Source organism: Hippoglossus stenolepis, chromosome 18 (assembly GCF_022539355.2).
Source record: "Hippoglossus stenolepis isolate QCI-W04-F060 chromosome 18, HSTE1.2, whole genome shotgun sequence".
Lineage (NCBI taxonomy): Eukaryota > Metazoa > Chordata > Actinopteri > Pleuronectiformes > Pleuronectidae > Hippoglossus > Hippoglossus stenolepis.
This window is the reverse complement of record NC_061500.1, coordinates 3,102,532-3,245,326: the sequence shown is the minus strand read 5'-3', so window position 1 is coordinate 3,245,326 and position 142,795 is coordinate 3,102,532. Positions and strand designations below refer to the sequence as shown.

The 142,795-nt window shown below is 44.1% G+C and overlaps 6 protein-coding genes across 21 annotated transcripts in view; 2 read left to right on the top strand and 4 right to left on the bottom strand.

Annotated features, from left to right (window-relative positions):
- phf24 (PHD finger protein 24) overlaps window positions 1-17,974 on the bottom strand; it is a 25,985-nt gene extending 8,011 nt beyond the window's left edge. Inside the window, exons 1-3 of one of the 2 annotated variants that reach the window (XM_035141829.2) lie at window positions 17,531-17,974; window positions 6,969-7,396; window positions 5,148-5,333 (exon numbers count right to left, since the gene is read on the bottom strand). In XM_035141829.2, coding sequence (XP_034997720.1) covers window positions 5,148-5,333; window positions 6,969-7,394 — 612 coding nt within the window. In that variant the 5' untranslated portion in view covers window positions 7,395-7,396; window positions 17,531-17,974. The remainder of the gene's footprint in view (window positions 1-5,147; window positions 5,334-6,968; window positions 7,397-17,530) is intronic. The other variant, XM_035141830.2, reaches the window with a different exon arrangement.
- Window positions 17,975-40,690: 22,716 nt separating this feature from the next.
- On the bottom strand, window positions 40,691-49,002 carry pigo (phosphatidylinositol glycan anchor biosynthesis, class O). Its single transcript, XM_035141442.2, has 10 exons — window positions 48,093-49,002; window positions 47,247-47,390; window positions 46,919-47,042; window positions 46,584-46,743; window positions 45,398-45,574; window positions 43,706-45,305; window positions 43,390-43,593; window positions 43,086-43,273; window positions 42,823-42,893; window positions 40,691-42,300 (listed from the first exon to the last, which is right to left on the bottom strand). Exons 1-10 carry the CDS (start codon window positions 48,568-48,570, stop codon window positions 42,171-42,173), a joined length of 3,276 nt encoding a protein of 1,091 aa, XP_034997333.2. The 5' UTR covers window positions 48,571-49,002; the 3' UTR covers window positions 40,691-42,170.
- Window positions 49,003-49,835: 833 nt separating this feature from the next.
- stoml2 (stomatin (EPB72)-like 2) lies at window positions 49,836-54,182 on the bottom strand. Of its 2 annotated transcripts, none has more exons than XM_035141343.2 (10): window positions 54,001-54,182; window positions 52,409-52,570; window positions 52,198-52,297; window positions 51,998-52,056; window positions 51,773-51,874; window positions 51,544-51,678; window positions 51,307-51,451; window positions 51,141-51,220; window positions 50,906-51,034; window positions 49,836-50,815 (listed from the first exon to the last, which is right to left on the bottom strand). In XM_035141343.2, the coding sequence occupies exons 1-10, from the start codon at window positions 54,040-54,042 to the stop codon at window positions 50,717-50,719; spliced, it is 1,053 nt and encodes a 350-aa protein (XP_034997234.1). In that variant the 5' UTR covers window positions 54,043-54,182; the 3' UTR covers window positions 49,836-50,716. The 2 variants fall into 2 exon arrangements, with proteins under 2 accessions (XP_034997234.1, XP_034997236.1); XM_035141345.2 differs by having other exon boundaries at window positions 52,409-52,561.
- A 1,128-nt stretch (window positions 54,183-55,310) lies between these two features.
- On the top strand, window positions 55,311-107,429 carry LOC118125979 (protein unc-13 homolog B-like). 14 transcript variants are annotated; one of them, XM_047344510.1, is made up of 48 exons: window positions 55,311-55,585; window positions 61,216-61,245; window positions 66,719-66,818; window positions 68,510-68,627; window positions 68,738-68,861; window positions 70,982-71,055; window positions 71,258-71,315; window positions 71,708-71,737; window positions 72,820-73,033; window positions 85,461-85,748; window positions 85,836-85,926; window positions 92,414-92,460; window positions 92,566-92,644; window positions 92,909-92,914; window positions 93,751-93,825; window positions 93,920-94,139; window positions 94,225-94,452; window positions 94,572-94,713; window positions 94,810-94,979; window positions 96,263-96,378; window positions 96,844-97,007; window positions 97,520-97,670; window positions 97,811-97,879; window positions 98,199-98,288; window positions 98,410-98,547; window positions 98,705-98,835; window positions 99,118-99,203; window positions 99,974-100,100; window positions 100,229-100,325; window positions 100,413-100,556; window positions 101,037-101,114; window positions 101,316-101,393; window positions 101,521-101,541; window positions 101,920-101,985; window positions 102,076-102,114; window positions 103,662-103,682; window positions 103,849-103,875; window positions 104,306-104,326; window positions 104,767-104,855; window positions 104,945-105,091; window positions 105,203-105,326; window positions 105,429-105,482; window positions 105,567-105,644; window positions 105,854-106,001; window positions 106,208-106,264; window positions 106,412-106,504; window positions 106,599-106,758; window positions 106,903-107,429. In XM_047344510.1, exons 1-48 carry the CDS (start codon window positions 55,564-55,566, stop codon window positions 107,186-107,188), a joined length of 5,016 nt encoding a protein of 1,671 aa, XP_047200466.1. In that variant the 5' UTR covers window positions 55,311-55,563; the 3' UTR covers window positions 107,189-107,429. The 14 variants fall into 14 exon arrangements, with proteins under 14 accessions (XP_047200466.1, XP_047200467.1, XP_047200468.1 ...); XM_047344511.1 differs by lacking the exon at window positions 71,708-71,737; XM_047344512.1 differs by lacking the exons at window positions 71,708-71,737; window positions 101,521-101,541; window positions 101,920-101,985; ... (2 more) ...; window positions 103,849-103,875; window positions 104,306-104,326.
- Window positions 107,430-110,154: 2,725 nt separating this feature from the next.
- On the top strand, window positions 110,155-121,202 carry atp8b5b (ATPase phospholipid transporting 8B5b). The gene is made up of 28 exons (XM_035141428.2): window positions 110,155-110,442; window positions 111,546-111,627; window positions 111,722-111,780; window positions 111,898-112,011; window positions 112,343-112,441; window positions 112,590-112,651; window positions 112,774-112,846; window positions 112,933-113,003; window positions 113,077-113,159; window positions 113,658-113,816; window positions 114,473-114,561; window positions 115,057-115,250; window positions 115,342-115,550; window positions 115,643-115,686; window positions 115,783-115,945; window positions 116,065-116,253; window positions 116,424-116,539; window positions 116,619-116,783; window positions 117,212-117,323; window positions 117,406-117,511; window positions 117,610-117,760; window positions 118,000-118,183; window positions 118,261-118,484; window positions 118,822-118,905; window positions 119,064-119,309; window positions 119,407-119,545; window positions 119,633-119,763; window positions 119,888-121,202. The coding sequence occupies exons 2-28, from the start codon at window positions 111,573-111,575 to the stop codon at window positions 120,149-120,151; spliced, it is 3,585 nt and encodes a 1,194-aa protein (XP_034997319.2). The 5' UTR covers window positions 110,155-110,442; window positions 111,546-111,572; the 3' UTR covers window positions 120,152-121,202.
- Window positions 121,203-125,034: 3,832 nt separating this feature from the next.
- On the bottom strand, window positions 125,035-130,866 carry stbd1 (starch binding domain 1). Its single transcript, XM_035141429.2, has 3 exons — window positions 130,389-130,866; window positions 129,024-129,412; window positions 125,035-128,638 (listed from the first exon to the last, which is right to left on the bottom strand). The coding sequence occupies exons 1-3, from the start codon at window positions 130,687-130,689 to the stop codon at window positions 126,131-126,133; spliced, it is 3,198 nt and encodes a 1,065-aa protein (XP_034997320.2). The 5' UTR covers window positions 130,690-130,866; the 3' UTR covers window positions 125,035-126,130.
- Between the last annotated feature and the right edge of the window lie 11,929 nt (window positions 130,867-142,795).

The following is a 142,795-nucleotide window of genomic DNA, read 5'->3' as shown; positions in this document are numbered from 1 at the left end:
AATGAAGATCTATTTCATCAACTATGCCGTTTCCTAGGTGATTCTCGTGAGGTGCTCGTCTACCTCGGAGCCGCTTCATTACTGAATCATTAGTGAAAGAAAGCCAGGAACAAAAATGACATTTCTTTATCTTTTCATGTGATGAAAATTAAATTAAATGAATGTATTTGCTTATTTAAAATACACAAAACACATATTTCACTTATATGTAGGGTATTCAAATGTTATGCAGCTGGAAATATATAAAATTGAAATCACATCCATCCGTGTATCATACATTTCTTGTTTGTAGAAATCTGCAGGCAAGGAAACTCACAGGAGACGCAGATATGAATATTTATATCGTTAAATTATTTGCGTATCATTTATCAGATAAGTGGAAAGATGAAACTGTAATAGTCCTTTCGGGGATTATTGCAGGAAGTCAATTCCCAGTTTGTTTACCTCGCCCTTTCTCCCTGTTCCCATGTGTCAGGGCTTTGTGAAAGACACACGCTGAAATCTAAATGGAAACGCACAATCCGCCCACCCTTCAAAAACAAACAAACAAACAAACTAAAATCCCTCAAGCTCAGCGAACACACAAACCTGTCGCTTTGCTTCCTCACTGCCTGAGGCACAGATCAGGAGTGTGATGATCCAAGCCTGTTTATTATCTTATCATGTGGGCGGGTTCAGGTTCAACTTCAAATTCTCATATTTTACCTGAAATTGTACTATGCACGAGTATATTAGTGGTTTAAAGTACCAATAATCATCTTAATATAGTTTTACTTCTTCTTTCTCACGGGACAGGTCATCAACTAGGAAACCAGAGAATGACGGGAAGTTAAGTAAGACGCACACAAGGAAGGAAGTTTCAAAATAAAACAGGAAATAATTAATTAAATGTGCAGAAAGTTCACAAAATAATAATAATAAAAAGTCCTCAAAAAGGTCCAACACAAATAAAAATGTAAACACAGGGGTTTATAACAGAAGCCAAGAACAATGTGTGAAATACATCCGGTTTGTCTTTCCACATTTTACTCATCTATTTTTCCAGTGCAACGTCATTCAGTTGCATAAACACATATCACTCTCTCTCACATATGAGAGACGGATACAATATAATATTGCTGTACTGTCATCGCTCTGCAAATCATTTCCTCTAATTACCCTCCGTGAATAAATTGCGACTAAAACCGGAGTTAAAAGATTTTTTCCTCACTTCCACAGAGGCTGGGATGTATTATTCATAAATGACAGCGTCTTCCACTTAACTGTCACCTAGCTGCTGTGCCAAAGCATCATGAAAAACAAAAGTATTAAGTGAGGGAACATCATGATTTCCCTCACTTCACTCAGTATGTGAGCTCAGGATGAATCAGATTGTCTTCAGCTGCTGGTGAAACGAAATGTTTTTCCTATTGCTAACATTCAGATTACTTATGTTATAACAAGAATAACAATAACAAGAATATAAATGTCCTATAAGCCATGTGGGTGGTAAGAAAATCGCAGCATTCAAAACATAATCTGTTGCATCATTTACATTTATTACTGTTCCCAACGAGCTGCATCTTATCAAGAACCCAGTTAAACTAAAAACATCCCAACACAAAGCTTCCATTTGTCTGTGATGTGAGATGTGAATCAACATCTAGAGCAAAAAAACAAGATCCAGCTGTCAACTCGTCTGTGAATCTCTCATCTGCTTTGCTGCCACGTCCTTCAAGCCTTACCCCCCCCTCCCCTCCCGACACAATAAACCTGGCCATCTGCTGTTGGTTTGCTGTAATGCAATGATATTCTAAAATCTGAAAAACATTCTTCATCCATCTTTATTCTCAGAGTGGCTTTAAAAGTGATTAAGAGGGTTTATGCAACATCTTCTGACAGCATCTGGGAAATAAGCTCTGAAGACAGAGACGGCCCCCGAGGGGGAAGAAGGTATAAGAAGAACAACTTTCTAATTTCATTCTGGCAGGTTTTATAAATTCAGACCAGAAAAGTGACAGCGTTGGTTGTGTGTTCTAACGGTTTAAAAAAAAAAAAACGTCTGATGAGGCTCAGTAGAAACATGTTCTCATTGATTGTAAAGCTGCACGGATCAATATTTAGAAATCAGATGAACAGACGGAGGTGACATATAATCATTGGGCCGTCATAAAATAGGACGAGCAGGACCTTCCCCCCCTCGCGTCTGCAGAGCTTTTCAGTCACTGTCAAACTGATGTTTTCAGCGAGAAGCTTCTCTGAAACATCTTGCAGCTTAAGAGTCAGATTATTTTTTCCCCAAGGAGCCGTAAAGGGGAACGAATATATTGAGCTTCAGAAGTCAAAATGAATGCTTATCTTGCACAGTGTCATTTACGCGTCAAGAAATGCTCCCCAACTTTGCTGCGAGCGCCTCAGCCCCCCCGGGGCCGTGACAAGCGTCAGAGAGACGTCAGCGCTACGGAGAAGGGTCACTCGTGTACTCATAAAGCCGTCCTCGCTCTGATTGGCTGCCACCGAGCCGCACGTGCAGCGGTCTCACTTTGAAGGTTGACTGTTAATCCACTTCTCAAGAGAAACCGAGTCTGCAGCAGTCGTCTGCAGCGCCGATGTGAAGTTGAACGTTAGACATGACAGAGGGAAGCATGAGCACTGTAGTCTGGATATCAAATGTCTACATTTCACACATTGCAGGACTGTACGGACTGAAGCATGCTGGACTTTCCTCCGAGCAGAATGAGGTGTGCAGCTACTGGCTCCTCTTCCAGCTGCGGCTCATCAGTCATCAGGAGCTTGATGAAACACACGTGAACCCAATCACCAAAGGTCACATCATTACGAGCTCAACAGCAAACACATGGAAATGGGGCGAACTGGTGCAGAGAGAAAATATAAACATGCCACAGAAAGACGAGTCGTATTAAAACCTTCATTTAAGCCCCTGGGACACATGTTTTTCAGGTACAAGATTTATCTACACTCACATCGGAGTAAGAATTAGGAAATATATCACTCCCATGATGGTTGGTTAACCTCATGTCAATGCTGCAGAATTTCAAATCTGATATAAATTGATTGCTATCTGCAAAGTGTAGCTTTAGATATAAAGGGGAATGAGGAAATATATCTTTATAACCCCCCCCCCCGTAGGAGCCTCCAGCTGGATGCAGGGGCTGAATCGTCAGGCAGCGATACTGACGCAGGGCAACAGAGGCATTTACAAGCAAAGAGAGGGATGGGAATTCTTTGCAGGTTAAATAGACTGTCAGAGTGTGGGCGGGGGGGTGGTGTGTGTATTATAGAGGATTGTGGAGATTGAGGCAGGTCACATGATTAGAGCAGCGCAGCTTGAGGTGAGTGCATGAAATAGTTTTGCAAGCATCGCTCTGTTTGTCTCCTCGTGTCTGTGCTGCAGTGCACAGGTTGCAACAAGCTCTGTAACCCAAAAAACAAAGAGTATAACATGGAGAAGTGATAACACGCAGCTGAAGTAATGTTCTCTACCTTCGTGCATGCATCACGTGTTGCGTCCAATGTGAAGGACAGCGGCATTGTAACATGTGACTGACGTGCACCGACAGAACGGCAGGTTTCTGTCGCTGCGGGGACGAGAAACTCACAATTTGAATAAAACATTTCTCTCTTTTTTTTTTCTCCCTTCAGTGAATTGTCTCCGCCCACGTTCCCCTCGCACTGGAGGAGCCAGCCAAAGAAAGAAGACCTTTCAGTGTCCTTTCACAGACTGTGTGAAAACATCTCCCTCTAAGCGCAACGTTTGGCAACTGATCGAGCTTCTCAGGGCTGGACGAAAGAAAGCAGAGCCCCTTCTCCGCTCGTAAGGGTCCTCCAGGGAAAAAAAAAACTAAAAGCTTACGCTAGAATTAAAGCAAACTGCAGTTTCCCTCTCCCATCATCGGTCTTGAATTCCTGATGAGAAGCTGATTTTTTTTTCTTTCAGCTCTTTACAAACACTGAAAACTGAGAAAATGGGTTTGAATTCTAGGAAAAGCTGTTTCACAATTAGAAAGGTTTAGATGTGAGGGGCAACACTAATGACGACAGAAAGCCAAAACCAAAAGGTCACTGGCCTTGTCTCACTAGTGCCGGAAAACATAATTCACCTTTTATAATAGGCAATGTAATGTTTCTGCTTCTAGATTATACTGATAAACAACTTCCCACAAAAGACAACTTCCCACGTATCCTCCTCAAAACAAGACATTCTATCACTTCTCTTAAAAAAAGAAAAGAAAACCAGATATTGAAAGAAGTTTGACTTTCTCACTATGACAGGCAAAGTTTTTTATTCTATTTTACATAATTAAAACTGTATTAATAAGTTGTTGAAAGTGAAAATAGCAGCAGTTTGTGTCACTCATCACGACAAAGGCTCCGTCAGGTGGATCCTTCCCGAGTCAAACTCTCCCACGATCCTTTGTACAAACTGTTTCTCAAAGAGATAACAGCGGCGGCATGTGACGAGACGTCTGATGATTACATTTTTAAAACAGCTAATGGCACATGTTTCAAAACCAAGAGGCACGAACACCTTATTGTGTTGAATTGCTAGGCAACAGTGGAGCCGCAAGGACAGATCACGGAAGTCCTCCGTAGACAAGACCTCACTTCGTTTCAGCTTTTGTGGTCTAGTCCACGTCCTCTGGACATGGCGTCCCCTGGACACAGCTACAGATAATGATATTACTCCTCCCAGTGCTTTTCCTGCTTGGACAAGTAGAAATGTCTCCTGTGCAGAAACGCTACTGGTTGCACGCCAGTGTCTGAGCGACTATACTTTACTAAAGAGGTTTTTTCTGGAAGAAGAATGTCTCTGTGTCATTTCTGAAGATGTGAAATCTGAGCTTGGCTGAGGTTGATTCAGCAACAAAGTTTGGCCCCGAGCCTTTGCTCCCTCAGGAGATGACTTCCTCGCCACAAATGTTCGCGGCGAGGAAGTCATCTCGTTGTAATGAATAAGAAACCAAATGGTGACAAATATATCACTAATGTCTTGGCTGAAAACGCTAAAGAGAAAAATCATTTGCTGAAAATAATCATTGATGAATCCCGGGGCCGGTGGAACAAATGTTACAACTGAAACCCTGCCTGGTGTTTTTGTGTGTGTGTGTGTGTGCAAGAACTGTGTGTGGTCTCATGTGCAGACTTACACAATAGTAGCAGCTCCAGCCGGTAACCGTGTGGGCCGCATCCCTCATCTCCTGCAAGGCCTCGGTGCGCAGGTAGCCCAGCTCCCTCAGGCAGCCGTCGTGGAACATCCGCGTGCAGACCCTGCAGGGGTACAGGTCGTCGGCCGTCCACACCTCGCACACGTCACACATCTCGTCTCTCGGCGGCTGGGGGCAGAAAACAGGACTATTTTTAAAACCGCATTAATAAGAGAATGAAAACTGCGCTGCCTTTGACATCAAGACGGAAATCTGTGGCCTCGATGTCAGTGTTTGTCTTGTATTTCTGCGCCTCAGCACAAGCGTCAGAGTTGGAGACACAAATGACAGCTTGTCAAATGTTCTCCAGTTATGTCTCACCTCCTGTGACCCGATGACTCAGTTTACATCAACATGCATCCGGCGTCGAAGTTCCACTCAAAATTACTCTCTGAGCTTTCAGCGGGGGCTAGAACTCATTCCTCAACTTCTAAGATGCAGTCCTTCATCCCAAGAAAACATCCGCAGTGAACCCGTTTCTCACTTTATCACACAGAAATGAAAATGTTTGGGATTTAACAAACAACACGCTGACTTTTCTCTGGTCTTTGACTCAGTTGAGTGCAGAGAAAATCGGTTCAGTTCTTGGACCAAAGGAAAAGGGCAAAGGGTCAATTAAAGCCAGAGATCTTGTCCTGACATTTCAATGACATTTGGGCCTCGTTAGGAGGAATAAAGCTCTCACAACCTTTTGAAAAATGAAACTCTAAATAATGAGACAACTTTTTTTTTTCTCATTTAAAACAGACTCAAATCAATCTTCATAAAATTCAGATATCGATCGCACAGAAGTCGTGTTGCTGAAGGCAGATGTCTGATTTTGGATTTAAAACTTGGGCTGTTCAAAAGCGAGATGTAGAAAATACCATGAATCTCCAAATCCGTGTTAGAAGCCAGACATACAATCTGCAAAAAAACAAACCCGATTGAAATAAATCAAACTCAGTCGTCACGTATCTGAACCACATAGATTCAGGTAATCAGTGTCGATACCAATTCTACATTTGACTGAGAAGTCATCAGCAGTAAACAGAAAGTTCCATTTCCCGAAGAAGGAAAAACTATTCTAACCCGTTCACAGCAAAAACAAACCCACTCAACAAAAGCATGAGCCGCCGACAAATCCCATAATATTGCTTTACTCATTGGGGGCAAGCCAGGCCGTGGATGAGATATCTTGCTGCTCCTCTTTTGAAAACTCTGATGTTACATATCTATAAATATTTGCAAGGTAGACACACATATCTGCACCTCTTGTTAAAGTGCCGCGTCGGCAGTGTACGGCGCGCTGCCGCGCAATGTTTACTCTTTGCGAAATAGAAATCCTGATGGGTGTCGACGCCCCGGTGAACCCCATCCCGTTAGTCGGCGGCGCCCGGGATAGGGTCATCGCTCTGAGCCAGCCGGAGCAGCCTGCCCACAAGGTGCTCGCTGTGAAGAGCCCTCCTGCACAACAACAACACATCTATCTCCCTGCTGGTGTGGAAAACAACTTCCAACTCGTACTTTCTCACCTTCCACAAGGGTGTTGAGATAAAGCCCGACTGGGCCTCGATAGCTCGCACGGATTGCTTCATCCTGATGCCTAACTCCAGGGAGGAGAGAGATAATGCTCTGCTGTTGCCACGGAGATCTGGCTGACATCTCGTTAATCCCAGGACTCGAGGATTTAAAGTGTGTTGTGAAGCTAGAATGTGTTTTCATACGGTATCTTTGCTGATTCAATGGCATTTTCTAAGCTCCATTAAGGACATGATGTAATACCTGCTCTTTCTTATCCAGCTCCACTTCCACCGGCTGGTCGTCGTCCGCTTCCCTTTTGGGCCGCACGAACGCCGGCGGTGTGAGCTGATGGGTCTTGTCGAGATCCTCGGGCTCCACGCCCTTCCCGTCCCGTAACCTGGACCACGCCTCGTTGTTGGCCTTGCACTCGTCCCTCGTTGCGGCCGAGGCCTGCTGGGAGGTCGACGGGGCGGCGCTGCTGTCCGTGTCCTCCTTCTCTGCCTCCTCGGCGTTCTTCCCCTCAGGGCTGGCTGAAGTTCTGACGGGCCCGTCGTCTTCCTCCACGTCTCCGTCCCCCTGTTTGGCTGTGGGGGCCCGTTCCTTGACGCCGGCCTGGAAGGCGGAGACGACGGCGTTGCATTTCTGCACCTTCTCCACCTGCTGCTTCTTTGACATGAGCACTCCCATGGCTGCAGGCGGACAGAGACAAGAAAAACAAAGAGATGTTACACTAGTAAACTGCATTTACATTTATATAACCCTCACTTACAACAGCAGGATTATTATCTGTTGAAAACTTCAAACTTGAAAACTTGTGTATGTATGACATGCACAAGCAATCGTTAAAACGCAAAAACGTGGCATCATTCATTGGGAGATCCATCCGTCCGTCCAGTATCTACACCGCTAATCGCAGGAAGCTGGAGCCAATCCCAGTTGACATTGGGTGGGTACCAGTCCATTCACACCCACATTTACACCTTCTGCCAATTTAAAGCCAATTTGGATGGAATCGAACCCACGGCTGCTACAGATGCCTCAAGATATTGGGTGCTAGCTCTACCGGGGGAGCTATTCGGTGCATTTAATGTTGTTATTGGTGTAAGTCAAGTAAATTACATGTTGGTTTGAAGTAGGCAGAGCTTAGTAAGAATAAGAAAAACTCTGAGAAAGTAAAACCTCATGTGAAAAAGACAAGGTGACACTTTGCTGTAGCTTAAGAAACAAACTGAAAGCATCTTCTTTCCCAGAGGAAACTATAACTGTGACACTGATTCCACCCCCCCCCCCTTTCCGCCAGCCAATCATGTGCAGCTCATGGATACTTGAAATAGGAGCTGATAGTCATGATGAGCATGATTTTTATTAGAATACAACAAGGAAACTGTGAGAACTTTCCCGCAGTCGAACCCAGAAGACGAGATCATCACCCTATGAAAATATTTACTCTGCTCGCACGTCAGAATCTCCTCTGCTCGCTAGCGTCCTTATGTTTGCCGAGCGCCGTCTGTCAAGATCTCCCACATCTCAGCGGCAACGTCCCTGAACTCGACTCCTTGTTACAGTAAACTCTGCCCATCTGCTGTCGCTCCCACATTCCTCTGACTCACGTCTTGTTGTGCAATCTGCTCGAGAATGTGCATCTTTCAGGTGCAAATTAAAGAAAGAAGGTCCCACAAGTCACAAAACACTGAGAAAGAACATCTCAAACATTTTGTGGAGTTTGTATTTATTTTTATTTGGCGATATATACCTGCGATGTTCCTTTTTTTTATCATTTTGCATAACAGCTACTTTACATATCGACGCAGAAATCTATACTTTGCTCTGTTGTGTCTGTGGCTCTGCACAGCTCAGATATCGTTAACCGCCAAATGAACATTGTTTGATTTGTTGAGGTTTGGAAAAAGAATCTCCGTCATCGAGACATGTGGATAAATGATTTAAAATAAACACGTCAACGTAGCTAACAGACTCCGAACAGATTACTGCACACACGCACAAGCCTGTAACTAATATCCCGCTACAGGGCAGTAATCCAATAAATGCTTATAAAATTAAAGGGCTTGTTCACATAAAACACATGTTTGCTTACTCATCCTAATGGTTTATAACCATGCAGATGTTACTTAGGTTTATTTGTCCAGATTTTGAAATATCAACTATCCATCATTACCTATAACCCTCGTTTTTAGAGGGTCACAGGGGAGCTGGCGCCAACATCCAGAGACTAACAACCACCGCAGTCAATTCCAGGAATCCAATCATCCTCAAACCTAATCTGCAGAAAACCCTCTGCTGACATGAGGAGAACATCGAACTCTGCTCAGAAAGATCCTCGTCCAACTGGGATTCGAACCAGGAACCTTCTCTCAAAGGTGAAGGACAAACAGCGACGATTCTGTTTCTTTTAAAAGCTCAAACTACCTCAGTGACCGTCCACACATTTCTGATGCAGTAGCAGCAAAGCGTAAAAAACTCCATGTTTATGATTCAGCGGCATGCACCATGTCATGGGTCACACACACACGGATGCTTCTGGGAATTCTGCTGTGTGAGGTTTTTTCCTAAATTGGTGAGGGACTCGTGCTGGTGTGACCTTCCACCTAAAGGTCACGCTCCTCAACCGGCGGGGCCAGCAGGAAACATCAGGTGCGTGATGTTTGCTAAATTAACTTCCATTATTATTTCAGCAGGTCAGACGCTCGGAGCGCAGGTGAGACGTGTGCTTCTTTGTAACGGCCCCACATTGGAATTCATACACGGCATCAATCAGCACAACTTGCTGAGGTCCTGGAAATCTGACTTTGTGCCTCGTGACCTCCGTGTGTTCAGCAAATGAAATGACTCGAGCTATGATGAGGTAAGATCAACTTTCAACTGATCCCAGAGGAGAAAATTCTCTTTTAATCGTTTTTTTACAACATTTGATCTCGATTATGGCAATAAATATGATAAATGTGACAACATTTTAACTTATAATGTTGTTTCACACTTAACAAGGGTTCAGAACTCCTGCATTTTTAAGGGATCGCAACTGCATAACTCCTAAACACCTCAAGTGAAGTCCCACCTTGGATAATGCACTACATCGTGCAGCAAAAAGGCAGAAAGTGACTTAGTTCCCATTTCCACTTCAGTGAGATACCACCCTGAACTCCATTATTGGGGGGGGGGGGTAAAAAGGCGCCGGCGTGGATTCAAGTTGATTACGTGCTACTTATGGGACATGTGTCTTTGCTATGAAATGCGATCCCATCCATCCATGCCCCGCGTAAGTGCCTGCGTGAAATTCAATCGCGTTTATGTCACGTGAAATGGGAGTCATTCGCTCGCTCTTCCTCCCGGGCTCCCTCTCTCTAATAGCCCACCAGGCCCTTCTGTTCCCGGGCTGCTCGTGGACTTACGCTTCATAGACTGCAGACGATACAACATTCATTTGCATCACGCGTGGTTCAACACGGGCCGTGCTCCGTCTGGTCTCATGCATTTAAACCATCCGAGGAAGAAAAGAAAAGCACTTGCACGTCTCCTAAATTCAATCTCTCTTTGTCGACATTTTATGAGCAAGAGGAGGAAGAGCACAGTGATTCTTTATTGATTAGGGCACTGAATATCTATTTTACCCTGAGAGAGGTCAAAGGTCAAAGGTCAGATGAAGCATAGGACTCCTGCTTTTTATGTGAAGAGTTCCATCTTGAAATTCTCAAGTGTGTTGTTGATGCACTGTTTTATTACGCAGGACAAAACAGGAATGGAAACGATGCTCGGACAAAAAACTCCAATAAACAGCAGATGGTGGGGAATTGGTCTGGGAGATAAAACCCTAACAACAATTAGTATATATTCAGTATATGTGTGTATTGATGTGATAGTTACGCATTGTGCAGATATTATAATGCATCACTGGCTTTGATAGATCTGTGAAATGTTTTGCCGTTAGTCAAGACTTTGAAACCACAACCTTCACTCAGAAGCAAAAATCTGTCTCAAAGAAATAGTAATTTGACATTTATCACGATAATTATCAATAAAGTCTGATATAACATTTTACAGCCCTATTAGAAAAACAGGACAAGCATTAAACCCTTTTCACAAGCTCCCTGAACGACCGGCCGAGCTTTGCTCCGTGGAAGTGACTGAGCGTCTTCTTCAAGGGGAAACACTTCATTTGTAAAGGTCAGTCCTTGGAGGAGCGACGCCCTCCTGCCGCCTGATGAATGACAGCAACACGCTGAGAATATACAATGATCATAATGCTCGTATGCAGGCTCATCCAGGACGGTGGTCGACTGTTATCCAAACTGCTGGAATCAGCTCAGTGGGTGGTCTGTTAGTTTAATGCAGGAATAACACAGAGTATTGTTCTGTGTCTCAAACCTTTATCTACCTCTACAAACTAATTCCAAGCACAGGTCATTTTAATAATTGCATTATAAATGTCTGAACGTGTCGTTCGGCCGGTTTCAAATCAAATGTAGCGCAGATTTCTGGAGAATCTTCCAGAAAACCAGCGAAATAACATGAAATGCCTGATTCCAGGACTTGGTTCATGAGGATAAACAGGTGGTGGCGCTAATCCTTCAATCTGCTGCAGACGGAGAGGATGTGAGAAGAAGAAGAGGGAGTTAAACGAGTGCCAGTCAAACCTCAAACTGTGGAAACGAACGATATAACGGAATACACGGCTGCGTTAATGTCCGTCTGGTGTTTTTATCTGAGGAAGGTTACGTCCATCTGCTGCTGTTTCTCGTCTCTTCACTGGATCTCCTCACATATATGAACATTAGGCCCATGAACCTTGTGTATTCCAGGGAAATAACGAGTAATAATTCCAGAATACAGGTTATTGCACAGAATCTTCGAGGTATTGTAAAGAGGTAGTTAATGCACGGTGTAAATATTGCCTACGGGCAGTGTTCTTGCAGAGTTCAGTGTTTTGGTGGCCTTTTTTTAACTTGACAGTTTCATGGCGCATGCTTTGACGGGGGCCATAACGCGTTTCTGAGGGCAGAAGGACAAACAAGTGATGAGCAGGGCGGGTTTGGTTGTTTTAAGATGCAGGATGCAGGGCTGACGACTCTCTGCAAAGCCTCATGTCAGCTCGAATACAAACCGATGCCGCACATTTCAATCGGGTGCGTCAGGACACTGCAGAACGACACTCGCAGCTGATGTTGGTTAACGTTAAGTAGGTTTGTCCACGTGTAAAAATCTAAAATATGCATATTAACACATGGATGGAAATACGCTGATTCACGAAGACACCTAATAGAGTATATTCTTTCACTTCAAAAACCTAAATCACTAGCTCTTAAACTCTGAGCCCCCCCGGTGGGTTGCAGGATAAATCTGAACATGTCCCATAATAACAAGATAAGCAGGGAAAGGAAAAAAAGAGACTCTGGGACAGAAGATATATTTATTTCTCCTGTCTTTTTCTTTCAGGCTGTGATTTTTCTTGTGAGATACTTTCGAGGAAGTACACAAAAAGTAACACATGAAACATTTGAAGGTAACAACACCCCCCCCCCCTTGATGAGGAATAGGCACTGATTGGCTGAATAAACCAGAACGCAGCCGATACACCTGATGTGGAAAGTTAGCCTCACTTTACGCATGCATTTGCAAACTAGCTTGCTTGTTCAGCAGGTATTTAAAATTAAGTTGTCAACAATTCCTCTACATGTCCTGGGAGAGATGGTCCCGTCTCCAGACTTTTGCGTTTATGCATTTTGCAAACTGTGCAGTTTGAGGAAAGACTGTGATTTAAAGTGATATTGTGGAGCCATATATTCAGATAAATCCCCGGGATGGAAATAAACCTGAAGTGTTGGCACACTCACGCTTCAGGAGCTTGGATATGATTCCAACCTCTTGAATGTGAACAAATCTTCTTACCAGAATCCTCCCAAACAGCTCATACACGCACTGTTAAGCGGCGACGGCATAATCGCAATATACAGGCTGCTGCTCTGATTATTACGGGGACTTCATTATCAACTGAAGTGACCTTCCCTGTCTGGCGAGGAGCAGCGCCGTGGCACAAACGGCGGCAGCCTGTCGATGCCAGAAATGCCTGCGAGGATCAGTTCGCTGCTCGAAGCCCAAGGTCAAAAAAGAAAAATACACAATTAAAAGGCAAATTCTCACATCGTGGGTTCGCTGACATGTTGGTTAAATGCTGCCGCCTTGATTACCGCGCAGCGCAGACAATGGGCCGCGCCATTTCAAACGAGGTAGTCAACAATAAAGAAATTGTTATTTAATGGCCAGCAAAGTGCGAAGGCTTCATAAGCAGCAGGGGGGGGGCGGGGGGTGATATAAGTGATATTACAATCCCCAAGGTCTGTGTGCACTTCATGAAATCTGTGCCAGCAGTAAATAGCATGGAAAGAATTTCAACATCCTTTGAAAGTCAAACACTAAATCAAAATATATAGAGGGCAAGAAAAAAACGATTCCTGTTTACCTGCATTATTAATAAATCCAATCCCCCCCAACTCATTTTTCACGTCAATTCAATTGCTCGTAATGGAGACTCGGTTTTTAACGTAACGATACATCGTATGAGACCAGAGGGGAAATGAGGACAGGAAGCTGCAAGTGCATGCACCTCTTAGCATTTGCATTCTTCAAAAAGCAGAGCAGGGAACGAAGCGAATATCGGAGCGCACAGAAGACCTTGTCATTTCCAGGTTAACTTATGAATTTTCAATGAGGGCTGTTTTTTCCCCTTCATCCCTCTCTCTCTCCCTCTCTCTCTCCCTCTCTCCCCCCGTCTACAAGTCGATTCTGACACAAATGGGTCAGCGTGCGGCTCTGATACCTTCGTTTATTAGTAACCCGCCTCGCCAGTCTGGGATCCGACAGCTTCTTTTTGGACCAGGAGCCTGTCAGGCAGCTCAAACCCCCTGTCTGACTGACAGCAACTTTTAAGTGCAGCTCGCCGCCTGCGTGCACGTCGGGCCCCTCAGGAGAGTCAGGAGATGTTTGCATCCCTGACAGATATGAAAAAGAAATGAGTGTTTTTTTTAAAGACGACACATAAACACGTGTCAACCACACCGGTTCTTACAACTTGGCTCTTGCGAGCTTTGTAGCTGCAGACCTTATTTCTATCGGTATATTGTGCTCAGCAGGTTAATTGCTGTGTTTGAGGTGAACAACAGGTGTAAAAATAAGAATATGAGACTCTGGAATCAGGTTAGCAGAGTATTGATTGTGTATAAAAGATGGACGACATGACAGACCCCAAAAGGTGAAGCCAAATTGTCTCTTTGCCGAGCCCGCAGCCATCACAGCCCAACGGCCAGAACTCTCACAAATCAAACACAAGTTGAGATAAATGGCAAATCGTCTTTCGAGTGCCGGCTGTGGAGCCGCTCTGGCTCAGCAGTCGCCCAGATTCACCCTTCATATTACATTTGAGGCCGATGCAGGCAGAGGAGGGCGGGAGGAAGCCCCCCCCAGGCTCCACATTCACTGGACTCCTGCAGGGGCATCTGGCTCCGCCGCTCTGCTCTCTCTCCCCGACCCTCCTGAATCATTTAAATGCCCCTGGATAAAAACAGATCTCGAACGCAGGGAAAGGAAAACAGGGCAGACCTGGGGAAATGTTATGATGTCAATCTGCACAGCAGTGGAACAGTTTCAAGATGGCAAGATACATCAGATATCCACTCAGCTGTGTGTCTTACGAGACCGGATCTCGGCTTAGTCTATGTTCATCCATATTCCAGAGAGAAAACTGCACTTTTTTGGAGGCGGAGAATTGAATCATTCAGTTTGTAAAGTATCGGAGGAACCGGGGGGGGAAATAAACTTTATTCCCGCTAAAGTTAAGAGAAATATTTGAGGTAGAAAATTCATTCAGGATCTCGATTCATTTCAGCAGTTGAGTGCGACCAGCTCCTGCAAGACGATGCTCTCAGGGGCATCTCGGATTATTTAAATATTGATGATTTCAGGGGGAGGCGGCGCCGAGCTGTTTCTTCGAAGTCCTCGTCCATTGCACACTACCAGACCCTGTCAGGGCAAAACGTCAGCTCACCACAGGCAACGCAGTGGACGTCTCTGCTGGTGAAATTCTTAAATGCACATGACGTCTTTCTGTGTTGTTATGCATCACACGCAGACACAGATAAGGGAAAAAAAAGAAATCACGCTTTGTGAATCTGTTCTTGCAACATCGACTGGAGACAAGGAGCCGAGCACATAAATCATTGCTTCGCCCGTGAGCTGCAGTGTATTAGAGGCCATCAGGGACACCTTAAGGTCTGTATCAGTATTCAGTCCTCCGCTGCTTAAGTGTCGCTGCGAGGGGGTTATTGAGATCTACCGAAGCTCGTATAACAGCAATTTATCAGCCTAATGAAAAATCTCCACCACTACGAGGAAATATCCGAGGTAGTGCTCGACTACAGTCAGTTCAGTTGTTGAAACGGTTTGTTATTTACTTTAGAAAAGGCCGTAAAACGATGACATTTGGCTCTTCAGGAGCCGCTGAGAAAACCTGAGAGGACGTTACATGAAGGTCAGGGCCAATGGGTGGCAGGAGGCTGCGTTCAAGAGCTGCAAACGTTCTCTGAGGACAACTTAAAGAGCTGCACACTAAACTATCTGACCGTTCTTTCATTAGACACTTTACTACTGGTTTCAAAATCATATTTATTACCATAATATCTACAGTTATGGGTTAAACACGGCTCATGACGCCACCAAGTGTTTCAAAACATCAGAACGTCTCGGACCTTTCAACCGTTTGGGACGTCTCTACGTCATGACGCTCATTTTGGTCGAGCCCCGCCCCCCCAGCACTGTGTTATAAAAGGCATTTCATGAATTTCCAGGGAGGCCAAAACATTGATATTCAATATGTAATCCAAATTCTAAAAGGACGTTGCCAACAAACACAATCCAGAGGCCCATTTAAAAGTACTTATACAGGCCAGACCTGCTTTTCTCAAAGGGTTTCTATTAATCTTTAGTAACGCCACACTTGTACTTCAGTGGTTTGCAGGTTGTTGACTTGTGACCCCTTAACAATCAAGCAATTTCACAGACATTAGTCACAGGTTACAGGGTCAGCAGATCAACCAAAGAATGATTTTTACTACTCAGCTCAGGTCGTTTCATTTCAGCAGCTTGGAAACATATTCACAGATTCTCACCCAAAAGAAAACTAGATTGGAGAAGTTAAAAAACAAGTGTTAACATCTTTCAACCATCGTGTGGCACCTCAAATTAATCTCGGATCATCTTTTAAGATCCTGATCCCCAGTTTTGGAAAAGCATGACCAACAAATGCAATGAAATCCTTTCTATCTTAGGTTTTGGATTCTTTTATACTAATCAACAAACCCATTTTCCATCTGCACTCGTCCAACATTCACGTAACATAAAAGCATGAAGAAGGCTCCTATGAGCTGCGGCTCTGCTCTCGTGTTACGTCTGACTGTTCGATTCCCAGAGCTGTTGGATGTCACTGGTATGTGCTGATTAGAATCCCAACCAGCCCGTCTTTTCATTCCTCGTTCCAGCGGAGGGAATGGGACGGGAGAGAGGGGGAGTGTTTGAATGGAGGCACCACAAAGCATGTCTTTTCATGAGAGCGAACCCCCCCCCTCCCAGTTTAGCCAAAGATCTCACCCACGGACCAGGGAGGCAAGGACCTGGAACTAATTACACTAACGAGTTCACCCAGATCCCTGGGAGTGAGTGGAATGATTAGCAACCAGTTAACGCACGCAGACGTACGTGCACCCGGACACACAGGGCTAAATAAATCGAATCACAGAGAAATCAAGGAGGGTTCTCCTGCTGCCCATTGCCTGATCAGATTCCTCACGGCCTCTGCAAGAAGAAGAAGAAGAAGAAGAAGAAGAAGAAGAAGAAGAAAAGAAGAAGAAGAAGAAGAAGAAACACAGCTCTCCCCTTTTGGTTTCTCACTGCCACGTCTCTCATCCTTGAGCTTAAGTATCCGAGCACAACATTCGGCACAAGAAGCACGATGACGGGGTCTGAAATTGTGAATGGAACAAGGAGGGGGGGGGACAAAAGCACCTGAATGGAGGAGGAATTTAAATGTAGACTGGAGACATCAGGTTGCCAAGCGCTCGCTCTCTCGCTCTCTCTCTCTCTCTCTCTCTCTCAGAGTCTGACAATGAGGCGAAGCAGCTCGGGCTGCAGGGGTTCTGTCACACAAGGAGAAGCAGGACTCAATCCAAGGTTAACATCCAAAAGTGTCTCTGCTTTATGGACCTGGAGGGATGACAGCAGCGGGGCTGTGAACACAGACTGATGGAGAGCTTAATGGACAGCAGCACTCCCCTGTGGGACACTGCTGGGAAGGAGTGTTCAGCTGGAGACAGAGCAAACTACAGCGCGTCTGCAGAGAGGAGCAGCATCACTTCACACTCACCCAGTCATGCCTGGAATCCCTCACTGATGCAAGTCACTGGGAGCAAAACAGCCGCCTGGTGCTTTAACAACTCTCAGTGACGCACATGTGCAACTACAGCCCCTGAACTCCCTGGATTTGTGTTTTTTTTCTTGCACAATTTCCCCTGGCACCGTTGTGAAATAGAGCGAGCAGAGAGTTTGATACGAAGCCTCCACACCCATGTGCACGCTGTGACCTCAATATGCTCCTCACACAAGCTGCTGCAAATGAGGCGGAATCCACGTACACGCGGGTCCCGTCACTGTCCCACGTTTGCAAACACACACAAAAAAATCGTCATTCCACATGGCCGCTGTCAGTTTGTTGCGTAACACTCAAGAGGAGCCAGATGTATAGATGTTGTACATAAAGGACCTACCGTAAAGAGCTGGTGTTCACCGCGACTTACTGGGGACTTTCTCCTTCCTGTCTCAAGCCCGGCTGTGCAGCATGGCAGGGCTCGGGATGAAGAGTGTGCGCCCCGCAGAGGGATGAATGGCCCCGCAGCTTCTCTTTGTTTTTATTCCTTCCACCACCGCACGGTCCCGCGGAGATCACGCACAGGAGCCGCGGACAGCTCCGGTGCTGAAGTCTTGTTTCCTCTCGTCCCTTCCCGAGCTCTACTCCCTCAGCAGGAGGAGGAGGAGGATGAGTAGGAGGAGGAGTGGGAGGAGGAGGAGGAGGAGGAAGAGGAGGAGGAGATGATGATGTCGGTGCGACCACTGAAGTTAAATGAGGGATTTATGACCAACATGTCTGCGTCCACCACCCCCCATCCTCCATGAGAGCCCCGTGCGTTTCAGGACGTCGTGGTCGTGCGGGTTAATTTAACTTGTGCAGCCCGTGGACCTGGTGCGTGCGTCTGTGATTGGTCCCGCACCGCCAAGGACCCCGCAGGACCCCAAATAATGACGTTAGATCAGAGCAGCCAATTACTGCGCACGGAAATTTGGCTGCGTAGTAAGGGGGCTCATTTGGAAAATGGGTGGAAGCGGGGGGGGGGGCTGATTAAATGTACTGCTGCGTTGTTGAGACCGGTCCTTGACAAATATGAAAAACCTCTTATGAAAGCCCTCAGTGCAATAAGCAAATCAATTGGCTGCATGAGTTTTAATAAGAGCTTATGTTGTCGAGTGTTTCCACTTTAATTTTGGAAATTGCCATCTCCGAGCAGCCGACCTGAACGTGCTGATTAAGAATGATGGGGGGAAGTTGCTTTGGGTCCAGGCTGAGCAATCAATAGCCCACTTCGGCTAATTGCAGCTATTTTATACATCATGAAGGTGCCAGCGTCTCCACTCACCACCAAGGAGGCAGCCGGGTCGCGGTAAACACATTTAATCTACTTTGTTCTGTCTATTATTCAGATATTTGTTGGAATACGTGGAGACCTAATGGTGAAATATCCAAATTCGCCATCTTCAATGAAAACAGATAATTAGTCACAATCAGAATATTGAGGATTTCCTGATCCTGGTGCATGTGATCAACCTGCTGGAGAAAAGTGTGAAAACATGCAAATTTCCCCTTTGCCAGTAGGTGCCGCTATAACTTAAACTGAACATGGGCACTTAGATGTCTTCAGGGCAGGACTCTCGTTAAATGTGCAACATTTGGGGAAGATTGGACAATTTGTCTGCAAGTTACAATAACGTCTGCTGCCACGGACACGCTATTTGATAAAGACACCATTTTCACAACCGCAACAATGCCTACTGCCAGTAGGTGGCGCTGTGACAAGTTGGCATGAAACCTTTGTTTTGAATTCGCTTTTCTAGCATTGACTCAGTAAATCCTGATCTCCACCATGTTTACTGTTGTCGTAGTGTTGCTTGATTTATTCAGCGTTATCGTTGTTGTGTAGTCTTCTGTGCTACCGCCACCTGGTGGACTGAGGTGGAACAGTTTGTTGTAGCTGTCAGTTCACTCGTCAGTGGGCTACATTTGCGTAATGTCCCCGCAGTGGAAGACTACGCTGGGAATGCAGGTGATCAACGATCTGCAAGAACCTTTAAGCTCCACGTGCTTTCGGTCGAAACGTGGCTAATGACCTTAAGATGACCACATTTATTCCTCATAGAAACCACGGCGACATCAACGCAGCTGCCGCCATGCTTTTGCACTGTGTGTTCAGTGTTTCCGAAACATTATTTACAAGTGCTCTCTGACCAAGACGTGATTAGTGGGGTGATTAATGACAGAGAGTTCATTTCTCTAATTGCGGGGGGAAATTCCTTTCGCCACAGAAACGGAGCGAGCGGCAGAAGGAGGAGAGAAGTGTACAATTACCGCTCGCTTGAACCCGGCCGAGCAGGTGCCATCACGCCGATTGTCCTGTAACCACGGGAAAAGTTGTTCAGGGCTGAAAAGGCCGTGATTACAGCTCAATAGAAACCAACGGCGATAGTGACAGATCCGCTGAGGCCGTCGCTGTTGTGTAGTTAAAAAAAAAACAAAAGGCACTGACGCCACAGATATTTGCTTTCCCAGCCTAATTCTCCTTTTATTTAAACGCTCTGAACTTCTGCCTCCGTTGCATGTCTTCACCGAGAGGCCGTTTGTGAAGAGTTAAAAAAAAAGGAGCTTTTCACATGTTTTTATCGTGCGTGAGAGAGAAATGCAGAACAGATGTGTGAAAAGCCAGGAGAGCGTTTAATAAAAATAGTTCATGTATTTTTCAAGGCTACATCCTTTTTGTTCCTCCTGTAAAAGCCCTTATTGAGATAGAAGCCGGCAGTGGCCTGATGTAATTAAGCTTGAATAAAAAATTCAAAGAATCTATATCCTATTTGTTTGTGCCACAGGCAGGTACAGGTTGAGGGTTCGGGTTTCCTCCCTGACGTGCTGTAGATGAGCATTTCTGTCTCCCTGCTGAAAAGAGGTCAAGCACCTCAAGAACCACGGGTCAGTGTGCACTTACGTCCGCATCAATAATGCATGAAGCTCCATTTGTTCATACATTAACCATACACCCTGCTGTGCACGGACCCTGCAGAAGCCTCCTCTAGAACCGGCACATGTACAGAGTCCTGGACATCACATGTGCAGCATCCATGCGTAAGTGGTCTCGGACTTTTGGACCGTATGTGCTATATATACGACTGTACGTGCAGTTTTAAATATTAGATTCTATGTAATATACTTTACAGATGGGACTGTATAAAAAAAGTTGCTGACAGCAGGATTTCAGGGTTTTATTATTCTCCTTCTCCTGGAGGATTATCATCATCTTACCTTTTTTTAAATATTTTAAATCAGTGTCGTGCGAGGCGGATGCTGGAAGGAGCCACGCGTGTTTCAAAGCATATCGAGCAGAGGTGGGATTCTTGGATGGGAATCTGACTTCCACTTCTCCACCTGTGCAGGGTTTAACCCCCGTCTCTCGTCTCCCAGTGTCAGCTGGGATCGACTCCCTCTGTGAGCCTCAAACCGATAAATAGTATAGATAATGGATGAAATCTGACATCTTCAATGTTGTTATTTCATTTTAATAACATCTGAATTCAGAATTCAAGGATAGATTGATTGATTTGACCTCTTCCTATAGGAGGTCATGTTTTTGCATCTGGCTGCGAGCGTTTCTGATATTTTCACCGATTTCCCAGGGAATAATTTGTGTATCTTGATAAAAGTGTGCGCAGCTTGATTAAATTATGCCATTGTAGATATTTTTAGGTTTCATTCTCTAGCTCGCGGTGTATTTTCATTTAGCCAATGAAGCCAGAGCATTACAATTACACTTAGGTGTGTATTTAAAGTAAGACTTGTTCCCAATGCCTCGGTAACACATCTCGACAGCAGCGTGACATTATATCAGCGATACAGAAAAGTACGTTAGGAAGGATTTTAAAAATAGCGACATCAAGCTCAGAGTCGGCGCTCGTGACAAAGCCAGGCGTTTTGAGTGTTGCAGGATTGTAAACGTATTCTGTCCATGTTGGAGAAGTTTGCCTGAATCCCGTCCAATCCTTCAGATCCACAGGGCTGCAGACAGACTCCTGCAGGAGGTCGAGCAGAAGATAGAAACCTGACTTTATCACTTCGATATCTGGGAAGTGGAAGCTGCAGATGTCAGACCAGCTGTGAAGGCAAAGGGGAAGTTGCTCTGCTTGTGAAACTGACGAGGAAGGCTTTACAATCACAAAATCTAAACGTTAATTCGACATTATACATAGGAGGCTGCTGGCTGGGGGAGTTTGGGATCGGCCAGAGTGAAGGCACAGGATGACGTTCAGCCTCATTGATGCTTCAGCCTCATCAGATTAACTCGCATGACTCAGACCTGCATCTCAACACAATGAGGATTAGGAAGGACAAAAGGAATCGATGGGAAACACAACTCAAAATGATATTATATAACATTATTTAATTTCTACTGTGTATTTTGACCAATATTACAACTTGTATTATTAAACGTGTGATAACCTCACAGCGCTGGGGACTATTTATTTTTCATCACAGCCTCTCTAAGCACCGCTTTAAAGGCTGTAGGCTGGAAAACAAAACAAACTAAAAAAAACCTGTTGATGCCAACACTAACACGGTTGCCAGGCAACTGATCAGTCTCGTGGCGGATTTAGAGTCGCTCAAATTCAGCCAAATTGTCTGTTCCGAAGTTTGAGATTTTTTTTAGAAAACTCCACAATCAGGACTTTTCTGATTTGGCTTCGGTCTGAAAAGAATCACAGAGCTGCAGTCGAGGACTTTTCACTTTGTGCTGATCCAACTTCCCTTGTGTGTCATGTGTGTGTGTGTGTGTGTGTGTGTGTGTTTTTTAAATATGTCGTATCCAGCCGGTCTCAAACATGTGCTTCTATTTAACATGCAATCTAAATCTGTTTGGGGTGTTAAACATCCCTTTGAGTTATTTGGTGCTTAAGAATTTTTGCATAACATTTGCGAGCAGAAGAAAAAATCTGTCATGCGTCCAAATGTGAGAAATCTCACAATTTTGTTTCCTGGTCCCTGTTTCCATGGTGATAGTCCACGTGTAGGAGCCATTTTATTGGAGGGGGAGGATGTGTGTTACCACCTGCTGATTCCGACCTTTAATTACCAGTATACAACTAATTAAAATTGTACATTATGAGACTCACCACCAAGACAATGGAGATAAGGATTAGGCTCATTATGGTCTAACAGGTTGTACATATACACCAAATGTAAATGAAGAGACACAATCATCATCAATCTAGTGTATGAATCAGCTTCTTCCTCAAACCAAACCGTAGAGCAACCACTTGTGGAGCATTGAGCAGCCGAGGAGCCAGATTTTCCTCCTTGGGAGTCGGAGGAGACTCAAACAGAGCGAAAAGAGAGTGAATGTGACATTTGTCATTCGAGGAACAACAGTAACATGAAATAAAACAAATCAAATGAGTTACTCTGCTGAGCACGAATGACCAGACTCTCCTGAAAACTTCTCTCATTTTAGTTTCACTCGGATCATCGATCATTGGACTTTGACTGGTCAACCACAATGAAAACATCCGATGGCCAAGGTCAGAGAAAAGAGGAGTAAACAGACAATATTTATTTATATTCAAATGTGAGCGAGTGCATCATGACTCCTCCTAATGCCTCTGCTCTGGAGTAGCTTATCCCTCGCTCACACACCCACGGCCTTGATAGAATGAAGCGGTAATTGGATTTCCATCCTCGCCGCTGAAATCCGACAGACTGCTGCCAAATGTTAATCTCTTATCTACCTGTCCATCACGGCAGAAGTGTACGACAAAGAGGAGATGAAGAGCGCTCCGACTAATCCGGGGGGGCTGTGGCGGCTTCTGGAGCTCAGCTGTTCTTTGTCACCTCCTGACTAAGCACAGTTGGTGAGATTGTATCCAGATGCTACCTGCCAACTGGAGTAAGGCCGGAATAAAGCTTTTATCAAAACACCATCGCTCAGAGACCAGAAGCTTTGTTTACCGTTGGTTCGGCAAGTAATCCGCCACATGTCACACAAACTTTGCCATTTTCTTGTTTTCCGAATTAGAAAATGTCCACGTACACACGGTCACTACCTCAATCCTCTTCTCGGCTGATTAATGACTCGCAGATTCGTGATTTCGCTGCAGACAACTTGACATCTTCCTCCGTGCCACCGTGCAGGTTTATTACCAGATTCCGCCGGCGCCCCATAATTCAGCATCACTCCCCTGGAAGTGACACCGTAGGATCTGGCACTGAGGCATTGCGGAGCACGAGCATCCATTAGGGCCCAAAAAACAGGGAGAGCCAAACAATGGCTGTCAGCTCGAGCTTTTGGATTTAATTAAATGTGTCACAGGTTTCTGCCTATTTATGGCCCTGGATGGAGAAACGGGGACAGGCTGTAACTCCTGCGAATACAGCGAGAAAATGTTCCTCGTTCATTCATTTCTGTGAACAGAAAGCCGCGTCTCGGAGCTGGAGCTTTAACAAGACGCCTGACTTGTAATAAAAAGAAATAAACAAATGGTTCAGGAGGAGATAAGATGTGTTGATTTTTTGTGCAGGAGGAGTTCTGCCTCTCAGCTCCTGAGAACAATACTGAAGAGAAAAAAGATATATTGGACTTAATTTAAGAATTTAAATGAGACATTCCTTCAAACCAGGAACGTGGAGCCAATATTTGTGAAGTGCAGTGCACGGTGCCAGGTCACACATTTGTAATGTCTTAAAAAATGGTGCCAGGGAGCTGCTCAGACAATCATAAATCAGACGGAGACTTTATATGGATCCATATTAGATTTGTCTGGGCATTTGCAATGAAATGAACTTCACTGTCCGGCAGCGATAATCAATCTCTGCTGGAAAAAAAAAGTACATATTATCCGAGCAGATTCAAAAGCAGCTTTTTGTCTCAGCTACCAAATTGATCCGTCCTCTTAAAAAATAAAATAAAAAAAACAAGGCACACAGGCAGAATAATATTCTTCAGGACCGATCATCAATCATGTCTTGTGTGTTTTTTTTTTAGATTACACAACAGTCAAAGTGGTGTAATATGTTTTTCTTCATCTATTTCCGTCTCATTCTGCTGCACATCAAAGAGGCAGAAGTAGATAAAAGTTTCCCTTCGGGCCACGAAGTGTCAGAAACAATCACAGTCACATATAAATAGGCATGAATAAATTAAAGAGACTGAATTTAGCCACGGACCCTAATATAACCGGCTCAGGTTGCAGAATAAATTTCCAATTTCCATGTGTGGATGGATTAAAGAATAAGGAAAAATGCTTAATCGTGTAGTTCACTCTAAAGTCTGTGGGTCAGTATTAATGTTCAAATCTGCATATCCATCAGTGATTGTGTGCAAATACTATCGGCTAAATGTGCAAGAATCGTCTTTTCACTGTTTTATCCTTTCCTGGACAGGCTGCTTTAAAAAAACACTCAAGAAAGTGGGACATAAACTGAGAATATACCCACTTCTCCTCTTTGTCGGCTTGGTTTGATTTCCAGTTTGTCCTGTTACCCCACAGGCTCTGTACATAACCATTTGTGCTGAGTCATCCTTTCATGTCCTCGATTCCAGTTCGGCCTGGATTTGTATCGACGGCCTAAATACGAGAGCTACTTGTCAACTCGCATTTGCATGAAGTTGTGCAGACGCAGTCAAGATCAGATACATGTGCACAGTGTCAAGAGGATCTGTTGGATTTTCTTATTTATTAAGACGCACACTCATCGCTGCATTGAAACATCTGTTCTGTGCACGAAGCTGCTTTTGGATCCTGCTGGGATCCTCTCTTCTGTCTCGAGCACTTTCCTGCTCACTCCAGCTAATATAGAGATGTGGCGTTATCTCCGGGTACCGTGGCAACCGGGCCCGGCGGCCGAGCGAGCGCTCTGACGGGGTTAATTAATTAGACATGAAGTGACAGCAACAACATCTGAGACCCCCACCGCAGACAATAGGCCGAGTCGGGTTCGGGTCCTCCGTGTGTCATCATTTCAACGCGAAGAAAGTTGTCAGGGTGGGTTTTTTCTTTCTCTTGTTTATTTGGACCAAACATCCAGAATCACTTGCACACATGACATCCTCGTCTTTTAATTAATGGGGCTCGTTTCTGTGCACTCCAAAGGAAGGCAGTGATGAAAGGAAAAGCCATTAGCCGTGCACGTAAGATCCTCCTCCACCTCCCCACCGCCTCTTTCTGCAAGCAGACAATCATCCAGAAATCAGAGTCGGAGAACGAATGACAGTCCATATTTCCATGGCAGCAGCCCAGCAGAGCATTTTAGCACAATTTAATATTTGATGGGACCCTTCCTGCAGTGGAAAACGTTGTGTTTCACGTGCACTTGATTGGAGAAAAACTGCAGCGAGACAGGATGTGGTCAGCGGTCAGGATGTGAGCCACCAAAACAAAGCAAAGTGAGTCCACGCACACGGTTCGAAGTGTGCGAAGAAAGAAGTGACGTCTCGCGGTTTGTCGTTTAAAACTCACAAATAACTCGAAATAAAAATGTCACAGCATGAAATCATCACGTTAATTTGAAGGCGTTCTTATTTGTTTGAGTCGTCAGCGCCCGGCAGGAACTCGTGTGGATCCCGTAGACTCATCCGATGCATACTGAGCAGGCATCAGTCAACGCCCAGTGAATTATTTGTTTGCACAACTGTAAACGTAATTGGACGTCTGAACGGAAGACGACGACAAACCCATTTAGAGAAATGGATGAAGAACAGACAGCTGCGAGCGAAAACCCAGCGTTGCAATGATCCAATTACTTCCTTCCGCGCATCCTTCACAATTACACTGCAGCTGCCCCCACGATAATAAGTAAAACATCTGAAGCTATAACTCCATTACAACACAAACAAAAAGGAGTCGCCGACTAATTGCTGCTGCACGTGAAGTCCTCAGGTGTTGATTACAGTCTGTGTCGGGTTCTGAGTTTTTCATGTTGCCGCTCTGGAGATGTTAAAATCTGCGGAAAACGACAATTGATTTAAAGTACAAACAATGACACACTGTTGTGTCTTCCAGCATCTGTGTCTAGTTAATTAACCCTTTTGTGGCCGAGCGGGCACCAATCCCTGCAGCCAGATTCCAAGATCTGGAGGAAGCCCTGGCCAGAGAAGTGTTGTTGGACTCTTTTGATGCTCATGGTTTTGGAAACAGAGAATAATATGGTGCATTTCCTCTTGTTTGGTTGTGTTTTTTCTGGGCGTGGCAATCTGGTTCGTTCTCCCGCCGATCCACCTCAAGCTGCCGCTGCATTTAAACCCTGGCTCCTCCCACCAGTCGCCCACATGGCGCCATCGCTACAGCACCAAGTTTCTGTTCTGTTTGCTCGTGTTCTTCTGTGATCCTGGCTCCTCACTCTGTTTACCTGCGTCTCAATGGATCGCTGCTCCCACCTGCTCCGGGAACTCACCACCTCCAGCTTTGTGCTCATTAGTCACTTTCCGTTGGAGGTCTCCGTTTCACCGCCTGCCTCTCACAGCCTCAAGCCCCATTGCTCAACTCACCAGTCCCGATCTCCTCCATCAGCCGAGCTCCAGCCGGAGAATCTGGTTCCATCTGCAACACATTCAATGACATTAAAATAGTTTTCTTAACCTTCTAAACGTCTCCAGGTTTCTGCTACGGTGCAGTTTGGACCTGCTAAAGTCAACTGAGAATGTCCACAGAATTGGGTCCAGTCTTTCAAACACGAACAACGCAGCAAGAGATTCTCTGCTCAGATGCGTTCAGAACGTGTAGCATGCAGAGGAAGGACGTAGGAGATTATCAGGAGTTCAGTGCATGTCTGGTGGCAGCTTAAGGGACTTTCTAGTTTTCATATTGAACCCCCCCCATGAGAAAAAAAGGGTTTTAAAGGTCTTTAACCATCATTAAAGTCAGGATACACTGTGGAACGACTCTACAAAATCCCAGCATGACAGTGATTATAGCCTCACGCTGCTTTTTAAGGATCCTGCACGACTGAAATCCATGTTAACTGCAGGTTGTGCTCCAGATATCAACTAACTAATCAAACTTCACGATGTCATTATGACACTTGTGGGAGTTTGAAGGTCCGGTCACAAAAGCGTGAAGACGTCATTATTCCCAAACACCTTTTGTGCTGAAACCATGTCAGCTGTGATGCTCTCATGTACTCGAGTAAGAAAGCTCGGCTCGCATGCATAATTGATTGAGCCGCGGAGTTAGATGAAAGACAGATACGCTGTTGAGCACAATGAGAGGCAGGAGAAAAAAAAACTTGTTTCCCTTTGGCCGGGCCCTAATGTGAGAGGAAATGGACTGCCACTTATCGCAGATCCACTGTTATGGATGTCTTGTTTCTCCGGTGACGCCGCGCCAGCTTTTTTCAAAAAGAGATACGTGCTGGTCAGAAGGTTAAGAGAGAGGATTTATAAATAGGAGTATTCATTTGATTAGGAGGAGTGCTCACATGGGCCGGGGCATCGGGTCGTGTTCCTGCAACGTCTTGGATTTGTTTGAATATGATTCTGTTCCAGTCTCTTGTTCTGACCCATTACTAACAATTATCTCCAAGTTAACTGCACCAGCAACGTATCTCCAGCCGTGATTAAACAAACATGCAGTCACTCACATTGACTTCATCCTCCTCCTCGTCCTCACGTCATCGTCCCCAAGTTGTCTTCTTCAAAAAAGCACGTTTGCCTGAATCGTCAGCTTCTTCCAGTTTGTTTCCTCGGTGTCAAAGGGCCTCGAACTTGTGGTCGTCAAAAAGCTAAATACTTTGAAAGTAAAATGAATTCACCACTGGATCTTTTTTGTCTTGATCTGATTTTAATGAAGCAGCTCGTTAGTGTTCGGTAGTTGACAGAAATCTGCCTGGAAGTGAAGGTGGTGGAGAGCTGGTGTCACAGGCTTCGGGAAAAACTGGAGTCATTTAAAATTTCTGATTCCTCCAGAAAAACCAGAGCTGCCCTGGGTTCAGTTCATTATTTTGTGTGGATATAATTCTTGCCGGGATCTGAGCGGGTGCAGGACGTACTGGCACCGTCTTTGAATCAATCCACTTTCTTTTTTCGATTGTGTGGTTCTCAGCCATCTTCTGTATGATGCCTTTTCAAAAATACACTTATCATTTATCTACCGTCATCCGAGCACGTATCAGAATAAAATAAATAAAACAGCTCATCTCCAGGGAAAGAAATTCTGACTTATATTGATGATTGTTAAACGCGTTTTATGCTCCAATGCAGGTGCCAGCTCTCACACACACACACACACACACACACACACACACACACACACACACACTTCCACCTATAGCATTTTGATTTTTTTGAGTTAGGGTCATAAAGCGGTTGCAGACTCTTCACCTCTCTGCGCTTTAGATTTGATTTTTTGCCACCAGCTCGTTGTGATGCTGCAAAATGGATTGTGGAGGCAAGTTAGACAGAAAGATACTTGGAAAAAGATTTTTTAAAAAACTCATAATATCAAAAAGTTGGGCCGTCTGTAGTTTTTAAGCATCTTTTCTTTTTTTTACCTTTTTTTATTTCCCTCCTGAGACGGTTGTGTGTTACACGGTGACAGAGAAATGAAATAGAAAACAATAAATAAAGTCATTTTCACATCTTGCATCGGTAACCGCTGAAATGGAAAATGTTATTGTGTTTCAAACGCAGTCGTCCATCCAACAACAGTTTCTCAAATAGGTTTGTGTGAAATAAAAAGAAAAAAAGAAACGACTGGAGTTAAAAATCACGTCGAGACTTTCGTTCACTGCAGTTTTCTATCGTTATTCATCGACACAACGCTTTTACTTTATCTGTTGCACAATAGATGCACAATGATATTCTGTGATAACAGTGTTTTTGTACTCGGAGTAAAAGTACGAACATGTATTGACCCCCGTCCTCGTTCCTGCTCCTCCCCGAGCAATTTACTGAATTGCAAAATCATGACAAACAAACTGGAGATGATATATGAAGGAGGCAGGATAATAAAGTTTTCCTAGAATAAAGTTGTGCCGGTTGATTCTGAAGACATTGCCTTTATATTCTCATCAGGTTGAGAGGACAGAGCAGGACACACTCGACAGTTTTAATAATTCAGGCTTAGTACTTAATTTTCTGCCTCAGGTTTGAACACAATAGTCTAAGTTGTGTGGAAATAAAAGCATTTCGACGCAGCCAGCTCCAGCCATTGATGAACTCGAGCGCTCTGTGTTCTAGCCGCGCTGCCAGAGGTCGTCAGTGTAGAACAACACATTTCTCAATATGAGCGTTCCCCGAAGGGAGCATCCAAATAAGCAGATGTCTCACAGGGAATTCAGCTTCTTTTCTTCGCCTAATTTCTGTGCCAGGATTTTCAAAACACACTAAAGTAAGGCATTTAGAGAGATTTGGAATCAACTCCTCTGTGTCCAATAGATTCACAGCATTGGTCGGAGAAACTCACCGTGCACCGAGACTGAAACGTGTGCACGTCTTCTCTTCACGTTCTGTACAAGCCAGGCGACAGTTTGAATCTTCTTTTAGTTCTTGTGTGCGCACGTTCAAATCCACTTTCGGTTTAATAGTGGGGTGAAGAAAAGGTCGCAGCCCCAGTTTTAATCAGTTTCTATATATTAATTATTGATGCCAATCAACGATCAATGCCAATATTTGGCCAATCAAGAGCTCTGTGACCCTGACAGCCTTTAATCACCAGTTGCACGTCCACATCGCCGGATCACTGCTGTCACGGCAGGTTTTCCAGGTTGTGAGGGAGATAAATGAGTCTAAAAAAAGATAACGTCCATATTCTTTTAAATCGTGGATCATCATCAGCAGCAGCAGAACTTTCACAGCAACAGAAATACTTGTGGATGTTTCTCCAAGCCAGACACTGCCCAGTCCCAGGGGAGCCGCAGACTGTGGGGCCACAGGATTCAGCCCTAATGTTTGCTTGCCCTCCACAAACCAGGGCACTGGAAACACACAGCTCCACAGAGAGCTGCCTCCTCCCTGACTCTAATACTGTAGCATCCCCTCCTCCACACTGGGGCCAGCTGAGTCCATCGGGGACAGATTCTGCTTCGATACAGCCTTGGTTCGACAGTGTACTTCGAATCGTGGTCAGAATTTATGGAGGCATTGGACAGGCGGGCGGATACAGAAGGTGATAATGGGCACAAAGCAGGGAACTTCTACTTGGTGAGAGAGGAAAAACACAGACTAGTGTCTTGGATGTGAAGTATTTATATGATTTTTGTGGCACTTTGCATTTAAAGACATTTTGTCATTTTTCTCTTTCATTTTTCTGGGTAATAACTCAGAAAGAAGAGATCACATTGTTCTATTCATGGGTTTAACCACCGAGGATGGTTAAAGCCATAAAGGATGACACAATCTATTGATGATATACAGTTAGGGTAATAGTATAAAGCATGACACTGGCATTATGGGTATTTGTTTGCAGGAAAACATCTCAATAAACCATATGCCTGATCTTTAAACGCCCTAACTCTTAATATTTGGGCCAATGCATGAACACTTACAGTATTCAGACAGCATTAGTGAGGGATCAAGTGTCACGGCGCCCTCTGTTAACACATATTATCTCGTGTTAACACGCACCCGAGTTGACTTGATGGTAAGCACTTAACCAAAAGGTCGACGTGCACTCAAGACACATTCAGAATAGAGACCAGTCAAATCCACCTCCGGATGTGGTCAGGCACATATTCCACCACGTAAACACTAAAGGTTTTAAAAGGTGCTGCTTCTCAGGCCTCAGGTTGTTTGAAAGGATGTTCTTTAATGATAATAATCATGAGGATTATGATGACAATTCAGTCAATAAACTACAATTAGAAAGATCAATAAATTAGCTATTTATAGTCTTACACTGACCTGCATTCATCTGAAGGATCCCACATGGCAATTGACTGAATCTTTCCTGCACTAAAACAAAGCATCTCTCATTTCTGTTGTTTAAGTTTCCTCACGTTTTTAATGCAAATTCCCAGAATGTGGCAAAAACACCATATTTTGAAGTACAAAGCTTTAACGCAGGTATAGTACACACTTGTTATTACATTTCACATTGATGTCTTCAGCTGTTTTGTGTTTACTGCCCCTTACTCCCCCCATCCCCCACGTCATCGAAGCCCCTCTGTGGCTCCTCAGTCTCCCCTGAGTGAACTGAATTCTCTCTTTTTGTGAGATTTACAGCCCCATTACAAAATGTCAATAACAGGAATGCTGCAGTAGCCGTAATAATTGTCATCACAGGGTGAAATGATGAAAGAAGTGAGGGCTTCACTGCGTCGGAGTGTTGTGATGGATTTTGTTGAAATAGGACTAAACTCTCAGTTTCTTCTCCGACTTGTGAATCTCACCAACCGCATCGATCTCCTCCACCGTGACGTTTGGCTTTCACTTCTTCCTTCTGTGTCTTTTGGCTGCCGACAGCTACAGTGATATTATGAGTGTGACGGACCCTGTTCGTCCAATGCATGGGCTGTATTATGATTCTCGTCCCCCGGGGGCCACGAGAGACTAAGACCAGCTCGGCCGATACCTGTGCCGCAACTTCCCCCGGAGCAGCAAATGGGAAACAAAGAGCCCATTTTCCTCTCAATCTGGAGCTGTTATTTACTGACCGGCAATTAGAAAGAATTTCCTATTGTCCACGGCCTCGTTACCTTTGACTCTGAAGTGTAAGGCACTCAGTGGTTCTCGGAGCATCCCTCTAAAAGCCAACGGGCCTTAGTGCTCCAACACGCCAGCTGGAGGGGGAGAGTGCACTCAGGGAGGCAGAGGCTCCATCTCTGAATCTGTCTGAACTCAAAAGTTGCATTTTCTGGTGATTCCAGTGTGATTGCGGCTTTGTTAATTGGGTTTATCAATCCATGCATCCTGTCGTCAGTGAGAGCTGATGAGTATTATCATCTATTTCAGTGGATCTTTTTCTTCTGCATCCAGCAAAGTCTGGCTGCAAATGATGTTTGCCTCCAATGAGCCCCACAGCTCCTTGTCACGGTTAAATCAGCAGCTGAGGAACAGGTTGAGTCAAGTGTCGGCTATTAGCCACTTTAAATCAGGGTAAACCTGCAGTCTGCTCCGCCCAACGTCAGGATTAGCTGCAGCCCTCAAAGGATCAGCGGTAGCCTGTGGACGGATGAATCTGCCGTCCCTGTGAGGACGTAACCAAAACACACCACATTCATTCTTTTATGCAGTTTGCAGAGCGCTGTTGTTGACCTATTTACTGAGAGGGATGTTCTTCCGTCCTCCTGCTGTCCCCTCAGTTGTTTCTCGTCAAATACCCCAAAAGATTACATTTCTCTTGTCTTGTCTTTAAAATATCATCAAAAAGTACGACAAGAAATGCAATTAGTAGAAAGTATCGATAGAACATATTCAACTTGTGTTTTACCGTCAGATCTGAGTCACAGAACGAAAGCATTTCATCTTCTCTAATCAAAAGGTCTTTTCTTTCCATTCCTGTAAAACACAAGCAATTAAATGTGTTATTTTGCAGGAAACACTGAATAACTGGGTTTAGTTTTTAGATGGATGTGATATTTTTCAATCCAGATACTGTGAAAGGTCTCTGAGCGTTCTGCGAGTACTTTCTTTTGAATAGCCGCAAGATGGATAACATCAGAGCCTCTTTTAACTACACAATTCAACAGGATTCTGAATGGAGCGTATTCAGGCTCTATCGGGATCCGGGGGAAAAATATTATAGAGGATCCTGATATTTTTTCCTTTTTTTCCCCTGTGTTATCTGATAATAACATTATCGTGCCCGGACACTGACATTTGGCGAATGTCCTTCTTCTGAAGCTCCAGTGCACAGCTGATATTAACCTTTTCTCAGGCTGAAGCTGCTCCAGGAGTATCGTGTTCCCAAATGCATCCATAAAAAGCCCCCCCCACCCCCACCCCCCCTCATATACATATATCTTAGGGAGGACAGCAATCGTCCAACACGCCTCGGATGGATCGTGCATTAGTGCACCGAGGCTGCAGATGGAGTTCGGAGGCTGTGGGGGTTGAATCGCAGTTCGTTGGCTTCCTCCATTAGCTTAATGTGCTCTTTTCCACTCAATAGCCAATCCCCTCTATGCCTCTATGACTACTTTGTCATGCGCGCTTCTCTTTTCACCTCTCCGTTGGGTTCGGGGGGGTCGGAAGAGAAAATATTGCACAGTAATTTTGAATTATGCCTCTTTTAACTGCCAATAATGGGACATATTCCCTCGTCATCATTCCCTTTTCCAATCCTCAAGGTACTCGTCACATTAAAGATTCAATAGCAGAGAGGCTACATATATATAAATATATATATATTCTGATACTAATTTAACTTTACACGCCACCTCGTCTGATTTCCCCGGACACAGTTGTGCCATCGTGAAGGAAGATGACGTAGAAAATCAGATTCTTGAAAATTAGTTCAATGAAGCTATTGGATATTTAATCAAATGGCAAAAGCCTTCCAGTAAAATGTAAGATGAAGACAGTTATCCACAGGACTAAATGAGCAAAGTGGTGGAAGAATCCAAAATGAGAATAAACAACCGCGAGCAGCGATTCGGGAGTTAAAGCACTTAATTGGTCAATAGGAGGAAGCTGCTAAATAAAATAAAAGCAGCAATGAGTGAGTTCCAGGCTTCTCCGCTATACTTTAGTTCTGTTTTTTTTTTTTTTAAGAAGAAGTTGTAAAAACCAATCACACCAACACAAAGCCTGCAGCATTTCTATAATTGCACGTCCAAAGTTTGTCTCCACTTCCTCTGATTTGAAAGCTCAGGAGACGGTGAAGGACGTCTCCGGTGAGTTTAGTCAGGATTTCTCCAAGACGTCAGATCGTAACTATAGCAACACCTTGCACCGATCAGTGTGTCACTTCAAGATATGAAAATAGTTTAATCAATAAATTGGTCAATCGATCCATTGCTTTTTCATTTTTTTTCAAATGATCCCCAGTTATTGGGCCAAGTTTCTTGTTCCCAGCTCCTGGAATAAAATAAATAAAACAATCCCTCTGATTCCCGTCCTGTGTTTATAGGACAACAGCAGCGTGATCACCATGCATCCAAATGGACGTGTCACTGTATCCGCTGACATCTGCAGCAGCCACGGCAGCATCTGCCTCACAGCTGCCGGTGCAGCTGAAAGGACCCGAGCACAGCCTCCTGCTCCAGGTTGTGAAGATGCAAACATGCTGATCAGCCATCACACAGTGACAATATCACGCTGACTAGATCACGCTGACTAATGTGTTTTTTTTATTATTAAAACAGGGTGATATGTCTTGATTGACAGCTGACACTTAGAGTGCATGTGTGTTAATTCAATTCTGTGACTCCGACACGATCACAACTGTTCAGACTCTGGTCCCAAGTTCACAGGAAGTGGAGACGAGTCGTCCGTCATGATATCTGATCATTGCAGTATACCGGCTTATACTGTTTAAATTCAATTTAAGAACTGAAATAAAAAATAAAGAATATGTGTGAAAGTTAAAGCTGTTGCAGGGATTCAAGACCACGGCCTCCACATCAAAGAGGTGTCGACTACTGAGAAGATTAGAACTTCAGGAGCAAAAGCAGCAGAGAGCACGTACGAGCGAATCTCTTCAGAGGCTTTAGTTGTTTTCTTTTCAAACGTGCAGGTCAACGTCGACTTTTCTCTGGAGCCGCTGGTTTGTTGCATCTGAATCGATTAAGTCGTATGAAACGTGGAGGGCGTCTGTTATACAGGAGATTAGTGAAAACACTGCTGTGTTATGTGGCCTCAGGCAATAAAGAGGGCCTGCAGAGAGAGAGAGTGTGTGTGTGTGTGTGTGTGTGTGTGTGTGTGTGTGTGTGTGTGTGTGTGTGTGTGTGTGTGTGTGTGTGTGTGTGTGTGTGTGTGTGTGTGTGTGTGTCTGTGTGTGTGTGTCCACACTGTAGAGGACTAAGATCTTTCTCAGGAGTCGCGGAGAAGAAAAATATTCCCCCGGAGAAGATGAAGAAACAGCTGAGACCAATTCGTTGGATTTCATGGCAGCTGGGGAAAAATGTAACACCCCGAGTAACCCCCGAGTTTTGCTATGTAATTGCTTCCATTTGCAATTCATATTTGTGTGTGTGTGTGTGTGTGTGTGTGTGTGTGTGTGTGTGTGTGTGTGTTTATTTCACAGGTGCCGCCGGTTGCAAAACCAAAACTACTTCTCCTCCCAGGTCACGTCTCCTCGCTTTGTCAAGCTCAGGATTTTTCTGGCTGCCGGCTTCCAGTGAAATCAAGCGACTTCGACAACATGCTCCTGAACCAGATGAAAAGCAGGAGGTGGTGGGGGGTTGCCTAAAGAAGAAAAAGAAGCATCTGGGCCGATTGTATCGAGGTGAGATTCCTTTCTTAGACTTCCAAGGACTGTGTGAACCAAAACAAAACACCTCTAGAAGCTTGTGAAATTGGATTTGAGAAAAATCAATAATTTAAACTACGGAGGGGAATTGGATTTCTTTGTCTCTCTCCGAGCGTCGTCAGGAGCTCATTTTCTCAGTAATTCCTTTTATTGGAAGGTAATATTATGGTGAACAGCATGTTATTGCAGCGGGAAATAAAAATCTGGCTGAAATGAGTTTGAAAGCCTCTGCACACTCGCGTGTTTTAATTACTCCCCCCCCGATAAGACCCAGTGTGGCGGAAGACGGGAGGAACTCTGATGAAAATGAATTTTAATTCCTCAAACGGAATGAAACGGCTTTTCTGTCCAAACACTCACCGTCCTGAGGAATCTGAACCAAGGTCTTTACTACATTGTTTACATTCGATCCTTTAGGGAGCTGACATGTGTACGACCTGTCGTCATCACCTACGTGGGCTATGTCTATACTTAGAATAGACGTGTTTCTGATGTTGTCAATTCAGCTTATTGTATTCTAACTGTTTCGAATAAAGTCGTTTTTTCCATTTTGAATGGAGAGAAGTGGTTCCTTTCGTTGCCACTCTAATATTATTTCAGTTTTACCGCCAGCAAAATGAACGTGCTCGTCGTCCTAACATTATAAGAACAGCAGTGAAGACGCAAACAAGGCCCTCGACCAATCACGAGTCTGTCTCAGCTGTCAATCATGACGTTGAATGACTCATTAAAACCAAACTTAGCAGAAACATGAGCACTTGAACAAACATCAGTGTGATAACTAAAAAGACAGAAACCACCTTTTCGGGAAAAAACAAACACTCAATGAATAAAAATACAGATAATATATGTCCCAAAAAATACCAGATTTCTTATTTCCTATCATTCTATCTCAAAGCGAGCAGCTCAATACTTGATTCTCAGGTGTGAGAATCCGTGATATCCTTGTTCTGAGTCATCCAGGTCAAATAATGGATTCTGTTTCAAGGTGGAAAATGCTTTGATATTATCCCGAGAGACGTGTCTGACCAGCGTTTGTTTCCCGGAGACTGAATTTATTCTCTGGGTTCGCTGCAGCAAATCAGAATCGTACTCAGTCGAAACGGAAATCATGCACAAATCCATTTTTATCTCCTTTTAAAGAGTAAATTCTTTGAACCAACAACTGCTTCTCTGTGGAGCTGCGTCATGATCGGCTTTCATCGCAGCTGGACGGTGACGCAGCCGCTTCTGTTTTTATCCCACATCTGATTTCTGGTCTTTAACCTAAGAGCATCGTCCGTGAAGTAAAACCCATCTCACCCGTTCATCTCTAACATCTCCTGAGCCACGTGACCTTTAAAGAACAGGCCACACACACACACACACACACACACACAAAACAAGACAAGCTGAGGTCTCCCACTCGCCCGGAAACCTTTATCAGCCATTTTTAAAAAGCGAGACTGAAATCCTTTGTTTCCTATTTACGCCGACGTTAGATGAGATATCTTATCACCGCCTGTCCACACGTTCAAACGCCCACAAGCAGTTTCTCCTCCGGGGACTGAAACACAAGCACCCGCCTCGTCCTAAACCTCTCGTCTACTGTGTTTCTTGTGTTTTTGTCTCCTCCCGTGGGAATAGAAATTCATAGCTTAGTGTCGCACTGTGGAGCCCAACGCCTGATCACTGGGAGACACACCAGACCTGGATGGGAGCGAAGAGAAAAGGTGAGAGGATGTGAAATTACCCATCTCACAGTCGGAGCTGTCGGCCTCTGTGCCCGAGGAGAGAGACTCTCATGCTGTTCGTTATCAAGCAGTTCTCCAGTGTGTGTGTGTGTGTGTGTGTGTGTGTGTGTGTGGTGTGTGTGTGTGTGTGTGTGTGTGTGTGTGTGTGTGTGTGTGTGTGTGTGTGTGTGTGTGTGTGTGTGTGTGTGTTTGGTGCCAACTGGGTAAAAGTGCAGGGGTATTATACCCCATCTGTTTGTTTGCCATGTGTTTCATCACATTCTGCAGTAGCATCCTGTGGCCTCTCAGCACAAGATGAGTATAGACTGGCTTTACCATATCATTTACATGTTGTGGCCACTAGGGGGCGGCAGAATAAACTGTGAATACGACTCCTGACACGTCAACCTGAGGCCTGATTGGGTCCTTTAACTCTTTAGCTGCTCGGGCTATAGTTGCTAATGTTTTGGTGCTGGATAGGCTGCAGCATATCAAAGATGAAAACAGCTGCTGTGGTTGGAAATGGCATCAATGACAGAAGCAGATGAGAGGGAACAACAACCAAAACAATGAGCTGAAAGACACTAAAACATCTGCAAAACTCGATAAGAATAATATTGATTAGTGCAACTTTAACGTTCATACAGGACCAAGCCACTGCAGAGTGTGTGAAACCATAAATATGACTTAACGTGACTTTGGATGATGTTTCTCTAAAGTCTGGTATAAAGGCTGAACTCCTCAGAAGTTGCTAAACTGCCTTTGAGAACGTCATTTGAGAAGTTGTGACTTTTTACAGGGTGTAATTACCTGCGTCTCGGAAAGAAGTCATGCTTCTAACTCGGAGCATTCAAGCACTAAATTGTTTCCCCCAGTGGATTTACAGGACATTTTTAGAAACGACATATTTCCTTGGCTTTGATACAAGTCACCCAGGTGGATCGCACTGTGTGTGTCTGTATGTGTGTAGCTGCTGTGACCCAGCTGATTGGTCAGGTCTCCGCTTGCTGCTGCGTCTGAAAGCATAAAAACTTTCTCTCTTTTTGAAATGTCAGGTACCAATTTTCGAATAAGTCGAGGCCGTCAACTTTAAAATGAGTTTTTTCGTCAGGATGTGTCTCTGTGTGGTTTCTGCAGTCACATGTGAATTTGTATGCGTTTAAGATTTGGAGAATGTTCATATTGATTTGAATTATCACTGGTTCTGAATCCAGACCCGACTGTTCCCTGAAATTCAATCAAGCTGCAGAACATTTCCTAAACTCATCTGTTCCCTATGCATCGGCTGTTTCTTTCCATTAAGATTTATGAATTACTCCCTGGGAGAAAAGGTGAAAATGCCAAAAAAGGATCCTTGGTTCGACCCTCTCGAATCGGATCTGAGGCCTTACTCCTCTTCATCTTATGAAACTGCTCGTTCGCTCTCACCCCAGCTGACCTGACTTTGTCTGTATGGATTCAGTGATTGAACCTTATTGGTGATAATGGTGGAAAATGTCAGGGCTCTTACCTCAGAGTCCAGAGAGTCTGCATCATGTTCAGATGGGATTGATGGATATCATCATCATCATCATCATCATCATCATCATCATCAAAGCAGTGTTAAGTGTGATCCCCTGTGGAAGGAACTGAACTCTGCGAACATCAGACAGCTGCTGGATGGTTTTTCCGAGCCCATATAATACAAAATGGTTCGACTTTAATAGTTGCTGCGAGCTGAAATGTGCGGATTGTCGGCCAAAGGGCCCGTTCATCTAATAATGATGAGCAATTAGAGAAACAGGACGAGGGCTTGGCAGCGTTCACAGTCACATAATGGTGCTTCTCATCAAAAATAATAAGAGATCCCGAGCTGCCAACAGGAACAGCCACAGTCCTCTTTTCCTGGATGTTAGCCTGATGTTTTTTTTATGGCTTTAACCACTTATTGGTGTGTCGATAACTGGAATGGCTTCTTCTTGCTAATCGCACGTCCGGTCGCACCGCAAACGTTTGAGGTTTCACCTTTTTTATAACTGAAAAACGCTGCGTCCATTTAACTAATCACCTTCTGTGTGACAAAACAGTCATATTATGGAGCAGAGGTAATGAAAAGCATCTTTCTGTCAAGGCCGTGTGTCGTTCAAGCAATTTATTCCCTTTACATTTCTGTTTGTGCTTCGATATTTGAAGCTTTAGCCTCGAGAATCTTTGCAGCAGTTTCATTATCACAGCATTTAGCGAGAGCTGTAACCACCATTCAGCAGCCTGCGGTGGTGTACAACTCAGAATAATACTAGCATAGTGCTACTATTATACAATATTAATAATAATACAATTTCTGTGCAGGCGAGTTCCAAAAAACACTATTTTGATGCAGTAAAAGAAAATAAGCCAAAGCACTAGTGGAAAAATTCTAAAGTATTTATTATAGTAGCTAATGGATGGTGAAGAGCAAGTCATATATCAGGAAGTTATGTCATAGCTCATCATAATCATGAATAAAATGAAAGAAAAATAACAACAATTAGACATAATGTACAATCCAGTGAAAATATTATATAAATGTATAAAAATATTTGTGAACACAGTATATTTCCTGGCAGTAACGACAAGTATTATATAAATATTTAATGTATTTATTATAATTATTACATTTTATAATCATTACAAATTATTCATAAATATTTCATAATTTAAGGATTTCATTTTGGGGGTGAGGTGTTTAAGTAAGTTAATCGCTCTGCTGCCCCCTTCTGGTCATTTTACCTGCAAGGTGTATAAACTAACATTTGAATAATAATTTGTTGAGCACATTCTCCAGAAAACACTTGACCTCTGTGGATTCGTTGCTAATGGATGAAACCAAACGGGGGAGTGAGCACAGTATCCTAAGTGAGATTTGTGGGAAAAAACTGAAAAGAAAAGACCACAACGTATTTGTAGCGGCTTGAAAGAGTCGTTCATCAATACTAATGGTTTGGTTATTATTTCCAGCAGCGGGTTAGATTCCCATTTGTCAATATTCCACTTTGTTGTTAAATTGCAATTTTTCCCCTCATTTCTTTATTTTTTACGACTCAGATAAGCAGAACTCTGGATTTGTCTGTCGGCTGAAAACTAAAAGGGGCCTCGGAAAACCTGGAACGACTTTCCAAGAGTCTTCTTCGAAATCCCTTCCTAGAATATATGTCTACCGGGAAGCCTTTCCTGATTTTAGTATTTAACTGTCATTGATTTGCTTCTTGCTGATGATGAAGCACTTTGAATGTGTGTTTTGGAAAATGCTTTTTAAATTAAGTTTATTATTATTCGATGGAAGTTAGAAAACTCCCCAACTAACGTTTGAGGAGGAGTGAGACTTTCAGCAACTCACAATTACATAAACTGGAAATGTGGAAAAGCCTCCATGAATAATGAATGAAGCACCTTGACTGATGGGCACAAAAAAATATTGTGGCAGCACCCACTTCCTCCAAGTCGCTGGATCGATACACATTAGTTTGAGCTGCAACAATAAATAATCATGACGCGTGATCGTGACTTTAAACTAATCCGGCTGTTCCTCATACGCACAGGAAAGTTACAGAGGCAAAGACGTCATGTACAAAAGTTTTATTCCATTTTCTCCACAGGATGTAAAATCACTTTTTTAATTAATCAGTTATTTATATATTAAACATTCTAAAAACAGAAAAGAAAAAAGTTCCCCCCCCCCCATCATCACAACACAACCAAGTCGAACCTTCACCGCAGCAGAAACCAACCAAACGTTCCTGCATCACAGCCCGAGGACTGCAGCACTTCTGCATTATCGCCAATTCAACCCGAGCGCAGCGTCCCGTCCATGTCGTGCATTAGCTAATGAACTTCAGCTGCTGACTCTAGCTGCAGAGCGGAGACGGACTCCGACGTCCCGCACAAATAAATTAACTGACAAAGAGTCTCTGGACGTCCCGGGTTCACCGGCACCGGCCCAAATAATGACATCATACACGAAAGGAAAAAAAAAAAAGGCAATTGTTAAAGCTTGGCACCTATTTCAGGGACAAGGAGCAAAGGTTCATTTCGGATTAGAGATTTAAAAAAAATAATTATTAATTCAAAATAGGCATTAGAGTTAGGAATCAGAGAAGTAAAACCCCACCACCAGGAAAGAAGTAGAAGAACAGTAACACTGTGTGAATTGGCAGTGATCAGATGCTCGGGGTGTTTCGACATCTTGATGATAGAAAAACAATTAAAAAAGAAAAGTACACTTCCTCCAGCAGACACTTGGACCTGCTGTAATGCACTTGGATGGATTTTTGCCAAATGGAGTTGACCTGCTCGCTAACTGATAAGAAAGCAGCTCCAGACGTTGACTTTGGGTTTCTGCAGAAAGTGGCTGAATCATTTACCTGCTCATTAGTTTAATTTAATTGATGATTTCCCCCGGATGGAAACGTCTTCTTTCCGTCACATTAAACTTGTCACTTTGGCCGCTCTGGTGCTCGTAAAGTGTGACGTCAGCCTCAGTTATGAGGAGGAAATAAAAGCCACTGGATATTAAAAAGGCCCATTTCGTTTGAGTGCTGAGGTTCTTGTTCAGCGGCGACAGGTGTGAAGCTTTTGTAAACCGTTTTGTATTTAGTGAAGCTTTTTAAACTGCGGCATGATGAACCACGAGACTTTGTTGCTCGGCAGGTTAGAAACATTCAGAAGTAACTCTCCCCTCCCTCATCGTAACTCTGGAACTCGATGACCTTAAAACCACATCGCCTTTTGTGAGATGGTTTACAAGCTACAGCTGAAACCACTGTGTAAAAAACAGTCCACGTGCTTCGGAGGTGGTTCAGTCCAAGATGTGATGTCCTCCAGTCCCTCTGGCTGAGGAGGGGAAGGCCTCAGAGTCAGTACCGCACAGCGTAGCCCTCAAGTTACAGTAAGAGGTGATCTCATAAGACATGTTTGAGGAGATCAGCATGTTAGACACCGATGGTGATGTTTCTGTTTGTAGCCGTCGCTACCTGGACGCATCTGGGATGATTTTCTTAAACCAGCGGCCCACGGCGACGTCGACTCGCAGCACTAACGTGACCCCGATCAGCAGAGACACGCTGCTCACCAGGAACCCAGACGCCTCAAACATCAACCTCGAGGAAGCAAAGACACAAGAGATTCAGTTTTTCACTTTCTAAAAACATTTAGAAATCTATTTTTTTTACTTTGGTCTGAGCAGCAAAAACACGATGTCAACCAATATTTTGTAGAATTGAAACAGAAGGTTTCTGTGGGTTTCAACAAGTTAAATTAAAGACCTTTGTCAAGTATGACAGATATGAAGGAATATCTGAGTTCCAGAGTTGCTATGCAGTATTAAATGAACATTAGCATAATCAGGACTTACCATATCTTATTTAAACCTGACTGCATAATACATATATGTATTTAAGACTTTTCATAAGGGCTTAAATCAAGAAAATTGAATTTTTGACTTTTAGGCTTTTTAAGATCCCACAGAAAACCTGCATAACATTAATTTACTCCTGGATGTAAATATGTCTGCGTTCACTACTGTGCATTCACTGAACCGAACTCGTGCTGTGTCCATATCCTCAAAGGCCTTTACTGCATGTGAAGTTTGAGTGAGCTGGAAAATCCATTCAGGCACTTACTTGGGTGCAAAAACCTTCCACACCATTAGGTGTCTCCTGAGGATGGCAGCTGCACTGACTGAGGCAAAGACCTGTGAAGAGAGCAGAGCTTCTGATGTGTTGCACGATCAAAACATTGAATACAAATTCAACATCCCACGAAAAAAAAGGACCTAGTCCCAGCGAGGAGGTGTCACGATATCCAAAATCATTCAACTGATGATCAAACAAACAACAACATGATGATTGTGTGAAATGACACGTTGCTCTATGGTGAGGGTTACCTGTGCTCCTTGGATAAAGAGGTAGCGTGTTGCGAGTTGCAGGAGAGCGGCGCTGAACTGCTGCGGGTTTTCTCTCAGCCTCATCTCCATCACAGCGTCCTCTTCTTCGTCCCCACAAGCTCTTCCTCCTCCTCTGCCGCCGCGCACCTCGCACACCAGGGGCCAGAACAGTAGCAGTGGACAACCCACTGGAGACAATCAAGACAGGGACAAACTGTAAATCATATAATCCAGTTCTCTGGTGTACTGTAACTGGTGTTTAGTCCCAGCTTAATCATTATTCTACCTAATAAAGGATAATTACCTGCGAACAAGATGTGTGAGGCGAAGGTGTTGAGGGTCACCAGGGAGGCGGGCAGTATGGTGCCTGTGTGTCCATCAGGGAACCCCACAAAGGCGGCGCCCCACTGGATGGAGGGGAAGGTCGGAAGGTGACCCGTGGCGTGGAAGAACTGGGAGGCGGCCAGGGCCCACATCACTATCGGGGCCCAGGGAACGTTAAATCCACCTGGAAAGAGAAGAGAAGTGGGTGAACAGTGTTTTTAAAAAGGACAAGGAGCATGACTTTACAAATTACTGACTCAAAGAGAAAAGAAGGCACAAAAAGATCCTCCTCGTACCAGAGTATGTTCCATGGAGGCCACCGAGGGTAGTGGAGGAGGCGTGGATGTGCAGCAGAGCTCCCATTTCCAGCAGCAGCAGGAGGAAAGACAGAGACATGCCCTCTGGGTGCAGCAGCAGCAGGCCAATTCCCAGCAGGCCGCAGAAGAGCATCAGGGGAGCGGAGTACACAGTTCCCAGGCCGTAGGCCTCCACAGCAGGCCTGTTGTCCACCTCGCTGGCCCCGCCCTGCTCGCCGTCGTCGTCCAGGGAACGGCGCATACGCTGGTAGATCTGCGGGATGAGGTGGTGCAGCTCGGCTTGGGGGCTGATGCCAGTGCTGGCTCGGTAACTGGGCGGGGGTAGCGAAGAATTTCTGGAGGAGGCTGCAGTCCTGGTTTTGATGAACACAGTGAGGGGATCCAGCCAGATCAGAAACAGGCCCAGCCCCAAGAGACAGAAGGCCGCCCTGGGGAGAGACAGCTGGGCCAGGCTGATCAGCTCGCCCAGATTCCTGAAGCTGTCCTCCGGCGTGGCACTAACAGCCCAGTGCAGCCCCAGGCACACGGACAGCAGTGGTAAGATCCAGCGGGCCGTGAACACCGTCCCACCTGAGGAGTTGAGGTTACCGTAGTGGCGGAGGCAGCGTCTCAGCAGATACGTCCACAAGCCCAGGGAGAAGACAGACAAGATGTAGTGGAGGTTCTTCAGCTGGCTGTCCTGCAACCGGGCGAGAGGAGAAAGGAACGGCGAAGGCTGGCAGGAGCCCTGCTCTTCCCGGCAGCCGTGAAATGACAGGGAGAGGTAGAGGCTGCCGACGAGGAGTCCTGAACAGGCCAGGAGGATGCTGCTTTCTTTCCTCACAGTTGATGGAGACAAGGCTGGAGACGGCAGCAGCCCAGCAGACTTCAGGGGGTCATAGCTGGGCGGTAAAAGTAGGCCATCCCAGTTGAGATGGATGGGAATATACAGAGTCAGAGAGAAGAGGAGGAATGTCACTACCCGGCCTTCGGCGATCACGTAGCTATCTGAGAGCAGGGAGGCGCAGCGGAGGAGAGGAACCAAGAGGGAGGGAATGAGGAGATTACGCAGGGTGAGCCAGCTCGTACACTTTAGAGATTTGGATCCGTTCTTTGACACAGCAGCAGTCCGGGATCCATATGCTTTCCAGAAGAAGACAAGTTCAGAGCTGAGGGCGGCAGCTGCCAGGCACCACGCTACCTCGATGTATCCCTGCGTGAACAGCTGAGCCACAGCCACGCCAACACCCACTGTTAGTGCCACGACAACCGGGGCCTTCAGTCCACGACCATTCTCCCTAATCAGCACGTTTGAGAGCTCAGAAAGGATGAAACACATCAAGCAGGCAAACGCCAGGATGACTAACCCAGCCGCCATCTTTAACGGGTTGAACCGGGCCCAGGTAGCCCGGCAGGTGTCTCTGACCGAGGTGAGGTAGGCCTGCAGCGAGGCTGCCAGCTCTGGGGAGGGTGGCCGACCCTCTCGGACAGTGGCGAGGTACTCAGAGGAGAGGCGGGAGAATTCCTCCTTCAGCTTTGAGAGGCTCTCAGCTGGGATGTCTTTGGCCATTCCAGAGTACGTCTCCAGGAAACGGTTTACCTACGGAAACAGAGATGATATTAAAAACGCGTCTGGAAAACGGTGGAAACATTCAACTGCTGCTGCTGCTGGACTGTTGGTCAGCATGCTACCTGTTTTGCGTTGATCCACAGCGCCTCCAGCTGGCTGAGACTTCCCACTGCACCCTGTCCATGAGGAGGGAATAAGGGCAAGAGAACCTGCCCCACGCTGCTGTAGGGGATGGGAATGCCGAGCAGCAGAGCCAGGGTGGGAACCAGGTCAGTCTGGGGTACTACATCCGGTTCATTCTGCAAACATTAGAAAATAAAAGCCTGTCGTGTTAGTTTCCTCCTCCGTGATCGCCGATATTTCACAATGTAATGATCTGAGTTTCAATAGTTCAATCGTTTTCAAAAGATAAAAACATGCAGGACAAAGTTCATACATTTTTAATATTGCTTATAATATTTGGTGCAGTATCAAGCATCACGATCATTTCACTACAGTTGGTCTGATCCTTTAACTGCAAGCAGATCATGAATAAATGTCTCTGCAGTGACATTTATCTGTAAGATTGGTGGATTCATTCCCACCTCGTGAAATAATAACCTAGAACTAGAAAAGAAGTGTCTCTGCGTCTATTACAGCATCGAGTCTAATGTCCCCCTGTCATTACAGTAGTGTTGTTTCCTGTGTAGTCACGTAACCCACGATTTTGAACAACGTGTTGCGTAACGCTCTATTTCCCCAGCAATTATGTAAATCCGCTGCCGAGTGGAGCTGGTTTCTTGTGTGATATCCACGTTTATCCCTGAAAAAGGTGGCGACCACCTGCCAGCATCAATTTAACAGATACAGGGAAAAGGAAAAAGAAACGTTCACGCAGGTTAACAGTTTATTTATAAAAGCAAATGTTCTGGTGATTTGGAGAAGTAAACTCGATGCAAATTGGTGTTTGCTGATAAAAAAAAAAAAAAAAGACAAATAAACACACAGACGAGGGCAAATCATTAGAGCTCTTACTTTGCCAGTTGTGACTGAGCAGGAATGGAAGATAATGAGTCTGTTCTGTGACCTCTCATCACACAGGATTTATCTCACTCTGCGTTAACATTTAGAAAACTTGTTACTGGAACGTTCCATTTAATAGAGACAGAAGAAATGTGTTAGTGTGACTGAGTTTGGATTTTATATTATTAGCTTTTTTATTACATATTCCAACGATCAAGTTCATGTATTCTTCAATTGTAGCGATTGTATGGATTTATAACAGTCATGTAAAAGTATTATTTTGAAAAAGCTGGCTAGTGTACCGACCTGTGACGGGGGTCCGGGAAACAGAGGGGCGGGACTGTAGAGGAAGAGGGCGGCATCAGTCTCCTTCTGGCTGTCTCCACCGTGATCTCCAGTGTCCGTCATCCCGTGATCCCCCATCACCACCAGGAGGGTGTCGTTCTGCAGACGGTCAATCACAGACCTGCAGGAAAAGGGGGAACAGAAAATAAATAAAAATAAAAATCCATGAAACATCAAATTAAAACCAGCTCATTCAGTCTGGGTTACTAATGAATATCTGTTATACGACACAGTATGAGGACAGCGGCCGGAAGACGCAGTGAGACGAGCACAAAGCAGCTGCACTGTTGTCTGACCTGATGACTCCGTCCATCTGGGTGAGCTTGTCGGCCATGGCCGGGTGGTCGGGACCGAACCTGTGTCCGCAGTGATCCACGCCGAGAAAATGAGCAACCAGGACGTCCCAGTCACCGCCAATCACTGTCAAAACCAACAGAGGGGGACAGGTGGGGGACATCATGACATGTCCACAGTCGTCCATGTATAAAACATGTCCTCAGCGCTTAAACGACCCTGAAATTGTTTGTTTGATGGCTGCAAGAGTTCTGACATTAAACTGAGTAATTCTTCTTTGCATATCATGAACAGTGTGTCAGGTACTTATAGAGTAAAATGTACACATACTGGTGGTGTAGAGGTGCTGGAGGATCCCATTGTCCACAGTGTGCAGGTCCTTGACATTGAAAGAAGGGAAGGGCAGAGAGCGGTGGAACTTCTTCGGAAAGAGACTCTCCCACGTGTCGTCGCCCATGAACACCACCCGCTTGCCTGCGTGGGACACGAGGAGTTAAAAATACTCACCTACCTAATATAAGTACTCACCTACCTAATACAAGTTCTCACCTGCCTAATGTAAGTACTCACCTGCCTAATGTAAGTACTCACCTACCTAGTATAAGTTCTCACCTGCCTAATGTAAGTACTCTCCTCCTAATACAAGTACTCACCTCCCTAATACAAGTACTCACCTGCCTATTGTAAGTACTCGCCTGACTAATGTAAGTACTAACCTGCCTAATACAAGTACTCACCTGACTAATGCAAGTACTCACCTACCTAGTATAAGTACTCACCTGCTTAATGCAAGTACTCACCTTCCTAGTTTAAGTACTCACCTTCCTAGTTATAAGTATTCACCTGCCTAATATAAGTACTCACCTACCTAATATAAGTACTCACCTCCCTAGTATAAGTACTCACCCTACCTATACATATAAACCTCCCAGTAGAAGTACTGTCCTCCCAGTAGAAGTACTCACCTTCCTAGTTATAAGTACTCACCTTCCTAGTTATAAGTACTCACCTTCCTAACCTACTAGCTCACCTCCTAGTATAAGTACTCACCTCCCTAGTATAAGTACTCTCCTCCCTAGTATAAGTACTCACCTACCTAGTATAAGTACTCACCTACCTTGTATAAGTACTCTCCTCCCTAGTAGAAGTACTGTCCTCCCTAGTAGAAGTACTCACCTACTTGCCCCAGCTGGTGGATGAGGTTGTCCTCCAGGATGGCGGTGGACGCAAAGTTGTTACCAACGTCCACAAACGTGGGCAGGGAGCCGGTGGTGAAGCCCTTGATCCTCTGCATGGTGGTGGTCGGCGGGTCGGCCCGGAAGGGGTACAGGCGGCAGTGAGCGGGCCTGGACGCGGCGGTCTCCTCCAGCACCGGCAGCTTGTTCTCGTGGGGTCGGGGCGCCGCGTTGCTGGGGTCGAACCGGGCGAAGTCGATCTTCAGCGCGTCGATGATGAGCAGCACCGCCCGGCTGAAGCGCGGCCGGACCCGGCAGAAGTCCGCCGGCTCCCCGCCGGGCTGCAGCACGTCCCCGCAGCCGCTGGTGCGGTTCACCTCCAGCCGCACCAGCAGGAAGCCGCCCACGAACAGGTAGATGCCCACGAAGTACACGGAGCACAGGCAGAGCAGCAGGGACAGCACCGGGAGCCGCTTCATCCTAAACGCACACGTTCACTCCCCGTTAGCGGACTGTGGAAGCGGCCCCTGCAGCATGGAGGCTAATCCACGGGAAGTGTCACCTTGACCAGAGCACCGGGAACCCGCCGCGTGTTCAGGCGCGATCCGGGTGCTTGTCGAGCGGCTAACGCTCAGAGGACGGGCCGGTTAACGACGCCTAGCCGTTAGCCGTTAGCTAGCTCTCCTCCGGCTCCCGTCACTGACCTTGTCCCGCTGCGGTGTTCGTCCTCTCTCCGGCCGCGGGTGGAGTGTGTGCGTGAGCGCGTGTGTGAGCGCGGAGGTCACGGGTGTCTCAGGTGGAGCGGAGCGCGACGTGACGCCTCCCCCCTCACCTGCATTGGGACGCCGGGTACAGCGAGATTAGATGACCGGCGACAGCTAGGAACCTTTGGTGAGCGGGGGACGCGGCGGAAACGCAGCGGCGGACGAGTTTGTTCATGACACCAGGGTGAACTTGTGGAGTTTTGTGGCCCTGAGCTCAGACTCGCAGGCACACAGCCGTCCTACGTCACAAAAACAAAGTAACATATTACAAAACTTATCAAGTATTTCTTTGTATTTAGTTAATTTGTACTGTTCTAGTATCTTTAACATTTTGGAGAACTTTATGTATTTATTCATACGTTTATTTCATTCATCGTCCAAACAAAACAATTTAAATGGAAACAGAAAATCTCAAGTCGTGAATAATCTTATTTAATCTGCTCCTCTTTCACAAGACATTAATTAACAAAGCAATTAATTCAATAAAAAATAATTCAAAGGCCTACACAGCACCTCACATCCCTCTATTAGTGCCTAAGTTACAATTTATTTAATACCTTACATATAAGCTCGCAAAAAAATGTACCTGTCAAAACCAAACAGAACAAAACTTAAAACAAGTTGTGAAAATTATTAAATAAGCATTTAAGCACAATGCAAAGTAAACTACTCACCTTGGCAATTTTTTGCCTTTAAGCCAAAATTAAGGGCACAAAATGTCAACACTGGAAGGACAGAGGGAAGATGTCTCACTCCTACTAATTTTCAAGCAGCCAAAAATTCATTCAGAAAAAATCTAGAGCAAATATCTCTACATTCCTCATTCTACATTAATAAGTCTGAATCTATATTTGGTATCGTTTTGTTGCTTGTCCATTATTTCCTATTACATGAAACCAGATATTTGTATTGTTCCGCCACTGAATTAAAATCATAGTTATCAAAACGAGTTATTGAAACACAACACAGGACCAGTGTAACAGTTTTTATGTATTTTATTTTGCTGGGAGTTTTTCCCTCGTCGCTTGACAACAATCTTCACAACATTCCTTACCACCGCATCATCATCATCATCATCATCATCTGTGACGATGTCATCTGCATTATACAGACCTATGAAATGACAAACTCAAATTTAGCAGAGAAGCATGAAATACTGTTTATCCCATAAAGACATAAGAGATGAATATAACTGGTATATGTAATATAACTGATGAGAACAGGAATGTGATTCTAGGCCCGACTTTGTGCACTAATTATTGGGAAGGAATTATTTCTGAATAGTTTCACAGCGTCTCTACGCAGGTTATTAAGCAAATACTGGTTCAGCTTGCCGGGGAGATACCTTTTTAATCACATGGGCCAAATTGAGAATAACTGATTCTTTCAGGGATTCTGAGACGTCACATTGAGCAAATTTTGCAAAGTTGCTGGTCCCAGAGCAGCTGAAGAACTGACCTGATCTCCGTAAACAAACAAGATAGATGGTTCACCTGATCTGACTGTGATTACCACATTTACACTAGTGAACACACAGAACGGAGGACGCAAAAGGGAAAACATTAACCAAGCCTGAAAGTTTTACCATAATTCTATCATACTCGGGTCCTAGTGTTTATTTCCCAATGAACATAAACAACAGTCGGTGAAAATTACAAATCCTCTCGTGTAAGATGTGATTTTTCAAAACCCTCCCAAAGCCAGACATTGTAGGAGTTATTTAAATTTGCAGTTCGTCTCAATCAGCCGGTAGAAGGTGTGTGAACTTCACAGCGATGCCTTGGAAATCCCGATAACTTAACCATAAACAGTTTCCCCCCTGGTTCTGCGTCACTACTTTGAGTTCATTTTGATTCCTCTGCTACTGAGTCGATTGGCTCTGCAGCTCCTCCCTCTTCGCCGCTGCCGCCTCTGCTCTGATCGGGCTCTGCTTCGCCAACGTGCTGTAGATGGTCATCGCCTGAGGAGCGGGAAGACGAGACAACAACTATTAAAGTCACGACTGACGACAGCAAAAAGCAGATGCTGTTAACAATGCGAGTGTAAATACCTGTGTGACCATGCTGCTGATGTCCCCGGTGTTAGACGGCAGAAGGATGGTGTTGGACTCTTTGGCGAGCTTCGAGAAGGCAGACACGTACTGCTCGGCCACATTTAGTGAAGCTGCTGCATTTCCATTCTGTGCCATGAACAAAAAAAAACCCATCGTCAACATTAACCAAATAAACATCTTATTACAAATGAAAACACAGATCATGGTCGTCCCATTGAGAAAATAACTTCACCTCCTCAGCCAGAGCCTCTGACAGCATACGGATGGCTGTGGCCTTGGCCTCAGCTTTTGCTACTACAGCCTGAGCCTCACCTGGAAGGAACCGAGACATGTATTAGTGACATGTGACTTGGGTATTGAGTAAAACAAGAGCCCCCCCCCCCCCTGAGAGCACCTACCTAACGCATTGTTGATCTTCTCTGCTTTCTCTCCCTCCGACGCCAGGATCTGAGATTGTTTACAACCCTCTGCGACATTGATGGCTGCTTCCCTCATCCCCTCAGACTCCAGCACCGTGGCCCTCTTTTTACGCTCAGCCTCCACCTGCACAGGGGGGATTCAATGTGTGTTAACTGTCAACTTTCAGACTTCTTAAGAACTCCTTCAGGTTTTTTTTCTTATTCTTTGAACCTCACCTGCATCTGCATGGATTCTTTGACACGAGGTGGAACGTGTATGTCTTTGATTTCGTAACGGAGACAGCGGATGCCCCAGTCCTCTGCAGCTGTGTTGATGGAGTGGACGATGTTGGAATTGAGGCACTCCCTTTCCTTCAAAATAAAACATAATAAAAGTTTAAATTCCTATCAGACATTTTTAATTTCTCACTTTCCAGAATAAGTTGCAGCAGCAGTCGGTCATTACCCTGAAGACTTTGTCCAGTGTCAGTTTGCCCAGTTCTGAACGCATGGTGGTCTGAGCCAACTGTGTGACGGCATATTCTGGATCCTCGACTCCGTAACTGGCCTGGAAACGAAAAGTGAATGAGGGATTTATAAAAACGTACATTTACTAATATCTGAGTGTGACATAACAATGGTGGGGACAATCCTTCCCAGGTATTAGACAGTTACATTTCTTCAAGAGTACCTTAAAAGGGTCTAGGATCCTCAGGTAAAGAACTCCATCAATCTGTAGTGTTACATTATCTGAAAAGACAAGGAAGGTCACACTTTAATCTGAAGTCACTCCGGCTGAACCTTATATTCTTTAAGCAAAATGACAGATGATCCCCCGAAAGAAAATCATCCTCCCACAAGCTGTGAAAGTAGCAGCATTGTGTTTCTTACCGAGAGAAACCGCAGACTGCTCCGGGACATCGATCACGATCTCTTTGAGACTTTGAACGTAGCGGATTCGGTCGAGTACGGGTATGAGGAAATTCAAACCCTGGAGGAAGTGAAGGGGACAGATGTTAGAGACCACCCACACTTTTCCATAAGCGTTGCATGCATTTGATAAAAGGATTTAACTAAATTAAATCAGAACAACGGAAGGTACCGGCTCCAGGATACGGTGGAAGCGACCCATTCTCTCCACCACCCAGGCTTCCTGCTGGGGCACAAACAGGACCACGGTGTTCATGGGCAAACTGGACGCCCATCGCTGCTGCGCTGGCGTTACCCACAACCTCGGCGCGGTCCTCTGGGTTTGCTGCACGGGCAGATTTAGAATAAGGAAAAACACTGTTAATATGCAACAAGCGATTTCCAAGAGCAAAATATGACATTTAATTTACAAGGAAAGCACCAAAATCTGGAGACAGCAGACATCTGGCTGCTCTGCTAATTAAACAACATGGAGTGTGTGTGTAGTTAATGCACATGTGAGAGTTATTGCACATGTGTGTGTGTGTGTCAGTAGTTTGACATGTGTGTTTATCAGTTGTTTTTCACGTGTGTGTGTGTGTGTGTGTATCAGTAGTTTCACACTAGTCAAAACAATGGAAACCAAAAGTGCAGATGTTGTTAGTCACGAGTTGACAGAGTTTCAGATCCTGGTTCCTCAGTGGTTAGTTAGTGATCATGTTCCTCAGTGGTTAGTTAGTGACCATGCTCCTCAGTGGTTAGTTAGTGAGCATGTTCCTCAGTGGTTAGTTAGTGATCATGCTCCTCAGTGGTTAGTTAGTTAGTGATCATGCTCCTCAGTGGTTAGTTAGTTAGTGACCCTGTTCCTCAGTGGTTAGTTAGTGATCTTGCTCCTCAGTGGTTAGTTAGTGAGCATGCTCTCCTCAGTGGTTAGTTAGTGATCATGCTCCTCAGTGGTTAGTTAGTGATCCCTGTTCCTCAGTGGTTAGTTAGTGATCATGCTCCTCAGCGGTTAGTTAGTGATCATGCTCCTCAGTGGTTAGTTAGTGATCATGCTCCTCAGTGGTTAGTTAGTGATCATGCTCCTCAGTGGTTAGTTAGTGATCATGTTCCTCAGTGGTTAGTTAGTGACCATGCTCCTCAGTGGTTAGTTAGTGAGCATGCTCCTCAGTGGTTAGTTAGTGAGCATGCTCCTCAGTGGTTAGTTAGTGAGCATGCTCCTCAGTGGTTAGTTAGTGATCATGCTCCTCAGTGGTTAGTTAGTGACCATGTTCCTCAGTGGTTAGTTAGTGAGCATGCTCCTCAGTGGTTAGTTAGTGATCATATGCTCAGTGGTTAGTTAGTGAGCATGCTCCTCAGTGGTTAGTTAGTGATCATGCTCCTCAGTGGTTAGTTAGTGAGCATGCTCCTCAGTGGTTAGTTAGTGAGCATGCTCCCCAGTGGTTAGTTAGTGACATGTTCCTCAGTGGTTAGTTAGTGACCATGCTCCTCAGTGGTTAGTTAGTGACCATGTTCCTCAGTGGTTAGTTAGTGACCATGCTCCTCAGTGGTTAGTTAGTGATCATGCTCCTCAGTGGTTAGTTAGTGATCATGTTCCTCAGTGGTTAGTTAGTGAGCATGCTCCTCAGTGGTTAGTTAATCGCGTCCCTCTCTCGTTAACTCCAGTGTTTCCTCCATCAGGCGGAACACCAGTGGATTAACATTATTCACACACGGATGCTCGCTGAATGACACCAGCTCACGCGCTAAAGAGCCGGAAGCGACATAGTAACATTCAGGACTTACCTGTAAAATGGCTCCTCCGGCTCGACACAGCGACCGTAACATGGTTCGAACCCCGCGAAGCGACGATACGAACAAGACCCGGCTCCTCAAGCTGCTCAGGATCCGAACTGAGAACTCATGTGAGTGACCCTCGACGAGCAGGAAGTCAACGTTACATCAGGGGTGCACCGCTGAAAGGAGTCCGCCGGGGCGAGGAAGAGGAACCAAAAAGAGACTAGATTAATAAAGCGAGAGATTATGGAAATGTAATTTATTTTAAATTAGGAAATTAACCTAATTATTTGCTAAAAATAACATTTAGATGAGTAACTCAGATACTAGTGTTCAAGTCATGTAGTAAAGTGGATTTAATATAACGTGACTTCACTGTACAAATAACAATTATGAACTTGAATAATGGTTTGATAATAATAATATTTGTATAGTTATGTTATATAAATCAGGATCGAAGTGCAAATCCATATATGAAGAATTAGATCAAACATTATTATTAGTTTATTGTTTTTGTTGTTCTGAAATGGGAAAGAAGTGCAAAATAATTATCGTGTGGTCAGAACAGGATGTGAAAGAAGGGATCAGAATAAATGTGTCACACAAAACTGTGCTGAGGATTTATGATGAATACATGTAATGACTCACTGAATACACACGGTGGCGCTGTTAGTTCAGTGTTATATCTCTTGGTGCTGCTGTAACTCCTCAGAGAATCAAACTATAACTACATTATTATTATTATAATTAGAAATTTCCCTCGGGATCAATAAAGCATCTATTGTTCGTTATTGTTTATTGATAAGTGAGCTAGTTTTCTGTCTGTAGTGATGAGGGAGTTGATAGAAAATAACCTGACCGGCCTTTTTACATTAAATAAATAAATAAATTATATATATAATATTCTTAGGTTGAATAAAAAAGTTTTAACTGTAGGGAAATAATATATAATATCAAATAAACATAAATATAAAATATAAAATATTCTAATGTTAAATAAAAAAAAGTTGTAATTCTAGGCAGATGATTAAAAGTGACATAATGTATATGATAAAATAAATTAAATGAAATACTCTTCTTTTATATCATACGTTTTAATTGGAGGGAGATTGTTAAAAGTAAAATACAAAATATATTCTTATCATAATAAAAAGTTACAGGTGGTTTTCTCTGCGTCACCTGTTCCAACCTGCGCCTCTCAGTGATTGGTCAGATCCCTCGTTGGAGCCCCTCCCTTCCTCGCAGCACCGCCCTCCCCATTGGTCAGAACCACACGTCAGTAACAGGTGTCTCCTCGTCCCCCCCGGCTCCCCGTCCGGAGGTTGTCCGTCAATCTGGAGCCACCCTGCGGCTGAGACTTTCCACAATGGCGCGGCGCTGGCGGCGGTTCTCTGCTGCTGCTGCTGCCCCGCGGCCGAGTCCAGCGTCGGGACACCTCCAGTGAACAACCCACCGCCCGCCGGGAGCTGCTCGACCCTCCGACCCAGAGAGAAGGTGGTTTGAAACGGATGTAAACGGAGCAAATCTCCGCTGAGGACAAAGTGTGTGGAAGAAGTGGACCGTCGCGTTGCCATGTCGCTGCTGTGCGTCCGAGGTAAGTTTGACCCACTTTTAAATTTTATTTTAAAAGGTCCAAAACAAGATTAATCAAATGGGTTTGACTCGGTTTGTTGGATTAAATCTGATCATGTGACTTTTGTCCCTGTGGACATCCTCCTCCACCTCCTCCTCTTCCTCCTCCTCTTCCTCCTCCTCAGGTAACAGGGACAGTTCATAGAAAAGTAGAATTTGTCCTGATTTAAAAAAAACACATCATCTTCATAAAGAATAATTGGGAAACAAGAGGATGAAGATCTGATATCTGTGTTTTCATTTGGAGCAAAGCAGAAACAATCACAGCAGCTGCTTTATTCCCACAGAGACACGTCGCTCTGGGCTTTATACTGACTTTGATATTTTACAGAAAAAGGAACAAACAGTAAAATAATAATAATAATGATGAGGTTTTTCTTTGCACTGCACTTTGCTTAATAAAGGTGCAAAGTACTTCTCATGGGGATAAAAACAGCAATAACACAATAACACAAGAATATAATTAAATAAGGTTTAAATGTATATTATAAGAATGAGAATAAACAGTATGGAGATGATGATAATAATAATCAAAGGGTTATTTGTAAAGCACCTTTCTCAAAAAATATGCAAAGTGCTTCACATAAGGATAAAAACAGTGATTGGACAATAAAGCAAGAATAGAATTATTCAAAGTTTAAAATTCTATCATAAAAATAAAAACATCATGATGATGATGATAATAAAATATTTGTTTGTAATGTACGTTGAGTTTTCAAAAGTTAAGATTGAAATGACTAAATAGGAGCAAAGGATAGTAATATTAATAATAAACTTTGCTTCACAGCAATGACACGAGAATAACATTAAATAAAGTTTGAATATAAATTCAAATATAAAGTCACTCAAAGCAGTAACAGAAGGAGCAGTAGATGTACTAGATATGGACATAATTCAAAATCACTTAAATATGATCCCAGTCCAAAACACTGTTAAATTCAATGGATGATTGGGAAACCTGCTCGAAGCTTCAGGCAAAAATTTAACCATCTTCTCTATTCACCTCATATTTCATGTTTAAAAAGCACTTAAAATGAACCAAAACATACATTTTGAAATGAACAAGTTCTCATTTATTAAAGAAAGTCCAGTTCTATAATAAAATAATAGCGCTCTGTGATCGTTGGTTCCCTTTCCAGTGGCAGTTTGATCGCCGTCTGTCTCCGCGGTGGCTCCTGTGTCAAATCGATGGCGTCCTTTACAGAAATGATGCGTGAAATATCATCGAGCATTTGGGTCAGAAGAGTTGGGATCGTAGTGGACTCTATGAAACTGGGACTGAAGTTATAATAGACTTGTTGTCTGAAAACAGGGAGTGGAGGTTATTTCTCCCTCCAGCTGTTTTCCGTCAGAATCACCATTATCTCTGGAAATGGGAAACACAGTCAGGATCTCCGTCATCGTGTGACAGTGTCGTCTCGGACGCATTTAATTCAGTTAAAGGAAACCTTCCAATCCCTCCGTCCGCTCATACCCGATTACACAATCAACCAAAGTCCCTCTGCCATGATCTTGAGTCTCTTTAATACCTTTCCAAATGTCGTCCATGTCACTGTTGAGGAATGACTCGGCGCAAACCCCTCGACTTTCTGCAGGCGGAGCGGCAAACCTCGTCCTATGAGATAATCCTAGAGTCGCTCTGCAGAGTCATGGTACATCCAGGTTGTATAATAATTGTAATACGCCAAATATTATATACAGTAGAGGAGGCTGTTTTTATTTTAACCTGTATTAAAAGTGTGGAAGTGTATGAAGACTGATCGTACATGTGGCACAAAAAGTTATTGCTGATATTCTCATAACGAACCTGCAGTCTGCTCCTTTCTAGAGTAAAAATACTTTTCTGTTGAACAACATGTCTCAGACTGAATCCGGAGATCAATACACCAGGCTGGGAAAGAGAAAAGCTCCAGACGGGGGAAAAGGTCACAAGGAGTCACGTCAGTTTAGTCCCTCTTTCCTCAGAAGGTTCAGCCCAATGACTCTAGTAATTAGAGTTATTGTACAAAATGGGGCCTTTGCACACCGTCCATTTATTGATTAGCGAGACTCCTAATGAACGCGAGCAGGAGTTACCAGGAACCACGAAGAGAAATGGCTGCTTGGGCCGGGGGTTGTGTGATTAGCGGATGTTGTGACTCATCCCCCGGTCGCACCGCCCGGGCAATGTTGCTTTATTGATTGCTGGTTGCGAAGCTTCTCCGTCTCCATGGCGATGTCTTCACACAGCGGCTAAGTGGTCGCCCCTTACAAGTGGACATTTGGGTGAGACTCCTGCTGTGGACGAGGACGCCGCTGAGTGGACACATGGCTCACGTGGAAACCAGGATGCTGCAGGTTTAAAGAGGCTGGTCCCAGACACAGGATACGTGTCATTGCCCACGAGAGTGGCAGTGGTCTTAACTGGTTTGACATAGGGTCTCCACAGGGTTTATGAGGAGAGTGGTTGTGGGCAGCGTTGATGTGCTGAGGTTTGATGAAGGTGGGCGGACAGATGATTGACCTGTGTCCCGGAGGTTCTTGCTGGAATATGAAGAGACGCAGAATAACTAAACTGTGCAGGAGGATTAAAGTTAAATTTAGGGTCACATGATATATAAGTGTTTTTGCCAGGTGACAGGAAATGTTGTCCAAGTCTGTGTAAAGTGACAAAACGTGATTTGGTCAAACCAGAGACAGAAACCACCACCTTCCTGTTTTGTCCTGGATTTGTCCTTTCTGTCTATCGACTAATTATCAGTGAAAAGCTTCTGGTGGTGGTGGTGAAGTGTTTCATGCATCATCGCACCTGTTGGACCCTTTTTACATCTCAATTGAGACACGACGGAGCAGTTTGTTGTCACGGCCGTGAAACAAACAAACAAACAAACATTGCATTAGTTCTCTGCAGCCGGATGAGTAAAGTGATTTTAGGATGAGAAACAGAGGCCGTGCAGCATTAATATAAAAAAAAAAAGACAGAACTGCAGGCAGAGCGGTGCGGTTAAGTGTAGTCGAGCAGCAGAGTAGTGGAATTATCGGGGAAAGAGGCAGAGCGAGGCGGAGAGAGCGCTTAGAGATTGTGGGAGTAATCCGCTGGCCATCTGTTGCTCTCTCTCTCTCTCTCTCTCTCTCTCTCTCTCTCTCCTCCTCTCTCCCTCTCCTCCTCTCTCTCCCTCCCTCTCCCTCTCCGGCTCCCCCTGATCAGATCCAGCCGCCAGCGCAAAGAGGAAGTACACCACTGCCCATAGCAGACGCTGGTGTCACTTCCTGTTCCTTCCTTTTCTGCCTCACCTCCCGATGATGAATTTCCTTTTATATGGAACATCAACACTTTTTGTTAAAGGCCTCTATCGTTTGACCCAAAGCTTTCAGTGGTGTCTGCATGAGTAGATTTTGTGCGGGCTAAATAATCCTGATTTATATATAGGTATATCTTTGTTGCAACTATTATAGCAAAATGCTACCACCTTATTATTGAAGTCTGTTGAAATATCAACAATTCAAGTTAAAGTGGACAACAGCAGATCTACAATAATGATGAGTAGATTAATCTTTTTGGTAAATGTTAAACTCTCTGGTTTCTGCTACTTGAATATGCAGATTTGTTGATTTTCTTGGAAAAGGTTTTTATTACATCTTGATGATAATACAATTCTAATGAAATTTTAGGCTGCAATCCAGATAAAACAAGAATTTGAAGACTCTTCATAGTAGGAAGAGCACAGGTTTTAATAATTAATAACAATGGCTCTGTTGTATTGTTCCAGTAATCGGCCAAACAAGCCGTGAAACAAGTTGCAGGTATGTTCAGAAGAGAGTTTGTGCACTAGGAAGAAAAAAGGGTCATAATTATTCTGGTAATTCTGATCGCCAGGCCTGTCCGAGCTCAATGGCCTCTAAAGCCACCGGAAAGCCCCTGGACATAAAATGATAAGCATCAGTTTCCACCATAATGGCCCCTGGTTTATTGCCCTTAGCTGTGTGTCACAGCCCTAAATAACATCATGCAGATGAGGGTATAAGGCCACGGTGCCAGCTCATTCGCGGCACCGATAGGCCCGTGGCTGAAAAGCCTTTGTGCAAAGCCCCAAAAAGACAACAAATAAAAACGTCACACTGCTGGATTTTCCCAACATTTCCACTGCTCCCTTTCCGCTTCGCACTGACGTGTGTTCAAGACAGGAAGTGCTTCAGAAAAGGCGACGAGTTCTTTAATTTCCTTCCGCTCTGTGATAAAAAAGTTCCTTGATGTTACTTGAAAAGAAAACTCCACTCATTTCTTAAATTCTGGAACATCCAGAACTGCATTTACTTACATTAATATGCATTCTCAAACTTGTACTCCTTTAGTATTAGTTATAATCTGTCAAATATACAAACGCAACATAGCTGAAACAAGGAAAACACAAAACCATTCAGCAGTAACTTGCGTTTTCTAACACACAACAAATAAAAACTCCCACAGAGTTGTTCACCCAGATAAGATGGAGGGATGTCGCATGAAAATATGAAAGTGTCATTTGTGGCTCCATCATCCCGCCCTGCCCATCTGCCGTCAGAGGCTCCAGAGGTTTAGTAGGTTACATGCCTGAACACATAATTCTGCCCCAGCAATCACAATTAATCCCCTGCAAAGCGCTTCGCAATCCCACAAACGTTATTGTATTGATGCATCGGGGGGGCTAAAGACGGTGCGTCTAAAAATAAACCACAACACGAGCTCCTGCGTTCGCACCGAGGCTTCAGGAAATGGCTGTTTGCCGCCAGACATTTTGAATTTCTTTGTTATCTTTATCCACCTGCCCCTGTCCACTTGTGTCATTGTGTTTTTGTGTGTGTGTGTGTGTGTGTGTGTGTGTGTGTCGGTGGGTGTGTGTTTCACAGCCAGATGCTGCGTTTGTGTGTTTGTGATACAGCTGTCTAGGCTTATGCTTCTTGATTATGTTTAAGTTCTGCAATTATAAAAGGTATTTGTCGGCTCGGATAGAAAGTATGCGTCATCCCTTACTGAGCTGTTCTTATATACTTTACTTATATAATTTATAGACCATACATTGCATAATCTCAATAATTTCTGTACTCTTGTGTAAATTAAAATGTTTTTTTCTCAATTTAAGGTTTATATGAATATAACCTGATCATAAATATTCCAGTACGCAGATTCAATTTTTTTGTCTTTCGAAGCTATTTCTAAGGACCTACTTTTATTAGATTAATTTATAACAACAAATGACAAATTATACTTATATAGGAATAAAAATTGCCACCCAGTCAGGAAGTGTGACGCACAAATTCAGCAAAAAACAGTCTTTTGTCTGCCACATTTTGACCCGCAGCTGTCCACTAAAACAAACACCTCTTCTATTTTAATCAAGTTCCACGTGAAGTGCAGTCACCAGCGTCACGAGGCTGTTGTTCAGGTGTCACGAGGCTCCGAGTCACGGCTCACATCCCTGAATATCAATGCATTTTCCATTGCTCACTGACAACTTTACATTTTCTGACTTGTTTTCTCTCACCAGGATCCTCACTGAATTAAAATCAACTTCTGAAGTCCTGTTTAAGAATTACATCACATGCCAAATCACTGTCTTTCTTTTTGTTTTACAGTGAAGAAAGCCAAGCTACAAGGACCTCCAGGTGAGTTCTTTATATTCACAAAGCTTTTACTGTATTTGTTCAGCCTGGTCATGTTGTCCCCCATCGTCCAGATGTTTAATATTTATATAACATATAACACAATCACGTAAAAAGGCATCATTCTAACGCCTTGAATGATGAAATATCTAAACTCTGTTTTAGTATGTATGGGCAGGAATGGAGATTTTTAGAGAGCATGACTCTGACGTGAATGGTCATGTGGTCGTATGAGTTATTGTGGACGGATGTAGATTGTGTTAGTTTTGAAACTAAAGCGAATCAGTTTGGATGTGTAGCCTCAATCTTCCTTGATCTGGAGAAGCTGCAGTTCTATGCAATTTGTCACTGGCAGAGGAACCACAATAATAAAAATAATTAGCAATAAATCATTAGAAAGCCTTCATATTATTGCTAATTTCCTTCATAGATTAGTTGTTGGAAATGCGCCACGTGCTCTAATTTCCTTTTGTCGGTCAATCACTCAAATTCTGGCACGTCCCTGAAAGCTTGTTTTGATTTTTCATTATAAAAATGCAATGTCCCTTCCCTGCCAAGACGTGCACAGGTGAGCTTAGATCAGTGGCTGTTAAGTCCAAATCCCGACAGTCTCCCCCCCCCAAGCAAATCCCTGTAGTGTTGGGCCTTACACCTTTCCTCTAAGCCCTGTGACGTTTCTGTCAGGAGGCATCAGCGCTGACGGGAAGTCACCGCGGCTTTTGGTGACATTTCACTTTCACTCTCAGGTCCCCGACTGACCCTCGTAAAGCTAATTATCCAGCGGCTCATTACTTTTGTCTGGTTTGTACTTTTGTCAGTCTCCCTGTTCACCTTTAGGGAAATGATCTAGTGAGGCGACTGCATTGTGCCACAAGCTGCTCCGCTTCACTACGATGTTAGTTTTTACACATCGTCAGCCCGTGCTCCGGTCTGTTTGTGCCCTCCTCCTCTCCCCCCCCCCCACCACACGTCACACCTGCCCCAGAGCAAACATCAGGGATAACTCGCTCGAGTCTGTCGTCACCACGTAGGCCAAATTCAAACATCAGTCGCTCTGTGCCGCAGGGTGAAGAAGAAGGATGTGTCAGATGTCGTCCTGCAAGAGATTTAGAACTTAATACTGTAACTCAATACAATCTTTAAACAATGGTCTTATTAATATTCTGGTTCTAATGGTGCTGTTTGTTTGGCCTGTGGTGATGCTGGTTGCAACTTTCTCTTTCTGAAGCAGCAAGTAAAGACCGACACGTGTTTATAGAAAGTTCAGTGTCGCTCTTGTTCCTGTTGTTAAACGATTGTTGTTGCGTTGATGCGCTGGTCGCCTGTGTGTTCAAAGTTTATTAATGTTGAATGTACTGAATGTCCAAATCACACCAAACTTAACACTTCACTTCCTTGAGCCCCGAACAATAAACATACCATAAGTGTGAAGGTGATAAGAGGAATGATTCTCGAGATATGCGAGCGCCAGACGGGCAGATAGAGGTTTCTGGAATCAATAGCTAAGATGAGATCGATATTTTTCCCTCAGTAGCAGCAACAACCTGCTGCATCAGGAAATGTCACTGAGCAAAAATCTCCTGAGCTTAACTAACATATCTCTGTGCAAAAAGGAAGGGATGGAAATAAAGGACGGAATTAAAATCACATTCAACTCCTGTTTATTTCTTTAGTGTAGAGAGCTGGATTTTCGGCTCATTGTTCATTCCGGCCATTTTTTGATTTAGACATTATTTCACTCAACTTCCCATTTTCGTGGGGATTCCGGGAAGTCCCAGTCTGTTTATTCATGTTCGAGGAATACATTTTTTAACATGTCATAGTCCTGGTGATAATCCTAACCCGCTCTGCAGATAAAGATGTGGGACATTTCGGGAAGAACCCTCAAAGTTTACACAAGGCTGGTCTGGGATGTTTTCATGTTCTGTTTCCCCAACCACACCTTCAGATGGGAAGATTCCTGGCTTTCACTTTGGAGGCCTCGTGTTCAGTTGTTTCCTGAGCTGTGGCTCTGAAGGTGACCTTGGCCGGACCGGTGGCCAGCTGTCTTGCTTTCCACTGATTGCCACAGGAAACTGGGGCTAGATAAGGGCGGCGTGTTCCTGGATTTATGTGCGTTTGTGTTCAGTCTGTGTGTGTGTGCACGCCTGCCCGCAAATTTTAGTATTCTTTTCATGCTGCGAGACCCAGGACACCCACCAAAGTCAGATCGTACTCAGTCTGTACAAATCACCCACAGAAAAAAACACTTCTGAACACGACTCGGTGCGTTTTTCTCTGCAGCAGCGATTACATCATTGTTGTAATCATTGATGTAAACGTCTGCTGGTGGAAAATCCATCAATAATAGTTAAATGTTTATTTTACGCTTAATATTAATACCTTTTGTTAAAAGCATTTTGAATGATCATATTTAAATGCAGAAATAAACTTGTTTGCTGAAGTTTGTGCGGTGATGTTCTGCTCAGCTTATATTTGTACAGTACTTTTCCAGATGCATTGTGGGAAACAATGAGTCCACCATATAGGGTGTTTCAAAAATCCACTACAAAATGGCAAACTCACTTTACAGTGGACCTGCGTTTTGAGTGATTTCGAACAAAGCCATAGATTTCTCATGAAGGGGCCTCCGGGCGCTGCTGAATGTCCACCGATAGATTTGTCTGCGGCCGCCGCCGCATGCAACATTGATGAGTGGTCTGAATCTGAAATGTCAGCCTTCCAACTTCCTACGTTTCCGTGACTAATTCATTGAAAAACGCATCATGAATCAATAATGCATGAAGACAGTGAGGGCTCAAGCGTGTGTGGGTGGTCCGCAGTCAGGGGCTGCGCTGCCCGCTTTTACAACAGTGACAGGAAATGTACTGAAGGGCTGTGACATCCCATAATTCACCTCATCTGATTCCAGGTGCACTGGGTGTGATTTCACCGTGTCACTGCAGATTAGGTTTGGTCCAAGCGTAATTTATATGGATTTACATATTCTGTCTCGTGTGCTTGTGTGACCAAAGTGTAGGTCGGATGATATTATGAAGGGGAAAGTGGAAAGCTTCCACAGACATATCAGTATTGGAGACGATATGAAAGCTATTTATTTTATTATTTCACAGAATAAACAAATGCAGAAAAGATGAGCAATTATGTTTCCATTTCTAGTGAAAAGAAAATGATGGTTAAACTGTAAAATATCAAGCCTCAATTGAATTTCTTTGTCATAAGGGTTTTATAATAACATATTATTTCAACAATGTACTTTATATTGGCCGATTTATCAGCATCGGAAATGTTTCACTCCCCGATATCGGTGTTGGCATCAACCTGCAAAAGTCCATATCGTTCGGCCTTGATCAGTTGATAAAAAGAAGAAGTTTTCAAATATAAAAGCAAAACTCTATTATCTAAACATATGGATAACTTAGATTTATTTCTTTTTAAGTTAAGATACATCCCATGACCATCTTTATATCTGCCCATATATTAGACAAGTTATTTAATAGCGCTGTTGCTGTTGTGTTAGTCACATGTGTATATTTTGCTTTATTTTAAATAAATACAAATATTGTTATGTGTCATCTATTTAGATTTTCTTCATATCGGTCTATAAATCCATTCTCGGTCAGGCTCCAGCGTGCAGGCCCAAACTTTGTGTTTTCCAGGCAGTCACTGCTGCGTCCTCCTCAGATTGTATCGGCCGTGTAGTGGACAGCACCTGCTGTAAAGGAGGCACAGCCACTAAGTGGCTCTTATCTAATCCAACATCCTCTTCCCTTATCTCATCTCCTCTATTCATGGGAGGCGGCCCAAGTGTGGCACAAAGCATGGCCTATCTAATTAGGGAAAGGCTTGAGCATCCCCCAGGCTCCTTTTCTCATACTGCCTGCATTTTGTCGCTGCCGTCCTCCCAGACACTAATTAGGTCTGTGTCATGTCACTCACGCTGCTCGCTGGACGGACGGGAGCTTCCAGTTTGGCCGGGCGCCTTTTGTTTTGGCGTCTAGTTTCATCTTTGATATATATTTGTTTACACTCTGTGTGTGTGTCAGTGGAATGTTGTGAGAGTCCACCTGTGTCAACTGTTCACTGTCTCGTTGTGTCAAGAGTCGTGCTCACTTATCTGGCTGCCGTGTTAACGGCTATGTGCTGAGTAAATGTTTCAATATGTTGCCGCGGTAACCAGGAAAATCTTTGTTTAGCGTGGTCAGGTGATCAGTCCACAAAAGGAACAGCTGATGCCTTGCTTTTATTTCCCACAGACTAAGAGGTGGACTGTGTGTGTGTGTGTGTGTGTGTGTGTGTGTGTGTGTGTGTGTGTGTGTGTGTGTGTGTGTGTGTGTGTGTGTGTGTGTGTTTGTTTGTGCCTCGGTGATTTGCCTTGGAAATTTGGGGTATGACTGTGCCCTTTGTATCTGGACATAATTTGCGTACTTCTGTTGTACGCAGACATTCTGAGAGCAGCTTTACATATATTGTTTACATATGTTTCAATCATACAACCTATTTTCAAGATCTCTAAACCTCTGAGCTGCTCCTGTAGCTGCTCATGTGCCCAGGCGGGGGGTCAGATTTATGCCTGCAGACGTGGGAGCTGCATGGAGGACCACCAGCGGTGCGGAGCCAGCAACTACCAGAGCGAAATTAAGCGAACCAGCAGGCAGGAGTTTGACGCTGCCTTGCCCTGCTGCAGGAAATGAAAAGTGGTTGTTGTCTTCCATGCGGTCTAATCCCCCACGCCCCGCCTCGCGCTGACAGCTGGTGCGGTTGGTCGTGTTGTGACTCGGCGGTCTGGTGCAGGCGGCTGAGAGGAGGCTGATGGGAGATCACTGGGTGTGAAAGTTGTCTGCATGAGCTAACAGACAGAATCAACGGGTCCCTGCAGTCGTCATTTACTACAGAAATGTCCAGCTGTCGTATTCAGGCTTTGTTCAAAGATCGCACGTGTTTTGCGATAGATGCTGCAAACAGGAAGATTACATTTCACCTCTGACCCGACTGATGATTTCAGTTTTGTTCTTGATGCTATGGGGTCTGACAGAGACCTTTTCTGCAGGTCAGGACTTCCTCTTCATTACGTCATCAGCAGACCTGCTCCCCCCCCCATCACATGCTATTTGTTCAGTTCAATAATAAAGAGTAGGGTCAGTAAGTTACAGTGCAGGAGAGTCGTGCCACGAAGTCGAATCTGCTGTGCAGCGTTGCCGCTCATTGGAGATTAACAAGGTCAGTTTACTGGCCTGGCCTGGTTTGGCCTGGCCTGGCTTGGCTCAATATAGAGGGTGGGAGGAGCCTGATCTGCTTTCACTCACTGCTGGAGCTCCTGATGTTTTGGTTTTTTTCTCCCACACAAAGCTAAAGCAAAAACTGCACTGGTCAGTTTAACCTGCAATAGCTTGAACATCTAATCTGCATTTGTTTATTAGTTTTCCAACCACTTCACTGTAATTTAATGAAACATCTCCTCTCCCTTTTGTTTCAGACAAGTTCAACGCCTACGTGACGCTGAAGGTGCAGAATGTCAAAAGCACCACCATCACTGTGCGGGGGGACCAGCCCTGCTGGGAACAGGACTTTATGTTGTAAGTTTATTAAACACGGGCACACGGGCTCATGCTTAGAGATTTATAGTCCTAATTGAACTTTATTCACAGTGACACATTCAAAGTGTAGCAAGAAACTCACATAATATATAATGAAAACAATATAAAAGATGAATTCGCTGCACATTATTGATTTTCAGCATGTTTAACTTGGTTTGTCATGTCCTGTGTTGTCTTTAAACAGTGACAGTGGTGTGGGTGTTGTCAAGGCAGACATCTGTCTGCCTTGACAACACCCATTTTAATGTTAAGTGACACAACAACTCGTGACGTATTGGCCTTGTCAGGCTCTTCTGTGTTGGTTATCTTGAAAAGATCTTAATCTGTATGAAACAGTCACATGTCCTTTTGTCAGTCCAATTTAAAACCTACTTAGTGCTTGTATCCACGGGAGAAAGAAGTGTCTGTTATTCAAGTTGTGCAACTCCTCGTACGAAAGCATCTCGTCAGACAGCTGCTCTTCATTTCCTCCCCGTAATTCATTTGTTTAATTTCCTTCATCTTACTTCCCAGTGAAAGGTATCTATGGTGACGAGGGAGCCGGCACGTTGTTGCATGTGTGTCATTGTTTGTCTTTTGTAAACTCCCTCTTTGCAACAGTGTTTGTTTTTCCAGACCTTCATCCCTCCACTCTCCATTAATGATGTGTCGGCGAGCTTTAATTCAAACGTAAAACACAATCGTCCATTGTTGTCTCCGGCGAATGCTCAGCGCCACCTGTCGCCACCAAATGTGTTTATTAAAGGAGAAGAGAGGGTGACTCAGCTGAAGGATAAACTCTAAATGGGAAATCCTAAATACTATTAACTATCTATCTATCTATCTATCTATCTATCTATCTCTTCTCTCTCTCTCTCTCTCTCTCTCTCTCTCTCTCTCTCTCTCTCTCTCTCTCTCTCTCTCTCTCTCTCTCTCTCTCTCTCTCTCTCTCTGTCCATCCATCCATTCAATAACACGGAACAGGGAGTCTTTTAAAGTTCCAGTCAGTTGGAGAACAAGGTGGATTCAGCGTCTCGTGTTTTATTTGCTCAATAATTGACAAGGAGGACAAACAATTATAAAATAATAATCTACAACACAATCTAAATGACGTCCTGAACCAACTCAGGTAAAATTAGCAACAGTTAGATTTTATTATCTGGTTTATTTATTCTGAGCCAGCCGAGGATTTGAAAATCCTTTATGTCTGCACCTGGTCACCGTGGATACACATCGGCCGCCACCCTCCCCCCCCCATGCTCTTCTCTCAATTAGCTGTTCTCTTTGATTATCTTTTCTCTCATCTTTTGTTCGGCCTGTTGATCGTTGTAAGCTGCCGCACATGAGAATATGCAAATGCCGCCGTCGTCACGCAGCTCCTTTCAAAATTGATTGCTGTCATCACGCTGTTCCTCAGAATCGCTAAATGATAAAAACAAGGCTAACGGCGGCTAACACACAGCATCTGGCAGCAGGGGGGGGGGGGCCTGGCAGCAATTACGTAGAAATGTCTGGTTCAATGAATCTGAATTCAAAAAACACTGGAAAGTTCTGATAACAAGGCGACAAATGATAAAGCTGTTGTTTCTCTCTTTTACCCACTGATGTTCTCTCCACGCTGTTTTATCAGGAAGGAGCTTTTATTACCAACGTGGCTTCAATGCCTGACACTTTCCTTTTTATTTCCACAGTGAGATCAACCGGCTGGATCTCGGCCTCATCGTGGAGGTGTGGAACAAGGGCCTCATCTGGGACACCATGGTGGGGACCTCCTGGATTCCTCTGAAGAGCGTCCGGCATTCAGAGGAGGTTTGGATCACGCACTCACAAAAATTACATGATTCAAGCACTCAAGAATGGACAGAAAAAATGTTTTAATATCTACCTTGGTAAATATGAGTAAACCTGTGCAACTGCAGGAGGGTTCAGGAGAGTGGATTTTCATGGACGCAGAGGTTCTGATGAAGGCGGACGAGATATACGGCACCAAGAACCCGACTCCTCACCGAGTCCTGCTGGACACTCGCTTCGAGCTGCCTTTCGGTGAGAGAAGTCCCGTTTCATCGCTCGCTTTGAACTTCAAATAAAACATGAAAAGTTCAAGGTTCTTATGTAAGACACTTTGCAATGTCGTCATCTCGAGGATCTGCTCTGGAGTCGAGAGGGCACAAGTGACTCAGGTTGATCCGCTCAGTTACACAAAAGGCCACACGTGCTTCCTGCTGAAATGTCAGCAGTGGGTTTCTGAGGCTCCTCAGGAGGAAGCATCCAGCCCCGAGGCTCCGTGATAACAAACCTGCTGCTCTGTGGTTTCATGCAACCATTCATTTATCTTAAATAGGAAATATGAGTCGACTCAAGCAGGGTATCAGGTCACATTTTTCCTAAATCAAGTCATAACATCCATACCATTGTCTCATAGAATAAAGTAAATAATGTTAAACAACTAATGGATAGAAACGGGGAACTCTGAGACATGTGTCATAGATATTTGTCTCAGTGTCTAATGTCCTGCATCTGGTTCCTTTATTAAAATATCATTTTCTTTCCAGGTTGTTCCTTTGAAGCCAAAATGAAACCATAAACAATGCTGCTTTATACACATTTTATATCCATATAAAGTAAATATATCTTGTCTTTTGACATTGTTGCTTGGTCTGGACACAATCATAGGGAAACCACAGATGCAGCAAAGCGACAGGTTTACGCTGAATACCAAAAAGAAAGCTTTTGACGTAACTAGCGATCCGCTCCATCCTTCCCTCTGGAAGGCGTTTCTCAACTGCCACGAGCTACTGAAGAAATCTACAATAAATCCTTTGTTCCAAGTGCAATTACATTGTGGAAACATTAAGTATAGGGTATTGTAATTTCTGTAGTTTTTCTGATGAGTCTGTTGAACTATATTTAACTATCTTCAACTCTGAGCTCTACAGATTTACTTTTTTGATTTTGAATTACATTTTCAGTCTCCTCGGTTTGGTCCCCTCCCTTAGGGCCACATTTTGTTTTGGCATTTCAAGAATTAAGTAATAATATTACAAGAATAAAGTTGTAGGCCAATGTTATGAGAATAAGTTGTAATATTATGTCAAAATTTACAACTTTATTCTTGAAATTTCTGAATTTTTTCATAAATATGGCCCTAATACTGTGTAGGTCCTCATCAACTCCTCAGGAATATATTTGGCTCTTTATCTATTAAATGTTTCACTTTCTTCACCATTTAGTTTCCATTTTAGGTTTTATAGGTAGCACATACAATATTGTTTTTAGAGTTATGATGCTGTAAACAGCTGCTGCTGCCGCTGGACACTCGGCTAACGACAGAAGTGAGACTGAACCAACACGGTGAAACACAACAATCAGCTCAAAGATGATTAAAATGATAAAAAGGATTACATAATAAAAGTCCCGCTGATAATTTATGCTGTGAACCTCAATTAATTCAATGCTCTTCAGGTTTGGAGAATAAAACCGTCCTCCTGCCGTCTGCGTCCTTGACCACAGCTCCACAGCAAAGCAGCACCCCCTCCTCTGCATACACAGCTCAAAACCCTGTGATCAAAACACATCAAAGTTAAAACAGAGGGACTGTCCGCTCGGTGGGGGGGGGGGGTTCGGCCTCTTTCTCCGTCACCTTTCAAGTTTGCGGGAGCGGGCCGCTGTGACTCTTTGTGCCACCAGAGCCATTTATGTAAAGCTCTGGGACGGTGCGTCTTTGAAGCCCCGGACTTCGCGTGCGTGGCCTTTTTAATGTGCGTCCGTCTGCCGCAGCGCAAATCCCCTGGAAAAGTGGGATGGGTGAACGTACCTGTTCTCAGACAAGAGGGAACAAACGAGGACACAGCACTCCTGTTCTGACCTTTTCTTTCCCGGCTGCTTTAAATCTACAGGTGCTTCTTTTGTTCTGGGTTTATTTCGTATGTTGTTGTCTCATCTGCAGCATCTTTGAGCATCGTGTCCTTGTAGTGACGCAAAAGATGTTTGTCATTCTTCTCCTTTAACAGTTTGCGTCCTGTGCTAACTAACTATTTTTATTCCCCCCCCCTGAGAGGCTCATGAGAAATTAAACAGGCATGAATGTTGGACGTCAGAGGGAGCAGGTTGTAAACGTCGAACACGGGTTGAACATGTATTTTTTATGCATGTTTTGGTTCCAGACATCCCAGATGACGAGGCGCAGTACTGGACGGGCAAGCTGGACCACATCAACACCCTCCGAATCCACGATGAGGTAAATCTACAACTACTATTTGTGCAAAGTGCATCCGTGCTTTTAAAATGTAATTGTTTTTAATCAGGTCAACAGCTTCATGACGTCCTGCTGTATTTATTTTTAGTCGATGAAGTGGTGCTAGTAGATTACAGCACTAATTACAATTTGAGGACGTGAAAAACAGTCGTGACGCCTGTTTTCATCCCTCTCTCCTCTGTAGTACTCTCTTCAGGATGACGTCCAGAGTCGCCCACTGCCCTTCGCCGCCTCCCAGTGCTGTGAGTGTGTCCGCACGTCCCCCTCTCCGCCTCTAGATGGTGACAGTCACCCGTCCTCTCTAGCTCTCAGGGCTGCTGCTGATATTTCTGTCCACGTCCTTGACCCTGCTGCACTGACTAATTTTAATCAGAGTTGAAAATTAACGCTGTACCCTTCAGATTAAGTCTGTAAACATTTGCACATACTCAACAAAGAGTTATGCGTGTGACATCTTTTTCTCAATGTTATGACAAGTTTGTTTTCCACTCTGAGAACCACTCCCTTACCCCCCCCCCCACCACCACCACCACCACTGTTACAACACAGGGACACTTTTCTTTATTCTTTGGTTTTCGCACCCCGACCTCCTCTTGACTGAACCTCTCACTTCTAACATCTGCACTTTCACCAGGCAACTATTTCGGATGGGCTGACCCACTGAGTATGTAACATCACACTTTGATGAAGTTCTCCTCCCTGGTTAATCCTCAACGCCCCCTCTGCATGTCCTAATGCCCCACATCCCCCCCGATAACATCTGATCTATCACTTCTCCTTGCATTCAATTCTCATTATTTTAATCTCACCGTTTCCCTCAATAACCCCCTTGACTTTTTTAAACATGATTTCCTTCTCCTGCTGTTTTCCTAATATTTATTCTCTGTGCTGTTGTCATATGATTTTTTTACAACCCATGTTTACTTAATTTTTAAATTATTGGTGTATCTATAGAAAACAGTCAGGAAAATTTAACAAAAAAAACCATGCTCCTTTTTTTAGAAAGCATTTTTACTTTATCATGTTATTGGATGATAACACTAATATTGAACATATTTAAATGTAATAAGTAATATCTATACATAAAAATAAAGCCCTTATCAAATCCTAGACTATAAATTGCAGTTTCATTCTAAACTGGTAGGTGGCAGTCTTTGCTCCACTACGTTTATTTATCACCTTCAAGAGATATCAACAGATATCAGTTTATCTTTATCTCTCTCACTTTATCGCTCTGACAAGATAAAACCCCAGCTTCCCTCCAGCAGACACCAACCTCGCCAAAGATGTTTTCTAAGGTCATACTAGGGGTTGGAAAGGTCTAAGGTTATATTTTTCTGCACCTCTGATGAGTAACCATTATTCAGAGCAACAAATTTTCTCTCTATCCGTCTTGTAGAAAAGCAGAAAACACCCAATCGTACATTTGCATATCAATCTACAGGACAAGGCAGATTAACACACGACCCAGAATCGAACATGTAACTCAAGAGCTTGCATGAATAAGGGCTCCAGTCTTTTTTAAGAGTGCATGACCTTTGCTCCCTCCTGACCTGGCATCACCCAAGTTTGTTTATTTATTTCTATTTCTTCAACGCTCCACAGTTTTACCCCTCAGCTATAGGCAAAATATCACCTAGGATGCATTACCCACTTTCTGATGGGGTTTTTAATTAGCAAGGATTTTTAGAACATACTTACAGATGTCCCAGGCAAACGTAACGTACGTGTATCTTCCCGCGGCAGCTCTAGACGACCAGGACAGCGCCGTGGATGACCGCGACAGCGACTACCGCAGTGAGACGAGCAACAGTCTGCCTCCACGCTACCACACAACGGCTCAGCCCAACTCCTCCCTGCACCAGTACCCCATGGGGCCTCGGCTGCCGCACCACCCGGACTCCTGCACGGACTCTGTGCACAGTTTTGACCTGGACTACCGGGAACAGAGAGGAAGCAGGTAGACAAAGTTTACAGTCACCCATAAACACTTTCAATCAAAATTTGGAATTCATATTAGGGTCCATTGACTTTCACATCAGGTCCGAATGTAGTTAAAAAATGACGTGTGGTTATTGTTACTATAATTTATATTTAAAAAGGGGGAAAAAACTGAATCCACTATCCTACTGCTATAAACATATTTTGGTGTTATTTTTATTTATACCACACAGCAGTTTCATGGTTAGATTTCATCCGTAAGACAAATGCTCTTGGTGCACGGAACCCATCTTCTGTGCACTCGTGGATTTTCATGGAAATACATGTTTACCGGCGAGACTTCTGCAAATCTGCCTGTGTGGACTGATAGAGGCTTGATCCGGATAATTGTAGATCAGAAACAATGGGATTGCATCCAGGGAAAGCTCATTGTTCGCATTTCTTTTTTTTCTTTTTGAGGGTGTGTTTGCGTCGGTTAAAGTTCTGGTGGTTTCAAAGGGTCTGAACTTGGTTTAGAAATATCCCAGAGGAAATCCATCTGTCACACATAGAGGAAGTGGGTCAGTGAGATGCACGCGCATGTTTTTGGTGATTGCGTTCCATATGCTGGTGATCTAACATGCATTTATCATGAAGGCTGTTGCAGGCTGAGTGTTGAAGCGCTGATAAGCATGACTGTTGCTGTGGGGGATTTACAAAGATCTAATTTCACAGAGTCGCATGCGAACATAGGGGCACACACACACACACACACACACACAACACACACACACACACACACACACACACACACACACACACACACACACAGACACACATGTACTTTTTTTTGTGCAATATTATTAAAAAATGTAACTGCTAAGCTGATAAGCATGATTTTGTCTTCACATTTGCATGAATGTGTTCTGCTCTTAATTTCTCCATTTATCCTTCTGCTTAACTTGTGTTTTTTCTTTTGCATGTTTCTTCTTGTTTTTTCTGCTTCTTTCTTTCCTGGTTTCCTTCTTTCCCATCCTGTTCCCATCTATTGTAAATATAAAACTAGATCGCTGAATCAGAAAGGAAGGGTCAGAATCATACCTGTAGATTCTGGCATGGGGGTCGAAGAGTGGGAAAACAGATATAAAGGGCATGGAAAACCTCAGCTGAGCGACTTTTTAGATGACGAGGAGGACAACGTCATCCTTCGAATGGGACCAGCTTACCCTGAGCCATCGCACACTCCTATCCGTCAAAACACTCAACGTAGTGGCTATCTGCCTGCCCCCTACCCGGAGGGCTATGACACCATTGATCGACGGCGAAAGAGAACGATAAGGAACCCGGGAGGTTTGCTCGGTACAGAGGCCGACAAAATGAGAGAAGAGGCTTTTCCCTCTGACCTCGCACGGCTTCGTGAGAAGAGAGGGGAGCTGTTCATGAGGCAGGTGGAAGAGATGCAGGAAGAGGAGGAGCGAATGACATCATGCCTCAGGCCGTACAAGAATGGGCTTCTCTACAAGACAAGGATGTGGGCTAAAAATGAGCTGGACCACACTTTAGAGAATTATGTGGCGTACAAAAAAGAGCAAGATTCTAGAAGGAGGTCGCGGTTCCATTTTGATTTAGATGGTTCTGAAGATCTGCACTACGCCATGGAAGCAGAGGACGATATAGACGACATTGCCTTTGGAGCAGAAGACTTTCACCCTGAAATTGCCAGACATTACACAGACAGGTATTCGCTCTCCTATGAAGGTCACTCTGAAAATTCTCACGGTCTTCGGGAGAAGAAGCCTGGAAAAGCTAGAATTGGAGGATGGACCCCAGAGGCAATGCTCTCGCCCGTCGAGGAACCAAGTGATGAATATGTCGACCCTATGGACGAGCTCCAGTGTCTTGTTGAAACAGTTTCTGAATACCTTGCTGAAAAAGAGGAGGAAATTAGCAAGTACGGTTCCCTTCCTAAATCAAACAAATCCAGGCTCTCATCTCTGGGTAGCAACAGAACAGATTCTTTTGGAGATGAACAAGTGAGTTCAGCAAAGGATCCAAAAGCAGAAACCCCCCAGTCTCAGGATTCCTCTGACCAGGGCGTCTCAGGGGTAAAAAATGCCATGAGCTCATTATTCAGTTCTCTCACTGACCGAGTAGGAGGAGCCCCCAAGCAGCCTGTCCCGAGTCCACAAGCGCCATCAGGACAATCCTCACAATTTGGATTTACCAAACTATTGTCTCTTATTCCCAAATCAAATGGTTCAGCTCCTGTAGCCGTTGTATCTCCGGTAGAAACTTCTCCTGAGAAATCATTCAGATCTCTGTCTTCTCAGCTACCACATGATGCCAAGACACAAGGTCATGATACAGAAACAAAAGCTCCCACATGGAGTCAGACTCAAAGAAATTCAAAGGAACACGTAGCAGAGTTTGCAACCAAACCTCAAAGTGCTCCAGAAAACTCTGTTTTGGGGAAATTGAATCCTTTAAAACTTTTTTCAGCAGGATTAAATGGAAATTCAGCTGAAATAAACCAGGAACCAGAAACTAAATATTCTCAAGGTGTTCATCAAGTTGTGCATCAAGGGAAGCAGGATATGACAGTAGATGGAGGTAGGAAATTAAGAAGCTCATCACAATCATATTTGGGACACAATCAAGATGAAAATATATATGGGAGACAAAATCCAGTGATTTCCAAACAAGAAAACATGCCGGCTCCTGGGCCAGCGAGGCCGACTAGCCAAACACAATCAGCCAACACTGGGTTCTTCAGCCCTTTGAGAAAGTCTTTAAGTTCATTGATCGCACCTGCTGGCCACTTTCCACCTCAGGGGGCTCCACCTGTGGCAGTGTATCCAGTATTTAGATCTGCAGAGAATCCCTGTCAACAAAAACCAGTAGAGGACCCATCATCGAGTAGCAAGCCTACACTGCCTTTCCTGTCCTCGGAAAATGTCTCCACGCAGCAACGTCCCAAAGCAGAAGGAGGCGTGCTCTCAGGGTTCTTAAAGTTTGCATCCAGTGAGAATGTTAGTGCCTCCATGAACATACAGACTCCTGTGCAATCGCATCATGATTCAACGTTAAAAACCTCCAACACCTTTACCCAGAATCCTGCTGCTCCGCAGGAAAGCACTGAGAAAGGATGGTTTTCCAGCATCTTTAACTCCACCCCAGCCTCCTCTAATGTGGACCAGAATTTGGCCGGTAATCCACAATCTCAGGACAGCAAAGTCACATCTCAGGATACATCACATCAGAAACCAACAGCAGCTAGTCATGGAATTCAGCGTCAACCTCCCAATCAGCCTGAATCACAGAGTTTTTTGACAGGTCTTATAAAAGGAAGCTCGGCTGAGGATGTCTCTCACGTTGGCTCTAATCAACCAAAACAAGGAGGACTGTTATCTGGACTACTTAAATTCGGGTCTACCGGGGACCTGTCCGGCAGTTCGCCACAGCAGGCTTCCCATAGCAATAATCCCCCCCAGTTTCCTCATCACCCTCCCCCACAACAATCTTCATCAGCTCCTCCAAAGGGGGGGCTTCTCTCAGGGCTGTTGAAGTTTTCCTCAACAGAAAATATACCACACAACACACAGCAATCTGAAGCTGAGAAACAGAGGAACACCCACAGCGATTACTCTGGTCAGCAGCAGACCCAGGATGAATTTCAACAAACACAACCTCAGCAAAAGGGGCTGTTGTCTGGCTTGCTGAAATTTGCATCATCTGAGAATGTGTCAGGCAGCCAAACAGGCCAGAACCAATACAACAGCTTTGAACAGAATCAACAGGGAATCAAACAACAGCATATTCCAGGTTCAGAGCGAGGGCCTCAGCTCCGGAAGAGAACGCCAAGTCAGCAAGAGTTCCAACAGGACACTTGTAAACCAGGTTTTACTCGACAACAAACTGTTCCACTCCAACAATCCCAACAAGGTGGTCTTTTATCTGGTCTTTTTAAATTTGCTTCAGCAGACAGCATAAATACAAAACAGCAGCCAACAGCTCAACAGCATGGAATCGCCCCAAGAATATCCAGCCATGAGCAAACAAAGACAATGAATGTCCCCAATTCCAGTCAAACTCAACCACAAAACACCACAACACAAAAAACCACACAAGCAAGTGGTCTGCTGTCTGGATTGTTCAAATCCTCCTCAGAAAATGTGGCTCAACAACCTGCTCAGACTCAGCCGGAGTCTGGAGAAAGTCAGTCTGGGGTTCTCTCAGGGTTGTTTAATAAGTTGACAAAATCATCTGAAAACACAGACACAACCTGCCAGACATCAAATGCACAATCGTATCATCCAAATGCTGATAATCATACAGTAACAATGACGAACCCGCCACAAACACAGGCACACAGTGATTTCACACAACCTTCACAAGAGCATGCCGTGAAAGAGAAGAGGATTTCACAAACTGGCCAGCAGAGGCTTTTAACTAGATTATTCAGCAAGAATGTAACCGAGGACTCTTTAACTCATAAACAAGTCGAAATATCAGGTCAGATGACAGAACAAAAACCAGAGGCACATTCAGGATTATTAGAAAATACTACCAGTGATTTTGGAAGAGACTGCCGCCAAAGAGATGTTCAGAGGGCTCTCAATCCAGGGCAGAGCAGACATGCTATGATAAGTGCACCTGTCTCAGTTGATACTGAGAGTTTAGACTTGAGAACATCAGCTACTTATGCAAGATCTCTTCAGAGTAAGGCATCCTACTCATCAGTCAGCACAGGTAATTTATCACAATTAAATTATTATGGCTCACTTCAGTTAGGTCACCCAATGGCTTTTAGTACAGGACATATTAATTCCCCTTTACAAAGCAATGCAGGTTCTTCAATTAAGAACATGCAGACATATATTGGTGGAAGCACCCCCTCTTTATATGGAACTACAAGTCAAAGTTTTTACCAAGACCAGTTGTCCCAGTATGGAGTAAGTCCTTCGTATGATGAAAACCAATGGATCCGTGAAAGTGCTCTATGGCAGCAGTTTCAGAACGAGTCACTGAATTATCAGCTTCAGGAACAAGATCCAGGGTATAGCCAGAACTGTGAAGGTGTGCCATTACAGGCCCCTCCTCTTCACTCCAGCTCTCCAAACATCAATCAGCCAATTAACTCCCCTTCCCAGTGGCAAGGGTTTGTTTGTCCCCAAGGGCAAGTTGGACCATATGAGTACGATGAACACAGGAATGGAGATCCATATCCCAAGAGGAAATTGTGGAACAGTTATGTTGACTTGCAAAGTGCAGAATATCCACCTAATGAGGAGGGTGCATTGAACCTAACCACTAAACAACAAAGCACTGGGAAGTCTGGGAGATGCCAGTTTAATGGTGGTAGCACTTACAGCTTGAATGGGGTTTCATATCATGAAGGCTATTATGAGGAGACTGCACCAAGTTTATCTTATTCAGCAAACTGGAAAAATGGAATGGATAACGCAGTCTTACCAAACTTTCATTCTGACGGCAGGATCCATCAGAATCCATTGAATTTGGACAGAACAGTGGATTCAGAGCGTCCCCCAAATGCCAATACAGAAGTAGAAGACTCCCCTTATCTGGAGGACACTGAATGGTATCAGCAGTGGCTCGCACTTTTGGAGCAAGGAATGTGGTGGCCAGCAGATGATGGGGACTGTGGCTACTTTGTTTACACAGACCATGAGTACATTTATGCCTTACTTACAGATACAGCAGGTGAATATGTCTATGCATGTGGTCCTGAAGGCGAGTCTACACAGAATCAAGAAAGCTTTCCCAGTGCGTGGCTGCACAATGAAATGGTTTCGGTCTGTGGCTTTAAAATTCCACTTTACAATGAGGATGAGCTTCTTTGGCTACCTGGTCAGGATCACTGTGATTCTCAACTCCTCAATGCCCCCTTAGATTTGTCTGCTGCCTATCGAAAAGGAAATCAGATAATGAATCTAAATCTTGAGCAGTTCTCTCAGATGTTCGAAAATTCCTTTCTGTCAAAAGGGCAACAGGAAGTAGATTTCACATCTTACATTTTAAACAAAGTCAGGATGGATCCGAGACAGCCCAGTAATGTCTATGAAGACCAGTACAGAGATATTATTGATCTTTCTTGTCGCAATAAAGACTATACTGGTCCTTGTTGGAACAACCAGGAAATCAAGACGTTCCTAGCTCAGAAGGTTGCTGTTTCCTTGAACTCTTCTCCTATGATGGATTCCAATCAGCAGCTACTTAACAACTGTTACCAACCTAGCCAACGCCGGCGTTCATCCACTGGGGTTAGAGTAAAGCATGCAGATGATGTATCAGAGGAAGAATGGAGGAAGAGAGTGTCTCCAGGAGAAGAGCAACCTAACCGTCAAGTCAGGAAGATTTCTTCCCTCATATCCTCTTTTGTAGGCAAAACATCACAGGTGGAACCGAAGAAAACCAGCATACCCTCGTGTGAACAAGCTACTGACAAACAGTCTAAGAACATTCTTACGTCAGGATTCCAAAGTCTGAAGTCAAAGATAATCAAGGAAGAATCTACCGCTGTTGTGACTCAGCCAGAAACTGTTAAACAAGAAATACAGAGGCCAGGTACCACAAAGGGCAGAATCTTACCCACTGTACCGACTACTGCTCAAGCGACTCCCCCCTCAACACAATCTCATACAACTACACAGAAACCTAGACTTTCACGTCAGACTACCATGGCACAACAAGCAGCCCCGCCGCCATCACCGCCCACTGCCACAGTGCCTTTAGGATCAAAAGAATCTTTTATTAAACCGTTACCACCCGGACAACTCGCAACTGATAAGCCAGTGGACGTCCCATTAGAGCAGCCATCTGAACAGCCACAGGCCGGCTTCATGAACTTTCTGAAATCAGCAGTAGGCATAGAGGAAACCAAGCCAGATCCCCAGAAATCTTCTCAGACATCTCTCAACCAGCAAAACAAAACTGGCAGCACTGCTTCATTACCAGAGGCTACAGGAGTTTCAAATCTATTTGGATCAATAAGCAGCTTGTTTAGTCCTGAACCATCTACACCACAAAAGCAGCAAATGAAACCCAGTGTTACTGAGAGTTCACTGGCATCAGCAGCTAAACCTAGGGGTATACAGAGACAAAGAACTATGGACCAAAGTGGAACCTCCCGCCCACAGACTCACCCTCCAAACAAAAGTATTTCCCAAGTATTTCCTCCCAATTCTTCTGCAGGCCCTGCTACAAGCCAGTCGGTTACAATACCTCCTTCAGAAAAGAGAAAAGAAGAAGCAGCAACTAAACCATCCGGTGGGCTATTTGGGTTTTCAATTGGAGAAATGCTGACAGGAGCAACAGCAGCTGGACCAACACCTCAAACACCTGCATCAGCTACAGCTCCACAAGAAGAATCACTTGGTAAAAGTATATTATCAATGTTTAGTGGACCAAATCCTCCACAGGCTGCATCTAAAACTGGGTCTGTGCCTCAACCACATCCTCCAAGTGCAGCTCCACAACCTCCCCAACAGGAATCACTTGGTCAAAGTTTATTAACAATGTTTGGAGGATCAAGTCCTCTACAAACGCCTCCTCAAACCAAGCCTACCCCTGAGACACCTCAACAGGGAGCTGCTCCTCCAAAAGAGCCCCCATCTGCAGGATTCCTTTCCATGTTCAGTGGTTCCAACACCCAACAGTCTACAGCCCAGACAGGATCTATTCTAGGAGGAATCTTGTCTGGTTCATCAAGTTCAACTGAAAGCCCAATGAAGGGATTGTTCTCAATATTTAACGAACCCAGTCCTTCACAGAATCACCCAGCAACAATGGCATCTCAGCAAAGAGCACCTCAATCACAAAGTCAACATGGTGAACCTCAGACACAATCCAAACCACAAGTGCAACCTCAAGCACAAGGGCAGTCAGCCACTTCTGTTCTCGGTGGAATGTTGAGTGGATTGTCTAGCTCTAATGAGAGTCCAAGAAAATCTTTGTTCTCCATGTTTGGCAGCCCAAGTACTCCTCAAACACCAGGAGCTGGTGGAAGTGCAAACATGTCTTCTACACCAGGAACTGCAGCAACTAAAGTACAAAATTCAAAGTCATCATCTGCTATTGTCACTGGTACTAATGAGCCAAACACTGTTAATCTACAATGTTCTACCCAAATGTCATCTGCTTCCAGTAGCCATGTGCCAGTGTCAAAAACTATCAGTCAAATATCAACTGAAAAGAGCAATGCTAGTGCTAAACTATCCACAGATAGCACTGCAGATTCCACAGTGGATACTACAATCAAAGACACTGATATTGCATCTGTGCAACCAACTTCAGAAAGTGTCACTGTGCAAAAGGAAACAAGCACAGAAAGCGCAACCCAGGATCCTGCTCCCCCTAAAGAACCACCAGCCTCTGGTCTGTTGTCTATGTCGGGTGGATCTGGCCCACAAGCACCATCCTTACAAACTGGATTACTTTCTGATGGTCCAGGAAAAAGTATACTTTCATTATTTTCTGGGCCCAGCACTGAGCCTGGTCCTCGGGAGACAGGTCCTACAACTACTGCACCAGGGTCTGTACCCAAGGACCCACCAGCCAAAGGTTTGTTATCTTCAGTTGGAGGTTCAGCCCCTCAGCCCTCTCCACAGACTGGAAGTTCTTTACTTGGAGCAATGTTTGGAGGCTCTGCACCCCAAACGCCTGCTTCTCAAACTGGAGGATCGTTACTCGGTGCTTTATTTGGAGGATCTGCACCTCAGATCGACCCCAGTAAGACTGGAGGCTCTGCTCCTCAGGCAGGAACGTCCTTACTTGGTGGCTTATTTGGCGGATCTGCACCTCAGATTGACCCCAGTAAGACTGGAGGCTCTGCTCCTCAGGCAGGAACGTCCTTACTTGGTGGATTATTTGGCGGATCTGCACCTCAGATTGACCCCAGTAAGACTGGAGGCTCTGCACCTCAGGCAGGAGCATCCTTACTTGGTGGCTTATTTGGCGGATCTGCTCCCCAAGCTGTTGGATCTCAGACAGCAGGGTCTGTGTTGGGAGGGATTTTTGGAGTATCTGCAGCTTCAACTGCAACATCTCAGAATAGTGGGTCCTTCAGTGGACTCTTTGGAAGGGCCACCACCCAAAATTCAACAACCCCAAATAGCAGCTCATTATTGGGAGGTATTTTGGGGGGTTCATCTTCTCAAACCACCACTGTGCCTGCTGGTACATCTCCTCTCGGTGGTGTTTTACCCGGAGCTTCTGTTCCGAATGAGATACCTGGTAAAAGTCTGCTTTCAGGCTTTGGAGGATCGGCTCCACCTGCAACACCCACTGCAACAGCTACACCAACATCTAGTGATGACAAGAAAATATTAACCACAGCTCTTGCTGATACTACTTCAAGTGTAACTGCTCTACCAACGACCACTGATGACACTGCTTCAGCTACTACTGAAACATCTGCAATTGATACTACTACCAAAAGCAGAGAACAGGTAGAAACACAACAGCAACCTGATGGTACAGCCCTGTGTCTCGAGGCAAGCTTTTCCAAAACCAAACTCACAGAAGAAGGTAATTGCCAAGATGCTATTAAGCTAACTGCTCTCGCTGAAACTACTCAACATAAAGAATCTGAAATTTGTGCACCAGCACAACAAGTTGAGAGACCAGAGGATGTGAGTGGTCCATCAGCTCAAGATTCAATTCCACCTAAAATAGAAGAGGAAACACCAGCCACTCAATCAGCAAGTTCTGTGGTTCAGGGACAACAGACGCTTCCAGAGCCAGAGAAATCTGTTGCTGACTCATCAGCGGATAAAGTTACAGATTTTATGTCCTCTCTGTTCAAACCAGCAACTGCAGCTCCTGAAGGTAATCAGCAACAGAACAAGAGCTCCTTCTTTGGACTAGGAGGAACAACACCTCAAGCTGGTACTGGTCAGACTGGACCATCAATTTTAGGGGGTATTTTCGGAGGTTCAAACACCCAGACAGCAGCTCCACAGACAGGGGGATCATTACTGGGAGGTCTATTCAAAGGGTCTGCTCCTCAGTCTGGTCCACAAACACCCCCCCCTACTACAGGAGGCTCGGTATTAGGTGGGATGTTTGGAGTAGGATCCTCTGCCAAGTCTGCAGGCCCTCAGACTGGTGGATCTTTATTAGGTGGCATGTTTGGCGGATCTGCAGCAACAGCACAGCCAGGTGGTTCTTTACTTGGAGGAATGTTTGGAGGAGTCACTGCTCAAACTGCAGGATCACAGACTGGAGCCTCAATTCTTGGGGGCATAGGGGGATCTTTATTTGGTGGTATGGCACAACCACCCAAGCCATCTGAGCCGATGCCAGCTGAGCCCAAGTCAACATCTAGCACTACTCCACAACCACAGATTAAGAATGAAAGTGTCATACAAAAAGTTCCATCTGCTACTGACACTGGTACAAATAAAGCGGTGGACTCAACTTTACCAGAAAATGATCAAGTTAAATCTGGCAGCCTAACAAATAGTAGTGGTGTGGCATCTGAGGCAGCTTGTCCGGAAACCGCTGCTGTTTCAAGTGCTTTAATAAGCAGTACATGTGACCTCACCAGTCAGCTGGATAACACCACAAAAGAAATGGCACCTGTTGATGGAGAGGTGATACATGAGAAGCCCATGGTCATTAAGGGAGACCCTGAGAGTAACGAAAGTGAAAAATCAGCCCCACCTAACACCCAACAAGGAGATATAGCACCTCAACCTACTCAGTTGCCCAATAAAACAGAGCCACCCCAGGCCAAGTCTCTGTTTGGGTTTATATCAGCTCAAAGTGACGCGGGGAAATCTCTTGGATCCTTATTTTCACCTGCAATGTCAACAGGTGCTCCATCAGGGGCTCAAACAGAAGCAGGGAGTGGTCTATTTTCAGGATTTAAAAACCTTTCTGGCAGTTTGTTCCAAGAGGAAAAGCCTGTTGCTGGTAAACAAGAGCCACCCAGCACTTCATTATTTGGGACCAAAATAAGTTTTCCCTGGCAGGCAGAGCCACCCAAGCCACAAGCTCTTCCAGTTGTAACATCTCAACCCAAAACTATCAACACAGCAACAAGTGGTCAAACGCCCACTGTACAAAAGGTTGCAACCTCTGATGCCCAGAAACCTAAATTGGTAGGTTCCAACGATGAAGTAGAAACCCCCCAGATCTGCATCTCCACTCCTGAAGTAGATCCTTCAGCATCCCTGACCCCAGAGGAGAAGGACAGGCTTGTAGAAACAACCCCCTCTGCAGGTCCTACCTCTGGAATGCAGCTGGACAACCAGTTCAAGAAGGATCTGTTGAATGCAAAAAGGCTAGTAAAAGCATGATAAATGGTTTTATCCCTCACCATTTATAATGCATTGACATTTTGGAAAAAATGTATTCCCTGTCCAGCTCTGCAATCCATCCTCACCAGTTTCATTTCAGTTTTAGCTTGACCTTACATATTTGTCTCTCTGTGTGTGTGTGTGTATGTGTCTATTCTTTGATATGTGTAATTTCATGTCTAGCATCTCCCATAACTTAATTTGTGATTTTGAAACAGAATTCCAAAACAAAATTTGCATATTTGTACATGGACAATTAAAAAATAAATGTAACGTAATTAATTACTGCATTTAAGACATGATTAGATGTACTACTACTCTGATAAAGACTGATTGGTTTGACTGAACTTTTATAATTAAATTATGTTAATTTTGATCATAATCCTCAAGGATTCATAGTCCAACATTTTCTTAGCAAATTCAAACGTGTCAAGTTTTAATTTTTAGTTTATATATTAAATATAAGAATGACCATCATGACATAACAAGTACTGTACATTTTGTTTGACCATGGAATTCTCATTTGTGTTTATCATTTTAAATTGGGAATAATTATTTTGTCTGTTAAAGTTAATTTGAAACTTCCTCACCATTGAACAACATATGTGCACTTTTGACCTTAAAATTTAATTGGTTGTTAAATTCCACCTTTATATAAGTTTTACTGTCTGCATAGATATACTTTAACCATTGTAGGACACTCAAATATGCAGATACAACCGTGTGCAGATATACAACCTTTTCAGTAAGGTAGATATTTTGTACCTCACATCACAATATTGACAATAATCTAATGTTTTAATGAACATTTTCATTATTTTCCATCATGCAACAGCCTCTGTGTGCGTATACGATACCAATGAATCCTTAGAGAGGATATTGATAAAAGTAGACATCTGCTTTGTTTGTTTGTAAATCTTTTTATTAGATAAGTTGGGTTTGTTACGTCCCAAAAGTCTTTAATTGTATATTGACCTTTTCAGCAGTATAAAAAGTTCAAACTTTCTGTTTTTAACATTCATTTTATGTAACAATCCCTTCTTATCTAGCTTTGGCTAAAGGGAAAAATATATAAATATATACATATTTAGTAATAGAATTTTCTTAATATTGAATATTTTCCTCACTCCTCTCTCACCCATGTAGTCCAGTGGAAAGTAGTCGTTTTGGGTCATCAGGAAACCTGAGCCAGACCAGCTCCCAGCTTAGTGGCCACGAGAGCACCGGAGGGTCAGAACTGGAGGAGTCCTTCCATTCCTTCCACAGCACCGGCTTTCACCCCTCCTCCAATGGACAGCCACGCACTAACGGACACGCTCCCACCAATGGACACTCTCCGGCTGGCGAGCAGGAGATTCATCGGCTGACTCCGGAATCAGGACGAAGCCTGACAAATGGCACCCCAGTGGAGAGAGCATCGTCTAAACTCCAAAGGTACTTTCCTCTTTCAGAACTCAACTTGGCTGTGTATTTACTATAATGAAGATGCTGCCACTTGACTGTTATATTCACGTTGTCTAGGTTCCAAGATGATGGACCACCGTTACCGTTTTCCCCATCTAGAGTTCATTGGTTGAAGGCCATCAATAAAGTCAGGGTTCAGCTCCGGGAGGTAGGAACTGTTTCCTGAGTTTGAACACCAATGTCTGACATAACATATGTTCTGACCCTCTTCTTCTTCCTTACCCCCACCACACATACACATGTCTGACAAACACTCCCAATTCTTTTAATTTGGTTTAGTTGAATCTCTCTGGTTGTTTAAGAATATGCACTGAAATGTATTAGAATCATATAATATCTGCAGTGTCTCTGTCATTTGAATTTTTTATTTTTGATGACCTCTGAGCTGTAATGGTGAAACTACTATGGATTCAATGCTTCATCCATTCATCCTCACCCCAGAAATCATTTTGTACTTGAGAGTGAGAAAATTAGATTTTCTTTCACCGTATGTTTACCACCAACATGGTATTTTAATTCTAGTTAACTGGTCATAACTGGTTACAATGGTCCAGCAAACATTTGCTGATTAAATGGTGATGTGAGATGATGTGCAATTTTTGATATATCACCTTTGCAGTACATTTTATATTCTCAATCTCTGCTTCCTCTGTCTCAGTCTTCATTCATTAATCTTATCTTCACATTAGCCTCTTTTCTAGTGAGAGAAAACAATTTAAGGGATGAGGAGACCTGGCAATTTCAGAGATGTTTATCCTTTGTTTATTTCACATTTTTCGACTCTGTATAATTTTCTGATTAAGTTATTATTTATTTTATTTATTAGGTGACAAAGAGCCACTTATCTCTCTGAATAAGACGGAATTAGATAATTGTTAACGTCAGTGTATCCAATGTTCTCAAATTCACATGGCAAAGCCTTTTTTTAAGCATCAGATGCCCTGTAGTGTCATACCAGACCAATTTCTAACCATTTCTGGAGAATGTGCGTCTATCCTGTGTATCCTGCGTCCATCTAAACTCTCTGGAGAGTGTTCATAATGAAAACATCAGAGTCTCTCAGCTAACTGGTCCGTCCCCTGCATTAATCTTGTTATGGTGTGGCAGTAAATGAGTAGCCTCTCGTAGCCTGGTCGCTTGGCTCCATTACAATGATTGCTTTCCATGGACTGGTCGAGGCGAACATGTACTGTAAGTGACGCCTGCCTGAAGACACACAAGTGTAAATGGAGAGCGAGATGAAAGCTGTCTAACTGCCATTTATTACAGGACTTAGGGAAACACTTAGGACACAAAGCAAAATGCTGAGAAGACTGTAATGAATTAGAATTGGTTGTTAAGCTGTCGAGCGGTGTCACAGAAACCAGAATAATAATAAGAACGCCCGACGTGACACTAAAACATCTTTACAGGCTTGTTTCAAATAGAAAAATCAGAAAGAAAGGAGACGTGTGACATGTTTTTGGCAGTGGCACACATCGGCAAATCACATCACTGAGCTTCAAACTTTGAATAGAAATCACTGAGTGTTGCTGGTGTATTTTATCACCGTTACAAACGGACTTTTGTGAATTGAAGGAGAAATATTGCTAATCGCGGCAGCAGGCAGATGTGGAAACGGTAAAGAGAAGAGTGAGTGAGATTGAGTGCTGGCAGTCTTACAGCCTCAGATTACCCTTGTGCTGGAATACATCGCCAGAGGACGGAGGGAGAGCGAGTAGAGGATGCAAGAGGGTGGGAGGGGATGTACAGATGGCTACTTAACTGAGGGGGAACCGCTGCGAGGTTGTTGTTTGCCACTGTCGCTCTTGACGTTCTGCTGGTAGAAATTAAGGATTCGGCTGTTTCCTGTGTTCTGCAAGTTCTGCAGGATTGATTGAGGCAGAGTAAAACGTTCAATGATACAACTGGGATACATTTTTGAAAAAAAGTGAAGTCCCCCTTATGGATCGTTAGTGTGGATTTTACAGATTTTTGAAAGACGATATCTACAGGTTGTTCTTTCTTTTAATTATCAGGATTATAACCATACAAGGTAAGGTGAGGTTTTCATTTTAATACATATCTATATGCATTTAGTTCAAGTTTGTGTGGACTGATTAAATAATGCATGTTAATACAGAAGTGTATATGAGTGGAACGTTATTTAGTATTTAACGTGTTGTACAGAGGATTTAATAATTCATCACAAATGACAGAAAATTTAGACAATGATATTTTTAATAGAAATCATAATGCTCCAAGTTAATTTCATAATATATTAATTTTTAATTCAGAGTAGTGATACAAAACATTATATTCTCAAAGGATTTTCTTCCTTCCAAACTCTTATCAGGCTGGTACAAACCTTCAGGGCTAAAATGCATATTGAATACTTTCCATGCAGTGGGAGTGTAATGTAGTTATCAACTATTCACTCTTTACAATAACTTACCAAATGGAAAAGGGAAATTCTCGTCCCAAAACTATAATGAAGGCACATAGCATGTCATGTTACTATGATAGCTTATGAAATACCTTATCTCCTACCTGAGATAAACATCCCTCTTGGGCCGGACACTTTAAAAGCTAGAAACTGTGCTGCAAGGATTAGTGTGTTTGTCTAAGGCTTTACTTGAATTCAAGTTAAAAAAACATTTGTCTAACACCTCACGTGGTTATTCTCTATTGACGAATATGACAACACTGATCTCCGTCTAGTATTTACTCTGATGGAATGCAGTGAGCATAAGAGACAGATTTATGTTGCGTTCTGGCCACACAGTAAATCCTGTCAAAGTCAACTTTATTGTCAATTCTGCCGTGTGTACAGGACGTAGATTGAAATGCAGTTTTCTCTCTGATCCCCGGTGTAAACATATAAGTAGACAGAACATATAAGTGCACAGGCTGTAGGCCAGGGGTCAGAGCTATCAAGCTGTGCAGCTGGCAGGGGTCTGAACGAGTGACAGAGCCTCAGACGAGAGAATTGACCTGTCATCTAATTACCGTGCTGTCTTTCCAAAGCGTCCTAATTACAGAGATCTGAGCAGCTGCATGGTGCTCGTTCTTCAAGTTGCCACTCAGTGGAGGTCAGTAAAGACAATGCTGTCCATCACGTGTCTTAACTTTGCAGACAAGTTCTGTCTCTCGCTCTCACACGCTAACCTCAAATATACATGTAGGATTTCATGTGTGTTAAAGTGTATTAACCGAACTTTGCATGGTCATAGTTTGTTGACAGCTGACAACTACCTTGTAATCACAGTGTCAGAAGTTTTAATTCTTTAATCCTTTTTGCGCTTTCTAGGATTCTGGTCATGAAATGAAAGCATATTTATTTGATTTTGTTAACTTTTAGTTAATTAAATTCTGAAATATCAAGAGTTTCCTCTGCTTTGTTGTCAAAATAATGCAGTTTCCTTAAGTCAGTCATCGTGTCATCACTCAGTCGTTTTTCAGTTTGAGATCCTAACTTGTTCTCACACCACTGCGGAGACACTGAGGCAGTGGTTTGTCCATGTGTGGGAACAACTAATCACGAGTGCCACTCCTCAGGGATGTTCCCCAGAGGACAGCTCAGTGGTCATGATGAACCCTACACTTCAGAGCTACCTCCAGCCTCGCCACAGAGGCGAGATCTGCAGAGGAAGGGATCACAGAGCCCCAAAATTGGGCAAAGCCTTCACAGAACGACGCAGAAGTGCCTGCAGGGGGCAGAGGATAGGTCCCAGCATGTCCAGTCATTGGTGGACACTACCTGCTGCCAAGCTGACAACACCATTTCTGATTGCCAGGATGGCATTGGGATTTTGGACAATGCTATATCCAGGCTCACGGACAGGACCAAGAGTAAAGAGGAGAATGTGGAGGAAGAGGAGGAGAAATCAGAACAAGGCTCTGGTAACATAGTGGAACATATCATGAAAGAGCTAAAAGGCATCAACAAGATCCAGGAGGAGATTTCTGACCTGAGGCTGTATCTCACATCTGTGCGAGGCTCAGTGGATGAAGTATCTTGTTGTGTGGATGCAGTGCTCAGTGAAATAGGTGAGATGTACTCTGGGGCTTCGGCTGCAGCTCATCCGAGTCATGTTTCCGAAACACCCCGTATCAGGCGCGGAAGCCTGGGTAGACAGAATGCTATCACATCTCTTTACTGTAGAGACACTAGTCCAGTGCTGGACCGCAAAGATTTAACATGTATACCTTCTCAGAGAACATTTAAACGATGGCACGTTGATGGAAACACTCTCAGTCAGCCAGACCAGCAAATGGACCAACTGAGCCAAGAGCAGCGTTTGAAATTAAACATGCTAAGGTCTACAAACCTTGACCTCTGCTACCTGGAGCTTCATGGTGGCCATGAATACCGAAGCACCAGCTCTTTGTCATCTTGTCACAGTTCCAACTGTCCAGAAGCAGCTTTTCTTTCTGGTAAAACCGAGTATGATAGATGGACTTCTGCTGATATCCAGCACAGTAGAAGTGCAGAAGGAGGCTGGAGTGAGGAGGACATCTGCTCCTCTGCCAACAGCGGAGAAGAGGTGGATAATTGTCTTCATGTTTGGGACAGGTGTGCCACAGATGAAACACGGAGCACCACACCAGGTCATTCTTCACACAACAGTTCTGAGCATCTCTCGTGGCTGTTCGGACTCCATTGCAACTCTCCTCCCAGCTCTTCGAGTACGGTGGACTGGAGACCACCAAGGTTACAAACTGAGGAAGAAAAACTGAACTGCAACTATGCTACAAACTTTCCCTACTCGTATAGTTCAGGTTACCATACCGTGGACGCCTGTGCAAATGATCTGGACAGTGGACCCTCCAGGAGCCTGAGCTGCTCCACTGTTCTGTTGACAGACTGTGATGATGGTTATCCGGAGTCACATTCACCGTGTGATGATTGTCCGTCTTCTGCCCAAACTCTTGATCTAGGGTCCGCTGATAGTTTGGATAGGGAGTGGACAGATCCCAGCATCTCCAGGGGTGATGGAGGAGAATCATTGTCCCAGGCGTCTTCTGTTATAGATTCTGATGGTATAGACAAGACCCCCAATGTAGGTTTTGATGTAACAACTTTCAGCAAGGCTGTGCTGACTTTTAGGTCAGCTTTGAAAGGGGCTTTAAAAAAGTTGGAAGGATCCAACTCTGAAGAAGGGACAGACGGTAGTGGGTTGGAGGCATCCCTGTCCCCTATCCAGCAAGTCAGTGAGACCAAGAAGAAGCAAAATGATTCAGACAATACAGAAGGAGACCTTAGTCTATCAGAGAATCAGGAACAATTTGTCACTCCAAAGGACGAAAGTGAGGCTTCAGTCTATGTAGATTGTGGGGAGACACCTGAGAACCTGTCATTAAATCCTCAAGCATCCCCCCAACAAGTGAGCCACTCTCCCTGCACTACTACTCCGTCCCACTCAGTAGAAATGTCACAGGGAGAAGGAGAATGTCCAACAGATGGGGAACAGTCCAACCTCGATCTGACACCAGATCCTTCTCCACCGAGGCAAGAGGAGAATCCACTGGATCCAGTGCCCGTAGCAGATGAGGTGCGGTTAAGTCCAATCAAGGAAAACCATGTTCCTGACGAGGTCAATGAAGGAAAACCTACAGATGCCGGTCACAGAGAGCGTATCGCAAACTTCCAGCGCATTCTGAGAGAAAAGAGGCAAACCCGTCATAGACTGTCCAAATCTGCTCAGGGGTCCCAAGGCTCCCATGGCTCCCATTGCTCCCATGGCTCTCAAGGGTCTCAAGGGTCTCAGGGGTCTCAAGGGTCTCAGGGATCCCAATCGCAAGACGAGTTCATCCCAGGTATTTTTTTTTTTCTAAGGATATTTTCTCCAGCTTTAAATCACTTGCAAGTCCAGTAATAAAAATAGTAAAAATACAGAATGGTGACTAATTAATGGAAGAAGCACCTGACTAAGATACTGTCTCTTGGTTTTCCTTTAATGTACCACCTTTCTGTACATCTTTAAATAATGTAATCATCACAATGATTAAACAGAATTAAGTTGATTAGTTGATTTAGTTTCTCTCACTTGAAATCACTGTCTTGCAAATGTTCTAACCTGCAGCTTCTCCACACAAACTCCTAATACTTCTGTGATTTGTTCTGTTTTTACTTGGCAGAGTGTTGGAGAGAAGATAATCAGGTCACTCATCCAACATTGGCTCCACATTTAAGCCACTGTTCTTTATTTCTGTTGATTTCAATCGCTGTCTGATAATTGTGGTTATTGTTTACCCCATTATTTGTTTTTGCTCGTCTCTGTGTAATTGGAAATTATTGCAAAATATTCAGTAACGCTTGAGCACACGGTCAAACCCTAATGATACTACATGAAAATACTACATGATTCCCCAGCTCTGTGTCTTAAATTCAGCTGCTTACCTGTGAACCACAACTTTATCTGTCGTTTTGTATCTGCATACAAATAAACTTCATCAATGTTTATTTGTGCCCGTGTTTTAAAAGCATTACCACTTGTTGTTTTTTTTACATTGCATGTTCTGTGACATCAGAGAGGTGAAACTAAACCAAATTGAACTTTTCCATTATCTGTTGTTTTCTTCTCATAACAATACAGCTGTGTGTGAGTCTATGTAAGCTCCCAGCCTAGATTCATATATTCAATATCTTCTAGGTTCGAGATGAAGAATCCAATCCGAGACAGGCCTGGGTCAAACCGGGGTAAGTTATATATAGTTACCCTTTTTCATTTTATTTTCTTGCTGTGACCGTTTTGTGCACTGAGGCCGTTATTTATCTATTCACGCAATTTTTCTTCCGGCACAGTGGCGGTCCTGGTCTGTATGGAATCGACAGTATGCCAGACCTGCGTAAAAAGAAGCCGATCCCCTTGGTCAGCGACGTGGTCAGTACACATCTTTCTTTTGCACTCATACGTCATATATCACCCCTGTTTGTTCTGTACTTTCTTTGTGAGTTCACGTCTTTCTGTTGGTGAGACGCACCTGCAGAACTCAACAGTTACTGTTTGACCTCTGAGCTACACATGGGATGAGATTGTTATCGAGACAGATATGAAACCAGACTGTTAATTTCTCTCTCCCTCCTCTCTTAAACCCCGAAACTATTCCCCACAACTCTCTTGAATGCATTCACTCTCCTTGGTCAGGCTATGGTAAGTTAATAGAACCCAGCTGCCCCTCCCTTTTTTTACTAAACCACAAAATATCAAGTAGGACTAATAAAACAGCAGCTGCCTCAAACCTGACTGTCTTGCAGCATGTGTTGATCTCAGACCTCTCGTTTAACACAAATTAAAACGTTTGCATGCATCCTCTTGGTCATGGGAAGCCTTTTCTGCCTACTTGATATTATCAGTAAAACACCCAATCACCTAATCCCCCCCCCCCTCACTGTTTTGGTTTGTTTCTTTTCTTACTTGCTGTGCCATGGAAATCACTGACGGGTTGAAAAACATTACTAACCACCCAATGTTTTGTCAGATGCTGCTTTTGCTTCAGAATATTAACATTTATATAAATGATTACTTCTTACTACTATTGTTACTTTACTTCACTAGTTGGGAAAACTAATATTACTCATGTATTTTCTGATCATCTGGTAAGAATTCACCAAAAGGGAAAATGTGCATAATTATTGATATATACATATACACATGTATGTATATATTTATAGAAGTATATAATACATGTTTCTGTTTGTGTTGTAACCCTACTCACCACCCTTACAACCTCCCCACTCACCTTTTAACCATACTGACCCCCTCCGTTTTAGTGATATTATTTTGAGGGTGTGCTTGGTTGTGGGTTGTGGTGTGTGTGTGTGTGTGTGTGTGTGTGTGTGTGTGTGTGTGTGTGTGTGTGTGTGTGTGTGTGTGTGTGTGTGTGTGTGTGTGTGTGTGTGTGTGTGTGTGTGTGTGTGTGTGTGTGTGTGTGTGTGAATGTTCAACGCTAATATTAAGTAAACTTTCCTCTGTCGCCTGTGGCTCAGTCGCTCGTCCAAGCCAGGAAGGCGGGGATCGCATCTTCTATGGCTGCACGGTCCTCGTTCAAGGACGAGGAGCTGGTGAGTTTAACAACCGAAATATTGATAATATCGCCACAAGATAATTTTTTGTCGTGTGTCCCGTGCATTAAAATACACGTTCTCCATTCTATAGAAATCCCATGTGTACAAGAAGACGCTGCAGGCTCTCATCTACCCCATATCTTGCACGACCCCGCATAACTTTGAAGTGTGGACTGCCACCACCCCAACATACTGCTACGAGTGTGAGGGGTTGTTGTGGGGGATCGCCCGCCAAGGCATGCGTTGCTCCGAGTGCGGTGTCAAGTGCCACGAGAAGTGCCAAGAGCTGCTGAACGCCGACTGTCTGCAGCGTGAGTAAAGCCCAAAACACGGGGAAATGCTCATACGTGAAGTTCACAGAAGTCCAACAAAGGATTGTTTTACTTTGACGTGCAGGTGCCGCGGAGAAGAGCTCTAAGCACGGAGCTGAGGACAAGACTCAGAATATCATCATGGCCATGAAGGACAGGATGAAGATCCGGGAGAGGAACAAGCCGGAAATCTTCGAACTCATCAGGGAAGTGTTTGTCATCAGCAAAGCCATCCACGCACAGCAGATGAAGACCATCAAACAGAGCGTTCTGGACGGGACCTCCAAGTGGTCGGCCAAGATCACCATCACAGGTACATGCCACAGATTCAAAGTTACAAAAAAGTGGATCAGCTCAACACAGACGTTGGCACCTAAGCATTAAACTTGGAATTCTTCTGCTCGTGTTTGCTGTGTGTGTGTCTTTGTGTAGTTGTTTGTGCACAAGGACTTCAGGCGAAGGACAAGACGGGATCCAGCGATCCGTACGTCACAGTTCAGGTGGGAAAGACCAAGAAAAGAACCAAGACCATTTATGGAAACCTCAATCCTGTCTGGGAGGAGAAGTACCACTTGTAAGTCACTGAATTTTATTGTTTATCAAACCTGTGTATAATGTATTAATGATTGTTTATTTAATGTTTCTATTTCATTGTCCTCCTTTTCACTAGTGAGTGCCACAACTCGTCAGACCGAATCAAAGTGCGCGTGTGGGACGAGGATGACGACATCAAGTCCAGGGTGAAGCAGCGTCTCAAGAGGGAATCTGATGATTTCCTCGGCCAGAGTATCATTGAAGTTCGAACGCTGAGCGGAGAAATGGACGTCTGGTACAACCTGGGTCAGTACTCTGTCCTGCCCTGTATAAAGAGGACCAAGTTATAAGACTAAAAATGTGCCGGTTCCACGAAGGAAACTTTGTCCTAATCGAGGATTTGATCTACTTCTTATGAGATGAACATTCTCAACGTGTATATTCTGTGTGCAGGTCACTTTTAAGTCCAGTCAGTGGTTTGTTTGAACCTCATTACCCACGTTTCCTTTGCCTGCAGCAACGTATCATTTTTCGTTCTTGTACCTTGAAGAAGAGGAGCAGCCTCGAGGCCCATGTTGGCCTGCATGACAATACTGGTTTTCCCATGTAATCCCGTTCCATGAAATTCTAAATCAGCCTCTTTACAATTGCTGAAAGTTGTTCTCTGGGAAAACATCTCTGAAATATTTATACTTCCCCGGTACTGCACCCTCGTGGATGAAGATATTATAATTTGTACTTTATCAGTTCGTTATATTTATATTCAAGAGCTGCTGGTGCATAAACTCTCCCCAGAAGTTATTTCCACATCCATGTTAAATACAGGAGCGAGTCGTTCACTTCTTAAGCACAAAGCATCTTTTTGTTTCTGCTTGATTAAAGTGCCGAAATTAACTGTGACAATAATAAATCTTACACTAGAACAACATTATGCTGAATATGAATGCGCCTATAAATCTGCTGCAAAATATAAAGTGCTCGATTTAATTATCCTCGATCTCCACGTTTAACAGAATATTCCTGTAGGTTGGAGTCATTAGGAATTAGAAATGGAAGCAATATTTATTATCAGTCATGTAATACGCTCCGTGCATTTCAAAACGTTTCCTCTACTCTTATCAGCGTTGTCTCCGAAGCACCCTCCCTCCTTTCTCTCCCCGCTTTGTCCTCCTGATGTGTGATTATCAAGTAGCAGCACTCCAGTCGGAAATCGACCGCTCTGCCGACATGTACAAATTACCCCTAATGATGCGCCTGTCAGGGCAAATAGCAGGGGTGAGCCGCCGAGCACTCCACCTCCAGACGAGCAAGAGCTCAAGTGTCCTGGATGATCAGGCGCGAATCCATACGTCCCCCCCTGCCATTGTCTCCCTCCCGATCAGGACTTCTATTAGTGCTGCCGTCGCTGCACTGCCATCAACGTGTAGAAACAGATCCCCCTACAATAGAACTGCTATCTTAATGGTCTGTAATTAGTGTTGTGTTAACAGACCTGGTTCCATGTGCCGCAGGATTGCATCGGCGTTATGACTCGAGAGGATACGCGAGTGTGAGTGCGTGCGGCTGAATGTGTTTGTGTCTGATTACAGAGAAGAGGACGGACAAGTCGGCGGTGTCGGGTGCCATTCGCCTGCAGATCAACGTGGAGATTAAGGGAGAGGAGAAAGTGGCTCCGTATCATGTGCAGTACACGTGTTTGCATGAGGTACAGTGTGTGGTGCTGCAGAAACCATTGGATGTGTTTGGTTTAATGTAACACACATGCACACAGGATGCAATGCAGGGTTATCATATGTAGGACAGTGCTAGTAAAGTAACAGGATCAAATAATATAAAACATTTTTTAAGATGCCACCAATATTTGGGAATCTGACACACTTTTCTTCTTAAATAGACCAATAGTTATTTTAAAGCCTCTCTTCAACTGGTCACAAAACCTACTAACATCATATAAAACCTGTCTTTTGTCTACAATGGGAATGGATAAAGTGTCCTGTGTGTTTGTGAACAGGAATCAATAATAACAGAAAGGCAAAGTTTTACCCACGTTTATAAAACCCACGTATCCCCGTTCATTTTGGTGTAAAAGAGGAATAAGTCTAAAAAACCCTTTTCTTTCCTGCTACAGCTTATTCACATGACAGTCACACCACTTGTCTCTCCCCTGCAGAACCTGTTCCACCATTCGAATGACATGCTCGGCCAAGGGGTGGTGAAAATCCCAGACCCCCGTGGAGACGACGCCTGGAAAGTCTACTTCGACGACGTGGCTCAGGAGATAGTGGACGAGTTTGCCATGCGCTACGGGATCGAGTCCATCTACCAAGCCATGACGTGAGTGTGAGACATCACAGCGAAAAACAAACGGTCTCCATCTCTCTCTCTCTCTCTCTCTCTCTCTCTGTCCATGTATGTGTCACCTCTTCATCTCCCCCTGTTCCTCGCCCTACCTCCGCACCTTTGTCTTCCTCGGCGCCGCTGTCGTTCCCTGTTGGCCTCCAAATGAAGGAAAGTCAATTATGAATGGGCCCGAGGATGGATTTGTCTCCATGAACTGTCGTGCTCCATACAGATGCCTGTTAGCCGGGCCCATCGCTCACAGAGAGCGCACTCCAATGGGCCGTCCCTCAGCCTAAACGTGCCAGCTAGCTGATGGGCAGATGAAACGACCGTTCCTAATAGGGATCATCGGGTTAAAACAAGACCCCTCGAGAGAACACAGTCTGAGCAGATCAAGGCTTTGACAGAACCTCCTCTTCATGACAGAGAGAAGTGTGAGCTGGTGTAACTGGAGGGAATCGAGCTCCCGGGTCTTTACCAGGCTTTGTCTGTGCTTCTCTTTACAGTCACTTTGCCTGTCTGTCATCCAAGTACATGTGTCCCGGGGTTCCTGCGGTGATGAGCACCCTGCTGGCCAATATCAATGCTTTCTACGCCCACACCACCGCCTCCACCAATGTGTCCGCCTCCGACCGCTTCGCTGCCTCCAATTTTGGGGTTTGTACTACTTTAGCACACACACACACACACACACACACACACACACACACACACACACACACACCCACCTTCAATCTTTCTCCTTGCCTTTTGTTTCTATCTCTCTTTACGATTCTTGTCTTTTCTTCCCCACACAGAAAGAACGCTTTGTCAAGCTCTTGGACCAGTTGCACAACTCACTGCGCATTGACCTCTCGACATACAGGGTAAGATTTTATTGTACTAAATAGATAACTGATTTCTCAAAGATTATATTGTAGAATGTTCCCTCATTATTTGTTGTCGTGAGTTTAGGACAAACACAAACCCCCCCTTTCACAAAAGAAACACTACATTACACGACTACATTTTGTGCCACATCCTTAAAATGTTCAGTATTTCCTGATGCCTCTGCTTTGAAGTATGAACTCTCACGGACAATTTGCAGTCTGAGCCCTGAGTGTGAATTTCTCTACGCTGTCCTCATTGATATGCACTTTATGTCTGTAATGGTGAATTATGTCAAAACCAATTTTTCTTCTGTAGAACCACTTCCCTGCCAGCAACAAGGATCGCCTGCAGGACCTAAAATCCACCGTGGATCTTCTAACCAGCATCACCTTCTTCAGGATGAAGGTTTGTGCTTCATCCATCTCTATTTTTCTTTTTGTGTGGGAGATAACTCTGTTTTCATCGCCGGTGACTTTCTGTACAAGTCGATAAAGCGTCGGTGTCCCTCCCTCCGTCTTGTGCTCAGGTCCAGGAGCTTCAGTCTCCGCCCAGAGCCAGCCAGGTGGTGAGGGACTGTGTCAAGGCCTGTCTCAACTCCACGTTCGACTACATCTTCAATAACTGCCACGAGCTGTACAACAGACAGTATCAACCTGCAGACACGGTGAGTCACATGTCCGTTATTCATCAGCTGCAGAAACGTTTCAGATCGCTACAAGGGGTAAATAACTACTATATATGTCTTCTTCTGATTGTTTGCTGTCCATTGTATTGAACTGTCCCTTCTTTTAGAGACTGACTGTGTCTCGTTGCTACTCTAGAACAAGGAGGACGTCCCTCTGGAGGAGCAGGGTCCGAGTGTCAAGAACTTGGACTTCTGGCCCAAACTCATCATGCTCATCGTCTCCATCATTGAAGAGGACAGGAACTCCTACACACCCGTGCTCAACCAGTTAGTTGTTGTTTTTTACTCATTCTTTATTCTATTAAATATCAGGACAATACAGACAGTTTGAATTAATCTTTACCCATTGATTTCTTGCTAAAAGGAGAATAAGAGGTGTTGTCTTTAAGTCTTAGCTCCAGATGTTCAGAAGCACTTAAAACTGACTCTTCAGTCGTGATACTCGGGGATATTCTGTCTTTGTTTGGTCTCAGAATTCCGTCAGATTAATGCCGTGTTGTTCTGTATTGTATTATTTACATCCTTGTCTGTCCGTCACCTTTCTCCCAGGTTCCCTCAAGAGCTGAGTGTAGGGAAGGTGTCAGCAGAGGTCATGTGGACATTGTTTGCTCAAGACATGAAGTATGCTATGGAAGGTAAGTCCCAGCCCCGTCTTATCATCCTGCTCAAGTATCGTGTGCTTGAAAACGTGAGGAGGAGAATCCTGGAGAAACTGGAGATGTGGGAGAGAGAGGGAATTCTGTAGTAGAAGTGATACAGAAGATGTTAAAGTTAGAAATGACTGTGCAGGGTTTAAAAGCTGCTTATGTCTCCCAGGAGCTTCTCTGCACTTTGTGTCTGCTGCACTGTACGTTACTGTACAGCAGCGCACCCCTTATCCCAGCCCCCCGTCCTCAAGATGAAACCCCCTATCTGTATCACACACTTCTGCACAGATGTGGTGAATCCTTCATTTTCAATCTGCTTTAATATTAAAAGAGATGGAAAAATGTGTTCGGAGATTTTGTACTTATTAAGTATTTAAACTTTCATAGTAGTAGTTTTTAGTAGGTCACCAAAATTACTCCTGGGTAAATTTGAGCTCACCTTTATGGCTGCATGTGTTTCAACTTACCTTAAATAAATGTGCACACAACCACAGTTCATATTAATAACAAATGTAATATAAAACTTCATAAATCAACCTACATTGTTTGTTTATAATATAAAGAGTATATCAGAATTCATTGACTCCCAAAATTCCTTTAGCATTTGGACTGTGTAAACAGTGTGTAGCCAAAACCAGAGACTAATCATCTTAGCTCAGCGTAAAGACGGGAATCAAGGGCTAGATCTGAGTGATCTTGAGATTCTCTCCAGCTCATGAGACATCTCACAGGCTCCTCGTGTGCTCATGTATCTGCAGAGCACGAGAAGCACCGGCTGTGTAAGAGCACCGACTACATGAACCTGCACTTCAAGGTCAAGTGGCTCTACAATGAATATGTCAAGGAGCTGCCGAGCGTCAAGGACGTCGTCCCCGACTACCCGTCGTAAGTGCAAGTGTCGTATTCTCTCAGAGGCTCGGAGGGGAAACGTTATGTTTGATCATGTGATTTTTAAACTGATCTTTAATTGAGATATTTGGATATGGATACGATGCCTGTGTTTTCCCATGTAGATGGTTCGTACAGTTTGTGCTGCAGTGGTTGGCGGAAAATGAGGACGTATCTGTTGAGTTCATGCACGGAGCCCTGGAGAGAGACAAGAAAGACGGAGTAAGAACAATTTAAATTGTCTCTGATATTTTTGTTACTTGTGCAAAGAAACTATTTAACCCTCCTTACTCTCGGCTGCCGTCTCAGTTCCAGCAGACGTCTGAGCACGCTCTGTTCTCCTGCTCCGTCGTGGACATCTTCACGCAGCTCAACCAGAGTTTTGAGATCATCAAGAAGCTGGAATGTCCCGACCCGAGCGTCATGGCTCAGTACAGCCGCCGCTTCTCCAAGGTAACACATCACGCTCTCAAGTGCGCCACAGCGTGAGAGGATTTGGAGAAAAGAACTTAAAACAGGCTCTAGATTTGATTGATAATCAATAATATATGAGCTCTCTGTCATTTTAAACTTCTTTCTTCCAAAAGCAGCATCTTCACTGTGACTAGCTTCCTCCCTTAGAAACAGAGTATGAGGGATATTAAGAACAACTACATCATTGTAAAGAGAATTGAATATTACTTCATCAAATGGAAACTTTGAATTCCCTCCGGAGGGAACGAGGGGGCAGCACAGTCTCATGTGTCGGGTTTTGTTTTCCTCTGTGCCACAGGAACACATTCATACATCAGGGAACGTTTTTAATATGCAGGAGAATCTATGTTCCCTAAAAAGTATCAAATATTCCACTTTGTAAACGCTGTGAACAGTTTTATTAGAAGTAAGAAACTTACTCTAATTTTTAATGTCTTTGTTGCTCTTTTTTTTTTACAGACAATTTCCAAAGTTCTCCTGCTGTACAGCGCCATTCTGACCAAGAACTTCCCTTCTTATATTGACAAGGAGAAGATTGTAAGTTTATGTTTTCTGCAATAAGCCATTTAAATGTTTTTCCTTGTAACTTCAATCAAATTTGGGGATCCACCATCCCGGCATCGGCATTGACCTATTTAACAGAGCTTTATTTAAACTTGAATGGTGTTTTTAAACTTGAATAATTCCCTGTCAGTGTAATCTCACTGTCCGCTGTGTCTCTGCTGCCTCCTCCTGTAGCCGTGCGTCCTGCTGAATAATGTGCAGCAGTTGAGAATCCAGCTGGAGAAGATGTTTGAGTCGATGGGGGCCAAACAGGTACGTCCAGAAACCAGTTTTAATCTGTAAGAGCATCGCACTGGGTCACTGAGAATATCCAGTGTGCTGCTACTAAAAAAACATAAAATTATAAAAGCTGCATTTGTGTGTGTGTGTTGTGTATCAGACTGCAACAGAGGAAGCGCAGGTATGTGCAGTAGCGCTGTAGATCCTGACTCTTAACGAGGCCGTAGCGGGTGTTGCGTGTACGCCGTGAATCTTGTGTCACGGGCCGGTTGTATAGAAATGTCCACACGTCGTCCCTGGTGTCTGACGACGTGACGCTGTCAGTGAAAGCAGATCGATACACGGAGATCTGGTCCCTGTGCTGCCTAATAGACTAGAGGATATGGAGACAAGTGTCCTAAGTGTAGCTGCAGTGACAGCAATCGATAACCTCTGTCAGCTGTGACCTCCCCCTGCTTCAGATCCCTACATAGTGCTGCATCATATTTACTGTGGAGCTAGTGTAGTAGTTTTTTTTAGTTGTGCAGTTTCAACCAGTGTGTTCACTTTACAATTAAAGCTAAATGGAGTGATTGAAGAAGAAGAGAAGAAGGAGGAGGAGGAGGAGGAGGCAGTAGATGAAGAGGTAGGTTCACATCTGAGCCAGTGGCGCTGATGCAGCTGTGTCGTTATTTTTTGGGCGTTTATGCAAAGAAATGATTTTCCTCTTCCTCAGAAACAGGTTATTACCGATGAAGAGGAGGCAAAGGCTCTGGTGCGTACTGCTGATGGCAGCAGAGTAGAGTGTTAGACTGTAGCTCACTTCTAATAGAATGTAGCATGGTGACTGTTGTGCTTTATTAGTTAGTCCATAATTCATATTGTGTGATATTTACTGAACCTTAAACCAGTAAATCTTGTATCGTAACACCGTAGCTTAACTGTTCTACTAAATACTCTGCTGCTGATGTAGCTTGAATAGTTGCCCCTGTTTTATTTAGTGCTGTTCCATCGGATAATCAACCTGCATCTATAAATGTAAAATAGCATGAGGGTGCTTCTTCTGCATCAGTTTTCCTGATCTCAACATTACAATCAGATTTAGCAGCTGATTAGAAACTGTCCCCTGAAAGTACTTTTTGTTGCATGGGGGAAAAAAGTCTCCAGTACTCTACTCAAACACAAGGTGGCGCTAGAATTGCTCTGAGCAGCAGTGGTGGGATTTTCCTTCAGTGGCAAAGAGCGAGTGACCGAGTTGGACGTTATTGTCTGGTGATCGTCTTGAACTTTGTTGATTTGATCCTTTAACTTGAAGCTTCAGTTCAGTGTGTGTGTATAAATGTGCTGCTTGTCAACATGGAGAGAAGTAAAGTAAAGTATTAGATTTTAGTTTTGTTTACCTCTGGTTTGTTGGGGCCCAAACTTTCATTTAGATTCGAGGATGAACTGATTAGACGATTGGGGCTCAAACGTGAAAGTCACCCTGACCTCATAAAACCCATTTTTTACCTATAACTCAAGAATGAATTTGCGTATCATGACGAAATTTCACACAAATGTTTGGATAAAACTTCCTGGATAACAAGCAGAACAGGGGGGCCTCCTGCTCCTCTGCTCATCAACTACTAAACGCTCATTGGTGTATGTGGATGACGGAGCTCTCTCCCTTTCTTTTGTCATGTGTTATGACTCTGGACAGACATGGATTGAAAAAGTGCAGCTTCATTGGTTTGGCGGAGGCGTTACAACCATGAGGTGGTGATTCTAGTGAGTGAGAGTGAAGTCACAGTCGTGTTTTTCCTTTTTCTTTTCTAGCCCAACAGTAGAATGCTAGCATGGCAGGCAAGTTCCCTGTATATGCAGACATGTGACACATGACTGCATATACTCACCCTGATCTCACCACCTAAAGGACACGTGGATGAGAATCAAACTTTTAACATTTCTTATTGTCTCTTCACTGCCACTCGTAGTTTGAGGAGAGTGAGGAGGAGGAGGAGGAGGTGGAGGAGGAAGCAGTGGGGGAGGAAGGGGAGGAAATTGAGGTCGAGGTTTGTTACAGTGTGAAGTGGTTTTAACCTGGAACATCATTCCAAGTCTTTTCCCTGTGGTTGTCATGGTGACGTTTATCATCTTTAGATTTTATCTTCATCTGTGGTTGAATTTTCACTTTTTCTTTCCCCCGGTCGTTCCTCAAAACTTGTTTCCCCTTAAAATACAGTACTGTCCTCTTTGATTTGTGTTTTTTTTAGTTTTTGTTAATTTGTCTTTTTTTATTTCTCTTTTAAAAAATCTTAATAAACATCCCTGTAACTCACAAAGACGCCCGCACCGGTAGAGAAGGTAGGTTACATGCACACCAGGGTGAATCCGCTGCCACACAACTTTCTATTATAGCAACTGATCTTCAGCTGTTCCCCCAAAATACATGAAAATCCAATTCCAAACGAGAAATGACTCTAAACCGAGGTTTTCCTGTGTTACCCTCCACTTCTCTGTGCTGCCACAGACTGGAAACGCATTTGAAGAGAAGAAGGTGAGTGTAGGTGCACACACTCATGTTTATTAACACAAAAACACACACACAGACACATTACAAACAGGGGACACAATCCATTTGTAGCTGCATTTCCCTGAAGCCTCAAGCACTTTTCTCCTCCGTGCTGCACAGCAGAAACTTCTCCCCTCGCTGATGGCGCCACATAACCCCCCCCCCCGACAGGCCATGAATCAAAAGGCCATTGGATCATTGGCTTAATGAGCCACAGTCCGGCTTCATCCATATGTCTCAGCTCCCCCTGCAGGCGCAGCTTATTCAGATCATTTAGCCTCAGTCTACCTGGGTTCGGTCATTTTATGGATCTTACACCCCCGTCTCCCTCCCCCTGTGCTCGTGAGACCTGAAAGACTCACATCTCTTTGCAATGTTAAACTTTTGTATTTTTCCAATGTGCTCCCATTGAAAGTTGGAGGCTGCTGGGAAAAAGGTGGGTTTGTGCGAATGTTGATTCATTTAGTCGTTTAAAAAAATGTATATACAATCGTGTTGCGTGTTCCCCTGCCTCAGGAGCATTGAATACAAAACCCTAATTATGGTTTTTGCCACTAATTCCTTTGCCATCCCACAGTGTTGAAGCTTGACAACCCATAATAACATAACGCAGCTACTGGTTATTTAGGCTTTTTGGTTAAATTTTAAAATCTTCCAGTTTCTTGCATTTAAAGCAAAATGACCTAAAGAAGATTGAAGGTTATTTTGGGGGATTTTGTCTAAAATGCAAATATGAAAGTTCATTAAAATGTTTGAGGTCATCCATGTTTAGTTTTTTTCCTATCAGCATATATCGTATTATTCATAACTATACAGTTTATAAAATAAAGACCCTCAGTCCGTTTTAAAAGCTTCTCTCTGCTTGTGTGTCTGCAGTTGGACGCTGAGGCCAGCGACCTCCTGAACGACCTGCAGGTGAAGCTGAACAACGTGCTGGACGAGCTCAGCAGCACATTTGGGAACAGGTACATGTCCAGTTCCCCCCCCCCCACATATTTAGAGGTGATGCAGAAACCCTCACGTGCATTTTGCTGATTGCTCATCATCCTATCAGCTTCCAGAGCCGGATCACCGAGTGCATGCGACAGATGGCGTCGCTGCTGTACCAGATCAAGGGGCCGCTCAACGCCAGCAACAAGAACCAGGTGGAGGGCGACTCTGACAACATGCTGAGGCCACTCATGGACTTCCTGGATGGAAGGTGAGTGGATGATTCAGATTTTAAACCCCACCCAGCATTTTCCTCTTCCACAAGTTTGCAGGTTTCTCCTCTTGGCCTCTTGCTGATATGATCTGCACCATGTTTTTGCAGGCTGACCCTTTTCGCCACAGTTTGTGAGAAGACCGTCCTGAAACGTGTGCTGAAGGAGCTCTGGAGGATCGTGATGAGCAGCCTGGAGAAGACCATTGTTCTGCCGCAGGGCAGCGATACCTTTGTGAGTCACGTGTTTGCTTTGTTTGCTTCAGCGTTGGTGGAAATTGCAAAGTTAAATGCAACAGAAAGTCGTTTCTCAGTTCCTTTTGTTCTCTTCTCTCAGGGAGCGCAGATCCTCTCGGCGGCCAAAGAGCTCGGTCAGCTCTCCAAACTCAAGGTATCAAGAAGCCCTTCGGATATTTTTTATCTGTGTGTTACCAGAATCATCGCTAACTCGTCTCTCTCTGCTCATCGTGTGCAGGATCACATGGCGGGCGAGGCTAAGAGCTTGTCTCCCAGGCAGTGTGCTGTCATGGACGTGGCACTGGACACGATCAAGGTCAGTTTATACGACAGGGTCGGGTTTCATTGGGACGCCGGGGAGACGCGGGGTCGGGTTAGCTTCATCCACTATTCATCCGTTTATCAAGAACCCTGAAAGTTTATGTAGGTGGACAGTTTTACCAGGGGAGGTTTGTCTGTAAAGAAAGGTAAAGCGTAAAGAAACAGGATCTTTTTTGTTGAGTCACCCTCTTGTTTCCTCTGCAGCAATACTTCCACGCGGGCGGCAACGGTCTGAAGAAGGCGTTCCTAGAGAAGAGTCCCGAGCTGTCCTCGCTCCGCCACGCGCTGTCGCTCTACACGCAGACAACAGACACACTCATCAAGACCTTTGTCACCTCCCAGCACGCACAAGGTAGTGAGCGCCACAGCTTCAAGATCCATTTCCTTTCCCCCTAATACACCAGGAGAGGGCGCCAGCTGAACAATGTGTTTCCATAGGACAATAATTTCTCCTCTTTGAGATCTGAACCTGTATTTTGTGTGTTTGTTTCTGACGCTGAAATTGTGTTGACGTGTTGTCGCTGTCTTCTCTTATCTCCTGTGCTGCCTCTGTGCCAGTGCACAATGGGAAGGGTATTAGGTTAACACCCAATGAAAAAATTCAGCCCAGCAGGGGTAGGTGTCATTGAAATCATCTGCCAGTGTTTCTTTTCTCCCCCACCCCCACCTCTCATACTGACTCTGTGTCGTGAATCAAACTTTATTTTTTGCTGTAATGTGGTTAAATGAAAGCTCACTGGTGAATGTATCTGGGTGTGTTAGGTTCCGGCGTGGACAAGCCCATTGGCGAGGTGTCCGTCCAGATCGAGCTGTACACTCATCCCGGGAACGGCGAGCGAAAGGTCACCGTCAAAGGTCAGTTTGAGTTTTCGTAATAACTCCTCCTGAAATAATGTGACATTTTTTAAACAACATTAACTCGGCTGATCACGTCTTCTTCCTCCTGCAGTCATGGGGGCCGGCGATTTAAAATGGCAGACGTCCGGCATGTTCCGGCCCTTCGTGGAGACCACCATGATCGGGCCTCAGCTCAGCGACAAGAAACGCAAGTTCCAGACCAAGTCCAAGAACAACAGCTGGTCTCCAAAGTTCAACGAGACCTTCAACTTGTAAGTACTGGGAGCAGCGTTACCTGCTTTTTAAATTAAAGTGCAACTATTTAAAGAATCACTTAATCAATTACCACTGATCTGTAAAAGCTTCTCTTGGCGAACGTTGTGGTTTTAAGCTGAATGACTCTTCTCCCTCCGCAGTGCTCTGGGTAACCAGGAAGGCTTCGAGTGCTACGAGCTGCAGGTCTGCGTCAAAGACTACTGCTTCGGCCGCGCCGACCGGGTGGTGGGCCTGGCCGTCCTTCAGCTGAGGGACATCATGGAGAAGGGCAACTGCGCCTGCTGGTGTCCGCTGGGCCAGCGCATCCACATGGACGACACCGGCCTCACCGCCATGCGCATCCTCTCGCAGCGCTCCAACGACGACGTGGCCAAGGAGTTCGTGAGGCTGAAATCGGAAACGCGATCGGCCGAGGAGGGCAGATGAGAGGAGGAGGGCTGGAGACGGAGGGAGAGAGAGAGAGGAAGGAAGGAGGGACTCAGAATTTCAGAATAAGAGACGCATCCAGGGAATCATTTTCCTGCGTCCGACGCCTCGTTTACACTCGGACAAACACTCTCAAACATTAGTGACAGAGCTCGACCACACGGACACGGGTTCGTTCAACCTTCACACTGACCAGCTGATCCACCAGGAAGTGACCACTCCACCCACTTCTTTTAACCCCCCCTCCAACGCCGCAGTGGCACAGTGCGCACGCCACAGCCTCAAGGGAACAGAGGACGCCCTGCTGGAGGGCCGAACAAGTTCCCCACCTTCCGAGTGTTGTTGTGCAAAAACCCCACCCACCACCACCACCACCACCAACCGAACCCCCTCCAAGCGTGGCCATGTGTTTGATGCCTTACACTCAAAACTGTGAATGTGTGAAGTCCGTAGCTTCACTGTGATGGTCGGAGTAAAATGTGAAAACGGTTTGTGCAAGAAAAGATGCAGAAATATTTGACTGGTTAATCGTGTGACGCTAAAGTTACGAGAGGAGGTACTAAAAGTAATAACCCTTAATGTTTCCCCTTCGTTCAAAGTATTGATGTGTGCCTTGCCATGTTAAGTTTCCACTCCTTTTTTAACCTTTCAGGAGAAACAAATACTGACAAAATCATCCGTTGATCACTACTGACGCCGTAAAATCAACAACAACATGGTTTAAATCAGTTCAAATGAAAGTGTATGTTGAAGCCGAGTCCTCGTTTTTTTTTGTTCATATTTATTTATGAGCTCATCTAACAACTCGTGGCTCACGTGGCCTAAAGTCCGACCGCGATGGTGCAGCCATTTTATTTATTTTTTGATATGTATTTATTGACGTCTGTGTGTTTTTTTTCAAAAGCCTGCGATTTAAAAAAAGTTGTTTACCGTCGTGTGTGTGTGTGTGTGTGTGTGTGTGTGTGTGTGTGTGTGTGTGTGTGTGTGTGTGTGTGTGTGTGTGTGTGTGTGTGTGTGTGTGTGTGTGTGTGTGTGTGTGTGTGTGTGTGTGTGTGTGTGTTGAGAATTTGCACAATGTGAACGGCTTCTGCAGCGTTAACACGTGAAAAGTAGATTTCTTTTCTTTTCTTTTATTCACGAGACGAGTTTAAAGTCATGACCTGACGTTGGTTGTGAAACTCAATGAAAGAGAGAACTTTCTTTCAGGATTAAATTGTTTGTTTTCTCATCTAAATCCCTGAAATATTCCCTGGGAAAGTGGGAAAACTGACAAAAAATGCCCTATTTCCTTGGAAGAAATAATACTGGATCGGCTCCTTAGTCCAGATCCATGCCAAACTATTATGGGTTCTTTCTTTCCCCGTGTCCCATCATTCCACCAAGTTTTATTGAAATCTGTCGAGTACTTTTTGTGTAATCCTGTTCACAAACAAACCCACGGGGCGAAAAAAACGTAACCTTGAGGTTGAACTTTCAGGTTTTACGGATATCTGATGAGGATTGAAAGATAATCTACATATTATCTTCCTGCTCTGTTTCTTCCTCTCTTCCTATCAGTGGCCTTACTTTACAAAATAAATAGTTTTTTTTTTATGTATTTCCTCTTGAGGTTCGGCCACTTCTTTTGTCTTTTGCCCACGATGATGTCAAACACGTTTTTCCAAGCGATGCTCCTTATCACGTAGTATTTCATTTTTTTTTAATCCTTGATGACAAACACTGTACTAATACGTAGGCTGGGTTTTCTTTGCAGTCTCTTTATATTTTGTGTGAGGTTTTTTTTGTATATATTTCCCCCTTATTGTCCTCTTGTTGTAAGATACGTGTTTTTATGGACGGAGATATTATGCAGTGCGACGTGTGCCAGTGAATTTGTTCCCAAATGATGGAGAAATATTAAAATGTTCCACTTTAATGAAGGATGTTGTGTTAATACGAGAACCTCAGTGCGTGCACACGTTTGAACCAATCACACGTCACCCTCCTTGTTACACTTCTGTCACAGCCATTCTGTAAAATACACAATCCTCGTGCCAAGTTGCAAATGTGTTCACTTTTATTTATGTTTTTTTTTTAAGATTTTTCTGTATTTTCTAAAAATTTGTTGACCTTATCACTAAATCACTGCAATATTCAACAACAGGTTCAGTCTAACACAGTAACTGCATTGTTTTTTTGTGGTGTTTTCTTTGTATCGTCACTACTTTGAAATGTTGTCGTCATCATGTAAACACTTGATTTGATGAATTTTGTATAAAGTATTTGAGGTATCTATAAATCTGCTTACCTGTGGTTTCTTTGGGATGGATTTAACAGATTTTAACGGGATTATTCTGTTTATAATTTATTTAAACTTTTGTTAAAGTACAAACTCTGACATGATCCAGTTGATTTCAGACAGTTAAGTGCAAGTTTGTGGTTAAAGAAGTATCTTCATGATTATATTATAACTTGAACTGTGGGTAATTAGGAGATTTATGATCTGACCTTCACCAATTCATCTTTAAATGTTATTTTCAAACAAATAAGAGCCTTATTTCAATAAAATCCAATAAAATGATGGAACACAATAACTAATTTAGCCAGCGGTTCATGTTGAGGTCTCCTGGACGACGCGGCGTTCCTCTGAGTTCGAGCCCAGGTATTAAATTACATTTCTCACAGAGCCTGGATGGAAACATCAGATTTAAAGTCATAATTTTCATCCTTTTAAAATGCAACAAATCCTTTGCTTTGTTTTGCTCCTGTGAAAAGAGGCTGATAATAAGAAATGGGTGTGTATCATACCTCACTGCCCAGATCGCTGGCTTTGTGATTGGTTGCAGCCATTTACCTGTTACCTGTGTTTTACTGCCCCTCCACTCCTGCCCCCGGCTCCAGGTCCAAAGATCGCTGCACTGTTTGTTCAAGCTCGGAGCTGTTGGCTGCCGGGGGGGGGATCCCAGCTCTTCCTGCTTGAACCTGAAACCTCTGCTCTATAGGCGCCTCTTTCACCACCGCACCACAGAGCCAGAGTCGTCCATCCCGGGTGTCTTTCATTCAGCCGGAGGCCCCCCCAGTCGAACCCCCTTCCTGTGCCTGGGGACGAGGCTGGTGCCTGGGCGTCCAGGCCGAGCACAGACCGGGGCCTGGATTCTCCTCATCTGCGGCGGAAGCAAAGCGAAGACTGAATTTTGAGGCGTTTTCCCGCTTCTCTTTCATTCACTGGGCCTTTATGTGTGAGGGGGACACGAGAAAACACATTTTTCTTTGAGGTATGTGCCTGATTTTCTTTTGGTTTTCAGACTTTGGGGAAATATTGGACGTCTGGTACTTCTGTGGACAAAGATCAGAGAGTCTCTCGCCTTCGAAACCTTTAAAAAATAGTTGAACAACATAATTAATCAATATTGAGGCCTGGTGGCTCGGTCACAGATCGATTGTGAGAGTCGAACAATAACAGTGAGTGAAACGTGGAGCCGCCTGTTTCCTGATCTGTGCACCAGAATAAATCAGGGTAGTGGTCAGTGTTGAAAAATATGTCTTATTTATCTTTAATTTGACTTAAATATATTATTAATTTGGTTATTTGTAGAAAGAAAACAGGGGAATTGGCTCTTTTATGTGTTCTGCTGATTCTTTCGTTTTCCATTCTTCCTGTTTCACTCTGACGTCCTTCTGCGAAACCAAGATACAGGAAAACGACAAATCTAAACATCGTCTCAATCTCAATGTTCGCATCATATCATCTTGATCTTTGCCGTTATGGATTATCTGCTGTAATCTTTACTCGGGTACAAAGGGTTGTGAAGGGAGTGTCTTTACAGCTCTTTGAGTTGTAGCTCGCATGTCATCGTAGAAAATGTCCTCGACTGTGGTTCAATAGTTTCTTTCATCAACAGAATATCACGACATACGAAGTTTATTTGATCAACACCATATAGAGAAAACTCTGTTTATCATTATTTTTGTTGAATATCCAAAGCTCATCCCCAATATCCCCCAAAAATATCAGAATTTAGCCATAAAATTATATTATTATAGTACATTTGATAATTATGAATGTAGTGATGTACTGATACATCATATAGCTTTGTGCACTTAACTGCCTGTAAACATAAAAATAATACATTTATATTTAGTTTCTTTTGCACTTTTCAAGCTTAAGAATAAAGATAAATCTGAATCAAACACATTTTGGAACATGACAGCATATACATTGATGTAAAGTATAATATTGTTATGATGATAAATGCCGAATAAATCCCCTTTTATATATATAAATTGCTTCCGCCTTATATTTGCCAGAGTTTCCCCCCCTTTCACTTATACGTCGGGTCTGTGCTCGTATAAGATTCGACTCTTTATACGTCCTCAGGTGTGGGATGGACAATCTGAGCTGAACATGGGATCCATAGCGTCGAATGCTTTCCAGCTGTGTGGAAAACAGGCGGAGCGAGGTGAGAGCTGACGCTTTACATCAATCTGTACTGAACTGAAGTTCGAGAATCACACCTTCACCCACGCCCTGCTCTGAATCTTTGTGTTGCACAGAGGAGGAGCGATACCTGCGAGCCAACGACAGACCCTTCAACCTCTCGTACACCTATACCGTAAGTGCAGAAACTCCACTTCCTCTGCGGACAGGAAGTGAGAGACCCTCTACTACTTTAAGATGAGTGGGGGGGTTATGTGTGCATGTTGACTGACCGGCGTCCGTCTCGTTCCAGAACAACGCCATCACAACCTCCAAGTACAACATCTTCACCTTCCTGCCGCTCAACCTCTTCGAGCAGTTCGGGAGACTCGCCAACACCTACTTCCTCTTCCTCTTGTTACTGCAGGTAGACATTTTGTTTTTCCTCTTTTCTGATGTTACCGTGCGTGTCAGTGTGGACTCTGTGGCGTCCTGAGGCCTCACACGCAGCCGGTCGCACGGTTTCTAATCGATCTGACAACAAACGTCTGCTCACAAGCGAACGAGAAGCGAATCTGTAGATTGTCCTTTAACAGAGTTTCATGAAAATGTATTGATTCCACCTGTCGAGGGTCGTGGTTCTTTTTGCTGGATGATATTTACAGATATTGTTGCACGTTATTCACAAATGTAATTTAAAGGTATTTCAAATGTGTGTGTGTGTTTGTGTGTGTGTTTGTGTGTGTGTCTCCTCACAGCTCATCCCACAAATCTCCTCTCTCTCCTGGTTCACCACGGCCGTGCCTCTGATCCTCGTGCTGTCTATCACAGCCGTCAAGGACGCCAGCGATGACATAGTAAGCTCAAATTCAATCAAGCTTTTTGGGGCAAAACTGAGAAATAGAAAAATTAAATAACTAACGAGGAATTAAACTCAATTACATGATGTGAAACTAAAGCCACAGGTGTAAAAATAACCTGTTTTCTCTTGTGTCGTCGGAGTAGAACAGACACAGAAGTGACAAACAGGTGAACAACCGCCGAGTGGACGTCCTCATCGATGGAGAGTGAGTGAAGACGCAGATTTCACTTTTTTTTTTTTTTTACATTCTGTCCAGTTTCTCTGTTTGTGAATGACGAGGCAGCTCAGAGCTGATCGGTGAGTTCATGGTTTGTCTCTTTGGTGCAGACTGAGAAGTGAGAAGTGGATGAACGTTCAGGTCGGAGACATCATCAAACTGGAGAATAATCAGTTTGTTACAGTGAGTACAGACAGTTCAGAGTGAAGGTCACAGGTTTATTTAAAGATATCATATTAATAAACACGTTTATTTGATGCTTTTCTCAGGCCGACCTCCTGCTGCTGTCCAGCAGTGAGCCTCTCAATCTGGTGTATGTAGAAACAGCAGAATTAGACGGGTGAGTGTCTCACTGACTGTCTCACTTTGTCTCAGAGTTGCATCGTCCTCATGTCCTCTTGGTGTCCCGACAGTGAAACCAATCTGAAGGTGAAACAGGCCCTGACTGTAACTGGAGAACTGGGGGACAGAGTGGACGCACTGGCTGGTTTCAACGGTGAGAGGCCGAAAGAAAAAATAATACATCTTGTTTTCTTATCCTGGACTTTTGGTCAAGAATAATAATATAAAGAGATATGTGATATAACTTTTAAAAATATAATTATAAAGTTTTAAAAAACTTCTTTCTGTGTTTGTGCTCTTCTGGAAGTTCGTCAAAATTAAAAGCCACAGTTTTGATTTACTAAACCACGATTTTTAACTTCTTAAATCTTAGTCTAAAAATTCAGATTCATCTCATAATTCTGACCTTATTTTTTCACCTAATTAACTCGGTCAAGTTTTTTCCTTATGATGCAGTTTTATTTATCTGTATCATGAATCACTGTTCTTGAAGGTTAAAGTAAAAACAAGTATCTTGATAATAAGACTGTAGATATAAGATATAAAGATATCTGCTATTTTAGCTTCATGTTCTAGTACAGTCACATCTTCACCTTGACCTTTACTCGGTTTCCTTGATGTCGACCTCTGACCTCTGACCTCTGACCCTCAGGTGAAGTTCGCTGTGAGCCTCCCAACAACCGTCTGGACAAGTTCAAAGGCACCATGACTCTGAGCGGACAGGCCTACTCCCTGGACAACGACAAGGTGCTGCTGCGGGGCTGCACCCTGAGGAACACGGAGTGGTGCTTCGGCCTGGTCATCTTCGGAGGTGAGTGGTGTTTATAATGTTTGAATGAGCCACAAACCAGCAGCTTTGGCATCAACCACACGTTTGTGGTGGTAATAAGAGAAATAAATTAGGTCACGGCCAGTGTCATGGTAACGAGATCCAAAAACACACAGGGAGTCAGGGACCAGCGATGGAAGGATTCGTACTTTCCGTGAGATTTCGGCCTGATCAGAAGTTACTTTAAACAAACTTCTTCATTTCCTCTTTGGTGGAAATGAGTTTCCATATAATGCAGCTGCAGAACAGAATCAGTCCATGTGGAGAAGTTATAAAATTATAATGAATAAATATGGTAAAATGCAGCAGTAACAGATGAACCAAACAAATGAGATGATACAGGACTGTTATTATAGCTGTTGATATTTGTTTTACTGTTTTACCACTCAGGCAAATCACCAGGCCGCCTTTTATTAGCTTTTATTCACCAACGTGGACTTTAACCCATAAAATACCTACTGATGCATGAAGGAAACAATGAAACAATTCTGAAGCATAATGTCAAAGAGCAAATAATTCAAATGGACAGACGGGTTCGCTTTAAGAAGCAGTGAACGAATATTCGGCAAAACACTGAGGATCAGTCACAGCTTTTCGTTCAACACAATCTCTGAAAATACAGATCTGAATGTTTCCAGGTCCCGACACCAAGCTGATGCAGAACAGTGGAAAGACGACGCTCAAACGGACGAGCATCGACCACCTGATGAATGTCCTGGTGTTGTCTGTGAGTTAAACACACATACACACACACACAAATATACATAGCTTAATATACATCTTCATGTTTTCGCTAAGTGTTAAATTTCCTGTAACTAACATCACGTCAATTTGTCGTATGATGCCGTATAAGTCATAAACCCTTTCCCCTCCATGTTAGCAGATGGGACATGAACTAAAACTAGAAAGTCAAAAGTTAAATAATAAATGGTGGTTGTGGTTTTGATCACTACTTTGCACAAAACCCAAAATGACGTCACCGGTACAAGATGGCAGCACCCGTATCTGGGATATATGGGCTTCATTTTTGTAAAGTAGCAGGAAGTGGACACGTGTCGTCCATCTTTCTATAAAGTCCTTCTTTTAAACACACATATATATATAGAAAAGTAAAATTTGAAATGTGGAGATCACTTATTCACCTCCATAAAAGCATTGATTTCTCTTTTTAATGCAGATACATTTTTCAGCTGATTGATATATGGTGTCTTAAATCGATCAGATCTTCGGTTTCCTGGCGTTCATGTGCACCGTCATGGCCATCGGCAATGCGATCTGGGAGGTGCGTGAGGGCTTCGTGTTCACGCCCTTCCTCCCCCGGGAGCCAGGCATCGATGCCGCCCTCTCCTCCTTCCTCTCCTTCTGGTCCTACGTCATCGTCCTCAACACGGTGGTGCCCATCTCTCTCTACGTCAGGTATGAAAATGAAACAGGTGAGAGAATCCAGTCTGCTCTTCTTTCTCGTGTCACACTTTGACATCTCCCCCCCCTCCCCTGCGTGCTTCAGCGTGGAGATCATCCGCCTGGGGAACAGCTTCTACATCGACTGGGACAGGAAGATGTACTACCCCAAGAGCGACACCCCTGCCCAGGCTCGGACCACCACGCTCAACGAGGAGCTCGGACAGATCAAATACATCTTCAGCGACAAGACGGGCACCCTGACGCAGAACGTCATGACCTTCAACAAGTGCTCCATCAACGGGAAGAGTTATGGTGAGCGGCTCTGGGGTTGTGAGACCTGCACGGTGGAATGGACACAATAAGACTGAGTAACTGAGTTCAGATTGTGTGTCTGTGTTTTTCAGGGGAGCTGTTTGACTTTGCCGGACAACGGGTGGAAATCACAGAGGTGAGAGGAGAACAGTGGAATCTTCTGCGTGAACTATGTGTAACTTGCGTATTTCTCAAACTTGTTCCTGTCTGTTTCTTTTTCCTCAAATCGCAGAAGACGGAGAAAGTGGACTTCAGGAACGAGCTGGCGGATCCGAAGTTCACCTTCCACGACCACAGCCTGGTGGAGACGGTGAAGGGGGGAAACCTGGAGGCTCAGGCCTTCTTCCGCCTGCTGGCTCTGTGCCACACCGTCATGCCCGAGGAGAAGAAAGAGGGTGAGCGTCCTCCAGTGGATGTCTTTATTACTATTATCTTTATTTCCATCTTTTATTCTAAAATCGTTGTTTCCAGAAATCCATTTACCTTTCCTCTTTCCCTCTGTTTCTCTGGGCAGGAGAGCTCTACTACCAGGCTCAGTCCCCCGACGAGGGCGCTCTGGTGACGGCGGCGAGAAACTTTGGCTTCGTGTTCCGCTCACGTACGCCAGAGACCATCACCGTCTTCGAGATGGGCAAAAAAGTTGTCTACGAACTTCTGGCCGTCCTCGACTTCAATAACGTGCGCAAGAGGATGTCCGTCATAGGTGAGAGGAAGTGGTGACGAGATGTTTCCGATGATTTGACGAAAATCAATATCGACCTTCAAGAAATAGCCTGAAAATACGTTAAACTCTTTTAAGATGTTCATTTATATTCACGCAGTCACGATAATGATCGCAGCTATTTAAGAACTTGCTCTCCCTCTGACTTCCAGTGCGTAGCCCTGAGGGGAAGTTGACTCTGTTCTGCAAAGGAGCCGACACCATCATCTTTGAAAGACTCCACCCGTCCTGCAACGAACTGACGGCGGCCACCACCAGACACCTGAACGTGAGTGAAGCGGTCCAATGTAAACCAGACGTCAGAAAGATGTCAGGAGTCGTGTTGGTAACTGCTCTGACCTGTCCAGGAATACGCAGGCGACGGCCTCCGCACGCTGGCTCTGGCCTACAAGGACATAGATAAGAGCTACATGGAGGACTGGAAACAGCGCCACCATGAGGCCAGCACCGCCATGGATGGACGGGAGGAGATGCTCGATGAGCTTTATGAAGAGATGGAGAAAGACCTCATGGTTAGTCCGCCTGTGGAGAACTGAGAGACAGTTTTAGCGAGTTAACTTCTCGGTTGGTCGTTACAACCTTCCAAGTGGCAGCTGCTATAAGTGAAGCCAAAATATCTGGGTCGCCCCCTGGTGGCTGGTGGCATTATGGTTAGTTGAAGTGTTCATGTTTCTGATAAGTTTGATTTAAATAAGTCATTTGATGCTATAAAAACGAGCTGAGACTCTGTATCCAGATGACGCTTGATCCGAGATGTTTTGGCTTCAGTTTAGACACACGTCGTCCATCTTAATGTCACTGACCTTGCTCCATAACACATTAAATTATTAATGGTGAGACAGAGAGAAGAAATAAAACCTGTTGCTTCAAACATTTATAACATTATTATACTATTAAAACCTGATTTTCAGATGATGAACTTTGACTGTGTGGGTTTCAGCTGCTGGGAGCGACTGCTGTGGAGGACAAGCTGCAGGACGGGGTTCCACAGACCATAGAGCAACTGGCTAAAGCTGACATCAAGATTTGGGTGTTGACCGGAGATAAACAAGGTAAATGCACGAGAAAAGAAACCGTTTCGAGAATTAACTGACAAGATACGTGGCTTTAAAGTGATGATGCTTGGAAAAACAGAGACGGCGGAGAACATCGGCTACTCCTGCAACATGCTGAGGGAGGAGATGAAGAAGATTTTCATCGTGGCAGCTAACACGCCTGAAGGAGTCAAAGAGGAGCTTCAGTAAGTCAGACGGACACAGACGACTGTTTTAGCTTTTATTTTGTCGATTGTACTTAAAGTCACTGGGATAAAAATGACAAATAAGTAACTTCTTCCAGGAAAGCAAGGAGGGAAATGTGTCCCGAGGCAGCGGACGAGCCGAGTGTGGTCCGGGCTCGTGCCGGCCTCTTCTGGAGTCACAAAACTGAGACGGTGCAGGATGAGAAGGTGGAGGGAGACTACGGCCTCGTTATAAACGGACACAGTCTGGTAAGAAGTCACTTTTTTATCTTCAGGCACGAGACTATTTCCAGTAGCTGCTGAATCAACAAGATGCGTGAATGTCCCACACTTTGAATCAGTGTAGCTGCAAAGTCTGAAAAACAAATGAATGACGTGTAAAGAGGAATTTCGAGACCTGCTGACTTTTATCATTTAGTTGATGGGACGTAATGGACTCACGTCTCGTCACATCCCAGTAATTCCTCCTCCCTCCATGTGGCCCTCAGGCCTTCGCTCTGGAGAAGGACCTGCAGCTGGAGCTGCTGAGGACAGCGTGCATGTGTCAGACGGTGATCTGCTGCAGGGTCACTCCTCTGCAGAAGGCCCAGGTGGTGCAGCTGGTGAAGAAATACAAGCAGGTCATCACTCTGGCCATCGGGGACGGAGCCAACGATGTCAGCATGATCAAGGGTAAGCAGAGCCGCATTCATATTTTTATACATCTCACAGTGCAAATGTTATGTCTCACTCTGCTGTCTGTCCTCCAGCTGCTCATATCGGAGTGGGCATCAGTGGGCAGGAGGGCATGCAGGCCGTCCTCTCCAGCGACTTCTCCTTCGCCCAGTTCCGTTACCTCCAGCGCCTCCTGCTGGTGCACGGCCGCTGGTCGTACCTACGCATGTGCAAGTTCCTACAGTATTTCTTTTACAAGAACTTCATCTTCACCTTCGTGCATTTCTGGTACGCCTTCTTCTGTGGCTTCTCCGCACAGGTGAGTGGACACGGAGTGGAATCGTTTGTCTGTGACTTTCCTGCAATCGTGATTTGAAATAATTCTACTGACGTGATGCAGATTAAAAGTTGATTGATATTGAGAGCACAGTGTTTATGTTTCTTAAATAACTTCTTTATATTTGGCCCAATCTGTAAAATATCAAGGCTCAATTATATTTCTTTGTCAAAGTTATATATTATATTATATTATATTATATGTTGTATTTGTATATATGTTTTTTAACATACTGTATATATTCTTTTACGCCAAAAATCCACACTTCATCCGTAGAAAGTGACATAATTTAAAAGTATGTTCATCTTGTTGTTCATAGACTGTGTACGACGAGTGGTTCATCACTCTGTACAACCTCCTGTACACAGCTCTCCCCATCCTCGGTTTGAGCCTCTTTGACCAGGTAAGAGTAACATCCAATAATCTTGTAGTTGAATATCTTGTACTTTAAACTGAATTCAAACTGTCTCTCATCTCTCTCTCCCCTCTCTCTCTCTCTCTCTCTCTCTCTCTCTCTCTCTCTCTCTCTCTCTCTCTCCCCCCCCTGCTGTGTTTCTGCAGGACGTGAACGACCGCTGGAGTTTCCAGTATCCTCAGCTCTATGCTCCCGGTCAGCTCAACCTCTACTTCAATAAGAAAGCCTTTGTGCGCTGCCTGTTGCACAGCGCCTACAGCTCCCTCATCCTCTTCTTCATCCCGTGGGCGGCCATGTACGACACAGTCCGGGACGACGGCAAAGACATCTCCGACTACCAGTCCTTCGCTCTGCTGGCACAGACGTCTCTGCTGGTGGTGGTGAACTTACAGGTGAGGGGAAACAGGCCCCTGGTGCCAGAAGCAGCAAATTATGCTTTTTTTTTTTAAAGGTTTTATTAAATCAAAAATATCTCTGCCTGTGTTCCAGCTGTGTCTGGACACCTACTACTGGACGGCCGTGAACCAGTTCTTTGTGTGGGGCAGCCTCGCCGCCTACTTTGCCATCACGTTCACCATATACAGCAACGGCATGTTCCTTATCTTCACCTCCTCCTTCCCCTTCATCGGTGAGTGGAGTAAACCCCTGTGCCTGCTCCTCCCTGCACCACGTGGGATTCTCTAGGATCACTGACATACGGATGTTTTCTTTCCAGGTACGGCGAGAAACTCTCTGAACCAGCCCAACGTGTGGCTGACCATCTTCCTGTCCACCCTCCTCTGTATTCTGCCGGTGGTGGCGTTCCGCTTCATCCTCATCCAGCTCCGGCCCACCATCAATGACAAGGTGACGCAGGAAATACCACCATCATGGGTTTGATACCCACATTAACTGTCAGGTTACAAATGGGCCTATTGAGATAATTAATAGATTGTTGTAATGAATATTTTTGATTGTTTCCCCCCTCCAGGTGAGACATAAGGTGCGGAAGGAGGCGTTGCCGGCCCCTGCACCTCGCATACCTAGAAGGAGAATCAGCACCCGGCGCTCCGGCTACGCCTTCTCCCACTCGCAGGGCTTCGGGGAGCTGGTGACGTCCCGGAGGTTCCTGCTGAAGAGGCCCCTGAGGAGTCGACCGGCGCTGTTCGCCACGACCGACTCTCCTCTGGCCCAGAATCAGCCTCAGCACTACCGCACCATCACAGAGGAGCAGGAGGAGACGCAGAGCCGGTAGAGAGGAGGTGAGCGGGGACCGAACATCTGCAGGGGACCGACCCAACGATGTAGAAAGTCTTTTATTTTGAAGCTCACTCGTGAGAGGATGCACAGGGTAAAGTTCACCACCTGGATTCTTACCAGGTCAAACTTTTTATAAAAAAAATTCTGTCCCACCTCCTGTTAATGCTGCAATTCCACTAGAGGGCAATCACGAGCTAGTCCTCAATGAAATGTAGTAATTAGCTAAAATAGTTAATTACAAGAAAATGACTTTAATTTTAATCTTTCGAATATAGATGTCATAATTTGAAAAGTACTAATGTCCCTTCGAGTTCTTACTGGGAGGGCAAATGGGAATCTGGCTAATGTTGCAGCTTCTAACTGGTCATGGTGGCGTTAGTGACTTTATTCCATCAGTTTAATGGTGAATGCAGTAAACATGTCTGGTGCTGTGCGACGTCACAGAGACAAACAGAAAGCTGTAAAATTACTTCTATAAAAACACAAATGAAATTGGTAGAAACTTTCTTTTGACCCCTTGTACGTTACGTTTCGAGGCTTTAGCTCCACACGCTCCTACGCTTCTCTGGTTTTTTCTAATGGGTGAATATTTTTTATCATTGTTAAAAGATGTTTGCAGCTCTCACACAGGAAGTACAACTGTCTCAAACTGTACTCGGCTTTACTACATTCGATGGGGAATCAAGTTAAAATGTGTTATGATGTTCTCTGTGATGATCTCCTGTCTCATGCATGATTTAACAGCGGAACCGAGACAGTAAGAAGCTCATATTAAGCTTTGGGACACTCAGAAAACTGATGAATATTGTGTCATACAAAACCAAATTCTTCATCTTTTTATTGGTTAAGTGAGAAGCCGGAAACACGACGTTGCATTTTGTGCCTTTTAATTATTTTCAAATTTTCCTCCAGTGAATTGTCAAAACTCAGGGTGTCATTTTGAGAAAGTAAAACACGGTGATTTCTGTTGAAGACTGTGATGAACCTATTTTCCACACTGTTGTTTACATGATTATTTACATTAAACATTGTTTTATTATTGTCGTGCTGCTTGTGTTTGTGATCTGTATTTTAATATTCACACTTTCATGGAGGTAAAACTTCAGGTACCACAGTGTTTTCAACGTGCAGCCAGGGGTCAGTGTTGTCTTTCTACCGGAGTGTCAACTTTACAGAGACAGTGATATAAAGGAGGAGTAATGGGTTTAACTGGGGACAGATCATGGTCCAGCAGATATTTATACTTTATAAATACTTCATTCCTGACACATATTTTACCATCGTGACCTTTGAATTTTAAAAAATACAATATTCTCAAGTGTAACCTAAACATTTTTATACCCAGTTTTATGTGGATGTATTTCACTGGAGAATTCAATGTTCAACGGGTCTTTTTTCATTCACGAGACCATGATCATAAAAATATCAACTAGAGAACAAATGCATATTTTAATTGTGATCAAAACAATAAGATGCAACATATGATAAAAAGAGGGGATCAATCAACACAGGAAGCAAGGAAATGGAGGAACATGTAAAAAGTAGAGAAATGTACCTGTACATGCTGGTTCGATTTGTTTAGACTTTATTTAAACCTGCACACGTTGAATCGTGGAGTTTGTCAGAATCGTTGCGAGGGACAGAAATACCTGTGATTGTTATAAATGTTTAATAAGCTGACCTCTTTTAGGGAAGCTCCTCCAGATCAGTGTGCATTATGTGTGCAGCAGTTTGCTCTATCACTCTCTGCCTCCCTCTCTTTCTCTCCTCTCACACTTCCCACACACACACACACACACACACACACACACACACACACACACACACACACACACACACACACACACACTGCATTGAGCCCACAGCCGCAGTGTCCTCTGGGACAGTGGGCGATGACATCACCGGAGGTGGGCTGTCCCTGTGTGGCGTGGATCCAGAGAAGCTTTCAGTTTCCTCTCTGATCCACAGGAAACAGGTTTATATTACAGTGAATGTACAGCGAGACATAGAATATTCACAAAATATTCCTAAAAGCTTATGTTTGCAGAAAAGCCCCTGAAAGAGGAGATGGAAGTGGAAGAATTGAATTCCTTGTCAAAGTGTATTATTAGGTTTTCCACATCAAAATGCGACATCACTGCCAAACAGCTTCATCCCAAAGGTTAAACACCAATCATTCAAAACAATACACAGCTAACAGAGCCTCCTCCTCCTCCTCCTCCTCCTCCTCCTCCTCCTCCAGTGTAACCCTGGTGGCTCCGCCCTCAGGTCCATGCTGCACAGTCAGCAGACTCGTGAGTGAAGGTCACTGCATGATCCCACAGAGCGGAGCGGGACCGGGGCCTGACATGTTGTATAAATAGCCTGTGGGACACACCCTAAACACAAGCATGACGTAGATAATACGGTTGTGTTGAGCACATTTTACTATCCTGCAACATGTCATTGTAAATATTAAGATTTACAACAATGTGCAATATTGAAGCAGGAGACAAAAATCACGATAGACACTTTTATTTGGTTTAAAATACACGGTTCCCTGCTCATACGGCACAGAAACGACAGACAGGGAAATATTGGAAAAAAGGAAAAACCCAATGAAGTACAAATATCTATGAACGTTCACATATACCTGATATCATCATAAAATCCTGCTGGGTCAAAGTTCAGGTGCAAAACAAGTCGCTCTGACAGGTTTGCTTCTGTAAGAGGAGACTGAACCTGCAGAGAAAGAGAATTTCACACTCGCTGCTCCAGCTCGGTCTGAGGATCGCTGAGTGTTTCAGTGTCTCGGGCAACAGGCGGAGACAAGTCTGGAGACAAGTGCACCAAAGGAAACAGAGATAACTTACTGTAGAAATCACTGAACTCCAGATTGAATTTAATTTGTTTTAACAGAGACGTCATTTTCAGTATCAGACAGTGTCTTGAAAGCTAAGGGTCATATTTTCCGTTTAGTCCATGGACTCCTCCTCCTTTTCCTCTTGTTTCTCCTCTCTGGTGCTCGTGATGAGCGTGATCACGTGGGGGGTCGTCCTTGTGTTTGTTTCTCCATTTCTTGTCTTATTTTGAGATTTCTTATGTGTTTCTGGCTTCGTCTTTCCTGTCTCCTGTCCTCGTGATCGTCTGCACTGTTATCATTTCAGGATTTACCTTTATGTTTCTTCACGTATCACCCGCGTCTGTAAATCTTATTTTGTTTCTCATAAGACTCTTTGCTATACTTTCTACTACCAAGCTGCAGTGCCTGCACATTGCAACAGAAAGGATGACTCACCTACAAGAATCAATATCCACAGAAAATAAATGTTCTGACTGAAGATCTGCAGACTATTTATTACCCGCAGCACCTGATCCGCTGTCACACGTCGGCCATGTAATAATTTGAGGGGAAAGACCGAGCTGTTTCCACATTAGACGTCTGACTCAGCGTTAAGACTTCTGCCTTAACAGAGATCAAACTTTTCCAACTGTGGCTCAACTGTTTAGACATTTGACACATTGTGTGCGTGTCTGTGTGTGTGTGTGTGTGTGTGTGTCTGTGTGGAGTTGGATGCATGAGCAGACTGAGTGGTGTCAGTTGTGAGCCGTGTGTCTAAATAAAGGATTACCTTCAACCTTAGAAAGAGCACACACACACACACACACACACACACACACACACACACACACACACACACACACACTCCCAGCAGCCACATCGGCAGTGAGCGAGCCACATTTACACAACATGAACAAAACCAACACACGTGACCCCCGCAGATCATTTCAGTTTGTCAGTGCGCTCTCTGTAAACACAACCTTCGTGCAACATGTTCTGTTGTATCTGGCTCGCTGGTCTGGGGTCAACGGACAAAGGTTCCCTGGACTCGTGTTTTGAAATAGAAAAAGACGCAAGCAATCACGTGACCTCGGGCTGGGACAGAGTTTTATTGACCCGATATTGAAGTGGGTCAAACGAGTGTTTGTCTTTCAGGTGCACCGGGGGTTGAACCTGCAAAGGTTCGGGGCCTCGATATTCAAGAGGAGGCTCCTGTAGTCGTCACTTTGGATGGAGGGGGGTCGTCCGAATGTGCAGCAGGGATCACATGTCACAGACATTTACATGAACATGGTGGCAGCTCAACACGGGAAACTTATATATTTGAATATGTCGACCATTGAGCTGCTGTGTTTCTCTGTATTTTCTAAAGTCTGTTTGTTCACATTGATCTGTTTCTTTAATTACTGCGTATTAACTTAATGAACTTCTCCATTTCCTGGAACATTTAATGCACAGATAGGAAAAGAAACCACTTCATTTCCCATGATGCATCTTCCCTGCATTGCTTACGCGTGGTCTGACCTCACAAAACACTCCTCGCAGCGCAGATGAATCATTTACAGCGCGGCCAGAAATTGCATCTGTGCATGTGTGAGTGTGTTCGTCACGATTCAGACTAAAAAAGCTCAACTCCTCTCCAGAACCAGCGGAGTCACCTTCAGCACTGAGACGAGTGGAGCTGACAGGTCGGAGTGGAAACATGTCTGCTAACGACGTTCTCCCTGCCGGAGGCCACCTCTGAGCCAGATGGACTCACACAAGCTCCTGGCTTTAGGCTCGGAAATTAAAAATCTAGACAGTAACAGCCCTTTTAAAGAAAAATAGAAACAGGTTTATCGTATTCAGCTTTTGAAAGCATATCTTTTGCTCTATTAGAAGTAGAGTGTTCTGCCCTTATACTGCATGTTCAGAGAGTTTCTGGTGCAAAATAAGAAATTTAAAAACAAAATTATATGAAAATGAAGGTGACATTGTATTTCCTCATAATGTTATTTTGTATTAAATTGATTTAATAGTGAATTAACCTGCGGAGGAAACATATCAGAGCAACGGCAGACTCTTTATTTATTTATTTGGTAACAAACTCCATCTTACTAACATTCAAGAATATTATTATCTTCAGAACATTGCATATTAAGATACTTCTGATATGATCTGAGATACATTGATTAGTAACATGGAAAAAAAAACTGACTGCATACGTTTGAGAAATAATATACACGAAAGTAATTCATTCAATCAAAGTTTGAAAACACAATTTCCGATGCATCGCGACACAGAAACAGAAACAACTCCTGTTTAAAAGGCACATTAATAGAACTATGAGAATCTTGCATGCACACAAGATAAAAAGCAGCATTGAAACCATATCACAGTTTAGTGGTTAACTCATGAATACCTGATAATAACGCCAGCCAAACAGTATACAGAACAATTATTGCTTTGATTATTGCTATAGTAAAAGTGAACAATGTGCATTTCCTATCGTAGATTGTTGGAGGGTATTCAAGCAGCATATGGATGGTATAATTTATATATTATATATATATTATTTATAAAAAATTGACACTTGCATTAAATCGCACACTTTTAAAGAGGTGCTTCATCCAAAAATATTGCCACAGAAATGAAGAAGGCGTTTTTTAAGGACAGTTCTCTGAAAAATATATGAAATAATTTTTATGTCTAGAACTATTTGTTAATCAGACACACACATGTTTAAATGGACTAGTGTAGGTTTTCAATAGGTTTTGACTATTTTGGAAAACGTATTGTTGTATTTAGTCAAGTTTTCCTTGGATTAGTTGTTTTACTCAATTAATCATATTAAATCAGAAAGAAAGCAAAAGAAATTCACATTTTAGGGGTTGGAAACAATACATTTTTGTATTATTATCAAAATTGTTGTTAATATTTTGTTGTAACAACCAAATTTAGCTTCAACAAAGACCTGTAGACATCTTTTGTTAGATATATATCATCATTATCATGTCATATTTGATTCAAAGGAGTATTTTTAATCCAACATATCACCATTGGGCTCTTGTGATGGGATTTGAAGATAAATTTAAACTTCATCTGGTCCAGTTTCCAGTTTGTTTCATGTCAAACTCCCTCTCAGCTCCGCAGCCCTTTCCTCTGAGACTCATCCTATAATAATCCCCACCACTTGTGCACAGTCAGCTCGTCTCCAGAGCCAGTATCAAGGAGCCGGTTCCCACTCTCCTCCCAGCGACACACTTCACCCTTCTCCACCAGCACGAACTTCCACTCCACATGGCTCTCTGCGGGGAGGCTGACCACCGTGGCCCAGTGCCCGTCCTTGGCCCTCTCCAGCGGGACGAAGTCCTTCCAGTTCCCCAGCTCCTGCTGGTTCCCAGTGATGGCCACCGTCTGGTACGGCAAGCGGGTGAGATAGTGGATGCTGAACGTCACATTAACATACTGGGGCATCGGATGGACGGCCACGACCTTTTTGTTGTTTTCAGTATTTTCGTCCACAGCGGAGAGAGCGCGGGTTTGTCTGTCTTCAGTGGACGGTGCGAGTTCTGTATCAACACATGAGACATCGGTGAGAGAGGAGCTGGGCCGGAGATCGTCAGTGGGAGGCTGGTCGGTGTTTTTGTGGTCTTGGGAAAAAGACGGGACAGTAATGTTCATCCAGGGAAGGACTTGGTTACTGTCCGTGATCCATTCGTTATTGTCCATAGTCGCCTCCATGATACTGATTTCAGTCTTTTCATAGTCGTCTTCTTTCTCCGTCTCTGTTTCCATTTTCTTTGCAGTTCTCACGTCCTCCTTCTTCTTGTGAATCTTTACAACCTCAACAACCGCCTTCTCATCTGTCTGATTCCTCTGCTCATCGGTTGTGCTCATTACATTTGCTGGGATCTGCAACATAAGCTGCTCCAGTGCTCTGTGGTAACTGTCCTCGATCTCGTGGCCAAACGTGTCCTCGTTGTCTGCAAACAAGTCGAACTTGGCCTCGCTGTGGGGTTGCTGGGAGAGACGTGATGGGTAAGGCCCAAACACCATACCGACTGTATCGTCCTTAATGGCAGCAACAGCAGCATCATCGGCGTAGAGGTTGTTTTTAGCCTCTGTCCCTTCTTCTGACTGTGGATCACAATCCAGTTGTGGAACTACCATATCTTCTACGGTCTCGCCAAAGTCATGACCAGCATCTTGCAAATCAGGACTGACAGCCATGCTGGAAATCCCGCTCTCTGCTTCAACACCAGGAGACGACCTGCTGCCCTCGTCCTGATCCCTCAGCTCACTTCGCTCGAAAGACGGTAAGGGAGGTTTCCACATGAGACGGTCAAGGTCCTGACTCGTGCCTTTAGTTTGCATTTGGTCACTTTCTTGGTCTTGGGGTAAAGCCAACGTGTCAGGGGGAGATATTTCTTCAGACATCACAGATGTGGTAATCGTATCATTATCGCAAACAGCTGCATCAGTCGCCTCGACCAAAGTTTCATTCACTTCCATGTGGTCACTTGTCTGGTGTTGGCAGACGGATGAGAAGTGAGGACAAGACATTTCTTCACCTTTTACAGAAGCAGCTATAGCTTCAGTAGAGTCGGGATCGGCAGCGTCGCTACATTCGTCAAAGGCTTCGTTACCTTTCGTTTGCGTAAAGTGTTCGTCACAAGACAACACGTGAGGATGAGAGATTGTTTCAGCCAGTAAAATGTTCTCAGGTTCACATGTGACTGTGTCAGGAGCAGCGGTGACGCTCGTATCTTCAACAGCTTCACTATTAAACAATCGGCCAGTTTGTTGGTCCTTGTCCTGAGACGGCAAATGAAGGTCAACGCTTTCTTCAGCCAACGTGTCATCTGCAGATGTTTGATTGATTTTGTGGTGAAGTTCCTTCTGGAGCGAAGGTGCGTCAGAGCCAGGATCAGTCAAATCTGTGTCTTTATCCAGACGTTTGGAGATTTCATCTTTATTCTCTTCACTTTGTGGTTGTTGACAATCCGACGACGATTCCAAGGAATCCACAACGCCTGAGATTCGAGTTTCGGGATCAGTGTTGGCACCGGACAGATCTTCATCATCGTGATCATCAACCTGCACTGGCTCGTCCAAAGGATGTAGAGAAGAGCCGAGGACCACACTTGAACCGTCATGTTCTTCACCGCAGACGACAGTGTCATCGCTAGTTGTGGTTTCCTCCTCCGCTTCATCAGCCTCAGTGGGGAGAGCTGCATCCTCTTGATTGTCCGTGAGACCGTTTGTCTGATCAATCTGTTGTTCCTTGTCAGACTGTGGTGGTCGGGTGTCAAATTCATCAGCTTCGAGAACGTGGTCTTCCCGTGTATCTTCTTCAGTCCCTTCACCAGGTTGACCATCATTATCCAGATCGCTCTCCAGAACCTGTGGCGTCACCTGTTCACATGTCGAGGGACAGATTTCGTCTTGTTGAGGAACGAGCTGTTGCTCTACAAACTCTTCTTCAGCCTCCTCACCCTCGTTTTCCTTTTCTTCCTCTGGAGAGAGGTGATAACTGGAATGATTGCTGTTGTCACTACTATCTTGATGGTGATTCTCTTCTTCCAACTCGTCTTTGCCCCGACAGATACAACAGCAAGAATCATCTTCGATATCGTCTGTGGCCACACTCCCATCGTCCTGATCCTCGGCTTCAAACTCCTGAAAGGACACATTCAAAAAGTGTCCATGAGATTCAAGAGACGTGGATAAAAAAAATCATTCAGTCAAATTCGGAAACAGACGAATCAGAAGATCAGAAGATCAAGAACAATTGTGTTGTGCTCAAATGCTCTTTAACCACTTTCTTTACTAGCTAGTTGCTAACTTTGTATTTTCTGCTTCTGGTGCAAAGAGAAACAGCTTAAAAATTACACAGTTGTATTTGATTTTTTGTGAATATAAAAGTATTATAGTGGGGCTCACTGCATTTGTCCATGTAGATATTATATATATATATATTATACACCTTCCTAAAATGTCCTTTCAGCCATTCATCTATCTGACCCACTGTGACGTTCATTTCTCTGTAGCTTGTGTAAAATACCTTCTCAACCTCCTCGTGTCGCTCATCACGAATCAACGCAGGCTCCTTCCAGCAGCCTTCGTTACCACGGACCTCCTCGAGGACTTCTTCTTCTCTTACTCCGTCATCCGTTGCACTCTCTACCTCCGTTTCAGCCACCGTGGTCGTATCACATCTCAGGTTGTGAGAGGCCTCCTCTGTGTACGTCTCTGCTTCTCCATGAGAGTCCTGGACCACCGTCACTGCCACTGTCGTGTTCTCGTCCTCCGGTATCTGGACGTCATTCTCAGCAGGAGAATAAGAGGGAGGTTTGTTTTCAGCGGCAGGAGCTCGACGATGCCTGAGTTTCAGATCACGATGAAATGGATCAGCATCGTCCTTCATCTCTGACGAAACCTCATCACTCACATCTGTAAGAGAGAACAGGGATAAAACTGTTATTTGACATATTTATCTGATTAAAGTACAAACCTAATAAGAACGTCACTATAAACTATCAACTAATACTAAGACAAACAAGATAAAGCTTTTGAAAACTATCTATTCAACCTTTGTACCTTTTTGTGAAACGACAAAACAGCAGACGATTTAATCACAGGGAAATACAATCAATCCAATCAGCAGTGATTAGCTGTTTGTGTGTCTCAGGCCTGATTTGACCTGGTCAGATAAGTCTCTGAACTTTGTCCTCATGATTCACTTTTATTCATTGTGTCTGTATCTGAGTCCACTTAAGTTTAAAATAGGGGGAAATCTATGTGAATGAAACATTTGCACTGATTTATTTTTGGTGGTTCACATGTGGATCATAGATTTTTGTCTGTAATACTTTACAGTTACCTTTTCATTGTCCCCTGTGGGTGTTATATCTATAACTTGATTATTAGAAGTGGTATTTTAATGTGTGAGCACTTCACTGACTGTGATAGACTTTAAGCCAGTTTGAACTATGATCATTAAATACCGCTGCATACTTTATTTATTTATAGTGGGTTATTTATTTATGACAATACAACCTATTCTATGGGCTCATCATATGTTTAGCTCATAAAATCTTAGACACAAACAACACACAAACAACTTCAACAGTCTGGATAAGTTTCTTTAAAATACCAGTTTACATTAGAATGAGGTCATCTCTGTAGTATATCTATATTTATCTTTTACAGTTCTACTGTAACCAGGCTGGATATTAAATATTATTCGCAGTACCCACTGTGATATTGTGTATTTATGGTGTTATATCTGTTACAGGACGATCATATGTCTGTGATATTGCTCCGCAGACAGTATTTTGATATAAGATCAACGCAGAAGTCATAAACACATTATCTATAGGCTCATGAATCATTATGACACCAGTCCGTTATTCCTGGATCTTTTTACCTGTTGCCTCCACGGAGGAGCTGCGTGGATCCCCGGGACTCAGCTCCTGCTCCGGCCAACTCGCCCCCGACGCGTCCCCCTGCGCTCCGGGGCTGTCCCCGTCCCCGTCCCCGGCCGCGGCCGTGGCCTTCCTCCGCGTCTTCCCCCGCACGCTCCGGTAGATGATGAACGCCGCCAGCACCGACACCATCGCGATCACCGCCAGAGCCACGGCGGGTCCGTGGCGGCTGATCATGCAGAAGAGCGACGCCAGGTCCATGCGTCTCTCCAGGGCCACGCTGTTGCCGTTCTTCAGCGGCATCGCGACGCGGACGTGTGGATCAGATCCCCGCTGCTGCTGCTGCTGCTGTGCTGCTGCTGGTGTGTGTGTCTGTGTGTGTGTGTGTGTGTGTGTGTGTGTGTCTGTGTGTGTGTGTGTGTCTGTGGTTGAGTGCGCATGCAGGCCTGGATGATCCGACAGGAGCTGCTGCTGCTCCACGTTTACGCACTGACCTCTTGTTGCTGCAGGGCTGCGCACGGCTGCAGGTGCGAGCTGCTCATTGGCTGACTGGGTCACGGGGAATCCAGCGTTCATTCATAAAAGAGGAGCAGGAGGAGGAGGAGGAAGAGGAGGAGGAGGAAGAGGCCCATTCTACACATATACAGCTGATGTGTCTGTTATCATCCCTCTGATAGGATTAACACTCATGTTGCCTTTCTCCAGTGGAATTAGTCCTGATTGAGCACAGTCATGGGTCATCCTGACACTGGACCTTTGAGCAAACCTCCTCCAGGAAACAAAGATACGACTGTTAAAATATGAGAATACAAATATTCCTTATACTGTAATTTAATTGGACTTTGTCTCTAATCTTCTCAAAATACAGATGTGGGCCAATCGTCAAATAGCAAATGTGACCCAAATATCCCAAAACAGATGTGCTAGGTGTAATCTGGCTCAGATGGCACAAAACTAATTCAGGCCACTAAAATTGCAACCTTACTATCTAATATAACTTAATCTTACTTTCTGCTCAGTAGATTCCAGTAAACATGGTTATAAGGTCAGACCAAGAATACTGATCAGTGTTTTGTGATTATTGATTTAAAAATGTATTGGTGAACGTGCTCCTCTCGCCACAGAACAATATGGATCAGTTGCATATTCAGAGAAACTGTTCTCTCCTGAGACTCCGCCTCTGATTCATGATCACACAGGAAGGTTCCAGTAACAGCAGCAGTCCTGAGTAACAGCAGCACCCAGTGGAGAGCTGTGGTAATTACCAGAAAGTTCCAGTGAACGCTCTGGAACAGATTTGAGAAGAATATAAAAGCTGAAATGGAAAACAACACAAGCAACACAGAGGAGAACAGACTCACAACAACACGACTCAACACAAACTCTGAAGATGCTCTGCTCTCATGGACTCCACTCTGCCCTCAGTCCATCCCTGAGCTTCTACTGGTCTGTTCCCAATCTGTGGTCAAACCTCTGCTCCACCAGCAGGATCCACTGTTTTCTAAAATTACATCAAATTATTAAAATTAACATTGCATTTATTGATGAATCCATCCATGGTCTTCAGCTTTTTAGCCTTTGGGGGTCACAGATTAGCTGGAACCAAATTCAAGAGCCAATCGACAGATCAGCAGCACATTTAACAATCAATAACTTACTATAATAAATACATTTATTAAAGGTTTTCTTAAGGGATGTTGATTTCTATGTAAAACGGTTGGCAATAATTACAGAGGTGATTATTAGTATGCCTCAGTATCTAAAGAAAATGATTACATTAAGCTAATTATATCTTATCATGTGAATTATTTTGCAAATTGATGTCAATGCAACATTTTTCCACAGTGCAGTAGCAGTAAACCTCCACTAGGTGTCACAGTAGCACTGACAGGGTGTTGAATGAGCTTCTTCTTCTCCTGCAGCAGCTGCTCGTGATTCTCACAGTTTGTGAGAAAGAGTCGATGAACTTTTCCTCTTTATGAGCAAAGACCTAAAATCCGTCTCCAGTTTCCTGTGATGATTCTCAAACATGCACATGTGTCCCTGTTTTTAAACATGTTTCCTGGTTAAATTACACAAGAAGGATCAATAAATAAAGATTATTAACTTTACTTTAAACACAAGCACATACTAGCAGTTATGATAATATCATATTTTGTGGCACCACTGAAACACTCGACCTCCGCCAAGGCCCAATTTTCCCTTAAAGTCAGTCAAGCTGCTCCAGATCGCTCCCAGATGTCGGTCCCATGAATATCTGTAAATCTTTTCATCAAGTTTCCCTCGCAACTCTTTTAGAAATCAATCAAGATGTGAGGATGCATCTTGTTCTTTTTTGTGAAATCCTTCTATTTAACACACAAACACAGATGGAAACACAACCTCCCTGGCACTGGTAACTATGGTAACCAGTGATGATGTTTGAATTTCAAAGTAAATGGCCTAAAAACAGGTTCAACTCTCCTGGGACCCCGAGAGAAACAATGGCCTCTGTACAATGAAGCATCATTAATGACCCCGCCCTTCTTCTTATTCTTCCTCTGTGGTGTTTACAAGTTAACGTCAGCTGCCCCCGGGTCTCTCCCCGTCTCCCGGCTTTTCTTTTTCCCCAAGAATAGACGGATTGTCCCCGTGAAACGTGGCAGCGCGGGGGTGGAGGACGGGAGAAACCTTACTTCACTCTGCTTTTGTTTTTATTTCTATTTGTGGAGCTGCTCTTTTGTTTTCCAGGGTCAGTGTTGTTCAGAGAGTTGTTTCACCAGCTCTTAAAATATCAGAGGCTGCCGTCCTGATCTCCACCTCATCCCCCCGTCTGAAATCTTTGACTTACACCTCCTCTTAAATCTTAAGTCTCCTCATCTCCTCATCTCCTCACCACTTCCATCCTCTCCTCCTCTCCTCTCCTCTCCTCTCCTCTCCATCCTCTCCCCTCCCTCAGCTGGGCGTTGCCATGACGTCCCTTGTTTTTACTCCTTTGCTTTCATCCCCTCACTTCGACTGTAAGATGCAAATCTTTCATTTTTTGACGCCAGCAACACATGGGAACATTTACAGACTCTTTTTTTTTATTTCTGTTCTTCCCTGCAGGCCCGTTTCCGTCCCATCCCACCCCTCTATCCTCCTATCATCCTTCTCCCCCACACACACACACACACACACACATCTTAACCCTTCCACTCGTTTCCCCATCGTCTCCGACACTTTTAACCGACTCTAATTCAGCAGGGGTGTGTTTGATGAAGACGGCTTTGTGGTCGTCACCAGAACTCATGAGTCAGTCTTGTGTGTGTGAAAACACGCCGTGCAGCACAAATGTGATTTACCGAAAGTGTGGTTGAGTTAATTCAACACATAAAATCGGCGTTCCGCTCTTAAAGTTTTGGGTTTTGCATGTTTTCCTCGGGAATTATATATGATTTTGCTCGATGTTAAGGTGAAGGTGTGTTTTTCAGAGTTCATGCACAAAGGTGGGATTGAACCTGAACACACTGCAGACTCACAGGAAACAAACAGTCTCTGACGCCAGGATCACACCTAATAAGAAGCTCAGTGTGGGGGGACAATAAACAGGTTGTTTAAATACAAGTTTTCCAGTGTTTATTGTATTTTATTAAGTCGAATTTGATTTTCTGTGATGAGTAAAATAAGAAGCAACAAACCATAACAGCACATGAAGAGTATGTACAAGTCATGGAGAGAACCACCGTGATGATGTCATCAGATGTGTTGCAGATGTGTGTCTGTGTCTGTGTGTGTGTCTGTCTGTGTGTGTGTCTGTGTGTGGCAGGTTGCTGAGCACACCTGCTTCTCATCATCCTCATCAGGTGCTGCAGTATTTAAACCCAGTTCTCTCTCCACTGTGTTGATTCCTTCTGAGTGTTTGAATTACTTCATCTGCACCTGTGCTCGCCGTTCCCTCACCTCCATGTTCCCTTTGTCCACTGAGCCTCGGTCTTTGACACGTGCCACTTCATGCTGCGCCTCAACGCCGTTCATCTGGTTCCATCCTCATCCTTCCTTTTTTACGTCTGCCTGGTTACGATAAATCTTTTATTGTTGCACCCCTCCTACTTCTGAGTGAACTGAATGTTTGAAAGATGTGTGTGTGTTTCATTGGCTTTGTAAACAGATGTATGGAGTCAGCGGGGAAGAAGACTGAGGGTGTTTGACTCCTGTCTTATTCTAACTAATAATTCATTATTTTAGTGTAATATACAAAGAAGTTGTGTTCAGGCTGCACGAGTCTGTAAGATCTCTAGTTTTCAATAAAAGAACAGAAGCAGAGTTACACAAAACCAAGCAGCTGAAAGTAAAGTGACATTATCCTCATCTATAAAACTGTTTCCTTACAACTAAGAGTCATCTTCTCGTTTGTCTTTTAAACAAGCCTGTGATATTTCCCTTGGCCAAACAAATAATTTCTCAACGAGTCCAGTGGCGTCATACATCAGCGATATAAGGATTGTGTTGTTTCGGACCCTCTGTATTAATTCACTTTACACAGGCAACGACAAGTTGACGTGTTTATTCAGCGTCTGTGCCCTTTACAGCAGGTACATGATAAATTTCCCCTCTGTTATTTATTGTGGGAACCTGTTATATGCAGGGAAAGGTCAAATATTTTTATAAATTGTGCTCACAAAGAGAGGCTTCTGTTGCACGCACACACACACAACACAACACACACACACACACACACACGCACACACACACACACACACGCTCGTGCACATTTCCTGTGTGACTTTGAGGGGTCCCTGGTATTTGAACAGATGTGGGCAGACTGAGCGTGCCTATATCCCCCCCTGACCCAAACGTGCACTTCCTGCCCCGAAAGCTAACACCCAGAGAGAACAATCGTTGTCTGTGCCCTCTACAACACAGACACACACACACACACACACACACCCTCACACACTGTGCACAAACATGAGTGGTCACAGACGCACATAAGGTCAGCGTGCAAACCATAAACACACACAAAAACAAAATGCTCACAAACACACACTTACAAAGCAGTGAGTGTGTGTTGTTTTTAAAAAAGAGGTGGAAGCGACGTGTGTACATCTTACACGTTTCAGTGTGTGTTCACTGTCTTCACTTTGCTATCTGTGTGTGTGTGTGTGTGTGTGTGTGTGTGTGTGTGTGTGTGTGTGTGTGTCAAGTAAATAAAAATGCAGAGATGAAGCTGAGTTCAAACCACGAGGAGAAGATGTGGAGCAGAGAGAACGAGGGGAAATAAGAAAACAGTGGAGATGAAATTTGAGATCTGCGAAAGGAAAAACGGAGGGAGAAGAGAAATAAAATACAGAGAGGAAAAGAAATACCAGATACAGCAAAAGAGCGGGAATAAAGGAAAGGAAAGAGACGGAGTGGTCATGAACTCAAAGTCGTATTTGTGCCAGTGGAGCAGGATGGAAAACTAGAGCCAGACTACTACAGGGGGAGGGACACACGAACAACACACACACACCAACATCTTTTCCCTTCATCCTTCCTCTTTGAAAGCAGACCCGAATCAGGTCTTAATATACGACGTGTGATTTTTTTGAAATTCATGCGGTTTTCGCTGGTGAAATGTTGGCGGGTTTGCAAAGAGGGTTCTTACGCTGAGGTTTTTCAAAATGCACATGAATCAGTTTAAATGTGAAATCGATTAGATGGAAATGGGATATCAATAAAGAGCGGCCGCGAACAGCTGCCCAGGGGCCGTTTGCGAAGCCAAGCCTTGTATTTCACCTTGTCGCAGAGGGACCGGCTTTGTGTCTCCGAGCTTTAACAAGGTCGTAAAACAGTTAAAGTTTTTCTTATACGAGCAAACGTGTTTCCCAAGAAAAATTTCGGAAAGAGTGGAATGTTTCCAACGTCTGTGGTTTAGCTGTGGTTGAACCGGAGTAAAAAAAAACTGGGCGACGAAAGAGAGTCCAGGAGAAGTTTTTATTCGTCCGTCTGATCTTCATCCATCCTGAAAACCATTTGGCCGATCACACCTATTTATCTCAAATGGGTTTGACATGAAGACTTTCGCCCAATGGGGGAGCTGCTGGAGCGTTTTGGTTATCCGCTGGAACCAGTTACGTTTCCACCACCTTCAGTTGCGAATCACCACATGCTAGCGTGACAACCCAGTAAACTAAGCTAGTGCACGTAGTAGCCCCAAATATTTTATCTTCTAAACATCAGCGTTTCAACATCGCCTCTCTGAGCTCACGGGTCATCACAGACTGTAAAGATGGACGACATAACAGCGTCCCGAAAGTGAAGCCAAATCATTTTGAGTGCCCCCTGGTGGCTGGCTGCAGTATAGGCCATCCTCCTTCATGTTAGTGGCCAAAGTCACATTTAATAGTTCTTTAAAATGTGTATGTTCAAGTTTTTCTAGTAAGTTGTAAGAAAATGGGGTGAAATGTTATGATTGACAGCCGAGCCTGACTCGTGATTGGTCGAGTGTGTGCACCGGCAGGACCTCGAATTCTGCCTCTAAAGTGCAAAATGTTGGCACCTGTGTCTGGGATGTTTTGTTCTTTGTATACAATCTATGACAGTTTCCCAGGCTTTTCAGTTTTAAAAAAGTAAAAATACCCATTTTACTGCTCATCTTACGGGTCTGGGACCTGTTGGGAAGTTGGAAAGTTTGGAGACAGAAAAACAGTTTAATCCTTTCACATGAATCTCCCTCCAGTTCTGTCACAATGAGCTAACATGGATCTGCTCCCCTCTTCACTACATAAGCAGCTGTGGAGCTTTTATGGAAACATGTCACCACTCCCCCCCCATCCCTCCCAGAGGCAGGATACCTGGTTGAGTGACACTGCCTTCCTGACTGAGGACACAGAATCCAGACTCTGACCCACTTTCCTCTTTAATGGACTCACAAGGTTTGGTTGGTACATTAATTGTCTGGATTACGGTGCTGGGTCACAACCCTGGGAATCCTTGAATTAAATTACCATGTGTCACATGTTCATAATATATCACAGAAATATATATATATATTTTTTCTAGATTCATTTTAATGGCAAATTAGCAAATTGATGGATTTGTTTTATTAATCATCACAAGCTGTTTTGACAATTCTGCTCTTTGAGGAGAACGGAAACCACGATGGTTCAAAACAAAGGAAACTATGACTATTTGCATTAAAACACAATTTTATTCCAGTATAACCTGAATGGTTTGCAAGTGCAACCCCCCCCCCTCATAGTCTCCTTCTGTTTTTAATGGTGCAATATTTTGCACTTTGGTCCTGACTTGATTTACATCTCTAGAAAACTGTGAGCTTCTAAACTTGAAGCTGAATTGGTTGCCACGGTAGCCAATTAGCCACCAGCCCCCCCCACCGGGATGAATGGTTGGTTTGCTACTTTCTGGCGTCACAATTTTAACACATTCATCACAAATCAATCAATCAATGTGGAATTGATATAAATGAATAAGAATAAAGAGATTTTGCTGCTGATTCACGAGTCTCCGATGAAATGTGCTCGAAAACTTTGTTCCACAAAATCCAGTTGACATTGACAGTGTTAACGACATTAACAGTGACTGCAAGAGAAATGTGATTTACACAGCCTGTGTGTGTGTGCGTGTGTGTGTGTGTGTGTGTGTGTGTGTGTGTGTGTGTGTGTGTGTGTGTGTGTGTGTGTGTGTGTGTGTGCGTGTGTGTGTGTGTGTGTGTGTGCGTGTGTGTGTGTGTGTGAACGACAGGCCATCATGACATCACTCTTTCCACAGGAAATCATGTTTCCAAATCCCTGGTTTTCCGCTCGGCGGCCGACCTCATGCTTCTCCTCTCGCTCTCGTTCCTCTCGATCTCTCCGTCCCTCACGTGACGCTGCATCAGTTTAATTATGTCTCAGTGTTATATTACCCAGCAGCAGGAAGAGTGAAGTCATATTGTTTTAATGTCGTATGGTTGATGATTTACAGGCGAATTATGGGTTTATTACAAGTTGGGTCTTAGTTTCACATTTATGGCCATGAATCACATCACTTATGATAAAACTACAGACTCCAAGTAAATGATGCTGAGAACCTGGAAAATAGAGACAACAGAGAGTGGGACTGCAAAATGAATGATGTTGTATGAAAGTGGAATTTGCAGTTAAACGTGATAGTCATGAAGCGATGTGGGATCATGGGTGTTGTTGTCTTCGCTCTTGTATCGTCATCGTCTCGGCTTCGCTTGGTTCTTGTCCACTTGTTAACTTCTGACAGACTTTGTGTGTTTGGATTTGTCTTCGTTTGCATGTTAAGTTCTTTGTTTCCTGTCCTTCAGGCCGTTACCTGGATATTAATTGAGATATGATCCTATGGAGGATGTTTATAAAACACATGTGGGAGTGAGGAGGTTCTCAGGTGTTTCCTACGTGGAACTTTATTCCCAGATTGATCAGAATCTCCTCGGCTGCTGTGGAATGTGTTGATGTTTTTTGCACAGTTGCAATCACCAATAGAAAATGGCAGCAAGAGCAGTTCATGTTTATTCATAAAGTTACAGTTCAAATCATGAATGACTCATAAAAACAAAGCTTTGTTACTTTTTTTCCTCCCGTGTTTCTTTTCCGTTGCCAGTTCATCGCGGCTCATTCAGGAAGAATGTGGTGAAAATATTTGTGTTCCAGCTGCAGAGAAGCAGTTTTAATTATTAATCAGCCTGAGCCTGAACAGGACACACTTTTCACATGTTGTAGATTTCAGATAGTTGTCTTGGTGCTCCTTTAATTTCCCATTGGATCTTTCTGTAATAAAATAATAAACCCTGGAACCTTCAGCTCCTGTTCACGTCCAAACAGCACGAGTGAAGCGGTCGAATAAAACATCCTCTTCCTGTGGCGAGGTGGGTTTAACTTTGGTGAAGTTTGACCAGTGATGCATTTGTGTTTGTGTAACCCTGCCCTCGTACTTCTTCATATGGACTCGAAGCCTTTTTGTGTGTCTTTGTTCTTCTGCAGTTGCACAGCCGAAACACTAGTTGGCGGTGGTGTTGCTATACGACTGAAACTGAGCTGAGCTTGAACAATTTACAAAAAATCGAACCACATATAATTGTGTGGAAAAATATGCATTAACATTGACCCCATGACCTTTTTTCTAAAACCCACGGAACACAACGGGTTCACCAGCTGCCTCGGCCTCTTCGCTCCAAACTCATTTTCACGTTTGAATGGACGTGATTCGATTGGCTGGTGGCTGCGCCGCACGCCGCACGCCGCACGCCGCACGCCGCACAAGCAAAGTGAAGCAAAGGAACCTCAGTGTAATTCAGCGACCTATGACATCACCTTTAGACGCAAAGTGAACGAACAGAGTTTCCGTCCAACGCGTCAAAGTGTTTAGTAGTATCCGAGAGCAGGGATCAGTGACATGGCCATTTAGGACTCGTTGAGCAAACTGGTGACCATGTGTGGAAGATAAAACAGAAATCGTTTCGGCAGAACTGTCAGTAGGAATCTGTGCGGAAGCATTTGTTTTATGACAAAGATCTTTAGGACGGATAAAAGTGAGATATGGAGCGACGAGCTCGGAGCTTGTAGCAGGGGAGAGAAAATGACTTTGACAGAAGGGAACACAGCGTTTTCCTCCTGACCTCAGACTGAACCGTGAGGATTGAGGCCTCGCTGCCAGAACACCGCACATGACTGTGACTTCACCTCTGCATCAAAACAATGAGTCCAGCAAATAGAAATGTGATTTTTACCTCTCGAAGCACAAATCATCCTTCGTGCTACAGGTGTTAAAGCTCCGAACGGGGATTATTCCCACATTTTCGCATCGGTGATCCGGTTGTTCCAGTAAGAGTTGATCATGTGATACTGAGTCAACAGCAGGACCGTGAAAGTGAAGCAGCTAAATGGAATTCAGCCGTGATTCATTTTTTTTATAATTTACACCTTTTCATAATTCTGGCCTCCTCAAAGGGATAGTTCACCAAAAAGGTCCCACTTTGTCTGTGGGTCTTTGTTTTAAAGGGAAACCAAAAGTAATCTGATCACGTAACAGCAGAGCTTGGTTTCAAAGTAAGACTAGAATATACTATTTGCTTGTGTAATATGGAAAGCTCATTAGGAGCTGGCTTTAACATTCCTGAGGTCATGTTGCCTCCCCGGGTCTGAGTAAGGACCATCGGGGATGTGATGGAACCTTCTCACTAAAGCTGCTTTCAAACATGCACTGAACTCCGGATAATCTCCTGAAATTATGTGGAGGGGCTCTATGAGAGAATGTGTGACTGACTCGGACGTTCTGCAGAGTTTGTCCTGCCAGCGGGAGATTATCTGGAGGATTCACTTCGAGCATTGATGACGTTTCTAACAACAGAACTGAAAGAAACAAAACGAATACAGATAACTCATGATGAAAAAGAGACGTCATGTCCTGCCTCCTTCACGCTCCAGAGATTTTCCCGTTGTTGTGAACGTGTCTGACTTCGAGATGTGGAATATGTGGAAGTTTGGAGAAATGTGCATATTAACCTTTGTGATCCCCAATTTTTGCTAATCATCAAATACATTTTTTCGAAAGTCTTCTCAGACTTTCAAATTGTTTTGCCCTTAAGGCGTTGAATTGTCTTTAAATAATTTGTTGGTGCCTATTGTATATTAAAAAAGAAAGATTAATACTATTTGTGCATTTGCGTCACATGATGATGTCACTTCCTGTTTATCTACTTCCTGTTTAGGGCTTCCTGGTTCTGCAGTTAAAAGCCAGACAGACATGATGTGCACTTGCATCCAATCCGAAGCATCATAGAGGCAATTCTGTAAGTTCATTTATTTGACTTGAGACATGTAAATATTACTAAAGATTTTGTTTGAGTTATTTAAAAACTGTTTATTGAATATTTAGTATTTGTTTATTTGCAGTTTTCAGCAGCATGTTAAAGAGGAAGTCTCAGACTAAGTGGTCAACCTGACGACGACTGTCTTCATTAGCTCTGGTTTAACTCGGTGTTTAGCTTTGTTCAGCTGCCTCCTGAGGTTTTTACTTCCCTTTAGCTTCAGGGAATCTTATTTCTGAACCTAATGTGAAACACAAACCTGTGCAAGGACGTTCTAATTTCCAAATGGAAAAAACAGGCCCTCAAACAGCTGGAAAAATCTAAACACGGTGCACTCCCGTATCTTTTTCCATTTCATCTCCTGAACAACTCTCCCAATTACTCGTTTTACAGACACCGCGTCCTTGTTTGTTTCCCAAATTAGCCCGACGAGTGTAAAATGAATTAAATATCATCGTAAAAAATTGTGGTTCATACATAAAAACTCCAGTTAAAACAAACATGGCCCGAGAAGTAACACAATAAAGGGATGAAAGGGATCTTTCCCCGGGCCGGGATGTGCAGTGAGGATCGCTGTCGGTGAGATCGCTGAGGTTCCAGTGAGTCAATGTTTTCAAAGAGCAGAAAAAAGTGGCCACATCTTCTCTTTTCCTCCCTGATCAGTTCCTCCGTGTTTACTTTGGCAGAAACACGTGTTTTTACAGGATCTCTCAGTTTGACTCAGCTTTCGTCCCGTGTGCACGAGTCCGTGCACACGCATGTGCGTCGCCGTGCAAATCCTCTCTGTTAATCTTTGTCACATTTATTCACTTTTTCTACCATTTTTACAACCTCTGCTCCTTTTCTATTTCCCCTCGACCTTCACACCCTGGACGCCTATTATTCTTTAGTTTGTTATTTTTAAACACGTCACATCACTACAAAAGGCTGTGACGTTATATAACTTCTGATGTATTTCCATAAAGCTGCTTTCAGACATGCACAGAACATTTTCCAGAACTTTTCCTGCCAGACCCCCAAGTAGAATGTCTACGTGAGAATACAGAAGGAAAACAGTGAGTGGGAAATACAAATCTGTCTGGATGGAAAAGACGAGACGTACATGTAGACAAAGTTGTCAACTAGAGACAATGACATTTGAGAGCTTGAACACGTGATTGCTGCAGCAGAATTTACACGACTTGTCCTGCGCTGGTGCTCGCCCTGAGTGTTCCGGACATTTTCCTGTTGTCGTGAACGTGTCTGATTCGGAAAATCTCCTCCTGGCTTCTTCGTGCATTAGAGGTAAACTCAAGAAAATGTTCAAGTCTGTAAATCTCTTATATTTCCTTCTACAGACCGTCAATGTGTGTCCCAATTTAAATGTAAAATATAGTTTCTGTAATAGTCATACATCAGATGGTTTTAAAATACGTTAGTGAAGTAAGCGGCTTGGTGGTTTCAGCGACTGTACTATAAATACACGTATACTCACCCATTGACAAACATTAACGTACAACACACTCGCACACAGACACGCAGCGAGATTCAAAAATATTCACAATCCAAATAAACAACTGCACACGCAGAAGCTAACATGTGCAGGGCAGTAAACAGGGGTTTTCCTCTGTAAATAATTACGTTGGAAAC

Excerpts from the sequence above, each read along its gene's own strand:
- stoml2 (XM_035141343.2), bottom strand. The coding sequence starts at position 54,042 with ATGTTACGGTCGCTGTGTCGAGCCGGAGGAGCCATTTTACAG. Across the intron at positions 51,452-51,543 it reads AAGAATCCATGCAGATGCAG|GTGGAGGCTGAGCGTAAAAA; the intron begins GTGAGGTTCAAA and ends CCCCCTGTGCAG. Across the intron at positions 51,221-51,306 it reads GAAGATCAACAATGCGTTAG|GTGAGGCTCAGGCTGTAGTA; the intron begins GTAGGTGCTCTC and ends GGTTCCTTCCAG.
- pigo (XM_035141442.2), bottom strand. The coding sequence starts at position 48,570 with ATGAAGCGGCTCCCGGTGCTGTCCCTGCTGCTCTGCCTGTGCTCCGTG. Across the intron at positions 46,744-46,918 it reads CAGATGGACGGAGTCATCAG|GTCTGTGATTGACCGTCTGC; the intron begins GTCAGACAACAG and ends CTTTTCCTGCAG. Across the intron at positions 42,301-42,822 it reads TGGAAGGTTTTTGCACCCAA|GTTGATGTTTGAGGCGTCTG; the intron begins GTAAGTGCCTGA and ends TGCTTCCTCGAG.
- atp8b5b (XM_035141428.2), top strand. The coding sequence starts at position 111,573 with ATGGGATCCATAGCGTCGAATGCTTTCCAGCTGTGTGGAAAACAGGCG. Across the intron at positions 111,628-111,721 it reads TGGAAAACAGGCGGAGCGAG|AGGAGGAGCGATACCTGCGA; the intron begins GTGAGAGCTGAC and ends TGTGTTGCACAG. Across the intron at positions 117,324-117,405 it reads GTTGACCGGAGATAAACAAG|AGACGGCGGAGAACATCGGC; the intron begins GTAAATGCACGA and ends TTGGAAAAACAG.
- LOC118125979 (XM_047344503.1), top strand. The coding sequence starts at position 79,203 with ATGATGGATTCCAATCAGCAGCTACTTAACAACTGTTACCAACCTAGC. Across the intron at positions 99,204-99,973 it reads CATGAAGTATGCTATGGAAG|AGCACGAGAAGCACCGGCTG; the intron begins GTAAGTCCCAGC and ends ATGTATCTGCAG. Across the intron at positions 100,101-100,228 it reads GTCGTCCCCGACTACCCGTC|ATGGTTCGTACAGTTTGTGC; the intron begins GTAAGTGCAAGT and ends TTTCCCATGTAG.
- stbd1 (XM_035141429.2), bottom strand. The coding sequence starts at position 130,689 with ATGCCGCTGAAGAACGGCAACAGCGTGGCCCTGGAGAGACGCATGGAC. Across the intron at positions 129,413-130,388 it reads CTCCTCCGTGGAGGCAACAG|ATGTGAGTGATGAGGTTTCG; the intron begins GTAAAAAGATCC and ends TCTCTCTTACAG. Across the intron at positions 128,639-129,023 it reads GACACGAGGAGGTTGAGAAG|GAGTTTGAAGCCGAGGATCA; the intron begins GTATTTTACACA and ends GTGTCCTTTCAG.